The 144179-nt window shown below is 40.5% G+C and overlaps 1 protein-coding gene and 2 pseudogenes across 4 annotated transcripts; 1 reads left to right on the forward strand and 2 right to left on the reverse strand.

Annotated features, from left to right (window-relative positions):
- Positions 1-56189: 56189 nt before the first annotated feature.
- On the reverse strand, positions 56190-56760 carry LOC114899838 (annotated as a pseudogene).
- Positions 56761-65994: 9234 nt separating this feature from the next.
- On the forward strand, positions 65995-105801 carry SSX2IP (SSX family member 2 interacting protein). 4 transcript variants are annotated; one of them, XM_029231046.1, is made up of 14 exons: positions 65995-66144; positions 83746-83877; positions 84470-84639; positions 85106-85318; positions 86240-86350; positions 87947-88082; positions 90644-90719; positions 90801-90978; positions 94047-94197; positions 96119-96255; positions 96610-96780; positions 100153-100267; positions 100738-100903; positions 105134-105755. In XM_029231046.1, the coding sequence occupies exons 2-14, from the start codon at positions 83835-83837 to the stop codon at positions 105306-105308; spliced, it is 1842 nt and encodes a 613-aa protein (XP_029086879.1). In that variant the 5' UTR covers positions 65995-66144; positions 83746-83834; the 3' UTR covers positions 105309-105755. The 4 variants fall into 4 exon arrangements, with proteins under 4 accessions (XP_029086879.1, XP_029086881.1, XP_029086878.1 ...); XM_029231045.1 differs by having other exon boundaries at positions 65998-66144; positions 96607-96780; positions 105134-105801; XM_029231048.1 differs by lacking the exon at positions 100153-100267 and having other exon boundaries at positions 96607-96780; positions 105134-105322.
- A 29599-nt stretch (positions 105802-135400) lies between these two features.
- Positions 135401-138389, reverse strand: LOC114899914 (annotated as a pseudogene).
- Between the last annotated feature and the right edge of the window lie 5790 nt (positions 138390-144179).

Genomic DNA, 144179 nt, shown 5'->3' on the forward strand with positions numbered 1-144179 from the left:
TTTCTTTTTTCAGTTTTGCATCCTGATCCCTTATTACAGAGATGTCACCCATGTCCTTTCTCACTTTCGTCTGCTGCCTACTGAAGCAGTTCACTCCCTCTTCTAATTAAAGGCTTCTAATCTTCCAGTGGACTAAAAACTAGCCCGCCAAGAGGGGACAGACCGCGGGACCTCTGGGGCCTTGGTACTTGACTCAAGTATTTTATCAGTGAAGTTTTTAAACCACTCAGAGGCAATGTCTTCTTTCTCTCTTCCTCTCTCCTGGGTCCCCACTATCTTAATACCAGGTAGATTTTTTAATAAATGGTGAAAGTTTGCCCAAAGTCTTTATTACCATTTGTATAGTTTATGGTTTATAAATTTCTTGAGGGTGGTGACTTTCTTTCTCAACGTGGTAACCTTAGATCTTAGCCTAGCTCTTCCTGTACAGTAAGAGCTCAGTAAGTGTTTCTGAGAGACTAAAAGAATGAGATTTTCAAGGGGCGTGTTGGGTTGATTTGTTTCAAGCTATTTTAATTTTTAGTGGAAGATTCTTTTGTTTGTTTGATTAACAGCAAGATTGGGGCTATTATATAATAGGGTTTAATAACCAACAGAAATCAACCCTTAGGGATATAATTTGATATCAATAGACATAGCCAAAAAACAACATAGGGCTTCCCTGGTGGCACTGTGGTTGAGAGTCCACCTGCCGATGCAGGGGACATGGGTTCATGTCCCGGTCCGGGAAGATCCCACATGCCGCGGAGCGGCTGGGCCCGTGAGCCATGGCCGCTGAGCCTGCGCGTCCAAAGCCTGTGCTCCGCAACGGGAGAGGCCACCACAGTGAGAGGCCCGCGTACCGTAAAAAAAACAAAAAAACCCCCCCAAAACCCCCCAGCAACCTAGTGGTTGACATGGGGCGAAGGGGGGAGATTAAGAGGTACAAACTACTATGTATAAAATAAGCTACAAGGATATATTGTACAGCACAGGGAAATATAGCCAATTTTTATAATAATACTTTAAATGGAGTATAATTATATAAATATTGAATCACTATGTTGTTCACCTGAAACCAATAAAATATTGTAAATCAACTATACTTCAATTTAGAAAAATACAGACAGCCAACTTCTAGTATGCTGTTTCCACAGAGCTGACACTGACTGTCATTTAACACGGATCTGTGGGATTTATGTAAATGTGAGCAGCTGTGTTGGCCCTGCTCCTGGAGTAAGTTCAGGGCTCTTGGCTTAGCTGCGTGGAAGTGGCTCTGTTTGTAGTTCCGGATGCTGGCAGGTAACAGTGAGCTTTAACTAATTACACCTCCCATCACCCCCAGGAGGCAGGTAATGATTATAGACGTGCTTGGCTGAAGTAACTCAGAATGTCTTAATAATCACTTAATAGAATCTTATCATGTGAAGCAAATTGCATTAAATGGGCAAATGAAGTTGATTGTGAGAAGCAGAGTTAGGAAATAAAATGCTATGGGGGGCTTTATATGGGAAAAATCCAATTAACACCTTTTAAAAAGAGTTGGCCCATGGCTTTTTCATATCCCTCTCGGTGCCTATCACAGGGTTATGCCCTGAATAAATACTTTCTCTTGATCGATGTGAAAGAAATTATAGGCAAACATAGAGAATGTGAAAGGATACATGGGGGAGGAGAAGGAGACAAATAGTAGCCATCTGATATCACAATTCCACTTAGAAGCAAAATGCCAAATGATTTGATTGTGGAGCTACTGTGACAAACTTTACAATAAGGACACATTAAAAAAATTTTTTTTTAATTGAAATATAGTTGATTTACAATACCATGTAAGTTTCAGGTGTACAGAACACTGATTCCGTTATATATATATATATATATATATATATATATATATAATTTTTCTGACTCTTTTCCCATATTGGTTATTACATAATATTGAATGTAGTTCCCTGTGCTATACACGGGTTATGGACACATTTTTTTCTTATTTTATTCTTAAGCAAAATTGCTGTTGTTACACAAAATGTCAACCAAATAGATTGTGTGTGGGATGGATGTGCCTTCCATTTATCCAAATCTGGGGGACCCTAGCGTTGAAAGAGCCAAGCCTGATGTTAAGGCAGCAAGGTAACAAATTTGGTGAAAAGAGAGTTCAGGAGGGGGTAGGGTACATATAAACACCCTAGGGAAGGCAGCTGGAATTTTGTATCACAAACAAAGATAAGGAGACTCCATGGAAGCCGCTGGGAGAGTCTTGTGACCGATGGTAAAGAAGGGGGTGGATTTTGCTCAGGAGAAATGGTTCTGGGAAGCATGGTGGTCAGTGTCAGAGCTGGGCTTTTAGAAAGAACCAGTAGGTGGCAGAAAGACATGGACAAAATCCGACTGCATGTCCAGGATACCCAGATCCAACATGCTAGGAGCAAGGGCATGGAAGGCCAGCACAAAGTCAGGGGGCCTGGAGAGTGGGATTCTGGGTTCAGCCAAAGCAGCACCAGACCAAGGAGGCTGTGCAGGAGACCAAATTAAAGCAACAATAAAGATTGCACTCTGGACATAGCACAACAGGGTCATTGAGTCTGAAAAGTTGAATTGTACACCTCAATTGTACACACACATACACACACCAGAAACTACACACCAAACTGCTCCCAGAGGACTCCCTATGGAGAGGTGGGCAGAAAGGGAGTAAGAGAGATGAGAGAACTTTTATTTTTTCTCTATACAGTTTCGTGTTATTCAATTTTCTTCCCTTTAATAAGGGACATGCATTTGGGTAAAACAACTACCACCTATTTACCGTTTAAAAAAATTAAGTGGGAGGTGGTGGAAGCATGTACTACTTTCCAGAAAGGGCACCAGGGCTTTGGTCTTTGCCGGGAGAACTTGCTTCCCTTTTTACTTGAAGGACAACATGGACCCTAAAGCTGTGTAATAACGTTTGAGGGGGGTGTTGGGATCTATTCTTCTCACAACGCAAATAAATTTTTACCCTCACCTTCTTCCTGGAAGCTCTGCAGTTCTGTCAGTCTTAGCAGCCTTTCTGTAACCACGGTTTGCCTGCATTTCCTTTACTTAATGCTTCCGTTTGCCTGCGGTGGCCGTGTAGACCTGCATTGCGCAGCCTCCCTAAATCATCCCCCATTCTGGGGCCTGAGTCAGGCGGGGCCCTGCCATTACCGCCTACTAGCCTGTTCTGCTGCTTGGGTCTCCTATCTGTGATGGACAGACCTCAGGGATGCATTTTAGCGTCATTCTAATTGAGCGCGGAACATTGTTCTCCTGGGTCGTAGGGGTGACTAATGAGAGAAAACAAGCAGGTGCGATGGGCAATCAGGGTCACTTTTCTCACATCCAGGGCCAGCAGCAGCGGAGACGAGGGGCAGGGAGTGAAGAGACAAAGCCAGCTTTCCAGCATCAACCTAAGACGTGAGCTGCCTGCTGCAGCTTCCAGGCCAACGCGGAATCTGTCTACAGCGGCTCAGTAGTGATACCCTAATGGGTTTTAAAACCTTGTAAGGGGTGCTCAGATGGGAATCACCGATGCTTCCAGAATGCAGTTATGTCTCTCACAGCGCAGATTCCTGCTGACTCCTTGGGGAATTTTAATAACATGTCATTTAACAAATTAGAAGGCGGAGCAAATTCAATACGGTAAATCAAAGCAAAGCTTGAGAAACAAAGTAAAAGCAAGCAGACTTTTTCCAAGTGTGCAGATTTGAAAAAGTAAGGTTTCCAAAGGATTAGCAATAAAGGAGAAAGTTACCGTAGCAACACCCAAAGCCGGCCTAGCTAGCTAGCCTCCACCTGCCTTCAAATGTCCCGCTCTGTGGAGGGGCAGAGGTGGGAGGCGTTTGAGGGAAGTTTTTGGACTTTTTTTGTGTTGGGGGGGGGGGAAAGAAAAAAGAAAGAAAGAAGCTTAATGGATTGTGATTCACCTTTAAATACCGGGAACAGCCCTGTAATGACAAGATTTCTGGAAAGGAGCAGATGTCTTGAGAAATGGTGACTGACCGCTTGGTGGCGCTGCTGCTCCACTGCTGCGTTCTACCGAGGCCTTTCCCTCGCTGGTAGAAGACTTCCTCCCTTTACAAGCAGGAACTCTTTTGGTGAGCCGCCCTAACATTCATTTATTCAGAAAATATATTAAGTATCTACCATGTGCTGGAAACCATGTGGGTCTCTGGGGATAGGCTGGTGAACAGAACAGTTTGTGGACAGAACAATCTAGCAAGAGAAACAATCAAGTGAAATAATGACACGTCGTAATTAGGTCTGTGAAGGGAAAGGGGCTGCTATGATAGAAGTAACCGTGGGAAGCTGTCTTTATACAAGACGGTCAGGGAAAACCTTTCTGATGAGTTTTTAGTCTGCACACCCCACCCCCTCATCCCACCAAGTGATGGAGGAAGAGTGTATCGAGCAGAGGGACTGTAGGCAGCCACACTGGCTGGGGCACAGCAAGGAAAACAGAAGTGTGAAGAGGCGAGATCATGCAGAAACCTTTACTCATGGGAAGACCTCAGTTCACATTTTATTCTTAGAGAAAAGGGAAGCCTTTGAAGAGTTTCAGCAGTAAAGTGAGATTATTCAACTTAAACAGTTTGCTTTTCACACTGTATTGTGATTTCTGTTTCATCGTCTTTAGATATATGTAGACACTTTGAAAAAAACATATTCAGTATTGTAACAATTTTACATTTTCACACAGCTGTGGTTTTTATAATACAAACTATAGGATATAAAACTTAACAAAATCTCTGCTAGTGGGGCAGAGTTTAAGAAGTTTGAGAGAAGTAAAAAAAAATATGGTGAGAGAGGGCTGCATTATGGTGAGAGACAGCAAACTCTCCTCATAGCATTTCTCAAACTGTGTTGTCATTACTCTTCACCTTGTCTTCTGCCCCCACAAAACTCTGGGATCCTGTCTTATCTACCTCAGTAACCATAATGACTAGCATAGGAACATCATAGAATCTCAGTAAGTGTTGGCTGGGTGGACAAGGAAAGGATGAATGGATGGAGAGATGGAGGAATGGATAGAGGAATGGAGGGATGGATGGATGGATGGATGAATTGATGGAGAAATGGATGGGGAGGCAGAAGATAAGAGATGTGGAAATAACCATGCTGGATAAGTGAATCCTTAGAGAAGTTTAGTGACACTTTCCCAAAGATAAATCATTTTCAACTTCCAGGTATAAGACAAAGCATTTCCCTGACCTCCTTGTGTGCGTACCAAATATCAATTGAGCACCTACTACATGCAAGGCACCGGGCTAGATTGGGGACACAAAATGAGTAAGACATCATAACAGTCCTCAATACTTATAGCCAGTAAAGGAGATAAGACCAAATCACAACCAATACACAGTTTAGAAAGTGTTATGTACACAAAGTGAGTTGTGGATTAAGTGCTGCAGGTGTTGAGAAGAGGGAAAGAGGACTTTGAACTGTTAAAGGAAAGCTTCATGAAAGTGACATTTGAGGCATGGTGGGGTGGGGTGTGCAGCCTAAAACCTCATCCTCTCAAAGGATGAGAAGTTTCCTTCTGGGGTGACATCTCTGTGAGCCTCTGCTAAGAACTAGGAGAGGTGGCTTGTTCCTGACCATGCTGTGCTAACAGGCAAAGAATGCAAAGCCCTCTCCCATCCCTACTCATTGTGTGAGTCCAGGGTGCTGTCGCCCCAGCGCAGGCAGACAGCCCAGCTTCCCAGACCACGAGCTGTAGGCCACCATTGAAGAGTGTGCTCTGGGGATGAATATTCTGGACCACATCTTTCCCAAACCTCCCAAGCAGTGTTTGTGTCTTCCTGTTAAAGTCTTTAGTTTGGATACACTCCTCCTGTTTCTACTGCAGTATTTTTCCAACTACAGATCACGGTCCATTAGAGGGTTAGGTAATCAATAGAGTGAATGTGACCAGCATTTTGAAAGTTGGAATAGCATAGAATGGAAACTATTAAGGGGCATTTCATAGTAAGGGAAGTATCATCTTGTGAAAACTTTTTTCAGTTAAATGTAATGTGTGCCTGGTGGCTGTCCCACCAGGTGATCCTTTTCTTAAAGACTCTAGGGGACAAAATTCCTTGCCAGAGTATTGCTACCCTACTTGCAGGGCAATTCCATCCTTCACAGAACCAGGAGAGAGCTCCCAATGTAAACTTAGATCTCCTCTGGGTCCCACGAATATGTAGATTCATGCCATAATTTAGTGGAATCAGAAAACATTTTTGTACTAAACATAAACATTTTTTGAAAACAGATGTCTTTTTTGGAGTGCTACTAAAATATTCTCAATTCCCCATCTCGTGCTTGTGTGCATGTGTCCTACCGCGACTGGCCAAAGAAGCTCTGTGCCAACACTCTGAGCACCGTGTCTCATCAGGCAAGAAAATACAAATCAAGGGACCACAAAATGCTCGAGCCAGGGAGTCAGCCAGAGCCTCATAAAGCTGTGAAGCCTCTTTTTTTTTTTCTTTTTAATGTTATTTTTCCACCAGTTTGGTTTTTTTTTTTTGAAATTTTGAATTTTATTTTATTTATTTTTTAATACAGCAGGTTCTTATTAGTCATCCATTTAATACATATTAGTGTATACATGTCAATCCCAATCTCCCAATTCATCCACCAAAACCCCCACTACCGCTTTCCCCCCTTGGTGTCCATACGTTTGTTCTCTACATCTGCGTCTGAATTTCTGCCCTGCAAACTGGTTCATCTGTACCATTTCTCTAGGTTGCACATATATGCGTTACTATATGATATTTGTTTTTCTCTGACTTGCTTCACTCTGTATGACAGTCTCTAGATCCATCCACGTCTCTACAAATGACCCAAATGCGTTCCTTTTTATGGCTAATATTCCATTGTATATATGTACCACATCTTCTTTATCCATTCATCTGTCGATGGGCATTTAGGTTGCTTCCATGACCTGTCTATCGTAAATAGGGCTGCAATGAACATTGGGGTGCATGTGTCTTTTTGAATTATTGTTTTCTCTGGGTATTTGTCCACTAGTGGGATTGCTGGGTCATATGGTAATTCTATTTTTAGTTTTTTAAGGAACCTCCATACTGTTCTCCATAGTGGCTGTATCACTTTACATTCCCACCAACAGTGCAAGAGGGTTCCCTTTTCTCCACACCCTCTACAGCATTTGTTGTTTGTAGATTTTCTGAGGATGCCCATTCTAACTGGTGTGGGATGATACCTCATTGTAGTTTTGATTTGCATTTCTCTAATAATTAGTGATGTTGAACAGCTTTTCAAGTGCTTCTTGGCCATCCGTATGTATTCTTTGGAGAAATGTCTATTTAGGTCTTCTGCCCATTTTTGGACTGGGTTGTTTGTTTTTTTAATATTGAGCTGCATGGGCTGTTTATATATTTTGGAGATTAATCCTTTGTCCGTTGATTCATTTGCAAATATTTTCTCCCATTCTGAGGGTTGTCTTTTCATCTTCTTTGTAGTTTCCTTTGATTTGCAAAAGCTTTTAAGTTTCATTAGGTCTCACTTGTTTATTTTTGTTTTTATTTCCTTAACTCTAAGAGGTGGATCAAAAAAGATCTTGCTGTGATTTATGTCAAAGGGTGTTCTTCCTATGTTTTCCTCTAAGCGTTTTATAGTGTCTGGTCTTACATTTAGGTCTCTAATCCATTTTGAGTTTATTTTTGTATATGGTGTTAGGGAGCATTCTAATTTCATTCTTTTACATGTAGCTGTCCAGTTTTCCCAGCACCACTTATTAAAGAGTCTGTTTTTTCTCCATTGTATATCCTTGCCTCGTTTGTCATAAATTAGTTGACCATAGATGCGTGGGTTTATCACTGGGCTTTCTATCCTGTTTCATTGATCTATATTTCTGTTTTTGTGCCAGTACCATACTGTTTTGATTACTGTAGCTTTGTAGTATCGTCTGAAGTCAGGGAGTCTGATTCTTCCAGCTCTGTTTTTTTCCCTCAAGACTGCTTTAGCTATTAGGGGTCTTTTTTGTCTCCATGCAAATTTTAAGATTTTTTGTTCTAGTTCTATACAAAATGCCATTGGTAATTTGATAGGGATTGCATTGAATCTGTAGATTGCTTTGGGTAGTATAGTCATTTTCACAATATTGATTCTTCCAATCCAAAAACATAGTAAATCTCTCCATCTGCTTGTATCATCTTTAATTTCTTTCCTCAGTGTCTTATAGTTTTCTGCATACGGGTCCTTTGTCTCCCTAAGTAGGTTTACTCCTAGGTATTTTATTATTTTTGTTGCAATGGTAAATGGAGTGTTTCCTTAATTTCTCTTTCAGATTTTTCATCATTAGTATATAGGAATGCAAGAGATTCCTGTGCATTAATTTTGTATCCTGCAACTTTATCAGATTCATTGATTAGCTCTAGTAGTTTTCTGGTGGCATCTTTAGGATTCTCTATGTATAGTATCATGTCATCTGCAAACAATGACAGTTTTACTTCTTCTCTTCTAGTTTGTATAACTTTTATTTCTTTTTCTTCTCTGATTGCCGTGGTAAGACTTCCAAAACTATGTTGAATAATAGTGGCCAGAGTGGACATCCTTGTCTTGTTCCTGATCTTAGAGGAAATGCTCAGTTTTTCACCATTGAGGATGATGTTTGCTGTGCGTTTGTCACATATGGCCTTATTATGTTAAGGTAGGTTCCTTCTTTGCCCACTTTCTGGAGTGTTTTTATCATAAATGGGTGTTGAATTTTGTCAAAAGCTTTTTCTGCATCTATTGAGAGGATCATATGGTTTCTCTTCTTCAGTTTGTTAATATGGTGTACCACATTGATTGATTTGCATATATTGCAGAATCCTTGCATCCCTGGGATAAATCCTACTTGATCATGGTGTATGATCCTTTTAATGTGTTGTTGGATTCTGTTTGCTAGTATTTTGTTGAGGATTTTTGCATCTATATTCATCAGTGATATTGGTCTGTAATTTTCTTTTTTTGTAGTACCTTTGTCTGTTTTTGGTATCAGGGTGATGGTGGTCTCATAGAATGAGTTCGGGAGTGTTCCTTCCTCTACAATTTTTTGGAAGAGTTTGAGAAGGATGGGTGTTGGCTCTTCTCTAAATGTTTGATAGAATTCACCTGTGAAGCCATCTGGTCCTGGACTTTTGTTTGTTGGAAGATTTTTAATCACAGTTTCAATTTCATTACTTGTGATTGGTCTGTTCATATTTTCTATTTCTTCCTGGTTCAGTCTTGGATGGTTATACCTTTCTAAGAATTTGTCCATTTCTTCCAGGTTGTCCATTTTTTTGGCATAGATTTGCTTGTAGTAGTCTCTTAGGTTGCTTGTATTTCTGTGGTGTCTGTTGTAACTTCTCCTTTTTCGTTTCTAATTTTATTGATTTGAGTTTTCTCCCTCTTTTTCTTGATGAGTCTGGCTAATGGTTTATCAATTTTGTTTATCTTCTCAAAGAACCAGCTTTTAGTTTTACTGATCTTTGCTATTGCTTTCTTTGCTTCTATTTCATTTATTTCTGCTCTGATTTTTATGATTTCTTTCCTTGTACTAACTTTGGGTTTTGTTTGTTCTTCTTTCTCTAGTTCTTTTAAGTGTAAGGTTAGATTGTTTATTTGAGATTTTTCTTGTTTCTTGAGGTAGGCTTGTATTGTTATAAACTTCCCTCTTAGAACTGCTTTTGCTGCATCCCGTAGGTTTTGAGTCATCGTGTTTTCCTTGTCGTTTGTCTCTAGGTATTTCTTGATTTACTCTTTGATTTCTTCAGTGATCTCTTGGTTATTTAGTAACATATTGTTTAGCCTCATGTGTTTGTGTTTTTTACATTTTTTCCCTGTAATTGATTTCTAATCACATAGCATTATGTTCAGAAAAGATGCTTGATATGATTTCAATTTTCTTAAATTTAGTGAGGCTTGATTTGTGACCCAAGATGTGATCTATCCTGGAGAATGTTCCATGCACACTCAAGAAGAAAGTGTAATCTGTTGTTTTTGTATGGAATATCTTATAAATATCTGTTAAATCTATCTTGTCTGTTGTGTCACTTAAAGCTTGTGTTTCCTTATTAATTTTCTGTTTGGATGATCTGTCCATTGGTGTAAGTGAAGTGTTAAAGTCCCCCACTATTATTGTGTTACTGTCAATTTCCTCTTTTATAGCTGTTAGCAGTTGCCTTATGTATTGAGGTGCTCCTATGTTGGGTGCATATATATTTATAATTGTTATATCTTCTTTTTGGATTAATCCCTTGATCATTACATATGCCCTTCCTTGTCTCTTGTAGCACTGTTTATTTTAAAGTCTATTTTATCTGATATGAGTATTGCTACTCCAGCTTTCTTTTGATTTCCATTTACATGGAATATCTTTTTCCATCCCCTCACTTCAGTCTGTATGTGTCCCTAGGTCAGACGTGGGTCTATTGTAGACAGCATATATATGGGTCTTGTTTTTGTATCCATTCAGTGAGCCTGTGTCTTTTGGTTGGAGCATTTAATTCTTTCACGTTTAAGGTAATCATCAATATGTATGTTCCTATTACCATTATCTTAATTGTTATGGGTTTGTTTTTGTAGGTCCTTTTCTTCTCTTGTGTTTCTCACATAGAGAAGTTCCTTTAGCCTTTGTTGTAGAGCTGGCTTTGTGGTTCTCAATTCACTTAGCTTTTGCTTGCCTATAAAGTTTTTGATTTCTCTGTCGAATCTGAATGATATCCTTGCCAGGTAGAGTAATCTTGGTTGTAGTTGCTTCCCTTTCATCACTTTAAATATGCCATACCACTCCCTTCTAGTTTGTAGAGTTTCTGCTGAGAAATCAGCTGTTAACCTTATGGGAGTTCCCTCGTATGTTATTTGTCATTTTTCCCTTGTTGCTTTCAATAATTTTTCTTTGTCTTTTTTTGGCCAGTGTGATTACTATGTGTCTCTCCTTGGGTTTATCCTGCCTGGTACTCTGCACTTCCTGGACTTGGGTGGCCATTTCCTTTCCCATGTTAGGGAAGTTTTCTATTATAATCTCTTCAAATATTTTCTCGGGTCCTTTCTCTCTCTCTTCTCCTTCTGGGACCCCTATAACATGAATGTTGATGTGTTTAATGTTGTCCCAGAGGTCTCTTAGGCTGTCTTCATTTCTTTTCATTCTTTTTTCTATATTCTGTTCCATGGCAGTGAATTCCACCATTGTGTCTTCCAGGTCACTTATCCGTTCTTCTGCCTCAGTTATTCTGCTATTGATTCCTTCTAGTGTATTTTTCATTTCAGCTATTGTATTGTTCATCTTTGTTGTTTGTTCTTTAATTCTTCAAGGTGTTTGTTCTTTAATTCTTCTTGGTCTTTGTTAAACATTTCTTGCACCTTCTCGATCTTTGTCTTCATGCTTTTTCCGAGGTCCTGGATCATCTTCACTATCATTATTCTGACTTCTTTTTCTGGAAGGTTGCCTATCTGCACTTCATTTAGTTGTTTTTCTTGGGTTTTATCTTGTTCCTTCATCTGGTACATAGCCCTCTGCCTTTTCATCTTGTCTATATTTCTGTGAATGTGGTTTTTGTTCCACAGGCTGCAGGATTGTAGTTCTTCTTACTTCTGCTGTCTGCCCTCTGGTGGATGAGGCTATCTAAGAGGCTTGTGCAAGTTTCCTGATGGTAGGGACTGATGGTGGGTAGAGCTGGGTGTTTCTCTGGTGGGCAGATCTCAGTAAAAGTTTAATTCGCTTGACTGCTAATGGGTGGGCCTGGGTTCCCTCCCTGTTGGTTGTTTGGCCTGAAGGGACCCAATACTGGAGCCTACTCAGGCTCTTTGGTGGGGCTAATGATGGACTCTGGGAGGGCTCACAGCAAGGAGTACTTCCCAGAACTTCTGCTGCCAGTGTCCTTTTCCTCACGGTGAGACACAGCTACCCCCTGCCTCTGCAGGAGACCCTCCAACACAAGCAGGTAGGTCTGGTTCAGTGTCCTATGGGGTCACTGCCCCTTCCCCCGGGTCCTGATGTGCACACTACTTTGTGTGTGCCCTCCACGAGTGGAGTCTCTGTTTCACCCAGTCCTGTCGAAGTCTTGCAATCAAATCCCTCTAGCCTTCAAAGTCTGATTCTCTAGGAATTCCTCCTCCCGTTGCCGGACCCCCAGGTTGGGAAGCCTGATGTGGGGCTCAGAACCTTCACTCTAGTGGGTGGACTTCTCTGGTATAAGTGTTCTCCAGTTTGTGAGTCACCCACCCAGCAGTTATGGGAATTTATTTTACTGTGATTGTGCCACACCTGCTGTCTCATTGTGGCTTCTACTTTGTCTTTGGATCTGGGGCATTATTTTTGGTGAGTTTCAGTGTCTTCCTGTCGATGACTGTTCAGCAATTAGTTGTGATTCTGGTGCTCTTGCAAGAGGGAGTGAGAGCATGTCCTTCTACTCCACCATCTTGAACCAATCTCACTGTGGAGCTTCTTAACATACCTCCATTTTGTCAGAATTCTTTGTAAATATGTGACTTCTGCCACACATTTTTTTCAGATTCCATAAACTACTGTTTTCTACTTCATTATTGTCTCATAGAAGCCTTCCAATGCAAGTTGTGAAACCATGGAAGCACAATTAAATTTGGTTAGAACTGAGTAATGCATAGCTTGTCATTAGTTAATTAATTCTTTGATTCAGTGAACAGTTACAAGGGCCCAGTAAGGACAAAGCACTTTGGCGAGCCCATGAGAGACAGGCATGGTCACTGCCATCAGTGAGCTCAAGTCACACAGAGAATTCAGCAAGTCGCTGTAATGCTTTTCCTTTGCGGGATGGAATTATAGTGAATAATACATTTGGAAGAAAGAATGAACCTCATCCCTTCCTAAACAAATGAAGGCATCTGAATGATTGGGTCCACTCTTCACTACACTCGGCATTGCAGGTGATATCATGTGGCCATTTTAAAGTGGTTGCCCCTCTTGTATATAAGATCCAAACCAACCTCAAGAGTTAACAGGCAAAAGTACCTTATATGAAATGTACATTATATAAAAGTATATTGTACGTGAAAATCCATAGGAGAATTTGGGATGCAGGCAAGCCTCTGGCAAGTGTGTGCAGCTCAACTGCTCTCTGCTCAGCACCCCTAAAGCTCTCAAGGGCAGAGCTGACCTAGAGTTGACCACCCCTGTGTCATTGTCTCAAGTCCCCATCTGGATCCGTCCACGTGGTGTGTTATATGACCCCTGGTCTCGGCAGATAAGGGGACCTGACTCATTCTTTCTATACTATCTTGCATCCAAGAAGCTAGGGAGGGTGAATGTGAGCACTGAGGAAGTCTGTGTTCTCCCACCTCCCGTAAGGAAATGTTTGTGCATTCCTGATGAGTAGGATCATCTGTGTAAATATTTGGAACCAAAGCCACAGATAACTGAGTAGAGCTGACCTGCCTGACAGCTCTGTCCCTGACCATGACAAACTCACATATTCCATTATACTTATGTCAATAAAGAAAAAACTTTTCTGTTACAAAGTTTAAGCTGAGTGAATAAAAACTGGATAAACAGAGGCTGGATGGATCTAAAACAACCGGATGTCTGGAGTGTGTCATGAGAGTTCATGTGTGGATTTGCACTGAACTCTTTTTTCTTAAACTTTTTATTCTATATTGGAGTATAGTGGATTAACAATGTTGTGTTAACTTCAGGTGTACAACAAAGTGATTCAGTTATACATATACACGTATCTATTCTTTTTCAAATTCTTTTCCCTTATAGGTTATTACAGAATATTGAGCAGACTTCCCTGTGCTATACAGCAGGTCCTTGTTGGTCATCCATTTTAAATACAGCAGTGTGTATGTGTCAATCACAAACTCCCTGCACTGAACACTTCTTTGAAATTCGCCAGACGTTAATGGGTTAATATGTTATCTCGGGAAGTGACTGTGGGAAAGGGTGAACTCATAAAGGCCTGATTCGCTTTATTACTCGGTGGGAAAGGAGAGGTGTGTTCTGTATATGCCATCAACCTACACCATACCTTTTCCTCTTCCCTTTGTGGCGTCAGTTTTGTATAGACAAACTGGTGCTTGTGAATAACTGCAGCCTTTGCTTTAGGGACCCTGGACGTTCCCAGGGTTTCTGCTTTTTAGGACAGTGTCCTGGCTTGGGCAATGGTTGGGCCGGGCACCTCCAGGTGGCAGCTGCTGACAGTGTCCACACCCCCAGAGGGGCTGCGGGGTTGCCTCAGACTCTTTGGAGCTGCAGGTCAAGCCAGCAGATTCCCAGGCTCCACCCAGACCTGCTGACCCTGGGGGCCCGCACTCTTGTGCCTAAGACGCCTCACAATTGATTCTTATTCCAACGGAAATTTGAAAACCATTGTCTGATGGGAACCCAAACCTGGCTGTACCTCAAAATCATCTGAGGAGCTTTGAAAAATACAGGTACCCAGGTCCTACCACAGACCAATTGATAAAAATTCCATGGGAATTTGATAATAGCTCTCCAGGTGATTCAAATTTGCAGCCAGGGATGAAAACCAAGCAATTCATGACAACAAACAGAGTTTTCCAGGTACCTTAGGGGAGCAAGTCTGGGTGACACTACCACTCCCTGTTGTGGTTCCTCCCCTGGGCCCTGAGGCAGGTGTGGGACAGAGCCCTGGGCTCCTTGTGACACAAAGTGGGGACATGCCAGGGGTGGCAGGACAAAGCCACAGGATTCCTTCTGGGAGCATCTGGTTTCTTCCCTGTGGTCTGAGTAAGGAAGGCTTTCCCAGCTACCAAGGGCTTTCTCACATTATGGAGGAAATGTGGCCAGGCTCCTAACTTCTTCACGTGGCTGTAGAACAAGGGAACCAGTGAGAATCAAGTTCCTGGGAAGATGTATAAACTCAGTTTTAATAATGACATTGGGATGCAGAACTTGCTTTTAACCAAAGTAATTTTTTTCTTCTGCCTTGCCTGCCTGGAGTAAAACATCAGGAATCAATGCTTTCCGTATAAGGAAAATAAAAATAATCTGATTTCAAAAGTAAGCGTAAGTGGTAAACATAAAGTGTCAATCCCAAAGAGACTCATCTTTGGAATCATTACCTTTGACATTTAAAACCCTGATATTCTATTAAGAATTCACAGAATCCAACATTGATTAGCTTACGTGAGGCGCTTCTATAATAAGGTTCCTTCAATATCTCCATGGCTATTGCCCAGGAAATACTTTTGAGCACTGACTAAATGCCAGGCACTGTGCCAGGCTTGGAGTACAAACTAGAGCATGACTAGATCTCAATCCTAAGGAGAATGGGGAGAATGGGGACTGTAAATATATACAAAGCAAGGTGATGTTAGGACTTATCATGAATAAAATATTGGATGCTACTGAAGTTGAAGGAACTATTTGTGAATGCATGTGTGAATCAGTTGATTTTAGCTGGGTTTTGAAGAATGAGTAGGAGTCTTCCAAGTACACCTAACAGGGCACTCTAGACAGAGAAAGTGGTACATGCAGGAAGTGTGGATGAGGAGACTTCCCTGGTGGTGCAGTGGATGAGACTCCACGCTCCCAATGCAGGGGGCCTGGGTTTGATCCCTGGTCAGGGAACTATATCCCACATGCATGCCACAACTAAGGAGCCTGAGAGCTGCACCTAAGGAGCCTGCCTGCCGTAACTAAGACCCGGTGCAACCAAATAAATAAATAATAATTTTTAAAAATATATATATATATTTTTTAAAAAGTGTGGATGAGCAGGTCACCTTTGGAAAACTATGTGCATTTGTCTCCTATTCCTGCTATGAAAAATTACCATAAGCTTAGCAGCATAAAACATAACAGGCTGATTATTTTATAGTACTAGAGGTTAGAAATCCAACATGTGCTAAAATCAAGGTGTGTGCATCCCTTTCTGGAAGCCCAAGGGTAGAATCTGTTTCTTTGCTTTTTTCAGCTTCTAGACACTGCCATATTCTTTAGCACATGGTCCCCTCCTTCATCTGCAATGGTAGGTCAAGTCCTTCTTACATTACATCTCTCTGACCCTTCTCCCATCATCGTATCTCTCTCTGACTGCTGCTGAAAAAAGGTTCTCTGGGTTTAATGACTCATGTGATTAGGTTGGGCTCACCTAAATAATTGAGGATAATCTTCCTATCTCAAGGTCCATAACCTCAATCACACTTGCGAAGTTTCCTTTGCCGTGTAAGGTAACATATTCACAAGTTCTGTGGATTAGGGTGTGCACGTCTTTGGGGGGTTATTATTCTGCCTACCACACCATGCATCAATTTACCGAGTGACTTCTATGGGCCAGCATGATTAGAAAGGGTAAGTTGGAGCCAAAGGATAAAAGGCCCTTATGTGTCAGGTTAAAGATTATTCATTTTATCCTGTAGGGGACCAAGAGTCACTGAAGGTTTTAAGCAAAGGGTTTCCCTCTTAGACATCTCTCTGGCTGTACTGGCTGATCTTAAGTATCAATGTGTGTGGGGCAGAGCATGGGGGTGCTTGCTACTAAGAGAGACCTGCAGGCTTGGAGATTCTGATTTAGTAGGTCCAGGAAAATGTTTATGACCAGTCAGGCTAGCAATATACCACTAGAGAAGGTGGTTGAGAATATAGCAAGGCTGGAGGTAGGGAGACCAGTGCGGAGTCCTTGTGAGAACTAATGAACGTGTAAACTGAGGTAGGGAACAGCCCTGCAGATGGAGCCAAGTGGGCAGATTTTAGCAATACTTAACAGGAAAATTTAGCAGAACTATTGGTGATCTATTGAATGCAGCCCTGAGTAGTGGAAAATGCATATCTTTTAGAATCAGATGGATGTGTGTTCAAATCTTGCCCCCTAGTAGCAGTTATTGAAATAATGCCCTGAAACAATGTCTCTGAACCTGAGGATCTTTGACTATTAAATGAGGACTACAATATAAATTTTGTAGAATTTGTAAGGACTAGCAATAATGTGTTCAAGGTGTCTGAAGTATAATAGACACTCAAAAATGGCAGCCACTGTTATTGTTAGGCTGGTGGCTAATGTTATTTGAATGTAAAGGGTGATGACGGGGGATGGAACAAAAAAGAGAATAAAGACGACTCCCGAAAGTTTGGACTTGGACAACCAAATGGATGGAGGGACCATTCTCCCAGATAGAAAGTGTAGGAGGAGGAGTGAGCCCGGAGTGAACGGGAGATGAGTTTTAATTCTGAACAGCTGAGCTGGAGATGAGGGTGGGACTTCTGGGTGGAGTGCCCAGAAAGCAGAAATCTACAGGTTTGGAGTCAGAAAAAAGAAAATCTGGGTAAGAGCTACAGCAGCTTTTCCATGGCTCTGAAAACTTTTAAAAGACGTCTTTGACTGTAAGCCACAAAACTGTAGCAATCAAAAGACCTACTAATTCATCAAAGGCTTTTTACTGCTTAAATCACTTTTGTACTGTAATAATGTGAAAGTCATTACAATGTTCCTGTTTAAGTAATAACACCCTGACAATTGAAAGGCATGCTTAGAGAACCGCAAAGCCCTAAACATTCATTTTGAGCCCTTGCAGAGCTGTTTGGTTTATGATTTTACAAGTTTCCTGGAAGCGGGGTCATGAGGAGGTTAATAGACTAGGCTGTAATTCATCTGGGATCTTTGGCAGAAGCCAGAGTCCAGGTCTCTGCTTCCTGCTCTATCATTTCATTCGTTTTTTTGCTTTGTTAACCCAAGACTGGACCCTCCTTGTGAAACCATACCTGCATCCTTCGTGTGTCCTCTTTGTGGTCTGCCAGTGTGACTCTCATTCACTCTGGAGCTTTAAACATCCAGTTCCTCCTGTCCATGGACTCCTGGACTTGGGAAGCGGTCAGTGCAGTGTTTCTCACTGGCATCTGCTGCCTCTGGGTCCACTGAGTCCCCCAGACACGTTGATTCTTAGGAATTTTCTTTTCTGACCAGACCATTCCTTTCATACTCAAAGTGTCCACAGTCCATGACTCAGGATCGATCACCCAACAGATGGCCTCACTTGCTTCCCTTTCCAGTCCCTCCTGTCTGCCCCAGCAGAGCCCAGGATTGGGAGTTGGGATTCCTAGAGATTAAGTTCCTGCCCTCCCACCTTCCAGCTGGATGACCTGGGACAGGACACTTAACGTCTCTGTGCAGCAAATTCTGCTCACTCCCTGTTTTCTTTTTATTATTTTAGATACAAATCCCTTGTTCAAATGAGCTCTGAAGTGGAAGCCCAGGACAGGAAATGGGGGACAAGGCAAAGTGCTCTGGAGAAGTTCACCTACCACACAGCTTAGCTAAGCCCCGAGGTGGCCTCTGCATCTTTACAGAGTTTGCAAGAGGCGCTCAGTGCTCTCGCATCGCCACTTGTGAAATTCTGCTCATTATGTCTCTGTGCTGGAACCTGTCAGTGGCTTTCCAATGGCCCAGAGATCCTGTCTAAATTCATTAATCTCTCCTTTAAGGGGTCCCACAGCCTGACTCAAACTCACCTTCTGACTTTAAAGTCTATTCTACTTGGCTACAGCAACCCTCGGGTCTAATGACTGTCTCTAAATCATACTTACATTTTCCTGTCTTTGCACTCAACTCCTCTCCCTGATTTATGCCCTATATTATTTTCCTACTGCTGCTGTAACAAATTATCATAAACTTAGTGGCTTAAAAATGTAAATTTATTATCTTACAGTTCTCAAGGTCAGAAATCCAGTGCAGGTCTCGTGGGGCTAAAATGTAGGTGTTGACAAGGGCTGCTTTCCCCTCCGGAGGCTCCAGGGGACAATCTGTTTCCTGGCCTTTTCCAGCTCCTAGAGTCGGCCCTCTTCCTCCCTCTTCAAAGCCAGCAACGTTGCTTCTCTCTGAGCCTTTCTTCTGTAGTTCCATATTCCTCTGACTGGCATCTTCTGCCTCCCTCTTCCACTTTTAAGGATCTTTGTGATTACAGCAGGCTCACCCAGAAAATCCAGGATAATCTCCCTTCCTCCATATCCTGAATTTAATCACATCTGTAGAGTCATCTAACATAATCACAGGTTCCAGGGATTAGCACAACTTTGGGGGCCATTATTCTGCCCACCACACACCCAATATCTGTTCACATGAGGGATGGTGAATTTTGCAGGGGTGGAGGGATGCTTCACTGCAACCACAGAGGCTACTTCCAACTGACTCTCAGGCGTCACGCTTCTGGCCATCCCACCACTGAGGGTGTTTCCCTGGCCCTTCCACCCAACATGGCACCCTAGCCTCATTCTACTCCTCCCTGCTGTCCTCTCACTCCTCCCTCCTTCATCTCTCCACTTTCTCCCCTTCCCACCCCGCCGCAATCCATGGATTGGCAGTGCAAGCTCCCAATTCTTCTCACCCTGTTATGCAAAACAATGAAACTTTCTCTAGCCCTGGATTCCAAACTCAGCTTCCATGGAAGGGCTGAGCTGAAAAACAAAAAACAAAACAAACAAAACAGCTTTCATTTAACAAGTGCTACCCTCCTTAGAGTATGGTTATGGTTGTAAGGATTTACGACTTGGTCACGTGATGACATGCTGATTTGTCCACAGGCATGGTGCCACCAGCCATATCAGTGCCACGTTTGTTTTGCACAGATGTTAATACTGATGTATCTTCATTTCTTCTTTAGATGAAGAGATCTCAGGAATATGTCTCAGGAACGTTCTCTGGATGGGGCAAAAGAACAGAAACTTAAGTTGATGCTTTCCCTTCTCAGGATCAAAAAGAAGAGACTGATGAGTGGTGAATCTAAGTAAAAATGTGGAATATTTAAAGATAAGTTAAAAACTGTAAGTCACATCCCTCCATGGTAGTCAAGTACTAACACTCACTAGATTGTCAGAACTTAAGGTTGGAGACCATATCTTATTGAATGTCATGTCCCCAGCGTTCTAGTATAGAATCTCCACACCCTTAATACATTTTGATGGATATAATTAATAGATACAGTGTAAAGAATCTATCATTTACAAGTATTGATGTATAGATTTCCCCCTTACAAATATAGTCCTCTTTTTTCTAACTCAAAAGGGAAGTTGCCCTCCTCCTATGCCCTGGCACATGAGAAGGCGGACTGTGTTTCTTGCTGTCAGGTGAGGATTGGTGTTAAGGGAGTTGAGTAGTACAATAGACAGAAACCCTCCATGGGGGATGTTGAAACAGGACATTGGCGTAATGGAAGAGGTGTTTTAAAGCCACACATCAGTATGAACATCTGTGCAAAACAAGCTTTCAAACTGTGAACCGACAGGATTTACAGCAGACTATTAGTCTTCCTTCTGTTCTTGAGAAAGAGAGATGTTTCTTCTCAACAGTGAGTCGCTCAGAAACATGGGCTCCAAAAAGCTGCAATCTACAGACCCCAGGAAACACAGGGGAGACAACTCAAAATTAATTCTCACTGCTGTAATTAAGGATAACGTTTTCCATTTTGTTTCATACGGGTGGCAAATATAAACCTTTGTTTCTAAGCAAAATTGGAAAATTTTGTTTACGTAGCAGGGACCACCCGGAGAGGCCTTCAGTGGGAATGTGAGGGTGTTGCATGCCTTTTCCAGTAAGATATATAGGAATCAGGAGAGCACTGCTCATGATGGTCAGGAAAGCAGCAACCTTTTATACAGAGAATGAGTATCATCTTCATTCCTCAACGATCGGTTACTCATTCATTCATCCACTTGGAAAATACTCACTGTGTGCCCGCCAGCGTTGTGGTTGGTGCAGTGATGGAGAGATGTACCTGGTGATGTGAACACACAGGGGAGTAGTACTTAATCCCGGCCTGGGGTACATGGGAAAGGCATTACCTTGGGGGTGTGGCTGTTGAGTTGGGTCTTCACAGATGAGTAGAAAAGAGCTGTGAAGCAGGGGGGCAATGCCATTAGGCAGGAAAAGGAGCCAGTGGAAAAGGAGAGATCGAAATTGCAGAGGACAGAGAGCAAGATGACAGATGTAACTACATCATGGAAAAGGTGGGGGGAGTTTGGGGTCAAGGACTCAGGATTATTGATTGACAATGAATGGAAGAAAGTATTTTTTTTTCTCAATCCTTTGACTCCCGCAAAGGTACCAAAAAGCAGTACAGTAAACAAAAGTAGTCCTAAGCACCGAGAGAGGGAACTGAGCTGAAGTGAAGGATGGAAGAACCTCAGGAACTCACGGGCCCCACAAGGAAGCAGTCTAGGCACGCTCTGCCTGCAGCAGGGAGTGGCAACACTTTGAGAGAACCACGCATCCCCCCTACGAAGAAGGGCAGGGCCTAGCTAACAAACGCAAGCACAAAATACAGGTGTGGTTCAAACCACTGGGCCAAATAGCATCAGGGAGCAGCAACAGCAATCACCAGGAAGACCCAGCCAGGAATATGGAGCTAAGGAATCCGGATGCATTATTTGGAGCCTCTGCCTCTGCCAATCCTATTGTCCCAGCATGTTAGGTTCCTGCAGCTCCCCTCTGTCTAGTCCCTTGGGAATTCAAACAATGGGAATATTTCTGTCTCCATCCACCCCCAGCCCGGTGAGTCCCCAGCACAAGGACTCCAAGCAGGGGATCTGGTGGTCTCCGTTCCAGTCCTAGCTTCTGGCTTTCATGCTGGAGAGTATAAGTCAAAATCTGAAAATTCTCCTGGACCCAGCCTCCGTCAGTGACTTCAACATCTACCTCCTGTATGACCCCTCAGCTCCAAAGTGGAGCTGACTTTCTAGTGGAGAATGTTCCAGCACCAGAATATGTGGAAATTTACAGACCAGTTCATCTGCTTAAACATCCTGTGTCCCTTGGGGGAACAATGGTGAAACCCTATGACAGCTGTGTATGTCTGAGAGATTCATTCGTGTTGTTGTGTGAAGCTGTGCATTGTTCGTTTTCATTCCTGTTTAGTGTTCCACGGTGTGAATATACCAGAATGCATCCATTCTTCAGATGATGGAGGTACATTTGAGTTGTTTCAGTTTGGGGTTGTTACAAATAATGCTGCTCTGAGAATCTTTGCACCAGCTGTTTGACTTACTCCTGTCGAATATCTGTGGTGTGTCTGGGAGTAGAGTTGCTGGCTCAGGGCACGTGTATAATAAACTTTGGTAGATTCATACAGTCAGAGTTTTCTAAAGTGATTTCACCGATTTTATACTTTCATGAGCAATATATGAGGGACTCTGTACATTCCACCAACATTCAGAATTGGGAGACTTAAATTTTTGCCAATCTGGTGAATGTGTGCTTTTCACTATGGTTTTAATGTTCATTGCCCAAATGAATTGATCCCTTTTCATAAGCTTATTGGCCATCAGCATTTCCTCTTATGTGAAGTGACTATTCAAGTTTTTTGCTCATATTCCTAATTAGAATGAAGTCTTTGTGTATTTTAGATACAGTTCTTTGTTTTATGTGTTACACATATTTTCTCCCATTCTGTGGCTTGTTTTTTCACTCTTTATGGTGTCTTTCAATGAACAGAATTTCTTGATTTTAGTGTAGTCTATTTCAGTGCTTCTCAAACTACCTGTGGCACTTTTATTTATGTATTTATTTTGGTTTTTTGGTTTTTAATTTCCAATCAGTCATAGACATATTTCTGAGAAATACAATAAAAATCAACTAATATAAAAATTAAATAGAAAACAAAGACATTAAAATAGTTACAAGAGGAATAAATATTCATTTAAAAGAGGAAGAAATAGAACTAAGGAATGTAAATGCTCCCAAACCAAGTGAGTGGTTTCATGCTCTCTCAGACTTACCTTACCATGGGCACAGGCTCCCCTGGACTGGCAGTCACAGAGGTATGGCTGGATCATTGTCAGTCACTGGGAGAGCCAGTCCATGAAGGCTTTTGCACCTCCTGCCCTGGGTTAGCCCTTCTGCTGAGCTCTCCACATCAGTAACTCAGTCTTTGCCTGAACTATCAGTGGGACTGGACCTTGTGATGTAGAGTCACTCAAGCCTCCTCACCAGGGCTCCCCTTTATTTGGGCTGAGAGAACTTGTCAAACCTTGCATCCCATGACAGTTCTTGGCAGATTTTGTCTGTGTGACCATTCCAGTCTTAAGCAGGTTAGTGATTATAAATATACATCCTCCTGAGAGAAGGAAAGAACAGGAGGTTTTACTGCCTCAGAGGATCCCAGCTTTATGGCTTTCTTCCCTTCCTTCATGAGCTCCTGGTGAGAGAGTGTATTTCTCAGGCAGAGGTAAAGAGAAAATGGGAGTGTAGAGGAAATTATTGTCAGGATTAAGCCAGTCCTCTTTACTCCCTCCATTCCCCAAATATGATATAAGCACTGGCTTAGAGGACTGTAAAGCACGCAGTCATTTCCCATAACCATGACAAAGAACTACTATAAGGTCAACATTATTTGGGTTGTAAAGTAAAATTCCAGAGTGAGCATGAAGCTATAGCTTCACAGCTCAGGCAAAGAAGGTAAGGCCCAAGAGGCTTAAATAATGTCATTGAATCAGCAGTAATGTTTTATAACTTTTTATTGTGAAATAAAACAAAAATACAGAAAACCACACAAAACAAATATATAGATTAGTGAAGTATGACCAGCCAAACACCCTTGTAATCGCCACCCAGGTGAAGACACAGAACTTTGCCAGCACTCCAGAGAGCCTTCCATGCATGTGCTCTGACATTAGCAAAGTCATAACCTCCCATGTTCCTCCAAAAATAACCACGCAGTGTTGACTGTATACTAGTAATGTCCTCATGGTTCTTCACCCAAGCGCAGGTCTTTAGACACTGTGGTTGATTTAAATTTTTTCGATATATTTCTTTTAATCTATAGGTTTTTCTTCCATTCTGTCTTTTGCTTACACTTCCTTTGAAGAACGCTGGACATTTGACCTAGAGCAGTGGTTCTCAAACATAAGCCTACATCACAATCACTTGGAGAGCTCAACAAAATACAGATTGCTGGACTCCACTTCAAGAGTTTCTTATTCAGGAGGTCAGAATGGGGCCTGAAAATTTGCATGTCTAGCAAGTTCCCAGGTAATATAGGTGTGGCTGGTCTGGGACCACACTTTAAGAAGCACTGACTTGTGAAATTTTTCACAATTATGATTTTGCTGATTGCATCCTTATGGTTCATTCAATATGTTCCACTGTCCTCTGTGTTTCTTGCAGATTGGTGCTGGATCTAGGGATTTGACCAGACTCAGATTCTATTCCTTTGGCAAGAATATAGGTTGTATGTTCTTTCACTGGGAGGCACATAATATCTGGATGGCTCGTTTTTATGATGTTAACAGCCATTGGTGCTCATTTCTTAGGTTCATTATTCATTGGTGTTTGCAAATTAGTGATATTCAAATGTTATAATTTAATTTTCGTTTATTAGCTGGAATAATTTTGTAAAGAGATGCTTTCCTTTTCTACTATTTCATTATACAATGGTAAAGTTCATATAGGAAAAGAAGGATAAATGTTTGATCCTTTCCATTTATTTACAGCATTCAAGATAGTAATATATTGCTTCCCTATTATCCTCCAAAGATGATCAATTTTTACATTTAAAAATATCATTATGAACTCACCAATCCTAATATATATTTTTAAATTTTTTTAATTTATTTTTTATTGAAGTATAGTTAATGTACAATATTGTATAAGTTACAGGTGTACAGAACAGTGATTAACAATTTTTAAAGGTTATACTCCATGTATAGTTATTATAAAATATTAGCTATATTTCCTGTGTTGTACAATATATCCTTGTAATTTATTTTATACATAGTACTTTGTACCTCTTAATTCCCTATCTTACCACTCTTCCTTCCCACTCCCTACTGGTAACCACTAGTTTGTTCTCTATATCTGTGAATCTGCTTCTTTTTTGTTATATTCACTAGTTTGTTGTATTTTTCAGATTCCACATATCAGTGATATCATACAGTATTTGTCTTTCATCTTTCTCTGTCTGACATATATCACTTAGCATAATACCCTCCAAGTCCATTCCTATTGTTGCAAATGACAAAATTTCATTCTTTTTTTATGACTGAGTAGTGTTCCATTGTGTGTGTGTGTGTATGTGTGTGTGTGTGTGTGTGTGTGTGTGTGTATATATATATATATATATATATATATATATATATATATATATATATTCACCACATCTTAATCCTTCATCTGCTGATGGACACTTAGGTTGCTTGCATATCTTGGCAATGGTAAATAATGTTGCTATGAACATTGGGGTGCATGTATCTTTTCAAATTTGTGTTTTATGGATATACACCCAGGTAGAATTGCTGTGTCATATGGTAGTTCCATTTTAAGTTTTTTAGGAAACTTCCATACTGTTTTACAATTCATATATATTTTATGTGTTGCAAGTCATGGTCGTTATTATCATTACTTAAGTTCAAATCATCCCATCTTTGGCCAGTGGGAACCACTTCAAGTTGGCTCCGAGTATTTTTGACATGACCCTGCAGTCTTTGAGAGCTTCCTTGTTATCTGTAATGACAAGATTGTCCAGGCTCTTTTTGTACATTTCCTACCTCACACCTGAAATCAGCCTGTTCTACAAGTAACAAGCCCTGGTTTCTTGAAATAGTATTTTAAGACCACAATCTGAGCACTAGGGTTATTCAGAGGTACCTGGGTTCATCAGTGTTTCTAGAGCTTTTCAGTGGCTAGATATAGATACACACATTTGTTTTTAAAATGTTTTATGTGTTCATACAGACATTTTCCATTCAAATATGAAGACTACAAATTTCAAGTCTCCTTTCTTTCATGTAAGAATTCTGATTCTCGAGAACACAGTGGATGATAGGATTAGACAGTCTCATAAGTATTCACTTGATTTATCCCACATTACAGTCTCAGGATAACAATGCTGACACTATCACCAACTACTATGATTACTGAAAACAGTTAAACATTTTTTTGCAAATGTTATCCTCACTCCCTTTGCTTTTAAAAAAATATAGTTGTTTTATATCTGTAGTGTCAGAGCGTATGACCCTGACATATGATGCTCTTTCCTTCTTATCCTTCCTTAAGTTTGAATTCTGTAGGCAACTGAATCTTCAGTGCTCACCACTGGTCCATATGTCGATGTGTCTCAAATCAGTTTGGCTGTCTCAGGAAGGGCTCAGAGGAACAGTATCCTCTGGGTTCTTGTATTTGAAAACAGGCTGTGACTTTGATACTCTAAAGTCATTAGCTGGATATAAAATTGTTGACTCACATTTCCTTTCTCTGAGTATCTTAAATGTGTTACTCAAATTTTTTTTTAATTAATTAATTTTTTTAACATCTTTATTGGAGTATAATTGCTTTACAGTGTTGTGTTAGTTTCTGCTGTATAACAAAGTGAATCAGCTATATGCATACGTATATCCCCTTATCCCCTCCCTCTTGCGTCTCCCTCCCACCCTCCTTATCCCACCACTCTAGGTGGTTGCAAAGCACCGAGCTGATCTCCCTGTGCTATGCAGCTGCTTCCCACTAGCTATCTACTTTACATTTAGTAGTGTATATATGTCAGTGCTACTCTCTCACTTCGTCCCAGCTTACACTTCCCCCTCCCCATGTCCTCAGGTCGATTCTCTATGTCTGTGTCTTTATTCCTGTCCTGGCTGTAGGTTCATCAGGACCATTTTTATATACACCACATCTTCTTTATCCATTCGTCTGTCAATGGACACTTAGGTTGATTCCATGTCCTGGCTATTGTAAATAGTGCTGCAATGAACATTGCGGTACATGACGCTTTTTGAATTATGGTTTTCTCAGGGTATATGCCCAGTAGTGGGATTGCTGGGTCATATGGTAATTCTATTTTTAGTTTTTTAAGGAACGTCCATACTGTTCTCCATAGTGGCTGTATCAATTTACATTCCCAACAACAGTGCAAGAGGGTTGCCTTTTCTCCACACCCTCTCCAGCATTTATTGTTTCTAGATTTTTTGTTGATGGCCATTCTGACTGGTGTGAGATGATATCTCATTGTAGTTTTGATTTGCATTTCTCTAATGATTAATGATGTTGAACATTCTTTCATGTGTTTGTTGGCATTCTGTATATCTTCTTTGGAGAAATGTCTATTTAGGTCTTCTGCCCATTTTTGGATTGGGTTGTTTGTTTTTTTGTTATTGAGCTGCATGAGCTGCTTGTAAATTTTGGAGATTAATCCTTTGTCAGTTGCTTCACTTGCAAATATTTTCTCCCATTCTGAGGGCTGTCTTTTGGTCTTGTTTATGGTTTCCTTTGCTGTGCAAAAGCTTTGAAGTTTCATTAGGTCCCATTTATTTATTTTTGTTTTTATTTCCATTACTCTAGGAGGTGGGTCAGAAAGGATCTTGCTGTGATTTATGTCATAGCGTGTTCTGCCTATGTTTTCCTCTAAGAGTTTTATAGTGTCTGACCTTACATTTAGGTCTTTAATCCATTTTGAGTTTATTTTTGCATATGGTGTTAGGGAGTGTTCTAATTTCATTATTTTACATGTAGCTGTCCAGTTTTCCCAGCACCACTTGTTGAAGAGGCTGTCTTTTCTCCACTGTATACTCTTGCCTCCTTTATCAAAGATAAGGTGAGCATATATGTGTGGGTTTATCTCTGGGATTTGTATCCTGTTCCATTGATCTATATTTCTGTTTTTGTGTCAGTACCATACTGTCCTGATTACTGTATCTTTGTAGTATAGTCTGAAGTCAGGGAGCCTGATTCCTCCAGCTCCGTTTTTCTTTCTCAAGATTGCTTTGGCTATTCGGGGTCTTTTGTGTTTCCATACAAATTGTGAATTTTTTTGTTCTAGTTCTGTAAAAAATGCCATTAGTAGTTTGATACAGATTGCACTGAATTTGTAGATTGGTTTGGGTAATATAGTCATTTCCACAAAGTTGATTCTTCCAGTCCAAGGACATAGTATATATCTCCATCTGTTTGTATCATCTCTAATTTCTTTCATCAGTGTCTTATAGTTTTCTGCATACAGGTATTTTGTCTCCTTAGGTAGGTTTATTCCTAGGTATTTTATTCTTTTTGTTGCAGTGGTAAATGGTAAGGGCTTCCTTAATTTCTCTTTCAGATTTTTCATCATTAGTGTATAGGAATGAAAGAGATTTCTGTGCATTAATTTTGTATCCTGCTACTCTACCAAATTCATTGATTAGCTCTAGTAGTTTTCTGGTAGCATCCTTAGGATTCTCTATGTATAGTATCATGTCATCTACAAACAGTGACAGCTTTACTTTTCTGATTTGGATTCCTTTAATTTCTTTTTCTTCTCTGATTGCCATGGCTAAAACTTCCACAACCATGTTGAATAATAGTGGTAAGAGTGAGCAACCTTGTCTTGTTCCTGATCTTAGTGGAAATGATTTCAGTTTTTCACCATTGAGAACGATGTTGGCTGAGGGCTTGTCATATATGGCCGTTATTATGGTGAGGTAAGTTCCCTCTGCCTACTTTCTGGAGGGATTTTATCATAAATGGGTGTTGAATTTTGTCAAAAGTTTTTCTGCATCTATTGAGATTATCATATGGTTTTTATCCTTCAATTTTTTAATATGATGTATCACATTGATTGATTTGCATATATTGAAGAATCCTTGCATTCCTGGTATAAATCCCACTTGATCATGGTGTATGATCCTTTTAATATGCTGTTGGATTCTTTTTGCTAGTATTTTGTTGAGGATTTTTGCATCTATGTTCATCAGAGATATTAGCCTGTAGTTTTCTTTTTTGTGACATCTTTGTCTGGTTTTGGTATCAGGGTGATGGTGGCCTTGTAGAATGAGTTCGGGAGTGTTTCTTCCTTTGCTATATTTTGGAAGAGTTTGAGAAGGATAGATGTTAGCTCTTCTGTAAATGTTTTATAGAAGTCGCCTGTGAAGCCATCTGGTCCTTGGCTTTTGTTTGTTGGAAGATTTTTAATCACAGTCTCAATTTCAGTGATTGTGATTGGTCTGTTTATATTTTCTATTTCTTCCTGTTTCAGTCTTGGAAGGTTGTGCTTTTCTAAGAATTTGTCCATTTCTTGCATGTTGTCCATTTTATTGGCATATAGTTGCTTGCAGTAATATCTAATGATCTTTTGTATTTCTGCAGTGTCAGTTGTTACTTCTCCTTTTTCCTTTCTAATTCTGTTGATTTGAGTCTTCTCCCTTTTTTTCTTGGTGAGTCTGGCTAATGGTTTATCAATTTTATTTATCTTCTCAAAGAACCAGCTTTTAGTTTTATTGTTCTTTGCTATTGTTTCCTTCATTTCCTTTTCATTTATTTCTGATCTGATCTTTATGATTTCTTTCCTTCTGCTAACTTTGGGGTTTTTTTGTTCTTCTTTCTCTATTTGCTTTAGGTATAAGGTTAGGTTGTTAATTTGAGATTTTTCTTGTTTCTTCAGGCAGGCTGTATTGCTATAAACTTCCCTCCTAGAGCTGTTTTTGCTGCATCCCATAGGTTTTGGGTCATCATGTTATCATTGTCATTTGTCTCTAGGTATTTTTTGATTTCCTCTTTGATTTCTTCAGTGATTTGTTGGTTATTTAGTAGCATATTGTTTAGCTTCCATGTCTTTGTGTTTTTTACAGTTTTTTTCCCCTGTAATTGATATCTACTCTCATAGCGTTGTGGTCGGAAAATTTGCTTGATATAATTTCAATTTTCTTAAATTTACCAAGTCTTGGTTTGTGACCCAAGATATGGTTTATCCTGCAGAATGTTTCATGAGCACTTGAGAAGAAAGTGTATTCTGTTGTTTTAGGATGCAATGTCCTATAAATATCAATTAAGTCCATCTTGTTTAGTGTGTCATTTAAAGTTTGTGTTTCCTTATTTATTTTCATTTTGGATGATCTGTCCATTGGTGAAAGTGAGGTGTTAAACTCCCCTACTATTATTGTGCTACTGTGGATTTCCCCTTTTATTAGGCTCTTAGCATTTGCCTTATGTATTGAGGTGCTCCTATGTTGGGTGCATAAATATTTACAGTTGTTATATCTTCTTCTTGGATTGATCCCTTGATCATTATGTAGTGTCCTTCTTTGTCTCTTGTAATAGTCTTTATTTTAAAGTCTATTTTGTCTGATATGAGAATTGCTACTCCAGCTTCCTTTTGATTTCCATTTTCATGCAATGTCTTTTCCCATCCCCTCACTTTCAGTCTGTATGTGTCCCTAGGTCTGAAATGGGTCTCTTGTGGGCAGCATATATACAGGTGTTGTTTTTGTATCCATTCAGCAAGTCTATGTTTTTTGGTTGCAGCATTTAATCCATTTACATTTAAGGTAATTATTGATATGTATGTTCCTATTACCATTTTCTTAATTGTTTTGGGTTTGTTTTTGTAGGTCTTTTCCTTCTCTTGTGTTTCCTGCCTAGAGAAGTTCCTGTAGCATTTGTTGTAAATCTGGTTTGGTGGTGCTGAATTCTCTTAGCTTTTGCTTGTCTGTAAAGTTTTTAATATCTCCGTCAAATCTGAATGAGATCCTTGCTGGGTAGAGTAATCTTGGTTGTAGATTTTTCCCCTTCATCATTTTAAATATGTCCTGCCACTCCTTTCTGGCTTGCAGTATTTCTGCTTAAAGATCAGCTGTTAACCTTACAGGGATTCCCTTGTATGATATATGTTGCCTTTCCCTTGCTGCCTTAGTATTTTTTTCTTTGTATTTAATTTTTGATAGTTTAATATATGTCTTGGCGTGTTTCTCTTTGGGTTTATCCTGTATGGGACTCTCTGTGCTTCCTGGACTTGATCAACTATTTCCTTTCCCATATTAGGGAAGTTTTTGAATATAACTCTTCAATGATTTTCTCAGACCTTTTTTTTCTTCTTCTTCTTCTTCTGGGACCCCTATAATTCGAATGTTGGTGCATTTAATGTTGTCCCAGAGGTCTGTGAGACTGTCCTCAATTCTTTTCATTCCTTTATCTTTATCCTGCCCCCTGGTAGTTATTTCCACCATTTTATCTTCCAGCTCACTTATCCGTTCTTCTGCCTCAGTTATTCTGATATTGATTCCTTCTAGAGTATTTTTAATTTCAGTAATTGTGTTGTTCATCACTGTCTGTTTGCTCTTTAGTTCTTCTAGATCCTTTTCAAATGTTTCTTGTATTTTCTCTATTGTGTTTCCGAGATTTTGGATCATTTTTACTATCATCACTCTGAATTCTTTTTCAGGTAGGTTGCCTATTTCATCCTCACTTATTTGGTCTCAAAGGTTTTTACCTTGCTCCTTCGTCTGTAACATACTTTTTTGTCTTTTCATTTTTTTTTTTTTTGATGGGTGGTGCTGTATTCCTGTCTTACTGCTTGTTTGGCCTGATACTTCCAGCACTGGAGTTTGCAGGCAGTTTGATAGAGTTGGGTCTTGGTGCTGAGATGAAGACCTCTGGGAGGCCTCACTCAAATTGATATTCCCTGGGGTCTGAGGTTCTCTGTTCATCCAGTGGTTTGGACTCAGAGCTCCCACCACAGGAGCTTGGTCCTGACCTCTGGCCTGGGAACCACGATCCCACAAGCTTCGTGGCACAGTAAAAAAAAAGAAAAAAAAAAGGAAGAAGAAAAAAAGGAGCAGTACAATATCAAAGAATAAAGAAAAAAATAAAATTAGAAAGATAAAAAGTATATTAGGAAAAATAAAAGTATAATTGAAACAACTGCCACAAGGTAAAATCAAACCACAACAGAAAAAAGAAAAAAAAAGGGTGGGGAGAGCAAGCCAAAAGGAGATAACAATAACAAAATATAAGGAATAAAATAAAATAAGGAAAATAAAAGATTTGTTAGGAGAAATAAAAATATAAAAGAATCAACAATAATGAATCAACAAGGTAAAACAGAACGCCAATCTAAAAGAAGAGAAAAGAAAAGAAAAAAAGAAGCCTTGGCTATGGGGGCAGAGTTTAGGCCGGGGGTGGAACTTAGGCAGGGGCAGGGTTTAGGGTGCGGGGGGACCTAGTCTCAGGACCCACCTAGCCAGAAAAGTCCCTGGGGGCGGGGCCTCTGCTTAGGACCTACGCAGAAGGGGAGCAGCAGCCTGTGGAAAGGAGGGCCTCTGGACTGTGGAGTTCAGGAGTTTGGAGGTAGGGCCCTGAATGAGGGTTTGTGGGTGGGGTTTAGGCCCAGAGCATTGGAGGGTGTCTCAGAGGGGGTCTCTGAGTGTAAAGATAGTGCCCTGGGTGGGGGTGTAGGGGTGGGGCTTGGGCTCTGTGCAGCAGGAGGGAGGCTCTGAGGGCAGAGGATTAGACCTGGGAGCCCAACAAGCTTCCCTGTGCCTAAGTGGACAGGGAAAGCAGTGGCCACATTCCCTTCCGTTCCTTCATGCCCCTCCCCCACCATCTCCCCCAGGGTCTCCTCCATCGCTGCTGGACCCCTAAACTTGTGTAGGTCCCACTGGGTGTAGGAACTCTTCCCCTTCCCTATCTACACCTCAGGGGTGCCATCCTGGAGGTCCGGACTTTAGGTTTGCTCCCCCTTCCCTCCCTCCCACTCCCTCAGGACCCGTGCAGCTGGAGGGGGCCTAGGTGGGCAGAGGATCAGTCCCGGGATCTCAGCAGGTTCCTGGGGGCCCAAGTGGGCAGTGGAAACCTGGCCACGCTCCCTTTTGATCCTCAGCCCTCCCAATGGTCCCCCAATTTACCCCTTCCCACGTGGGATCCCTTCCTCTCCCCCAGCCACCCCTCAGGGGCGCCAGTCCCATCCTGCCTCCACTTCTCCACCCCCTTCACTCCCCCCCATGCCCCGTATCCTACCCGGTTGCTGGGGATTCCTCCCATCCCCTTAGGTGTCTGTGGCCCCCCACCGGTGCCTGGTAGGTGCCCTAGTTGTGAGGCGATGTGAATTCCATTTCCTCCTAGTCCGCCATCTTGACTCCGCCCTGTTGCTCAAATTTCTTGTGGCATGAAGTGTCATTGCTGAAAAGTCTGAAGATAATCTAATTTTCATTCCTTTATAAGGCACTTGCTCTCTTTGGCTAGATGTCCAAAGATTTTGTTTTATTCTTTTACTCTAAAATCCAGTAATTTTTAGCATATGGGTATTGGGTTGAGTTGATAGTCTCAACTGTGTGCTCTTTCTTTATATACTTTCAAATCATTTTTTATTCCAATAATATTTTTCTTGAATTACAGCTTTTAGTATTTCTTCTCTTGCACTGATTTCTTTCTTTAGTTGCTCCTATTATCTGTATAGATCTTTTTTGTCTGTTTCAAGTATTTCTACTTTCTCTTCTTCATATTTTTTTGATTTTTAACCTTTTTCTTTTTTTCACCTTCAACTTCTTTTAAGACATTATTTATTGTGTTCATATGCTTCTGTGTTCTTTCCAGTTTAGACTTCATGTCTAAAAAATTTTTTCTTTTAATCCTCATATTGAGTTCTGTCATCTCATTTTTGTGTTTTGCTACTTCTAATTTATGTTGTTCTTTCATGTATTATGTTCTGTTCTTAATGTATTTTAGCCTGTTTTGAAAAAAGAGGTTACAGTTTTAATTTATTTTAAAGTCACTAAATATTTTGACTTCAAGATTTTTTCTGTTCCTTAATTCTCTTTGTACTTGGAATAACTTTGCTTAGGATTTGATCTCAAATCCTTTCTGTGGCTCATTTTTATTTAAAATTAGTTTGAAATAGCCTTTCTAACATCACAGATCTCCCTCTTCTGTTTGTTTATTATTTTTCATATAGAGTTTAGAAAATATGATGGTTTGTTTTCTGAGATCTCCTGGTTCTCTTCCCTCCACCACTGTTATCTGTACTTCTCTTTCCTTTACCTCTATTGTCCTTGTTCTTCTCAGCTTTGATTCCACTCCCAAAAGTTCCTCCTCCTATAAGCCCCTGTCCTTTTACTCCTGGTAACCTGGGACACCCTTGAAGAATTTTGAGCAAAGAAGTGACACAATCTAACGTGTTTAAAAATGATCCCTCTGGTTGTTCTCCTAAACAAAGACTGCAGGGGAGAACACTGTGGTAAACAGGGTTAGAAAACAACTTCAATGCTGGTATTGACGAATTGTATGCAGTAGGAAACTGACAAAGTTGGTTATATAACCTCTAGTCTCACAGCTGGTAAGTGGCAGACATGACATTCGAACCCAGGCAGTTTTACTTCAGCATCTGTAGTAAACATCTGCCATTTGAGTCTCTTCAACATTTTTCAAACACCCTCTCTACATTTTGATAGTTTTTCACATTGTGAGCCCCAAAGCAACATTTCCCAGATTCCCTTGCAGCTAGAATGCAGAGGTATATAACTTAAGTTTCACTCATCAGATGCACCCTGATTTAACAAATAATAAGGATGATGCCCAATTAAGACTTTTATTGTATATTTTTTATTAAGATAAAATTCAGCTTTTTAAAGTGTGCAATGCAGTAGTTTTCAGTATATTTACAAAGTGTGACCATCACTACTATTTAATTCTAGAATATTTTCATCCCCCCCCCCCAAAGAAACCTCATACCCACTAGGAATCACTCTCCATTCTCCTTTTTCTCTTGTCCCCAGCAAAACTTTTTTTTTTTTCTGTCTTCATGGGTTTCCCTATTCTGGACATTTCCTATAAATCATACAATATGCAGCCTTTTGCATTGATTTCTTTCACCTTAGTATAATGTTTTTAAAGTTCATTTATGTTATAGCATGAATCAGTACTTCCTTACTTTTTTTCTTCTTTTTTTAAATTTTTGGTTATGTGGGGTCTTCATTGCTGTGAGCAGGCTTTCTCTAGTTGCGGCGAGTGGGGGCTACTCTTCATTGCAGTGAGTGGGCTTCTCATTGTGGTGGCTTCTCTCATTGCAGAGCACGGGCTCTAGGTGCGCGGGCTTCAGTAGTTGTGGCATACTGGCTTAGTTGCTCTGCAGCATGTGGGATCTTCCTGGACCAGGGCTAAAACCCATGTACCCTGCATTGGCAGGCAGATTCTTAACCACTGCGCCACCAGGGAAGCCCCCTTCCTTACTTTTTACGGCTGATAATATTGCATTACATGGATATAGCACATTTTATTTACCATTCATCAGTTGATAGACATTTGGGTTGTTTCCATGGTTTGGCTATTAAAAATAATGCTACTATGAACATTTGTGTGCAAGTTTTTGTATGAACACATGCTTTCAATTCTCTTGAGTAAGTTAAGTTTGAATTTCAGATAAACAATGAATAATATTTTAATACAATTTTAACTCAAATATTGCATGGGACAAACATACTTAAAAACTATTTGTCATTTATCTAAAATTCAAATTTAACCTGGAATTCTGTATTTTATGTGTCAACCTTACCCAGGTGAGGCTTGGACAAAGAAGTGAGAAATATGAGGCAATGACAACAGTGAATTCTATCAAATATTTAAGGAAGAAATAATAATAATTCTATACAATGTCTACCAGAAAATAGAAGAGGAGGGAATACATTCCAACTCATTTTATAAGGCCAGCAGCATTCAGAAAAAGGCACTACAAGCAAAGAAAACTATAGACCAATATCCCTCATAAACATAGATGCAAAAATCCTCAACAAAAATAGCAAATTAAATCCAAGAATACATTAAAAGATAATAAATTATGATAAAATCCTGGATTCCTCAGACTCAGCCCTGCTTCCCCAACCAGGGTAACCCTGGAAGCATCTCCCTGGAATTCAAGAGTTTCCAGATACTTAGTTCAAACACCTCCACTTAGAGTTCAAATTTTGTCCTTAGATTAAGCTACAGAGAGCAACATACTGATATTGGGTTATTTTGCTTTTTTGTAGATTTTTTTTCAGAATTAGCATTTTAAGACACCCTATCATAAACAGTGGTGTGAAAATCATAAATGTACATATTTCAGTAGGAATATTATGAAGATATTTTATGGCTGTAGGAGTCTCAAAATCAAGGAAACTATTCTTCTGTGGAACATTTAGTTTTCCTTTTACTTTATCTCATGGAGTATTCTAAGTCTTGTAACTGATTGGATTTCTTACTTTCTTTTGACCACTAGAAATATTAGAACCAAATTTGTGGCCCATCTCTAGCAAATATATAAAAATATGTGCATAATATTTTGTGTCCTAATCTTCCCTCTGAATTTATTATCCTCCTACACTTAAGAGTCTCCTATTTTTTATTTTTTCATATATATGATGTTATTGAATATCAGAATTAATTCCACCCCTCTCAAATCTCAAGGTAATAACAGTAGAAAAAAATAACAGTCTTTTGGATTAGCCAACTCACAACATCAGGGAGCCATGTAGTCATTCAGTGGTGGAAAGGAATGAGGGGAGAGGATAATTGAGTATAGATCTGGGGAGTCAGTTATGGACAAATCCTGATTCTTGTTAGGGGAAGGGTATGGCATGAAGAAGAGGAGTATGTCTGGCTCTTAAAATGAAGAGTTGGGAATTGTAGGTTTAGAACGGACTGGTTTGTAATCACTGTTGAACAATCAAGGGGTGGACTGAAGTCAACACTGTTTATGCTTGTGGTCACATAGCATCTGAACCACTCTTTCTTTGCTTGGAGAATTTCCACATTGTAAGTCCCTCTTCCTCAAGTTACTCTTCTAGCCTTCCTTGCAGCTAAGGTTCGGGCATGTGATACTGACCCAGTCCTATTCATGCAAACCTCTTATTTAGAAATGAAGAAAATATAGTTCAGATACAGTAAAGAATGGGGCTATTGGTGAGCATGGTGTTAGAAACATCCCACATTTAAACAGCAGTCATGGCAGCATTCCTTACATCTGGTCTCCATCTCTAATGGTGTGAACTCTGGCATCCTCACTGGAGAAGCCCCTATAGTGTGGTTTGAGTCTTGTTCCTGACTGCATGGCCTCTGGTATCCGATGAACTACCCAATATCCTTCAATATCCTTTTTAAAGGGATATTTCTACTTAAACTAGCCAGAATGCATTCTGTTGTTTTTACTAAGAACCCTGTCTAATTCAAGGCAAATAAATATACACAGATTATAAATGTATCTACAAATACACATATAGCCATCTTTATAACTAAGTAGATTAAAAAAAAACAAACCTTGAGATTGATGTTCCTCTCAGTTTTCAATTTGTCTTTTTTTTTTTTGGAAAGAGAAACCACTCCTTGTTCTAAAGATAGTTGACTTCTAAAACTATCAAGAAAACTTGAATGCTGTTTGGATAAGAAGGAGAAGTACAGTACTTTATAGGTTAACCTAAGAAACTTATTATTTTTTTTCACTTTAGGCTACTTCTAGCAACATGCAGATGGGTCAGGGCCAGGACGGGGGTTTAGACCTCTTGCCTCTGCCTGACATCTTGGCCATGGCCCATCCATCAGTTTTGCTCAGTGATGCAGGGTCTGCTCCAGACATTGTTGGCTAGGCCTTTGAATTGGGGTGGGATGGGGATGGGAGAGTGAGAACCAAGATGGTTAAAACTGCCTTTGAAAACTTGAGATTGTTCCTTGAGAAAGAGTCATCTTGGCCTAGGCCTTCATGAGTTCTACAAGCCTAGCATGGAAGAAAGAGAGAGAAGGAAAGACACTTAGTCATTGCCAAGACACCACTGGCCAGGAGAATGACCAGAGATGATCCATTTGTGGCTCTGCCCCCTCCTTACCCATGGGGCCCAGTCAAACCTATCTTGGCAGGATGGCCTAAGTAACACAACCAATGTGCCTGCTCCTTTCCTTGGACTCTTCCAGCATTTCTGACTGTGATAGGGGTGAACGCTTTGTCCCCACTGCTCATGTGCTCATAGAGAGAAAAGAATTTCCATTCCGCCATCCAGAAGAAAAGAACACAGTCAACTTCTGCCCCTTCACTTCCTCCTCAGGGAAGGAGGAAGACTCACCTAATCAGTGAATTTGGTGATGGAACTGAGCATACCTCACTCAGTCTTTCTCTCCCTTTTCTTCAGAGCTGCCAACCTCTAAAAGGTGTGTCCATCTGTCGTCCTCTGTGTTATAAGTTACAGACAGGGCTTGTTCCTATTGCAGAGACTAAGGTTGCATATCTATGTCCGTGACTTGGTTGGATAAATCTTTTAGTAAAGGAAGGCTTTTGGCAAGTCTGTCTTGCCACACATCTAAAGCCATTTTGGTGTCTCCTGTATCTTATTTCTTTATTCATTTGAACTTTGGCAGGGCCGAATGCAATGACAGATGTGGGGAAGGGAGAAGCAATAATTATACCACCCTCAGCAACGGATCAACTTGGCTTACTTAATCTCTCTTAACCCACACTGTTCAAACTGACTCATAAAAAAGAGACCAGGTGGCACACTGCGGCATGCCGGAGTTTGTGGAAGATAGGGGTATCTGATTACTTCCATACAGATGATGAGAAAGGAGTCTAGTTTTAACCTTCAGGTGGCCAGAATTTCTATTCCAGCCATGGAAGTTGGTTTCCTGTGCATCACCAACCCTAAAGCAGTATGAGGAAACTACGATCCAACTACACTGAGAAGATCTAGGAACTGCAGGTGATGAAGACACAACCAGGTAAGGCCATACTCATCATCAGGTGTGATATAAATGTGGATTCTGTTGCTCCATCAGTTTACAAAGATTTGGAAGACAGGGAAAGATGTACTTGGTGCATATGCTGGAAAACCAGAATGTTAAGCCTTTTCTGACTCTACAAATAGATTCAGGAGGAAGAATAAAGTCATAAGGTCTAATCCCTCTCCAATTAAGCCTGGAAACATTCAAAAGACTATTTACAGTTTATGAATTTAAACTCTATCTTAAGATCACTTTCATTAGACGTTCATAATTACTAGTGAAAAATTTGAAGAGCGTGAAGCTGGAGGCAGATTTGCTGCTTTTACAGGGAAAAAATAGCCAAGTGCAAAAGTGGAAGAAAGCCATAAATCCGAGTTAACTGGAAAAATGGAAAACAAAACAATCTATTGCATTTTACCCACTGGGTTGAAGGCTATGATTATAGTGTTTATTAATAATATTCTATATAGAGTTACCTAAATATTAACCAGTTAAACCTGCAATTAAGCCCTGGGACTGTGGCAGGTGCCTAATTTGGTGGAGAGAGGAAGACCCTGAGTCAGCAAACCCTGTGCCCTCCATCAGGCATCTGTGGTTCCACTGGTGCAGCCTGGGACACGGGTCCCCAATACTCACAAACACCATAGAGAGGAGTTTTATGGCTCCTAGTCAATGAAGATGTTTCTTTCTACATTTATACCTTTCCCTATGTAAATTTGCATAGATATAGCTTTCATCTCAAAAGTGAGGTTTGAAGAGAAGTGTGTCTATAAAATAGGGGTAATCCTTATGCTATAGTATTTGAGAAAGGGCGCTTCTTGTTTTTCTTTTATATATTGAATTTTCAAAGTCACCAAACCCCAGAAGAAAGCTCACCTGAATAGCCACTTTGTTTAAATTTCCTACGGAAGTAGCTTTGACCCCGTAACTGTTTGAAAAGTAATAGCATTATGCCATGGCAAGAAGAAACCCCAGTAATTTCTATGAGGACCTTTCTTTTTAACCAATGACCTGATTCAACTGGCTATAAGCCCCATAATTATCACTAATTAATAGAAACTGAACAAAGCAAGTATCAGCCTATCATACTGGTAGAGAAAATACATGATATATAAGAAAAAAAGTAATTAATTTCTTTCAGTGAACTGGAAATTCTGGGAATATGTGAGGCTGTGAAGTAAGGTGAATACATGACCTTTTGGTCCCTTAACTGTTAGATTACAATTAGTGCTTTTTCTCTTGGTCCTTAACTTGGGTTCAAACAGATGTTTGTTTTGAGGAGGGAGCTTCTAATGGGTCCAAAGTATAATCCAGTCTGAGTGTAGGCTGGTTTTAAAGTTCCCTGGTAGTGACAGTGTTTTCAGCTATGGCAGCAGAATTTCTTTATCTTTGTTGCTCACCGGATTTGTGTTAGAATGATACTTTTAAAATTCATTAGACCAGTAATAACGCAGCGGCATTTAATCTGATACTCAGATAGCACAATACACTCCCATCACTGTGCTAATAAAGGGGCTTTTCATTCTAGTCCCTTCCTGTTCAGCTGAAAGCCACTGTTAATGTTTTCTTTTTTCTTAGTCACACGTCTCCTAACTACACATCCCTTAGCCCATAATAACTGATGTTTCTGGCCAGAACCCTGGTTTAATCGTTTTTCATATTCACAGACTGGTCAATTTGAATCAGGAAACAAAACCCAATACATACTGAAGATATGTAATCTTCCAACAACCTCAATCTAAGTTGTAACTGGGTTCCTAGCACAGTGCCTGGCACATTGATACAAATGTTACTGAATGTATGAACGAACAGATTAACAAATGAAACCACCAGCATGGCACGATTTCCAAATGTACAGCAGGATGGGATGACTCAGAACTAAAAGCACAAATTTTACTTTTACTAGCTTCTGTTTTGTTTTCAAAAAAAGGCTTTCCTGAAAACTTGAACCTTCATCTCAAATTTGAAGTGCAGCATTTGGTGAATTTCTCTGGGTTTGAGCTTGTTAGCTTTTACAAGTTCTCTTGGGATCGATTTTATGTCTTTTTGGAAAATACTGAAGGGTGAAATCTCTTTTGAACCTGTAAGCCCACATTGGAGAGTTCATCTGTTTTTTGGGGGGCTGAGTCAAGGGTGACCACTCAGTATGATCCTCATTCTGGATGTTCTGAAATATAGCCAAGGCTGTCTTAACTCATTATGGGACTTTGAAAAGGTTAAGTAACTCAGCTGTGTACTTTTTCCATTCATGCATTGTTGGAATGGAAGGAAAAATAACTGACATACTTATGGACATATTCCCCCATTATTTATTTCCTTTCTCCATTTAGTCAGTTACTCTGTCATTGCCTCGGAGAGGGAAGATGATAGGAGACAGCAGAGAAAAACACACCTTTTCCAGCACTTGAGCTTTAAAAGGGCACAAAAAATTATGTAAGGGAATACAACTGAGTAAGAGCAAGGGCTTCCCAGGCTGCAGGAGAAGGCTGTGTCAAAGAGAAATGATAGGGAAATTGTTTGGGTGGGTCTTGAATAAAGGGGGCCCTGCAACAGCTCCCTGGGCTCAGTCTGGACTGGGGAATGGTGGATGGGGATGAAGCTGGGCAAGACCCCAGCTAGGTTTGTGAGGTTCAAAAGAAGATATTAGTGTCTTGTGTCCCAGGTAGCCTCAGAAAGTAGGAAAACCCCAGAGAGGAATGGGCTTAGAGAGTCTCAGGGATGGCCCACTGTAGTGGGAGCAGCAGTATGAGTTCCAAGGACCTAGAATGGCCTGGAAGTAGATTAGAGATCCATCCAAGCCAAGGATAGAGAAAAGGGAACGCAAAGGTGAGTGGGTCACATGGGATGGTGGATATCTCAGAAGATGATAAGTGTGAATAGAACACATTAAGCTTCAGATAGACTACCCCCCGAACCCTGTGCACACAACTCCAGAACTTGATTCTATAGATGCCTCTGCTATTTAGGTAAAATACAGGTGAAAATTTGGGAGGATCTTAGAATTGACTGAGATTTTTTTTTTCTACCACCCTAGTAGAAAGTGGGATTTAAAAAGAGATTATGGAGCTTCCCTGGTGGCGCAGTGGTTGAGGGTCCGCCTGCCGATGCAGGGGACACAGGTTCGTGCCCCTGTCCGGGAGGATCCCACATGCCGCGGAGCAGCTGGGCCCGTGAGCCATGGCCGCTGAGCCTGCGCATCCGGAGCCTGTGCTCCGCAACGGGAGAGGCCACAACAGTGAGAGGCCCGCGTACCACAAAGAAAAAAAAAAAGAAAAAAAGAGAGATTATGTTCTGCTGTAGAAAAATAACACTGTTTCTTATATGCTTACAATTACAGGCTAAGATTTAGACCTCCTACATTTAAGAAAAATATTGAACACTTATCATGTACTGTATACAGCATCATTTTAAGTGCTTTATGCCTATTCATTCAGAAAAGAGCTTCTATGTTCATGAACTTTGATTGGACTTTTACAGTGTCCTTATATAATAAGAATGTGTAGAAGTACTATAGTGTATTTCTAACAAGAATAATTTTTGTTTTATTCAGATCCTGTTCATTAAAAAAAAAGTTTTATTATGGATAATTTCAAACATAAACAAAAGGAGAGAGGATAATATAAAGAATCTCCATGTACCCATCTCCCAACCTTAATAATTATTAACTATGGACAATCAATAACATTGCATATTTTGAACCAAATCCTAGACATGTCATTATATATATATATATATATATATATATTCGGTATATATCTCTACAAATAAGGCTTTATTTCATCAAATGTCCAGTGTTCAAATATCCCCAATTGTCTCATAACTTCTTTTAAACATTTATTTATTTAAGGCAAGTTCCAAACAAGTTCCACACATTGCATTTGGTCGATATGTCTCATGTCTCTTTTATTCTACAGATTTCCCTTTCCTCTTTTTATTTTTTTCTTCTATTTTATTTATTGGAAAATCCATGTCATATGTCCTATAGGTTTTTCCACGTTCTGGGCTTTGCTGACCTTCATCTAATCATTTAGCTTGTTCCCCTGACCACTGTTGATTCCTGCAGTTCTTGCTAATCTTTAGTCTCATTTTATGTCTGTTTATCGTTTCAGCTATACATATACCTACACTATAATAGAGCCCTGACTAAAACTAAAACCAATAGATAATAAAAGTTTAATGGTGAGAGGAAGTCATCTTTATTTTTAGTGATTCTAAAGTTCCCACCTGTGAAATCTAAATCTCTCCTATTCTATTAAATGAACACCCCCGCCTCCACCCCATCGTCTAACTAGACATTTATTTACAGATGACTCACCACATGTCTCAAAACTCTTTATTTAAGCAAAGGTAAACATTAACACACATAAAGCATTAATTTGTCTTGGCTTTTGTGTCCTACTCCTGTGTTTCTAATTTCTTTTTGTTTATCAGACTATGCCTGGTGCTCTGGGATTCGTGATATGCTAATCTGTTCCCCATTCATTGTGGGATTGAGGTCAGCCCTCGGGGAAGAGGCCTTCATCTGAGTAGGCATATTGAATGGCTGATTTATTTCTATTCAGGCCTCTGTAGAGAAGACAGACAGTGGCCTCTCCCCTGGGAGAAGGTGAGCCTGATTCTAGACAGCATTTGATATACTCACAGCTGAGAACTCTTGAAAACAAAGAGGGAGGGAGGGAGAGTGTTGTGTTGTATTCAGAGCAGGTAGCTGGAGCTTACTAATCAGATAAGCCATCCACAAGCTGACATATTGTAGCTCCTGTGTGTGAACATTGACTGCTACGATGATTATTTTAGCTTTGGCCTTTTGGGTGATAGTAGCATTGACTTATACCATTCATTTGGCCTCAAAACTCTTTAATGAACTTTAAAGCCTCTCCAAACTCTGTTACATAAGGCATATACGTGCTACTCAGCTAAATACAGCCTTGACTATCTTTGTTATAAATAATTCCATAAACAGACTTTGTTATAAATAATTCCCAGTTGCATGTAGCTTCAGATCTATTTTATCTTTTTGGAGAGTACAGTTATTTTTATTGCATCTGAGTTCCAGTTTCTAACAAATAAATTTGCAAGCAGAAAAAAGCTTGGAGAAATAAAATCCCAGAACCATATTTCTGGAGCGCATTTTGTTTGAATGTCAGCTTTTGAAAGAAAATATTGATGTACTCAGAAGTAGAAATTGGTGAATATTGCTCGACCCACTATCTACACAGGGACATCAGAAGGCTGTCACTCAGTCTAAAACCCTTGTGAAAAGATGAGATTTGCTCTACAAGTGAAAATCAGCACGTTCCATGCCTTTAAAGATTGGAGAAGAATGGAAAGTAGGCTGCTTGGGACAAGGGGCATAATACCTAACTTTATAGACTTGGCAATTTACAAGAAAGCTTACATTTTCTCATTTTAGCTTCATGACACCCTTGTGGAATGGGATATTATGCCCCTTTTTAACAGAAATAAACGGGGTAAAAGGAGATTAAATGACTTGTCCAAAATCACATAGTGAGTAAGTAATAGGATTTGAAAACAGGTCTTTGGATCCCCGCTGCAAGTCCCCTCACCAGACCCCACCACAGAGCCTACCTGCTTGCCAGCGTGAGGTTTTCCCTCCCCTGCCTTCCCGTTGGGCTCTGAGCTGCCTGATCTCGTTACTGTAAGGATACCCATCGGAAACGGCTTTTTCTCCTCACTTCCTTTGGTGTACCGCTTGCTATCTATCTGCTAACTAACTAACAGGGTGTCCTGGGGATAGTTGCTTCTCCTCATTGGGCTTTATTTTCTTAATCCTTAACACTTCTTCTACTTCTTAAATGCTCTTTTTTTTTTAAATTAAAACTTGAACTTGGACTTCCCTGGTGGCGCAGGGGTTAAGAATCCACCTGCCAATGCAGGGGACACGGGTTGGAGCCCTGGTCCGGGAAGATCTCACATGCCGCGGAGCAACTAAGCCCGTGAGCCACAACTACTGAGCCTGCACTCTAGAGCCCACGTGCCACAACTACTGAAGCTCAAGCGCCTAGAGCCCGTGCTCTGCAACAAGAGAAGCCACTGCAACGAGAAGCCCGTGCACCTCAACAAGAGTAGCCCCCGCTCACCGCAACTAGAGAAAGCCCGCACCCAGCGACAAAGACCCAACGCAGCCAAAAATAAATAAATAAATGTATTAAAAAAAAACTTGAACTTTAAAGCACAATGTAAATGATAGCTACTATTTCTTGAGCACTATTTGGAATTAGGAACTGTACTGAATCTTCTATGTGTGTGGTTGCTAACTCAGTACAGCCCTGCAATATTAACTTTATTTTATGGTGAGCCTCTGAGCCACAGAGAAGATAAGCTACTCTCCCAAAGCCCAGGCACCCCCATCATCCATCTCCTGAACCACTGCAGTAACATCTTAGTTGGTCTTCTTGCCTCTGCTTTGGCATTACCACTTGCACTTTCCACACAACACGCAGAGTAATCTTGTTAAAACATATCAGAATAGGTCGCTGCCTGGTGGCTTCCCATCCCACCTAGATGACCAAAGCTCACACGCCTCACCACTTTCCTCCTTCATACTCCGTTATAGTTAGAACAATGGCCCCCCCAAAGACATCCATGTTCTAATCCCTGGAACCTGTGAAACTATTGCCTTACAGGGCAAAAGGGCCTCTACATACGTGGTGAAGTTAAGGAACTTGAGGTGGGGAGTGGCCTTTTGGTTGATTATCCTGGATGATCTGAGTGGGCCTGATACAGTCACAAGGGTCCTTATAAGGAAAGGAAGGAGGCAAAGGAGGCAGTGGGGCAAGGGGCAGGTGGTGGTGACAGAGAGATTTGAAGATGCTAGGCTGCTTGCTGGCTTTGGAGATGGAGGAAGGAGCCATGTGCCAAGGAATGCAGGCAGCCTCTAGAAGCTGGAAATGGCAAAGAAAGAAATTCTCACTGAAGTCTATGGAGGGGGTGTGGTGCTGTTGACACCTCGATTTCAGCCCACGGAAACCTATGTTGGATTTCTGACCTCCAGAACTGCAAAATAATCAATGTGTGTTGTTTTACATCCCTAGGTTTCTGGTAATTTGTTACAGCAGCAATAGGAAACTAGTACATTCTCTATCACCCGTCTCCCGTGTCTCAAACGCAGCAGGCTTGTTCTGGCTTCAGGACCTTTGTACTTTTTCCCTCTGTCTGGAGTGCTGTGCCCTGAGATTTTAGAATAATACCCCATCTGAGGCAGCCCACCTGCCCATAACTCTCTGTCACATATTTTCTTTATTTTATTAACACCATCTGAAGTCACCTAGTTGATTAATTTGTTTTCTTTTTGTCTCACCCAACAGCAAATATAAGCTCCACGGGAGAAGGGTCTCATCTGTCTTTTTTGGTGCCTTATCCCTGATGTCTAGAACATTGTCTCTCTGAAGCAATGTCCCTCTGTCTCCCTGTAGGCAGACAGTAAGTGATTTTGGAGGAAGGTTGGGAATGAAGGTAGCAGAACACATGTACAAACTCAGGTCAGTCTACTCCTAAACCTTTTCTAGGACAGTCCTATTGCTAAGCCACGTCCCCTCACTCTGTGGATGGTTTCTTCTGGAACCTTGCCAGATTTGGAAATGAGAGAGAAGTGAAATATCTTTAGAGGAATAATCTTACCATGTCTTTCCCCTCATTTTTGGCACTCTGCTAGTCACCATGGAAGACTTCCAGGAGCAGAAGAGAATGGAGCCATTTCAGAGGTCATTGATGACTGTAGCACGCTAAGACCTTTACAATATCTAGGGCATCTTTACTGTATATATAGTAAACTCAATATTTATATTCTATGTTTTAAATTAGAAAACTTGAATGTTCATCCAGCTCCTTTACAAGAGGCCAGATCCAGAGAAGAAAATTCAAGTGATTCCTTACAAATGGAGATCTGTCCATTTTTCCCCCTCCCATGAGGATTAGCAGTAATATTAATACCATGCATTTACATAGGTTAACATGTCTTCTGGGATTTATCTGGGAAACATGGAAATAAGTTCTTTCTAGATGTCAATGAATCACCCTGGGGTATCTCAAAGAGCTAGAAAATGTCAACGGGGAGCAGTGTTGCTCGGCTCTGAGGGTCTGGCCAGGAGCCTGCAAAGGCATTGCCCAATCCCAGCACCATGTTGGGTGGTTAGTGAGAGGGCGGGGGAGGTGAGGAAGAGAAGGGGGAATGGCCCTCAGCACACAGGCATATAACACTCTCACTGCCAGCATCCCAGGGGAAGGAGCACTGTCTCTTTCTCAGTCTCTCCACCCAAAATCCCACGAATGAATCTCATTGAGTTATATGTCTGTCCCTTACCAATTACTGTGGCCAAAGGGATGCAGTACTCTGCTTGGTCAAGGCAAGGTCTCATGCCCACCTTCAAATTTGGGGTCGGAATCAATGCCACTTCAATGCCTCAAGGAGAGCTGGGAAGGGGTGTTCTCTAAGGAAATCAGGATGTTGTTACCAGAAGGAGGACTCGGTGATGTCAGGCAAAAGCATCATAGGTCCTCTACCTTCTCCAATTGCTAAAGGTGGAGTTTCAGGCACCAAACCTCTTAGATAAGGGAGATATTTTTGAAGTGCTTTTTTTGGGTCCTCAGATAACACCATGTTGCCACCAGCCTACTTCAAAAGCATTAAAGAGCCATCTGGTCTGGGTTTGACTATTCTATCCATATTGCTTGCAGTTCTAGCTTTAAATCTCTTGGCTTGTAAAATCAGGTAGCAGCATTTAAATATGTCGAATTCTGAAAATGTTGGGATTATAAATAGTTCATATTTCATATATGCGAACAGCAGTTCTGAGGACTTTAGTGTCTCAAAACCTCCAGCAGGGTTTTCTTCCTGTTTTATTCCGTTTGTTTGTTTGGCTTTGTTTTGTATAGTTGAGAAAAGTGGAAATTTTATCGACAATTATCCTTACACTAAACAAATGAGATAGCAAAACTTTCTGTACAGATAAAACTTCCAATGCTTATTTTTGTTTCTTAAGGCTATTTTTGTTTGAATATCTTAAAATGTGTTCATGTTTTTTATTTCCTATTCTAGATTTGCAAAAAGTGTGTTAAATTTAAAGTGCTCTAAATTTAAAACTTTATTTCTTATGAAAATGATAAGTAAAGGATATTAATTGTCTTGCCCTGATTTGGGTGTGTCCCATGTGTTGCCAATTTGCAACATATAAGTTAGATTCTGTTTGTCTTTTCCTAAGTTTTACTTTATAGGGCCTTTGCTTAATATTAGTTTATAAAAATATTATTTTATTTTTTATTATTTATATTTTATAGATGATCTGACAAGGCATTGAAATTTATTTCACCGACTCCATTTTGATTATGGAATGAACTGTAATCTAAATTATACTGCAATCATGCTTTCTAGGATTTGTCTGCCACCCACTTTTCCAGGTTCCTGTTGCACCTTAGGAACTTTATTAGGGTATCTGTTGTTTACATTTATCCTGCATCCCTTTTTCTTTGGTAAGAGCACCAGCTCCTTAACTGCTCGTCCTTTACCCTGTGTGGTTCCAGTGGGACTGCCAATCACGGTCACGCTGCCTTTGGCAGAGGATGTTAGTAGGTGATCCAGGCTAAGCTATTTGACCACATTTCTCAGGACACAGTGATTGGTTCAAGGAGCGGGCACATCACCCACGCTGAAACAAAGTCTCCTCCGAGAATTCTCTGGAATAGATACCATTTTCATCTCTCTCTGGTAAAAAAGCAATAGTAGGTGAACACCCAACACAGCCAAAAATAAATAAATTAATTAATTAAAAAAAACATGGGCGTCCCTGGTGACACAGTGGTTAAGAATCTGCCTGCCAATGTAGGGGACACAGGTTCGAGCCCTGGTCCGGGAAGATCCCACATGCCGCGGAGCAACTAAGGCTGAGGGCCACAACTACTGAGCCTACGCTCCAGAGCTTGTGAGCCACAACTACTGAGCCCACGTGAAACAACTGCTGAAGCCCACGCACCCTAGAGCCCCTGCTCCACAACAAGAGAAGCCACCGCAATGAGAAGCCCGCACACCTCAATGAAGAGCAGCCCCCGCTTGCCGCAACTAGAGAAAGCCCGTGCACAGCAATGAAGACCCAAATCAGCCATAAATAAATAAATTAATTAAAAAAAATAAAAGCAATAGTAGGTAACCCAAGAGCTGCCTCTATTCATGTTCCCTACCTCATGGAGAAATCTTGTCCTCAGTAGGATAGAATGAGGTCAAATATACTGAAGGAGGCAAAAGTAAGTGCAGAGAGTAAAGAAAGAGATTTTTTATAAAACCCCTGTCTATATAAACAATTTGATCCAAAACTGTATTACAAAATTCTTGGGCCCATTCAAGGTATAGTATTTATCGCTGAAGATTTAGAATACTGGGTAGATGGATAAACAGCAAGTTCCTACTGTACAGCACAGGGAACTATATTCAATATCCTGTGAAAAACCATAATAGAAAAGAATATGAAAAAGAATATATATATACATATGTATAACCGAGTCACCTTGCTGTACAGAAGAAATTAACACAACATTGTAAATCAACGATACTTCAATAAAATTTAAACAACAACAACAAAAAAACCCCTATGTTCATAGCAGCACTATTTACAATATTCAAGACATGGAAACAAATGTCCATTGACAAATGAATGGATAAAGAAGATGTGGTACATATATACAATGGAATATTACTCACCATCAAAAAGAATGAAATAATGCCATTTGCAGCAACATGGATGGACCTAGAGATTATCGTACGGAGCGAAGTAAGAAAAAGATAAATACCATATGATATCACTTATATGTGGAATCTAGAATACGACACAAATCAACATATCTATGAAACAAAAAGAGACTCACAGATATAGAGAACAGACTTGTGGTTGCCAAGGGGTGGGGGGGTAGGGGAGGGAAGGATTGGGAGTTTGGGATTAGCAGAGGCAAACTATTATATATAGGCTGGATAAGCAACAATGTCCTATAGTATAGCACAGGGAACTATATTCAGTATCTTGCGACAAACCATAATGGAAAAGAATATGAAAAAGAATATAGACATACACACATATATGTATAACTGAGTCACTTTGATGTACAGAAGAAATTAACACAACGTTGTAAATCAACTATACTTCAATAAAACTTAAAAAAAATAAAAATAAAATAGAATACTGGATAGGAAGAGGCACTTTCGTATTTGTTTTTTTGTCCAACCAGTTAATATGAAGAGTCTTTGTAGTATCCAGACACCATCTCTTCTGTTCAAGAATCTCCTCTTCAACTTTATTGTCAAATGCACTGTTCCTCAGTAATATCATAAACATTTGTAAAAATGTAGCAATATTCTTATTGCTCATACTGCCATGGCTCTTTAGAATCTCATTTATATTGAAAGAATACAGATATTCTTGAAAATTCTGTAATATCATTTATTTAATGCTGGTTTCACCATTACTCACGAGGATGCACCATCCATGGTGCCATTCATGAATACTGGCTTCCAATGATTCTCTTAGAGGTGGTTACTCTGTTTCACTGGTGATGACCACAATGCAAGCCTTATCCAGAGTGTGCAGTGATGGATCATTTGTTTTCTGTTCCGATTAAAGTTACCATTTATAATGTTATAGCATTAACATAGAACAGTATATCTTCCAACCACATCATTTATTTAATTCTTTAGGCCACAATCCCTCACAATCAATCCATTCAAAGCATGTGATCTCTTTCCATATTGACCATACCCCTCCATCCACATACCTCCATCCACTGAGGGATAGGCAGTGGGCCCATGGGAGAGAAGGTAATAGTGATCCCATCTTCACAAAGAGTGTATGTCCCTTGTGTAGCATGGCTTAAGATTGACTTAGAAGAGCACAACATCACCATATCAATTGAAATAAGAGAGGACATGAGCAAAAGGCTCCAGTGGCTTTGCAGAGCAACGATCTCAAAGCCCTCAGATGAGAGACATGGCCACCCCCAGAGCCCTGCATGACACATGGTATGGAACCTGAAAAGGAGATGGGGTGACTGCCCTGGGTGCCAGTGGTGCAGGCACACAGGGTAAAGAATGCCTGCCACCACTACCCCACAGCTAAGTGTTGTAGCCTGAAAGCATCACTGTGGTTGAAACTTGGATGGGCAACAGATGAAACAGGGATCCCTGCATGCAGCTCAAGTCCAGAAATCAGCAGTGGGTTGCTAGTCACCCAAAGACCTGAACTTATCACAATTAAGAAAGTGGAGAATCAGGAAGCTTCCATTGAAACTACTGAAGTCACTAGAGTGTAAGCTCTATCAAGGAAGTGATTTGGTCCGTTTGTTTACTGACGTGTTCTCAGCATCTAGATTAGTACCTGGCACATTAGTAGGAACTCAATAGTATTTGCTGAATGGATGAAAATTACACAGTCATAGCTGCAGGTTAAGGACCAGGAAACTGGGATCAGGAGTTGCTGCCATCACTGCACAATTGGCTAGAGAGTGGGATGTGGATTCTGGTCTCTGCAGTCACCATAACTTCCTCTTAACAACTGGAAACTGGTGCTTAGATATTGGAAAGCTGAGTCCAGTCAGTGCTACCACTGCAACTACCTCACAATATCCACAAACTAGAGACTCAACACTGTCATCCTCAAACCATGTTTGCAAATAGTCAAAGCAGTAGCAAGAATTACCTGTGCCTCATTTCTCCTTTCAAATCTCACACTAGTATATCTAATTAGTGGATTTTAATTTGCATCCAAGATTTACCTTCAAGAGAGGTTTGGGTAATGTGTTTTCTTTAGGTCTCTGCAGTCAGGACCCTCACTAGAATGAGGTAGGTAGAGAAGATGGAAACCATTTGTCAATATCAAGTTCAAAAGAAGAGTGCCTGGGGACTCAGTCCTGAAACACACTGTATTCATTTTATACTGCTACAATAACAAATTAACTCAAACTTAGAGACTTACAACGACACACGTTTACTAACTCATACTTCCTATGGGTCAGGAGTCCAGCTGTGGCTAAATGGGGCCACAGGCTGCAGTCTGGGTGTCAGCTGGGCTGTGTTCTCATTAGAGGCTCACCTGGGGAAAGGTCCTTCGTGTTTCCTAAACTTGTTGGCAGAATTTATTTCTGTGAGCTCATGGTGACTTGCTTTCTCAAGGTCAGAAGGAAAGAGAATCTCTGACCTTCTAAGGGCCTCCATCTGATTAAACCAGGCCCCAGTCAGGATAACCTCCCTTTTAGACAACTCAAAATCAACTGATTTGGGACCTTAATTATGTCTACAAAGTGCTATCACTGTTGCATATTTTATTGGCTAAAAACCAGACACAGGTTCCACCCACACCCAAGGGGAGTGTGTTATATAAGGCGTGACTCACTGGGGGGTTCATCTTAGAGTGTGTCTACTATATACTCCATGATTTAAAGGTCAGAAAAAGAAGGATAAGCAAGGCAAACCAAGAAGAATGGCAAGTGAGAAGAGGAAAGAGGGGGAAAAAGGAGATTGTTGGAGTATGGAAATCAAGTGAAGAAATTGATTCAACTGTGTTATAGGCTGTCCAGAGGCTGAGAAAGGTGAGAAGATGAGGATGAACAAATGACTGTCTGATTTGGTAATGTGACCTTGGCAAAGGTTTCAGTGATTGAATGTAAGCCTGATTAGAAGCCGATTCAAAAAGGAAAGGGGTAAAGATGTGGAGACACTGAGCACAGACAATTCTTTTAAGGATTTTTTCTGTAAAGGGAAGCAGAAGAATGAGGTGGTAGTTGGAGGAGATATGAAGTCAAGGAGGGGATTTTTTTTGAAAGTGTTGTTTGTTCATTAATGAGAATGACTCAATAGAGAGAAAAAAATTTGAACATATAGGAAAGCAGGGAGGCAACCGTGGGAGTAGGAGGGGTTGGAATCCAGTGCACCAGTGAAGGGGATGGTAGGCAGGAGGCTGAGCTGCTCATCCATTGCAACAGAAGGAAAAGAGGGTATAAAGGGACGGATGCAGGAAGCAGGAGGATTTGATGGTGAGAGTTTCTGCTGCTGCTTACATTTGTCTGCGAGGAATGGTCGATGAAATAGGAGGAAGGTGATGGAGTTTTGAGGAATGAAATAGCCCTGGGAGAGTCAAATAAATTGACCAGGAATATGCAGAAGAATCGTCAATCAGCAATAAGGGGCAGCTTAAGGTCTGATGTCAGCATAATCATTTTTTTTCTTGAGGTACATTCAGATTTTTAAGGGCAGGAACAGAGCAGGTAGGGACAGGACTATTCCCAGAGTTGGGATTTTTTTTTAGGATAATATAATGGAAGCAATAAAGGGTCAAAAGAGGTCAGAGCAGATTTAAAGGAGTAATTATAATGCGGGACCATGGAATCTAAGTTAGGTAAGGAGGGAATGAGGGCCTGGGGGATGGAAATAAACAGTGAAAGGCAGTAGGGTCAGATGAACAAAGTGCCTGGTGGAGTAGAAGAGTTTTTTGAGCTTCGGGCATGAGCTGGATGTAGAAGTAAAATGCTTGACACTGAGATAATTGAGGGGATGCAGTTATTATAAATGACGAGAACTAAGGATAACAGTGGGGGTTGGTGGCTGAAGTGGCAGAAGAAAAGATCACTGGAAGTAAAGGGATTGAGGAATAGAGAGGCCATGAGGTTGGATGGACCAGCCATGTAGATATTGAAATCACCAAGAATAATGACAGGAGACTGGAGGAGAGAAACACAGTAAACCTGGTGTTGAAATCTCCAAGGAATGTGTGGGAGTGACGGGGAAGACAGGAGGAGGCACAGCAAGAAGGTCTGGAGGTGCAGTCTGATAGCATGAGCTTCAAACCAGCTGATGGGGAGGGCAAGAAAGAGACGGTGGCTTGGAAGTGGCCACGAGGAGTGAGACAAGCACCTGGATTACCTTCTGACCCAGTGGTGCATGATAGGTGAGAGAGAGCTGGCCACCACTCATGAGGGCTGCAGGGAATTCAGTGTCCTCAGGGGAAAGCCAGGTTTCTCTCAGAACTAGAAAGTGAAGGCACTGTTCAGAGAAGAGTGTGGATACAGGGGATTTTTCTGATGACAAACCAGTATGGGGATAAGGATTTGAGTGATGAAATTTGACCTGGGAAGCACGGATATCTTGAGGTCACTGAGATAAACGTCTAAGACAAGATGGGGTTCCCTGGTGGCTGCTTCAGTAGAGGGAATAATTAATTCTAATTATTCTTAGAACTTGACTCAGGCAATTCTTAGGTGAGAACAGGAATTAAATCCATTGGAATTCAACTGATCCAATAATGCTGTTCATCCTTTTTCCTTAGTAACTTGTGTTGGTCTCCTTTCCAATACTTACTGATTCTGTCCTGCCTTAGTTTCTCATCAGTTCTGATCAAGTCCAAACTCCTTAGCATAGGAAGGGCCCTCAAAGAGCTGCCCTGTCCTGCCCATCAGCCTCAAGGGCCCCGACTCCACCACAAGCTCTTGCTGTGCCCTTTGTCTCAGGGCTCCATCTCTTTTTCACTTGATTATCTTGCAGTCATTCTTTTAAGCTATAATTCAAATCTTTGGAAGAATATACAAGAAATTGGTAGTCCTGATTGTTCTAAGAAGAAAACCGGGCCTGGAGAGGGGACCGTAAAGGGAAACTTTTCAGAGCATGCCCTTCTATACATTTTGAATTTTATATTATATGGATGTATTACCACATCTTTAAAAGTAATGAAAATTTAAAAATTTTTAAAGCATCAAATGGACCAAAAAAAGAGATACATTTCAGTGTTTCCTCCATGAAGTCTTCACTAACTTGACGCTTCCATCCACTGAGGCATCATCATGCCTTCCACATTACTCTATTACAGCATTTATCAGTCTATGTTGTAATTATCTGTAGACAAGTTAACAGTCTTAATGTCCTCATAGCCTGGAAGCACCTTGAGGGAAGGGACTTACTTTGTCTCATTCACCTTTGAATCTAGTACATGGCAGGTGCTCAGTAAAGGCTTGTTGAATTAATGAATGAAAAAAAATCTTCTGCACAGAAGGGAAAGAAAAGATAGGCAAGCAATTCTGCTTCTTTTACAGATGAAGAAAATGAGGCCCAGAGAGGTGATTTATTAAGGATTGGTAGCAGAATAAAATGAGAATCCAAGCTTTCTAGAGTCCAAGTTTGGCATTAGAATAAGTTATAAAACTTTCACGTTGGGACAGCTGATGTGATGTGGATTATACTTACTTATTTTGACCTGAGTTTCTGGATTTTCAAGAAATTTCTGATTTCCAGAAAGCTGCCCAGTTAACCTCCAAAGGATACTTTCACATATCAGATCATGGGTCCTAAATTTGGGTTTGGAAAACATGTATTCTAAGGACCTCATAGACTAGGCTTATATTGCAGAGAAATCACAGGAAAATCTTGTGGCACATTTGTTTATCTTAAAAGCTGTGTTTTGTTTTATTGTTTTCCTGAAACACACACAGTGTGGTGGACATAGCTACACACAGTAGCTCTCTGTAGAGATGCTAGAATAGCACAGGGAAAAGTGCCTGGGTCAACTCAAAGTGATGTATTCAGTTCTCATTTGTTAGCATTTGCTGAATATCCAGGGCAGTGACCAAGGGCATTTTATTTTACACAGCAGCCATGTTTTTAATGTGTAAAGTGGTAGCGTTAACGATTACTTGAGCCAGATTTTAAGTACCCTGGGGAGGTCTGCTGTGGGCTTCAAGATCAGTGGTCTTCAAACTCTTTGCTCACATAACTCCCTGAAAGAATTCTGAAAAACTTGCATCCTTCCCATATTTTTATGTTGCCACCTATAATTTTTCAACATAAGTTTGCAAAGAGTATCATTTCCAGAGTATTGCATGCAATTCATGATATTTTAAAATAAAGCTGTTAGCTCACTTTTTAAAAGTTACCCCAAGGAATCTAAATCCCATGGCACTTTTTTACCCAACATTTTTTTTTTTTTTTGCGGTACGCGGGCCTCTCACTGTTGTGGCCTCTCCCGTTGCGGAGCACAGGCCCCGGACGCGCAGGCTCAGCGGCCGTGGCTCACGGGCCCAGCCGCTCCGCGGAATGTGGGATCTTCCCGGACCAGGGCACGAGCCCGCGTCCCCTGCATCGGCAGGCGGACACTCAACCACTGCACCAGCAGGGAAGCCCAACATTATTAATTTTAAATATATGTAACCTAGCTCTTCTTTAACAGCCAGGAAAGTTACATTGTTCCTTCTTCTTCTTGAACTCATATTTTCATTTCCATTTCATTTCCATATTTCCATTTCTCCCACAGAATGCTATCTTATTGCATATTTTCATGCTTGAAAAATTTGTATTGATCATTACATCATTCTTTTCAACTACATACTTACCTAATTTTACTTTCCAGTAACTCTAAGGTCCTAGGAGTTATGTCTCTGGATGGAGTTATTACTAAAATTATTAGTAGTACACTGTTGATCAGTGGCTATATTACAAATTGACAACCATTTTTAACATAAAAATAAGATTTTATTGAAAATGCATCTGTTAACAAAATGGAGGGGACTTTTTCTTTTCCAGTGGATTTGCGGATGAATATTATAGAGTGAGATTGAGTTCCATCCCAATTCTATTCATGCGTTTGACAAGGTTCTTATAAATGCTGAAGCATTTTGTTCACAAAATAAGTAGATGGGAATGTAAGGTTTTTGCTGTAGCCGTGTTACTCAACTCCTTTAACTCCTTTCAATTATATGCCAAAACCCATGTGATGACCTCTCATTTAAACTCTTTTTTCTTCCCATTGCTTGTTAAATGACCCTTTATTGAATTATGGTCCTTTGCAGTTCTTAACTAGCTGGGCATTCCACCACACCACTGTTGTTTTCATTCATCTATGATGTCATGAGGATGACGGCAATCCACATCAGAGACCACAGACCTGGCCGTCCCCAGGATCTATTTAATGGTTCCAGAGTATTCTCTAGCTAAAGATTGGTGTCTCATCTGCTGGGCAATGTTGACGATCTCATCAAAAGTGATGTTCCACTGTGCTTAATGTTTTTCTGCTTCTTTCTGTCTTTCGGTTGTTCCTTGAAGGCTTCGATGATCAGGACTGAGACACAGGTACCACCTCAGTCTGGGCCTGTGTGTTCTGAATGGTCAGTTTCACTGTAGTCCTCAGACCCTTCCAATCCCCAGTTGCCTTGGAAATGTTATCACCAACCGTTTTTGGAGACAGACCCAGGCGGCCAATCTTGGGGGCCAGGGGAGACGTGGCACAGACTTCCCCACTGGTGCACCTCAGGTATACAAATTTGATCTCCTTGGGCTCAAACTTAGGCAACATGGTGAGGTGGCTGGTGTCAGATAAACCCGGATTTCAGAGGACCAAAGAAAATTGCACCTTGGCCTCCTTCAAGCCGAATCTGAATGAAAGCCATTTAAAAATTTTTTAGTGCACTAGCAGGTGACACTTTTGTTCCCCAGTCATCATAGTCATTCCCTTTCTCAACACTAACACCGACTTCTAATTTTCCATGTTTTGTGCACCTGGGTTGAATGCACCATGCTACGATGTGGAATTTGTGAGAGGAATGACTTTCTTTTTTTAAGTGGAAAAATGGCGATTGTAAAAAAGGGATGGAAAAGAGGCTGCAAGCATGGTCTCAGGCAGATAAGTTTTAGGAAAGTGTAGAAATGAAAGTTGAGAATGTGGAAGTGATCCCCTTAAAGCTATCCATGCTGTGTAGCACTACAGAGTCTTCATGTACATGGGCAGAATGTGGTTATCCCAGTTTGAAGATTTCTGTTCACTAATCGGCAGACATTTGAACAAAAATGATTGGAGAGCAAGAAAGATTAAGGCAGTCCTAAATAGGCTGGGAATGACATGGTGGTTAAGAGAAGAGCTCTGTAAACCCTAACTCTGAAATTTACTAGCTGGGTATTTTTGGGCAAAATAACCTCTGCCTTCTTAATTCCTAGTCTAGAAAGAAAAGCAATAATGATACCTACCTCATAGCGTTGTTGTGAGGATTAAATGAATTAATATGTAAAGCACTTAGAACACTGGTGGACAAATAATAATCACTCAATAAATCATTAACATTAATACTAGGAAATGATTACATATGACTAAAAATGTTATATATGACTAACTCCCAAATAAGTTAACATTCCATATATACTTTGCTGTTAGCAAAGCTAACCCATTTAATTTGTAAATTAAATGAAAAGTATAAGTACCCACAGCAAGAATGGGGCAGAGCCAGGATCCTTGCCCAGTTTGCATGCTTAATGATCAAGCTATGCTGCCTCTTAAAAAAGAAAAAAGCAAAAAGCAACAAAAATAAATGGAACAGAAGGTGTAGGAGTTGTAGTTATTCTTTCTAGGTCAAAGGGTAGCCTATGTTAGGCAAAATTTATAATATGCTTACTTTGGAGAGGCAAGAAAAATGTTTGATGTGTTCTTTCCTCATCTTCTATAATCACAGAAAGTGCCATTATTTCCATTTAAGACATTCCCTCCCCCTACACATAAACTAATTACTAAATATATCAACCACTTTTGGTGCTTAGAGGTTCAGGGGTTTTGCCTTGCTACTGTTTGGGGCTTCAGGCAGATCATGTTCAACAGTCCTATCTTTGTTAAATGAAAATTAAAGGTTATTTTCAATATTATTTTATTTCTCCAGTATTTCTAATTGTCCCTACCCCTACCCCATTCTAAATTTGAGTCTTACGTTTGATAGCATATACCATAAGTTGTGAAAAACACAACAAAGAGCTTGAAAACCCTCATTTGAATAACATCGACTTTAGGAACAGCTGCTAAGATAAAATAAATCCAAGAAAGCTCAGCAACCAGGACGCAATTGCTTTTCTTTTTAAAGGGACAGGCAGATTCACACACGATTGTTAAGTCTTAAGCAGTTACTTTAAATCAATGCCGTATTTTAATTGATATCTAAGTTTTTCAACTCTGAACTTTTATGTGGGTGTTTTACCCAGTATGTAGAGGATTGTATTCCACTATATTTCAAGTTGAACAATTATTTGATGACATCATTGATAGAGGTTTACAAAGCAGGAAATAAAATCCACCAGAAATCAAGCCTTCAGATTTCTTCTTCCCTGAGAATGCAGAAAGAGAAACTTTGCCTAGTGAAATAGAAATAATGAAATCACATGGAAATTTATTACTAAGATAAAATTGAATTGCCAGTTGCAGAATAAAAAGATAAGAACTGTTTTGTTGATTGCAACACCTCAGCCATCTCTACTGAGATTCATATTACAGAAAACTCTTCATTAAAATAGTTACCCAAAAGTCTGGGTTTTAAATAAGGAAAGGTGAAACTCTTTTAAGAAAATCCAACATATTAAAATATAATCTTATAGAATGGACAAATAATGAGATTATTTGTTCTACGAAGGTGTCATTCATCATGCAAATAGATTTATTGTAGTTTTAAACATCTAGTTTCACTAGTACATTCAGATTATGACTTGATTTCTTATTTTTTTTGCGGTACGCAGGCCTCTCACTGCTGTGGCCTCTCCCGCCGCGGAGCACAGGCCCCGGACGCGCAGGCTCAGCGGCCACGGCTCACGGGCCCAGCCGCTCCGCGGCATGTGGGATCCTCCCGGACCGGGGCACGAACCCGTGTCCCCCGCATCGGCAGGCGGATTCTCAACCACTGCGCCACCAGGGAAGCCCTATGACTTAGATTTCTAAATGCATTATTTACACATGACTTTTGCTGGAATATACCAATAACATAACCTATATATAGGTTACCTATATACCTATAATATATAGAGCAGGGGAACATATACCTATAATATACCTATAACATAAAGCAAGTACTAGCCAGAAAACAGTGCTGTGGTCTGAAATTTTCAAAAAAGCAAATCATTTTGTGCAAAGTTATATTTATCAATGTGTCTTAATTTTTCTGGCCTAGTTAAATTAGTAAAGAAAGAAAGAAAATATAATTTAGAAAAATGTTAATATCTAAGATACATATTTATAATTCAAAGCATAGACACAGTCCCGCATTTTCCCTGCTTCTCATTTAATTATTCCATTCAGTCCTCTGTAAATAACTCCTATACTTCATTTTTCACTGACTTTTTTGCTCACTTGACTGTTTCCACATGTGGCACTTGAGTATATTTGTGCCAGTAAAATGAAATATCACACCATCAGGTCACTTCATGAAAGTTCTTTTTTCAATGTATTATCAGGATGCTTTTGGCTGCAATTATCAAACAACCTAACTAGAAGTCACTTAGACCATGAAGCATTTATTGTTTACTAAACAGAATGCCCAGAGGAGGAAAGGTGGGTTTGGGAGTTCAGTGATGTCAACATGGACCCAGGTGGCCCAGCCAGTATTTCAGCCCAGGCAGTCAGACTCAAGTGTCAATGGATTCTTCTGTGTTTCTGGGAAACTCTGAGTTCCTGTTATGAGCAGCAGTCTAAAATCTCTCAATCTCTCACACAGTAATCATTCAATAAATATTCATTAAACTGTTAAGGAAATTTTTAAATAAGAGCAGGGAAGCTAAGACTATGTGAAATAAAAGGGTGCTTTGGTGCAGAATTATATCACAGCTCTTCAAGTTAATGCTGGATCTTTGTGCTCTGTGGTTTTTACATAGATTTCAGTATAACTAAAAAACCATTTTGAGTCATTTATAGTCCCCCTACTTCCTTGTAGGGTCTTTTGCTGTCCGCTCAATGCTTGGGGTTTAAATCTGCCAGCTTAGAAGAGTAGACTAAACCAAATTGTTCCGTATGAGAAAGGTTTAGAGGCCACTGTGGTCAGCAAGGTAAGCTTTGTGCAGCGTTTCTGTGTGTGTGCATGTGTGTATGTTTGCATGAATGTTCATTGCATTTCCTAAAGGAGGTATGCTTCTCTTTTGGAAATACAGGGTTTGAGAACTACTCTGGTTGGTACCTCATCACTTTTCTGTGATAGCACCTTATTAACTGTTGGAGTGACTTATGCACAATCAAGTTTTATATGAAATATTTTTAAATCAATAAATCAATTTTGGGACAAATGGAGAGTTGGAAACCAAAGAGTTAGCTTGGTAAAAGTCATCAGGTTCAGAAAAAACAAAAACAAAACCCCCAAAACAACCAACCAAACAAACAAAAAACACTTTCTAAAGAAATCGTAGAGCAAAACATTCAGCAGACCAGACAAAATCTAAAGCTCTAAGAGCGAACCACCTAGAAGATGATCAAGCATTTTGGCCGCTGTTCTGTGTGTTTGTGTATGGTGGTGGGGCATGGGAGGTGGGGTAGGGCAGGGAGGCAGGGCGGGTAATGAGGAGGGATAGCTTTCTGAGAATCTTCACCTGGGTGGAGGTGGGAGGAAGGGGGAACCACAGTGGTCTGCTTTTTCTGCAGACTCAGCCAACACTTTATAAATGGCACAGGACTGTCGTTTCAAGCTGAACCACTACTGGCCCAAATCCAAAGGGACTGGCCAGAAATGAAATCATCTTTGGAAATGCAGCATGATGCAGAGGTTCACTCACATAGCTAGAGGAGCCAAGCCCAGCTAAGTGTAAGGCCACCTTTTAGACCCGGAAGCAGACCTAGTGGTGTGGTCTCTGCTTACTGCTAGGCGTGCAGAGTCAGGATTGCCCCAAGGCCCTACTCCAGTTCCCTCTTCTCCATTGAGTACTCCCTGACCACTCCAGCCCTCAGCGAGGATTCTAAAGTCTCATGGCCCTTGGAATTTGTCCTATACCATTTTGTAGTTAATTACAAACAGGTTTAAATTGATCTTGTGAATAAAATGAGGCTACGGATATGAAAGTTCCTCGTACAGAATCCAGCAAGACTTTGTTTCTTCACCCTGCCACCCCTGGAAAGACAATCCTGGCCAGAACACAGAATTAATGAAAGTGAGGCCATTAAGAGAGGTGACCCAGCCCCTCTTCTCATCTGTTAGAGCATACAGGCCCTGAAAAGCAATGGTCTTCACTAGATCCAGAAATTGTTGCTGCTATTGAAATAATCCAGATGGTATGAATTACAGCAGAAAGCCTTTCTAAGTTGGCCCATTATTATCCAGATTTGAATATACATGGTATTAGAAGCAGTGTGACCTGAATGTTTGCTGGGGTATTTGAAACACTGGTTTCTGAGGAACACATATGAGTAAATAGGGGGTGGATTATTAACTTACTACATGTATTAAAATCAGAGCCTATTTATTTCAGCAAAATTAAAATATTTTAAAATTATAATAATACATACTTATAAAAATTCATAAGTCACTGAAGATAATAAAATGTAAAGCAATCTTACTATTAACAGTATGGTTAGCAACCCTCCAGGGAAGGCATGAAGGGGCTGGGACTACAGAGGCAAACATGACCAACAAGGTCCCTGCCTTCAGGGGGATTACATTCTAGTGGGAGGAGACAGGCCATAAGTAAGCAAACAAGTAGACAAATAAACCAGACATGGGGAGGTTGCTTTACATATGGAAGTGGGATCTGAATGACGAAAAAGAATCCGAGTCTTGAAACCTTCTTGGAAGAGCCTTGCAGCAGAGTGAATGGCAGGTTCAAAGGACCAGAGGAGAAAAAAGGGGGCCACTATGGCTGGCACTTTGCATAACCAAAGTAAGAGTTCTAAGAGGGGTATAGGGGCCAGATCATGCATGCATGACTGGGTAGGAAGTTCAATTTCATGCTAAATACAATGAAAGGCCATGAAAGATTCTTAATTGAAGATGGGGGGGCGGGCAGCAGAGAGGATCCGATCTTCATTTTTGAAAAAAAAGTAGGGGCAAGAATGGAAGACCGCAGACAGGTTGGAAGAGATTCATTCACACATACACACAAACATAGAGAGTTTAAAATACATGTATACTTTTCCTTCAATGTGTTATTAGTGTGTATTTTTAGAACTCCTCTTTGAAATTATGTTCACAGTCACTTTACTGTCTTAGAAAATCAAACACATCTTGTTTTTTGACCTTTCCCTATCCACCCAAATGCAGTAACTTAGTTGGAAAACACAGGTTTTGGCATTTGAACATGACTCCAGAATGTGTTCATCAGATTTGGCTCTGAATAACTTTTGGATCATTCCAAAAATCAGATTTTTTCTCAAAGAGAGAATTCCTTTCAAAAATTCAGTGTCTCCTAATGTGATACTTGTGAGCAGCATCATGGGAACATGTATATAGCCTGCCAAAGTGATTTATTTGAAATGAAAAACATCCATTTGAAGTTATATTCATTTATTCACAAATAAGTATTGAGCACCAATCACTAAGTACCAGGCACTGTTTTAGACACTGGGCATACATCAGTGAACAATCAAACAAAATCTCTGTCCCTGTTGGGCTTACATTCTAGTAAAGGGAAATGGACTAAACAAATAACAAATGAAAAAAAAATGTAAACTCTGTACTATGGTTGAAGATTACATAAGAGCAAGGTAAGAGATATTTAGGAAGCTGGAGGGGGTTCCAGTTTTAAATAATGTTGTTAGGTTGGGCCTCACAAGAGGGTGACTGGTTAGATTTGAAAGGGGAGAGATAAGTAATATAGATTTTAAGAGGAAGAACATTCAAACAGAGGGAATAGTGCAAAGGTCCTGAGGCAGGAAAGTGCCTGGCAAGAACGAAGAACAGTGGCTAATGGAGAGAGCTGTAGGATATGAGGTCAGATAGGTAAGGAGACGGAGGGCAGGTCATAAGAAACTTGTAGCCACGGAAAGAAATTTGGCTTTAACACTGGCTGGGGGGAATCAAAACAGAAAGTCGTCATGATATGAATTATATTGTTAAAGAATTACTCTGACCACTGTGATATAGACTACAGAGGAGCAAGGTGGAAACAGCAACACTTGATAGTCACATCCCCTTAATTTTGCTAGAAGGGGGGAAAGTAGGCACAGTTAAGCATTAAAAAACATTCTAGATTGTGTCTTTCCCCTTTATTTCCTTTACCATAGCAAAGTTCTATTAAGTCAATTCCTTTACCTCTGGGCCAAAAAGCGTCCTTAGACTATTTTCAGGCTGTAGCCAAACTCTTTATCTTGTCCTGTACATTAGTCAGGATCTTCTTGGCTGCAAGTAACCAAATACCTGACCCCAAATGGCTTAGGTGATAGGCCACTTGCTATCTCATATGTGAGCAGTCTGGAGGTTTGCAGAGCCAGGGTAGGTTAACTTAGCCACTTAGTGACTTCTAGGTTCTGGGTTACCTTTCCTGTATTTTTCTTGCTCATTGTTACGGGATGTGCCACCACAGCTCCAAACATGTCTTGCTTACTGGACGATGGCCAAGGCAAGAAGTAAAGAAAAGACTTCTTAGGGGCTCTCAGGGATAAAACCCTTCCCCTGAAGTCCCCTTCCCCCCACTTCCCATTATGTACTCACCAGAATTAGGTCGCATGCTTAGCTCCTAAACCAGTCATTGATAAAGGGGGATGAAGTATCAAGACCCATCTAGACCAGTGGCTCTCAAAGTATTAATTGGAAAAAGGGTGGGGGGGCAAGGGGATTTTAGGAGGTGATCCCCAAGACACTTTCAGGGAGTTTGCAAGGTCAAAACTATTGTTATAATACTAAAATGTTATTTGCCTTTTTTTTCTCCTATTCTGAGTGTACACTGGAGTTTTCCAAAGGCTACCTGAAATAGTGCAATAGATTAAATGCAGCAGATTTGAAGATCCAATTGCCTTCCATTAAGCCAGACACTAAAAGATATTTGCAAATTTTTAAAATAGTATGATTCTTTTTACTATGTTAGGGGGAAATACAGTTATTTTCCATAAAAATTTGCTATTTATGATAAGATGTAATTATTATTATTTTAAAATAAATATTTTTAAATTTCTCAGTTTTAATTTCTAGCATAGTAAATATCAATAGATATAACCCACATAAACAAAAGCTCTTTGGGGCCCTCAAAAATTTTTAGGAGTAGAGCAAAAGATTCTAAAGCACTAGTTTAATCAGACAGCTCTGATTCATCCTTGCGGCTGGGGGCGGAGCCGAACTTCCCGGAGCTCACCTCTGCCTGAGCCAAGCCTTCTTAAAATCCTGCAATGTAAGTGGCTAGGTCACAACAGGGAGTGCCAGACGCTGCGTATCGAATCAACCGATCTCAAAGCTTCTAGCTAATCGGAGAGTGAGCTCTCGCTTTTTTGACTGTGAGGAGGTTAAAATGGTCAAAATGAACCTGGAAGTGTTACTTCAAACTGTCACACTAAGTTGCTTCTTAAGATGGGAAGGGGTGTGGGATTTTGGGGGATGGACAGTTGAAATTTCAAAACCCCTCTCGGGAGCAGGTGTAACCCCCTTTACTCCCATCAGTTGTCTGGGTTAGCGATTAAGGTAATTATTGGTAATAACTGGCTTTCCTCCCTACCAGGCTGCGCTAATAGCGTCCTTACAATGAGGGCCCTAACTGGCGATTCCGCTGTCATTCACTTATGCTTAACAGCATCAATCCAGGCCTCCTGATCGCTTAGGCCAAAGGCAAACAGGAGAATTACCTTGGTTTCTGAAGTTGTCGCCATGGCATGTTCATTTTCTCGCCTTGATCTTTCATTCAGGAATGGGGATATGTGTGTGTAAATTGGAAGGGGGCACTCCTCTCTCCCTTGTTCTTCAGTGTTAATATTTCTTGTCCTTCTCTCATACTATTTTGGTTTCAAAGTGCTCTCAGGATCCTCCTTAAAATACCAAACCTGTTTTTCCTTTCTTGAGTAAATTTCTTGGCTTCACTTTAAAAAAAATCTATCCAAGTACATCTTGTGTTTATAACTCAACTCATATGCCTGCGATTTCTCCATCTGATCTCTTTCCTTTCTCTGGCCTCTCATCTTCCCTGGAGAATTTCAGGCTGCCGTGGAACAGGGGAGGAGGCTGCATGACCTCGGCTACGGGTGTAGCAGGCATACATTTTCTTTGCGCATATTTTGATCAGTGAGTGTGGGACTTTTTTGCATAAACGTCTAGTTCACAAGTGCCTTTTCTTAGTCTTTCCGCTGTCTTCCGCCTAGGTCCATTTCTTGTCCTAATTTTACATGAACTTTCTCCTTGGTATTCTCGTCTCCCGGCGCTTGAACCTCCCTTCCCCTAGGCCTGACCTAATTCTGGGTACCGGCTGTTGTTTGGTTTATTTCCCCACTTTTGCAAGCACACGTGGCTTTTCTGGGCGCTCCACCTTTGCTCCTAGGGTGGGTGCTGGGGTTCACCGGGGCTCGGAACACGTGCTTTAAAACAGACACGACTTCCCCACCCCGCCCCCAGCCCCACGAAGCTTTGGGCCCCGAGCTCCGCGGGCGTGAGGAGGGGGTGGGGAGCAGGGCCCGGCAGGGTGAATCACAGGGCGTAACAGGTGCCGCAGCTGCAGCTGCGCCAGCATCCCGCTTGGGCTCTAGGGGTAAGGTTTTCTTTTTCTCCGGGTTTTTTTGGAGGTGGGGAGGAGACTCAGGGGCCCCCACCGGACCAATGCAGGCCGCGGTTGTTCATCGCCTAGCAACTGGCGGAGCCAATGGGAGGAGGCTGGCCTGCGGCGCCGGCGACGCGGGGGCGGGGTGGGAACCTTGCAAACCTGCAGAGTTCTGGAGGCTGCAGCGAGGGGAGAGGCGGAGCCCGGCCGGAGGCGGGGAAGGCGGGAGCTGGAGGTGGAGGCGGGGCCGCCGGCCCGGGCGCTGCGTGCCGTGGCGCCTGTGCGGGCCCTCGGGGCTGCGCGAGCAGGTCTAGGACGCTGATCGGTGCGTCTCCGCCGCACCCGGGGGCCGTGACGGTGAGAGCCTCGCCCCGCGCTGGGGATTGTGACGCGCTCGCCCGGGGAGGGGCGACGGTGCCGGCGGGGACTGGGGCCTGGGGCCTGGGGCAGGCGGGCGGGGGGCGGGCGGGAGGGCGCGGAGGTGAGCACCGGCACCTGGCGCGGCGCCCCGCTTCTCTGCGGGAGGCTCGGCGTGGCCGTTGGGGCCGTTGGAGGAGGAAGGCGAGCGGTGACCCCCGGCCGCGCCTGGAGGAGGAGGAGGTGGGAGGTAGGTGCCAGCTCGGGGACAGCTCCCGCTGGCGGTCGCAGCGCTAAGCCCCAAATCCTATCGGGGATGGAGAGAGGGTGGCGCTTGGCGTGGGATGACGAGCGACGCGGGGACGTGGGGGAGGAGGGGATGGCCAGTTTGGGGCTGAGGTGTCCGCTTAGCAGAGGCTGCGGGACTCGCGGGCTTGGGGGATTGTTAGCTCGAGCCGCAGGGGACAGCCGTTAGAATGAGTTGCTGGTGGCCCGTGGCCACTGCAGAGGAAGAGAACCCCGCCAGCGATCTAGTTAAAAGACCTGGGGAAGAATTTACATCATCTACAGGCAGGCATGTGTGAGAATATTTTGGTGTAGAATTTTGTGGTAAAGTACAGTAAACTGAATTGTGAGCTCGCCGCTCTCTTTCGAGCCTATGCTGATCGCCCAGTTATGCAAGTCACTTGGGCCCAGGAAATGGAATCTGCTAAATAATTTGTTCTCAGCACGTTTATATAATGTGGGGATCTTTAAGTTATTACCCCATTTCAAGGTCCGTAGTTGTGATTGCCAAGTTATCATTACTTGCAACGGGGATAATAGTTTTTGTTGAATCTGAGACTATTGACATATCCCTTTTCTGGACCCCATAATGGGGTGACGATTAGAAGAGGCACTCCTCCCAAGGGTGGTTCGGTGGTGTAAGAGGGGCTGCCTGGAATTCGAAATTGCTGGGCTCCCCTAACAGTTCAGATTAGAGTCTAGATCTAGAGTTGGCTGGAATTGATGGGAGCCTTGGAATCCTTCATGATTCAGGAGGGATTGGTTTACTGTTTAAGTAGGAGAAAATTCTGGTAGCCTTGATCCTGAACTGAAAAGGTAGGTATGACTTGACACATTTAGGGGACTGAGCAAAATTTGAAAAAATTAGAGATCTGGACAGAGAAAAAAAAAATGCCTTTAAAGTTTAGGTCAGGGTATCTCGAAATTTAGGAGTTTGAGGTAGATTTACGAGTTTGGATTCAGTCAGCAAAACTTAATCCGTCAAATCTCCTGTCCTAGAGCTATCGTAACCTACAGGTCTAGGGAGCTTTGGTTATTCATTCAAATTAAACAGGTAAAAGCTAGTAACTAGTTTGATGCTCTCTTCTGCCTGCTGTCAGTGAAAGTTTCTCAAACAAAACGGTTCTGTGACGAGAGGATGAGGAACTTATAGTTAAAATGAAGGCTCTTTTGGTGGCTTGGTGGACCTCTTCAGCCAAGTCATTTTATGTCCTTCCTTCCCCCATCTGTACAATGAAGATAATAAAGGCCCAGGATTAAGTAACATGGGTGAAGCAGCTTGAAGATAACTGTGAAGACTTAGTTATTCTAGGACGAAATGTGAAGATCTCCTCCTAACACATTGTGCCTTGTGACAGGACTTGTTAAAGCACATTGCGTTCCAGACGTGCTGAGGCAGTGTATGAGAAAAAGAAAATGTTAACAGTTCAGATGATTTGCCTAAGGCCTCAAGGCTGACACATTATATTCTTGGGCTGTCTGAAAACCTGACATAGCTTCTCTTTGACCAAGCTAGCTGTGTCTCAGGTTTTATAAAGGTAAATATTTGAGTGCCTTCAATGTGGTATGCACCTAGAGATAAAAAGATGAAAAAGATGCTGCCCCAGAATTGTGTCATTTTAATTCATTTCACACACTTAAATTGGAGCACTTCCAAAGCCTTTTAAGTGATGTTTTTTCATATCTTTTACCAATAGTTGTAAACATGCCTTATTGGTTTGACTGGGTCATAAAGAGGTTTTGGTAGTCCTTGGGTCTCTTTTGTGTGTTTGGTGATGGTGCTCATGATTAGCTGGTGATGAAGGTACAAGTTATCTTGAATTCACGAGTTTTGGGGATGAGACAGAATAGAAAAGCGCACCATTCATTATCAGTAGTGGAAAGCTACCTAAAATCTTTACTTTTGATAATTGATCAGTATTATATAGTTCCTGCAGATTTACTGAATTATGCTTCAATGATTTACTCTTTTAATAAACATTTATTAAACACTTACTGAGCCTCTACTTGCCAGATCTGAGGATGAAAAATATCAGTGTTGCCTTGTGGAGTTTGTTTTTAGGAAATGTACAGTATAGTAAGGGAGAGAGCGAAAATGAAAATTGCGAATATGAGAAGGCTTTAAAAAAGATTTTCTGGACTTCCCTGGTGGCGCAGTGGTTAAGAATCCGCATGCCAATGCAGGGGACACGGGTTTGAGCCCTGGTCCGGGAGGATCCCACATGCCGTGGAGCAACTAAGCCCGTGCGCCACAACTACTGAGCCCTTGTGCCACAGCTAGTGAAGCCCGTGCGCCTAGAGTCCGTGCTCCACAACAAGAGAAGCCACCGCAATGAGAAGCCCGCACACCGCAACAAAGAGTAGACCCTGCTAACCGCAACTAGAGGAAACCCGCGTGCAGCAATGAAGACCCGACACAGCCAAAATAAATAAATGAATTAATTTTTTTAAAAAGTAATGATGATTAAAAAAAAGAATTTCAGTTGTCTTGATGGAGGAGGAGACGTTCACCCGGTGAACACATATGTTGCAATGGACCATTGAAGAAGTATAGGTGGTTTGGTAGTTGGGACCAGGTAGAGTGGGTTAAGGTTAAGGTTGGAGAGCAGGGCTATGGCCTTTGACTAGTAGGTGATAGGGAATCTTTAAAGGGTTTTATCCAGGGGAATTATATTTGATTTTTACTTCAGAAGGGTATTTCCACAAAAATCAGTAAATGGCGTGGTCCATAGACGATCCAAGTAATATCTGAGGCACAACAGTCCTACACAGCGATTAAAAACTTTAATAATATGTTATTGAAGCCCCCAGAAACTTCAGAAAAGTGAAAATGATTATTCATACAACCAACCTTTACTGAGAATCTTTCTTTTTATAATTGTGGTATAATTGACATGTAACGGTGTATTAGTTTCAGGTGTACAACATAATTTGATATTTGTGTATACTGCGAAATGGTTACTGCAGTAAGTCTAGTATCTTCTACTTTTACGATTGAGGGAATAGAGATACAAAGACAAATAAGATACACTCCCATTAACATATGTATATGTATAACTGATTCACTTTGTTATAAAGCAGAAACTAACACACCATTGTAAAGCAATTATACCCCAATAAAGATGTTTAAAAAAAAAAAAAAAAGATACACTCCCATTTTCAAGTAACTTGCAGTTCAGTAGGAGAAATGACACAGTTGTAATGCAGTGCTGAATCTGAGTGTCATAAGAGACATAAAAATGTCAGGTCTTAGCAATGTATGATTCTGAGATGAGAGAAGACACAAATTCTTTCAAATTGAAAATAAGTTCTTGAACAGATATTAAACTTTGGCCGGTTAAACAGTCAGTACAGTCTTAACTATAACATTTACAGTTCTCATCTATTAACCCTCACTTCACACATTGCCCACCCTCCCTCTTACTCTTTTGTGTGAAATTTTGGGCTTGACTACCATACTGCTAGCTATGAGACCTCATCAAGTACCGTATCTTCTCTGTGCCTTAGTTGTCTCATTTGTAAATTAGGAATAGTAATACCTACTTCATAGGTTTGCAAGGATTGAATAAGAAAACACGTTAATATCCAGAACGGTGCATGGAAAAACACTTTACATCTTTTGAGCACTTAATATTTCTATTTGACATAAAAATGCTGTAATTGAATAAGAACTAACTTAAAGACAGGATTTTTTTTTTTTTTTAAGAATCACTCATGGATCTGTCCCTGAGTATCAGGCAAAGCCTCTACATTCAGAAAAGCTAAATATATTCTGTTAAACTCTGCTTCTCGAACAAGTGACCTTTGTTTATTATTTCCTTTTCTTATTTGCTGATCACTTTTCTGAAATCCAATTTCCATTTTTACCCCTCAGCTTTGTCATACAGTCACTAATTACCAGATCCAATGTAATGTTCTATTTAGCTCTTGCCCTTTTTATGGCATTTGTTGCTGTTCATCACTTCCTCCTCTTTAAAACTATTTTCCTTGGCTTTCCTAAAACTCCCCCCACCCCTGGATTTTTATCTCCTACATCTAGGTCACCTGCACTCACCTGTTACATGTTGATGTTCTTTAGGGTTCTTTCTGCTGCCCCTCTTTTTCTGTGTAGATTCAGCTATCACATGTATGCTGATGACTCCTAAATCTGCCCTGATGTCTTGATCTCCAGGCCCTAGAGTTTATCTCCATTTGAATGTCTCATAAGGGCATATATAAGCCCAGTGAGTTCTACATGGAGCTTTATAGCTCCACTCACTTAACCAAACCCACTGGTAACCTTAGTCCTCTGTTCTCTTTACCTGTGTGACACTGTTATCTGTCTAGTACCAAAGACAGATTTTTATATGAGAGAATAAATGCCTCCCTTTTGTATACTTGTCACCATGTTTGTCGGCCCAACTTGTGAAGTATTTCATATCCATCCTTCATTGTCCTCATTGTCACTGGCTAAGTTAGCCAGCCAACCCCTGACCATTAATTGCTCTGTGCCATAATATTTTTGGGCCAGACCTGCTGAAAATGTGACCTATTTTGGAAACATAATGTGGGAGGAGATTTCTAGGATAATATTGTTCTAAAAGAATTGAGTTTAATGAGTGGCTAGTAGATATTTGTAACCCGCCATTACATATACACTCGGCCCTCCATATCCACAGACTCAACCAACCATGGATTGAATTCAGTCATTTGAATTGAACCCAGATTGGTTGAACCCTTGGCTGTGAAACCTGTGGATAAGGAGGGCTGACTGTATTCATTGTACTGTACTGTCATTTTATATAAGAGACTTGAGCCGCCTCCGATGTTGGTATTCACGGGGGCTCCTGAAACCAATCCGTTTTGGAAACTGAGGGATGACTGTACTTTTTACCTGAGAGTTCGTATTGTTTAGGTTATAAAGTAGTTCAGGTTATAGAGGACACAGTCTTGAGTTTGTCAGTCTTTTGCCAGTTGATTTTAATCTGGTTGTTTGTGCTTCCTATCTAAAAGATGGCACCTTCAGCATGATTCTTTCTACAGGTGCCCTCGGAGAAATAGTGGGCTTGGTTCCAGACCACTACAGTTTTGTGAATATTGCAATAAAGTGAGTCGCATGAATTTTTTGGTTTCTCAGTGCATATAAAAGTTATGTTTACACTATATTATAGTCTGTTAAGTATGCAGTAGCATTATGGCTAAAAACAATGTACATACCTTAATTAAAAAATAGTTTATTGCTAAAAAATGCTATTATCTGAGTCTTCAGCGAATCCTAATCTTTTGCAGTAGTAACATCAAGGATCACTGACTGCAGTTCACCGTACAAGTACAATAATAATGAAAAAGTTTGACATATTGTAGGAATTACCAAAATGTGGACAGAGACATGAAGTGAGCAAATACTGTTGTGAAAAACGGTGCAGATAGACTTTTTTGTTGCAGAGCTGCCACAAACCTTCAATCTGTAAACACGGTATCTGCAAAGCACAGTAAAGCAAAGTACAGTAAAATGTGGTATGCTTGTATTCTGTATCCAAGTTTTAGAAATCTCCTCCTATGTAGGACCTAGCATGTAAAAGCAAGAAGACTTTTTAGAAATCATCAATAAATACAGTCTATCATCAGCTGTGTTATTTTATAATGAGGAGATGGGCTCAGAGAATTTATATCATTTGCTCCAGGCACTTAAAAAAATTATTTATTTATTTATTTACTTATTTATTTCTGGCTGCATTGGGTCTTCATTGCTGCACATGGGCTTTCTCTAGTTTCTCTAGTTGCGGCGAGTGGGGGCTACTCTCTGCTGTGGTGAGCGGGCTTCTAATTGTGGTGGCTTCTCTTGTTGCGGAGCTCAAGCTCTAGGCACACGGGCTTCAGTAGTTGTGGCATGTGGGCTCAGTAGTTGTGGCTCACAGGCTCAGTAGTTGTGGTTTGGGGGCTCTAGAGCGCGGGCTCAGCAGTTGTGGCACACGGGCTTAGTTGCTCCGCGGCACGTGGGATCTTCCTGGACCAGGGATCAACCCGTGTCCCCTGCATTGGCAGGCGGATTCTTAACCACTGTGCCACCAGGGAAGTCCCTCCAGGCACTTTTTGAGTATCAAGAGGAGGCCGGGGTTTGTTAGGCTTTGGAATCAGATACAGACATACCTCTTTTTATTATGCTTCACTTTATTCTGTTTTTGATAAATAGAAGGTTTGGGGCAACCCTGTGTTGTCAGATGATGGTTAACATGTTTTAGCAGTGAAGTATTTTTTAAGAAAGGCATGTACATCGTTTTTTTCAGGCATAATGTTATTGTACATGTAATAAACTACAGTGTAATGTAAACATAACTTTTATATGCAGTGGGAAACCAAAAAATTTGTGTGACTTGCTCTATTGTGGTGATCTGGAACCAAACCACAGTATCTCCAAGGTATGGCTGTACCTAATCTTTATTCTTACCTTGCAGGGAAAACAGCTGGGTTTTCCTTTCTATCTTCCAGGTTTGCAACTGGGTAAGGTATCTAACCTCCCTGAGCTTCATGTTTTTCCATCAGTAAAGTAGTGTTATATCTACTCCTTCCTAGGGCTGTTGTAAGGGTGAGTGACGTGGCTGGTGAATACATCTGGCAGCTACTAAAGGCTCAGAGCAGCAGTTCTTCTCTCCTACCGGCTTCACATAATTAGCTAGAACAGAAGTTCTTAATTCCCTGTCCTTGATCCTTGGCAAATCTGTGGATGGCTTCATGGATCCTCTGAAACTGTGGCCAAAACTGCCTGTTTTTGTACTTTTAAGTGGGAGGCTCAGAGGCTTTGAACTCTGTGACCCAAAACAACTTAACCTCTGGGTTGGCTGTTGTCAGGCCTAGAACCCCAGGGCTCTTGATACCTCATAGCCAGACTGGGTAGAATTTAGAATTGCTTGAAATATTTAAGGAACTTTGTGTGTGTGTGTGTGTGTGTGTGTGTGTGTGTGTGTGTGTGTGATTTCTTGGTCCCACCCCAAGTTTCTGAATCTGTAGGTCTGAAATGGGACTTGAAAATTTGCATTTTTAACAAGTTCTCAGGTGCTATTGTTGAGGCCTATAACCAGTGATTGAATTTGGGATAAATCATTGAAAAAACTGTTACAGATACATGATTACATTATCACAGAACAGATTCATGAATTATGTTTAGTTTCTTTGTTATTTCCATTGCCTTTAGTAAATGTCATTACCTTTTACCTAATTTTGAGAATGAAATACCAATAAATGACAATTGTTTTTTAAATTTTATTTGGACTTCTTAGCTGACTTTCAACTTTACAAAGTTAGCTTAATGTGCTTTTTTTTTTTTTTTTTCTTAATCCTCTTTTAAGAATGATTGCTGCAATTCCTCCCTCTGCCCTGGAAGAATTTGAAGCTGGTATACTGTCTCTAAATTATCATGCTCTTGATTGATACATCTAATTGCCTTCCTGCTTCTCTAAGCTGGCATCACTCAAGACTCATTTGAAAGCCTTTCTAAGTCACAGCGTGGCTAAAGTGTTGATTCTTGTCTGTCATAATATTACAGTAGAATACCTCACACTAATACATCATTGAACTTAGTTGACATTCATTCAGCAAACGTTATTGGGTTCCATACTGACAGTGGGTCAGTTATGATACCTCACACCAAAGCAGGGTACAAACAATATGCTGACAGGCTTGCTGACCAGGAATGCAGCTTAGGTGGTGAGAGAGAAGTTTCATTACAGTTAGATCTGTACTACAGAGTTAATGCAAAGTGTTCTGGAAGCACAAAGAGAAGGGATGGCAGTTTGGGGAAAGCCTGACAATTTGGGCTCTATATATTGACTAGATTTTTCAAAAAATTTTTTGAATTTCTGTAACATTTAATATTTTGTCTGCTTTTATACAGTTCACATTCCAGTTACTCAATTGGAATAATACTATTGGATTATACTTTAGTCTCAAGGCGAGGTGGTAGAGAAGCAAGAACCTGTGTGTGTGCTGGGTTTGAAAAAGCAGCTCACGTATTGTGTATTCCTTCCTCTCCTACAATAAAGATAGTAGGGTGTGTAGTTAAATGTGCTGGACTCTTATGGTTTGATTCTTGACTTTGTCATATTCTAGCTATGTGACCTTGGGCAAGAAAGCTGTCTGGACTTCAGTTTCCTCATCTGTAGTGGGGTGAAATGATTATTTGAGTTATTGAATCAGTTAATATGTGTAAAATGCTTTAAATTTACTTGTTTCAAGTAAATCGTTTATGCTTAATTATTCTTAAAATTAGGTAGAATCTCATTTGATAAACGTGGTTGTGAAGACAGTGTGTGTACATTCTGCTATAAAAATGTGAAGAAAATTTTAATATAAATAGCTGTATTCAATTCTCATATTAGGTCCCATGAGAAATGTAAAAATCGTAATTAATAGAACTGAAGATTCTTTAAAGATCATGTAGCTCGACCTCCTGAATTTACAGATGTGGAAACTGAAAACCAAAGAAATCATGGCCTGCTCAAGGTTGCTCAGTGTATGATGGAAGTGGCTGTGGGAACCGTGGTCCCTGGCTCTTGTCTGGGGCTCTTTCAGAGCCTCGTGCAGCTTCCCTGAGGTGGCAGTGCCCTGAAAAAATGAGTTTAATTGGAGAGCCAAGACCAGAACAGATGAAAACATGAGCAGGAAGAAGTCATTGTGTAATGAAATGCTGGATGGTGTGGCGTAGGCTCTAAGAACATAATGTCTCACTTCACCAGCTGCGCTCCTGAAGCAGAGAAACACACTTTAGTAGCTGCTTGAGTCACAGAAGGTTGCTAGATTGAGAGCATTCTTTTTTGAAAAGAATGTTAATAGTTATAAATCAAAGTCAGCCTCCCTCTTCTTTCTTCGCACTGTGTTTAGATTGTAACTGAGCTGGAGGAAGAGTCCACCTTTGCCAGGCCAGCCAGTACTCTTGTATCTTCACTCTTTGCATCAGTGGGGGGGAAGCCTCCCTGATGGGCTGACTCCCCACAGACATGCTCTGACATGGCCAGGGTCAGTGTGAAGGCTGCAGCACCCTTGCCCACTCGTATGTGTGAACACAGGGCGGGGGCGGGCTAGGTGCTAGAAGTGTGATTGATCGATGGGGGGCATGTTTATTATTTGTCTACACTGATATTTCCACTTTTAGAGGGCAGGGGTGCTACTGTCTGGGATGGAGGTGGCAGTGCATCCATACACATTGTCTTAGTAACTGTGCCTGAATCCACTGCCTCTAAAAGTTTTACAAAATAATAAGTGCCCTAGAACATTCCAGCGGTATAAAGGTGTGCTGTAGAAGAAGTGAAAACGCTGGCCCACCTCTCACTACGCCCGAACGTCCCATTCCCCAGGAATGTCCTTGGGAACAGTTTGTAACCTTTCCACACCTTTCTCCTAAATATATTTAGATAGTTTGATTTAGCAAAAGGTGGTGATCAAACTATTCTTGTTTTTCATAACATTTTTTTTCATGCCATACGTGCAGGTCTGCTTCACTGAGATTGTATCCCTCAGCCCAAAGGGAAACGCATGAAATATTTTGCCGCAATTTGCGTCTTCACCCTATTTTGTGCAGTCTTTGCCCAACTGGGAGATACGATCTCATGAGTGGTGGCAGGAGATACTGCTCCTGGGCCTCTCATCCATGAAGCAGCAACACATGAAAGTTAAGAGAATGGACTCTGGAGTGTGGGATGGGGAATATCCCCTGGCTCTGCCACTTGCCAGCTGCGTGACCTTGGGCAAATTATCTAACCTTTCTGTGCCTCAGTTCCCTTATCTCTGAAAAGGAAATGATGTGATAACATGTAGGGTTGTTGTGAAGGTTGCCTTCATGAAGTATGTAAAGTGTTTAGAACAGCACCTGGCACGTGTTTGTTAGATCAGCCCCCTAGGTACTCTGTACTTGGTTTTTCACCCCTTACCCCATTAAATACCTGTAACCACCCTACAGAGTAGATAGTATCACCCTGTTTTCCAGGTGAGGAAACCAGCTCGGTCAGGATACGACCTGTCCGACCCAGGCCTGTGAGGCTCACGTGGTTTGCACTGTGCTCCCCAAACTGTAAATCCTCCTCAGAGCCACAGCCTCAGCAAGGGGGTAGATGATTAGAGGGATACCAGATGTTCAGTTTCAGCCATTCAGATATATGTTAAAATTTAATTTATTTCTGTGGAAAAAAATCTGTACTATTATGCCACTCAGATGAAATCATTTGGATTTTAAATTTGTAAAAAGTAGGTTCTAAGAGGTTGAATTTAGTATTTATCTGTACTGAGATGCATAGACGAATGGTTTTGTATTAGATGGCAGAGGTATTTGTAATGGAATTGAAAGCTATAGTCTCCTTCGGAACAAAATTATAGTAGAAGGTGGTAATTTTTTAAGTAATCATAATGTATTTGGTTTTTGAGAATAATAACATCTATTAAAGTACACAGATAACTAAGTTCTTAAGTTTTATGACTGAATTTGTAAGGACTAATGTTTAAAGATTAAGTTCTAACAATTTTATTTTCTTAACCCAACAGTTGGGTAACTCTAACTTTGTGAGAGTTTAGCAAAGACTTTAGTTGGTTATTTGTGAAAAATCCTGTGTAATATTTAGAAGTCCAGATGGTATCATGTTACTACCTTCCTGTATAATGAAAAAACTATTATTTTCTGATACTTGATTGAAGTTTGTTTTAGAATTCTGATTAGATAGGCAGTTGTGCCTTCTCAAGTTTGAACTTCAAGTGAACTTGAAAAGAACACTTAAAATAGTGTACTGTATGAAGGAAATCTTGTAATCAAGACATCACTTACGTTTCTGCCAAGCTCTCTTTCCGTGGGTAGAAGTGTTAGGAGAGATTTGGGGGATGATGAAGAGTAGTACTTTTCTCTAAAGGACTCACATCTTGTGCATCTTTTCCATTGCTGTTTCATTTATCCACTTTTGCTTGCTGGAATGAATGTGCTAATTTATCATCAGTTATTTACTTGGGTATTTGTTGATTATTCTATTAAGATGCGCGGCGGGTATAGAAATGGAGAATGTGACTAAAGAGTCTAACCAGGAAAGATGAAATAAACTAAGGAGGACCTAGAGAATAGAGTTTAATGGCCTGTGTGGAGGGGATGATGGTGGGTGAGCTGTGCTTTGAAGAAGCGTTAGTTTAGGGGCAGGTGAAAGAAGAAAGCACCTGTGGAGCACACAGGCTGGAGTGAGTGTGCCGTATGTAGGACTCAGTTCATTTTATAAACATCTGCTGAGCGCCTGCTGTGTTTCAGGAGCTGTGTGTACAAAGATGAATACATTCCCCACCCTGTAGAAGTTCATAAACTAGTTTGGGAGACATCCAGCTATAATAATATGGAGGGAGTTGTTGTAATACTGCATGATATCATTGTCATATACCTGATGGGTTGCTTTTGTAGTGCATGGTATCACTTTAGTTATGTTTCAGCAAGAAACATGTAATTATGGAAGGGACTCAGAAATGTAATATATATATGTAAATATATGTAAAAACTTACGTTATCTATTGCTGCATAACAAATTACTCCAGAGTTTAGCAGCTTAAAACAACTGGACTTTATCTCCCAATTTTTGTCCATTGGGAATCTGGGTGCCACTTTGCTGGGTGCCTGTGGCTCAGGGTCTCTCACTAGGCTGCCCATAGGTGTTGACCGAGACTGCAGGCATCTCAAGGCTTGACTGGGGAGGATCTGCTTCCAGACTCACTCGCCTGGCTCCTGGCCGGCCTCAGGTCCTCACTGGCTGCTGGCTGGAGACATTGGTTCCTTGCCACATCAGCCTTTCATGGGGCTGCTCACAACATGACAGCTGTGACAGCTTGCTTTCCCTGGAAAGAGGGATCTAAGATACAGCGAGTGAGAAATGACCCCAAATGGAAGGCATGCCCTTTTTATAACCTAATTTGGAAGTGAAATCCAGTCCCTTCTGCTTTATTCTGTTTGTTAGAAGCTAGTCATGAAATGCAGCCCACACCCAAGGAGCAGAATAACCTAAAGGTGTGTACAGGAATAACTGGGGCCATCCTAAAGGCTGCCTGCCCCAAAATTCTATAAGCAGTTAATATATATTGAGCAACCCTGAATCTTTGGGGTAGAAGGAAGAAGAAGAACCAGGCAAGGAACTTTTCTGTTGGAAAAAAAACGTATAATTAACCTGAATCACAAATGTTCTTGCTAAAGATCCGTAAACTTAGTTTTGATGTTGTCTTAATATTTATTCTAGGAATAAATGGTAAAACGAGTAAATTCCACCCTCATTAAACTTTCTGTGGAAGTGATCTCATTTCTGGGAGTTGTTTTTATGCCTTTTTAAAGCAAAGTAATCATAAATGAGAAAAAAGCTATTGTTTGTGGCATAGCAGAGAAGTTTACAAGTGTACCTCAATTTAAGTAGTAGGTAAGGTCCTTTAAGAATTGTGTGTTCTTAGTGGAATCATTTAGAATGAATTATAGGAACTCAGTCTTTTAAAGAACCTTGATGGAAATCTTTTATTATATTCTACTTTTAACATAGCTAGATTAATTGATTGTGTGTACGGTGTTGAAAGGTTGAATGGTAGAGAGAAAAGAAGCACACTTTTGAAGACTGTGATTTGTGTCCAGGCTTCACAACCAATTAGAAGTGTGACATCAGGCAATCCTGTTGACTTCCCTGAGCTCAAGTTTACTGTCTGTAATATAGATAAATACACATGAAAGAAAATACTTTGACATGAAGAGTGATAGTTTTTTTTTTTTTTGAAACTTACTAAAATCTTCATTTTCTTTCAGAAACAGTATAATTATGTTCAAATGTCACACTGCTTCCCAATTTTCTGTCAGGATCCTAACCTAGAAAATGCTACTCGGTAATTCTTAAGTTCAGCATAATCATTTTACTCAGAAAAGACGAGAGTACCCTTGCTTATTTTACACTCAAGTATGTGACGTTGTACTTGGGGCCTATAGCAACATAGAGGCATGCCAAAGTAGCTCTTCAGAAATAGTGAGATAACATTTTTACTGAAGTAATTGCAATTTTACTGAATTAGTACGATTTTCTGTTATGAAGATTTACTGGAATGTACTTGAGAGAAATACTTGGAACAGGGAAGTTTATTATATGCTTATATACATGTTATCCACTAGGAGGGAAAAAAACTGTGTCTTTCTGATGTGTCGAATAGGAGATAAAATTCTTACTTATGGATTACTTTATAGATTTTTTTCCTTTAATTTATTTGAAGATTGTTCCCCTTCAATCTTGGATGAATGAAATGACTTTTACAGGTTGTTTAAATCCTTTAATCTTCAGGTTTCGCTCATAAAGTTCACTCATTATTTTGGGAATTTGGGCAGCTACTCTAATTAATGGTATATTGAGAGAATTGGGGGTTACAGATTACTTGAACCAAAGCACAATTAACTGGTAACTGTTTTCCTTTCTTCTTCTGTGATGAACCTATAGTAACAGTGCTAGCATAACCAACCTTGTTTTTTACATGACTTGTCGTGGATAATCATGTCCACTATATAATGGTTTGCTATGACATGAGTAATATGTAATAATAATAATTTTTATATAAAATATGGAACTTAATTCCGTGTTCCAGCACCAAGCTTTAATGGAGTCCTCCATGGCTGCTTTTAAAGCTTTCAAGTTGAAAGGGACTTGTGATGGTATTAGGTTTATTCAAAGCAGAGATACTTCTGTTATCTTTCTTATTTTGCTTCTGAAATTAATATTGACTTATTTTAATATAACATAATAGTTTGTAACCTTCATCAATGAAATTTTAGCTATGATTGAGCTAGAATAGAATACTTTGCTTAAATTAGTCTCTTGGTTTTGGGATGCATATTGATGAGTCTTAAGTCTCTGTTCTTAGAAAGACTGGTTGGGTAACTTTTCTTTTATCACAAGCCTCATTGTGTGTAATTTGGTGCCTCATTGAACAGAAGAGGATACATAGAAACTTTTTAAATGGTGTGAAATTATATACTCTTCCTAAGTTTTGTTTCATAGCACTTCAGAATGGAGTTTTGGTTTTCACTTTGAGCATTTAACTAGACCTGAATATTTTGCAAGGTTTTTTTGTTTTTGTTTTTTACAGGACAGGGGGAACAACTTACTGGTGAAACCTGGAGACGCTGGAGAACTAAATTCACAGACTGAGAGTAACTGACTTAAATTACAGTTTTAAAGTATGGATATGTAGTAGACACATATTGTGTTTAATAATCTTTCTGTATGAGGAGAAAAGGCACTTAGGCACACTGTTGTATTTTCTAGTGATGTCTGTCTCAGGTCTTCTAAGGATTTATGTTCAATCCTTATTAAGAGCAACAATGCATTTTGTTACAGGTTTTAGAATCCTGTCATTTATACCAAACCGTCAGATCTGTGTCTAAGTGATGATGATAACAACTGATATTAATTACGTGTGTCCCATATGCCAGGCAGTGTGCTAAATACTTTATGTGCATTATCTCACTTAATCTTTAGGGGATAATGGCAATTTACCAGTGAGGAAGCTAGGGCTTAGAGAGGTTAAGTAACTTACCCAAAGCAGAGCCGGGTTAGAATAGTTGGATTTATTGTCCCTTGGGTCCTGTTTTGCTTATAGCCAATATCTCTGAAAACCAAAAGTAAGATCATTTGTCTTTCTGGATGCAGATTCAACCTTCATCCTGCTCTTCCTGTTGCTGAAGGTACCCATTTAAGGTCACTGGGAAGTGCCAAAGAGTTCAAGGTGCTCTTCTCAAGGCACATGAGTAGCAAAATAGCAAAAGATCAGTGCCAAACTAGATACCCTTCTGTGTGCATGTGTGTGTGACATCATAATGTATTATATGACACAATCATTTGCACGAGTATATATTTTATGTTGCTATGTAATCTAGGAATTATTTGTCATCTCTCTTTTGTCCTTGTTTCAATCCATCTGCAAGTCCTGAAGGTTCTGTCTCCAGGACACATCCCTAATTTATCCATGTGTCTCTGCTTCCACTGTCCGAGACGTAGTGCAACACTGGTCTTCTTGCCCGAACAAGAAGTTGCAGTCGCCTGATTTCGTCGGCGCCCACTATTGCCCACCTATAATCTCACAGGGTAGATAGAGTGGCCGTAATGATCTTTTTTAAAGCCTAAAAAGAGATCACGTTGCTTTCCTGCCTAAACTGCTTTAAGAGCTTTTCATTGCAGTTTAGAGAAAATCCAGCTTTATACATCTATTCTTGCTTACTGTGCTTCAGGCTTACTGGCCACTTGTATATTTTTAATATGTACCAAGTTCTTTCCATCTTGGGTTTTTATACATGCTGTTTCCTCCACCTGGACTCCTCTGGTCATTGACCATCTTGTAGTTGATTCCGTATCATTTAGTTCTCAGTTCAAATATCAGCATCTCTACGCAGCCTTCCTTGACGGATCTAGATACCCCCCCACCCTAATACTCTCGTTACTGTGTTGTATTTTCTTTATTGTCATCACTCTGAGTGTGATGTTACTGTAACTTATTGCTTACTTCTTACCTGTTTCTTCCCTACCTGAATGTGGACTTCCTGAGAGCAGGGCTTCTCCTATGCCTAGAAAAGTGTGCCTGGCACATAGCAGCACAATTAAAATTGTATTGAATGAATGAAAAATTTCATGTCACTTTAACATTATATTGTGAATATTTCCCCACAGTCTTAACTATTCAGAAGAGAGGTGGTAAACTCTTGATCTACAGTCCAGATCTGGCCTAAAGACACATTTTATTTGGTTTATTAAACAGTAGTGGTGTTTGAGGTATAACTGCCATTCAGTCAAGTGTACAGCTTCATGAATCGTCCTGTTGTGTGTGCCTAAGTAGCCACCTCTCAGATCAAAGCGTAGGTGGTGCTCTGATCTCCCCCTTCCAGCTGTTCCCCCTTCCACTGGATAACTTGCGTAGTTACTCTTTTTAATTAGCGTCTAATATTTAAAAATTGGGAGATGTCACATAGAAATCCAGAATTTCAACATTTCTTAAAAAATGGAAAGATGTATCAGCATGGGAATTGCTTTCTTTTTTGGCCACAATTTATTGTGGCTGGGAAGCAGCTGTCCAAAGTGTTGACATGTGTTCTCCAGTTTGCCTGTAGTCTTCACCTCTCCTCTTCCTATCCCTGACCTTGAAACCAATTTCCAGTTGCTGTTTATAATTTCATTTGATTTTTTTTTTATGGTGGAGAAATAGTTACTACTTCCATTATCTCTGTAAAAAAGTGGAGGCATCGGGCTTCCCTGGCGGCGCAGTGGTTGAGAGTCCGCCTGCCGATGCAGGGGACACGGGTTCGTGCCCCGGTCCGGGAAGATCCCACATGCCGCGGAGCAGCTGGGCGCGTGAGCCATGGCCGCTGAGCCTGTGCGTCCGGAGCCTGTGCTCCGCAACGGGAGAGGCCACAGCGGTGGGAGGCCCGCGTACCGGGAAAAAAAAAAAAAAAAAGTAGAGGCATCAATGATAGACTAAAACGGTTATGTGTTTCTTAGTCTACTTTATTCATATGCATTTCTTAACTTTTGTGTATGTGTTAGCCACCCTAATTCTACATGGCTGTGTTTAAAGGTTACACGGTATTCGAGCATATAAATGTATTATTTATGTAACCAGTCTCCTACTGTGGAACATATATGTTATTTCTGGGTTTTTTTTTTTTTTTTTGGTATTGTAAAGAACAATATGTAGGTGAATCTTTGTGAAAATTGTTATTTTATTAGGATAAAATTTTAAAAGAGGAATTCCTGGATCAAAATATATTTTCATTATTAAGATTTTTGATACATATTGCCAGATTGCTTGGTAGTAGTATAAATTGATCTAATTTTTCTGGAGAGCAGTGTACGGGAGTATTCATTTCACTACGTCTATGCCAACACTAGGAATTGTAATTAAAAGTTTTGTTAGTATAGTTAGTAAAAACAACAAAAAATGGGAATGCTGGCCAAGAAATTTTTCATCTTTTCATCTACATAAGTAGGAATTGTACTTTAAAGGGTATAGTTTGGAAGTATTTATTAGTTAGTACAATTCTGTACCTTATATTGTGAGTCAGATCATGTACCATGTACTTTGTGTATGAAGTAATGCGAATACCTTAGTATAACTCGAGAAGCCATTTACCTTGATTCTTGCACACACACACACACAATTATTATTATTAAGCTCTACCATGTTCTGTATGAGAGTACAGGAGAGTAAATAATGCAGAATCCATCTGTTTTGAAGTACATACAACTAATTCTTACACATTGGCTTTATATTTGCTTTCATATTTTTAATTAGATGCTGTTATTCTGTGATTTGTTTCCTAAGGAGATGCCTACATAGAAGAGTGACAGCAGCTGGGCTGAACGTTTCACTGCTGAACTGGTTCCTCAGGTATCCTGGCTCTGGCGATTGCTATGGGAGATTGGATGACTGTTACAGATCCAGGTCTGTCTTCAGGTAACTGAGTTTAGAATAGTTGTAAGCAAAAGCAGTAATTATAAAGGTTAATTTTCAATGACACTGTAATTACCAAAAATATTGAAGATGTAACTAGAGAGAGACATAAATAGTTGTAAAATATATAATTTTCATCTTCAGTAAAATTATCACGGAGAGCTAAGTATCGTGCCTGATCAGTGGGGTTAAGTGCTTTGGCTGACGAGTTGATTACTTGAGGAGGAGACTTTTCTGCATTTGAAATAAATTCATTGGCTACTCCAGCACATTGCTCTGATTTATTCCTTTAATCAGATAACCTTTGAGTGCATAGACAAGTGGCTTTTATCTATCAGTTTCATAAATCTAAAGTATTGTAAAGTAAGATAGTATATTGTAGCTTAACATGCCTTTTCTAGGAGCACCACTTTATTAGTTGTATCTTTTTGGAAAAAATTATATAGTTTTCATACAAAAACCAGCTTTGTCCTAATTTGAAAAAACTTAAAAATATTTCTATAATTCAAAATCTTTGGTAATGGAGACTTTGTTGTTAGCTTTGCATGCATTTTTACAAATTATTTACATAAATGCCTTTTACTGATTCTTTCAGAAAGCAAATATATCTCTCAATATACCTCAGAAACAAAGATGTCTCCATCAAGTTTATACTCACAGCAAGTGCTATGCTCTTCAATACCTTTATCAAAAAATGTGCACAGTTTTTTTAGTGCCTTCTGCACAGAAGAGAATATTGAACAAAGCATTTCATATCTTGATCAGGTAACATGTTTTGTTTTTGTAAGAAGCAATAAATAACATAAATCATGTTATATAATAGAACATATCAAAGGTATGAGAAAAACTTGTCAAGCGCAAGTACGTTACATATTGGCCCGGGACTTATATTAGATTTGCAGAGAACCTTGGTGACCATCTAGTCTAGATACACGAGGTAAACGTTTTTGTCTGGATCAGGTTGGATCCCCCATCACCCCAGGGGCTCCTCCACGGGGAGTCTTACCCTTATTTTACTGATGCAGAAACCTAGGTGCCTTCTCCAGATCACAGGTGATTGTAGAGCAGAGGCTAAAAGAGCGCAGTTCTCTTAATTCTTTGTCCTTTGGCATAGGTGCTACTTTCTTAACTATCTCAGGTTAGTTTTCTTTCTCAGAAAAGATTTCTGTCTTTTGTTTATTTATTAAGTTGTCCGGTAACCAACTTTTAGGAAAACATTTTCTCCTACTAGGAATTGACTACTTTCGGTTTTCCTTCATTATATGAAGAATCCAAAGGTAAAGAGACAAAGAGAGAATTAAATATAGTTGCTGTTTTAAATTGTATGAATGAGCTACTTGTACTTCAGCGGAAGAACCTTCTAGCTCAGGAAAATGTGGAAACACAGAATCTGAAACTGGGAAGCGATATGGACCATTTGCAGAACTGCTATGCAAAACTTAAGGTAGAAATTACATCTCAATCTGTATTTCAATGCCATTGTTATGTAGTTTGAAACTATAAATTTTCATTGGATTTATTTAGCAAACACATTTTAGGGTTTTGTTTTTTTTAAGTTTTAGGATTTTTTTTAAACTGGAAAGTAAAACTGAATGTAATTTGTACAAATCAGTTGTGCTGCTTCCTGATACTATCTATATCGAAGGCGACGATTTTATGAACTGTTTAGTGTCTTGCTGAAACTGTAGAAAGTTAGATTAGGAAGTACTTATATCTGAGGACAATAAAATAAGGATTCTCCCACCCTATCCAGTCTTGCTTAATAAAGTAGATGCTTAAGTTAAAATAGTCTTATTGTGAGAGATTGCATCAATTTGATTGCATCAAATTTCAAGAATATTCTTGAGAGCATCTACGCCCTCTAGGAAAAATCTTGAGCTTACCGCTTGCAAGGCAGAACTGGTGTCATGCTGTAGTCCCACCCTTTTTGACCTGAAGTGTTCTGCTTTGCTTGGCCGCCTGTCTTCTTCATACTTAGCTCCAAGTCATTTTTGGCTCTTTCTCAGAGTGTGCCGTAGAAGTGTTAAAAAGTATTAAAAAAGAAATTATGAAAATGTTCAGTGGCAACATCACTGGAATAGGTAAAGAGTCTTTCAAGAGATCCACTTTGAAGGTCTTTTGTATATACATTAAAAATCGGTATTTAAATTAAATAAAATTTGATATTCAAATTTAGGTAAATTTTGTAACACTATAGTATCAAGCTTTATAGTAATTGTTTTAAATAAACATTTTGTGTGGTGCTAAACTTCAATTTTAGGTAACAAACCCTAGTTTATGTAACTTGTTTTTACTAATCTTTTAAGGATTCAGTTGCTCTGCATCCTATGTTAATTTTAGTCGAAATTGCATATGAATGTTTTAGGAGCAGCTGGAAACCTCCAGGAGAGAAATGATTGGTCTTCAGGAAAGAGACAGACAGTTACAATGCAAGAACAGGAATTTGCATCAGCTACTGAAAAATGAGAAAGATGAGGTGAGTTGTCAGTTATTGCAGATAAAGTTTAAGTGAATTTTTTTTTTTTCTTTTGGAATTTGAGGTGACCATAATGGTCACGACTTTAAAACAAGAAAGAACCATTTGTTCACCCTGTGTCACATTGGCCTGGAGAAACTGTGTGTATAGTGTCGTATCACATTTAACTGAGAGGCCAGGAGCCCTCCCCACCACCCTCTCCCCCAAGCGCATCCATTTGCCCTAGTAGGTTAGTCCAGAGCTCGTGACATCCCAGTGTCCTATACCATCTGTCATGGACTCACAAGCACTGTTAATTTTTTGTCAGACACAAGGGCGCTTTAAATGCAGATCTTTTATTCTCTGCTATACCTTCACTTATATCTGGAATGCCTTTTCTTGCAGTATCTTAAATGTCAACATTGTTTATCCAGTCAGGCAATTACTTGACTAAATGGACACTCAAGTTACTGTTTAAAAAAAGCAATTCAGATTAAAAATCTCATTTTTAGGCTGAAGACATCATAATTCTAATCTCATTTTTGCTTTAGTGATTACTTAGTATTTGGACCTATAGAGTTAGTGCATTTGAAATTATCTTTCAATTTATGTAAGAAGAAATCATTATGTTTTTATTGCTCTGCAGTTTGATTTCTGACCACGTGATAACTATAAAACCATAACATTTTCAGTGTTGTGTATGTTGCTCACTATAATTAAAGACTTTTAAGGGAGCATATTTCTTTAAGGACCTTGTAGTGATTTAGACAGATTTGTTTTACCATATTTGATTATTTAGTAGTATATTTAGTAAGTGGGTAGGAAGTATCTTAACTAAACCACAAGGTTACTTATACTTTTCCTTGAGTTATTTCACAGAAAATTTTGACTTAATCTGTTGATTATACTTGAAATGTTTTGACTATAGTTCTTCCTCATTGAGGATTAAGTTGAACATGATCATCTCTAGCAGAGATAAAGAATGTCGGTATAGAACTTACTTCCTTTCCAGGGCTGCATGAGAAGTCTTAGTAGATATAAACATTGACCAGTAGTGCTTGGCATATAATATGTACTCAGCAAATGTCTGAACTGGATTCTCTCTGCTGTTTGTCTCACTCTAATCTGAGAACTGTTTTTGATCAGAGAAAAATGAACCTGTTTATCTACTGCCACGTGTCATGACTAATTGGCCTTGTCACAGATTGATAAAGGATAAAGTGATTCAAGTCATTAGTAAAAGGAAGTCATTACAAATGATCAGATGAAATCTACTTGCTTCAAATGAAGCTTTAATCACATTAATACTTCCATAAGTGTTTGTGGTTTCTAAATGATCAGAATCTGTATGTAGCGTGAAAGGTGTAGACGATAATTTAGAGAGTTAGCAGCTCTGGAAATTTCATAGTTAAAACATAAAAACTTTATATGCTTCATTTAATGATATTTTAAAGAGTGATTTCCAGTGGTTACAGAGAAGGAGGAATAATCCTAGAATTCTTAAACTATTATATGAGGAGCTGAATTCTAGGACTTCTTTTCTCTACTGAATTTGTAAATTTTAACTGGGTTTACCAGTCCTAAAGGGACTCACTTAATAGAAAATGCTTTTTTTAGGTGCAGAAATTACAAAACATTATTGCAAGTCGAGCTACTCAATATAATCATGATATGAAGAGAAAAGAGCGTGAATATAATAAACTAAAGGAACGTCTACATCAACTTGTTATGAACAAGAAGGATAAAAAAATAGGTAAGGAGCAGCTGGCTAAGATAAAGCAAAGGGAACAAATAAGCTAGTATTACACTAAGAAATAAATGTAGAGGGATTGAGCTCAATAATTCATGAAGTGTCCTTTTCATGCTTTATACAATTGATTTTAGATGGTATATATCCATGTAAACTAGAAATTGAGACAACTGGTTAGTTGAAAAATAGTAATTTTGCTTTGCTCCATTAGTTGCATATAAGAATTGCATATATATTTGTTAAACATGACAGATGTAGGATTAATCCACAGAGAAAAGCTAAGCCAGAGGACACTTTAACCTTTCATAGCAAAGAACTGATTATATTAAAAATCAGGATCAGTTTCTGAGTACCAAAAGTGTGATTTTTGAGTTAACTTCATAAAATGGTTCATCAGGCCAAATCATTCATGTCAGTTTGAGTTCTTTTAAATTAGTTTAGCAGTGCTTTTTTTTTTTTTTTTTTTTTGCGGTACGCGGGCCTCTCACTGTTGTGGCCTCTCCTGTTGCGGAGCACAGGCTCCGGACGCGCAGGCTCAGCGGCCGTGGCTCACGGGCCCAGCTGCTCTGCGGCATGTGGGATCTTCCTGGACCGGGGCACGAACCCGTGTCCCCTGCATCGGCAGGCGGACTCTCAACCACTGCGCCACCAGGGAAACCCTAGCTGTGCATATTTGAAGTACAGCCGACTGTGAAAGTTTTGTTTGTTAAAGTATACTTTTTTTCTATTATTCTTTTGAAACTTAATTTACAACTTATTTCATTCAAGTTTGTGCATAATTCCAAGTAAATAGTGTAGATTAAAAAGTAGAACTTCACTATTCAGCCGTAGAAAAGAACGAAATAATGCCATTTGCAGCAACATGGATGCAAGCAGAGATTATCATACTAAGTGAAGTAAGTCAGAAGGAGAAAGACAAATACCATATGATATCACTTATATGTGGAATCTAAAATATGGCACAAATGATCCTATCTACAAAACAGAAACAGACTCATAGACATAGAGAACAGACTTATGGTTGCCATGGGGGAGGGGAAGAAGGAGGAGGGGTGGACTGGGAGTTTGGGGTTAATAGATGCAAACTATTACATTTAGAATGGATAAACAACAAGGTCCTACTGTATGGCAAAGGGAACTATATCCAATCTCCTGGGATAAACCATAGTGGGAAAGAATATAAATGAAGAATGTATATATGTGTAATAACTGAGTCATTTAGCTGTACAGTAGAAACTAGCACAACACTGTAAATTAACTGTAATTCAATAAAAAGAAAAATAGAACTACACACACACAAAAGTAGAACTACACAGATAAAGTGTTGCTGGCCTGCCAAGATTCAGGGAACAGGAAATATGTGCATTGATTTATTGAAGAGTGGTTTCCAAGTGGGCTATAGGCTGTCATCTAACCTACATTATACATTATTCTGAACTTGGACTTGCATACAACAGCTGATGAGCAGATGTTTCAAGCTGTCACATGGTGGGCTAAGCCTGTTACCAGCAAGCAGTTCAGTGTTCACTGTGTCACTGTCATTCTGTACAGCAGCGCTGTTGCAGTTTTTTGAACATTTTATTTTAAAATTATTGAAAAATTTAAGTATGATAAGTAGCAGTTAAGACAAGGTTAGAAATCAAAGTATTCTGAGATTATAAATCTTAAACTTGGACACTTATTGGTTTTTAAGATTGGTTAACCTTGTGTTCATTCATAAAGGGAATAGCAAAATTAAAGAGCAGGATGAAATGCTAGAAGTATAAAATGTAACAGCGAAGTTTACTAAATACTTGACCCTATAGCGGAGCCCTTATATTATGGTCGTCTGGCTCTTTTCCTGGTCCAGACCCAACTGGAAGTGACAGTTCTGTAATGATTTTTATCAGCTCTAAAATTATAATAACTTATTCTCATCTTTTTTCCTTCTTATGCCAACTGCTTTCATCTCTACCTGGGGCAGAAGAGACATTAATACTGTCAGGAGCCTTGTCTCCTTTGATGATGAGGATGATGGTGGTCATGATACAGGGCATGGCAAACTTTTTCTGTAGTGATCCAAATAGTAAATATTTTGAGGTTTGTGGGTTCTGTGGTCTTTTGTCACTCTGCCACTGTAGTGCAAAAGTAGCTATAGAAAAGAGATGAACAAATGGTGTGGCTATGTTCTAATAAAACTTTATTTACAAAATCAGGCAGCTGCCCACAGGCCATAGTTTACTAGCCCCGATGATAAAATTAATAATGATAATTAAATGAACACTTATTAAGTGCTTACTGCGTTAAGTACTTTAACATTTCTTTCACTCTTCACAACTCTTTGATAGATACTTTCATTATTCCTACCCGATTGATGAAGAAACAGGCTTAGCAGTTAAGTAACTTGCCAAGATCTCAGGCTTATGAGTGATGGAACTGGAACTTAAAATCTGGGCTGTTTGAGCCTAAATCCTAATTTGTATACCAGTTGACTTACGTCCCTAATGCATGTAGACCGTTAGGGTTTTAAACACTTAAACTTGTGTGGTAAGAATTGGTTTTGTTCTGTGTGTTCATGTTTGTAGCTATGGAAGTTTTAAATTACGTGGGGAGAGCCGATGGAAAAAGAGGCTCCTGGAGGACGGGTAAAACTGAAGCCAGGTAAGGCACGAATGAAACTGACACATTTAATCAGACTTCCCTTTCTATACTGCATTTTCATACTGACAGTTTCTTTCTCAGGAACGAAGATGAAATGTATAAAATTCTCTTGAATGATTATGAATATCGTCAGAAACAAATCCTAATGGAAAATGCTGAACTTAAGAAGGTTCTTCAGCAAATGAAAAAGGAAATGATTTCTCTTCTTTCTCCCCAAAAGCAGAAACCTAGAGAAAGAGCAGATGATAGTACAGGAACTGTAAGTGGCTCTTTCCTCTCTAATACAGTCTTCAGATCGCTGATTAGAACAATTAAAACAGTAGATAGGGATTCTCAGTGGGGACGCTGTTGATATTTTGCGCAGGACGCTCACTGCTGTGCTACCCCCAGTCACTCTGACAACCAAAAAAATGTCCCTGTAAGTTTCCAGACATGCCCTAGGAAATGATGGAGGTGATTTTCTGGGGACTTAATCTGTGCCAAGCACCATGAAAAGCACTTTATAAGCATTGTCTCATTTTAGTCTTATAATAATTGATGCTTTGGGTACTATGACTATCCCTATTTTATAGGTGAGGAAATTGAGGCACAAAAGCTATCTCAGTATCACGCATGACAGAACTAGGATTTGAATCCAAGTCTGTCTCACTCCAGAGCTCATGCTTTTAACCACTGTGCCAAATATCCTTTAAGTAGCTTAAATGTTGAGTAACTTTAGCAGGCTCTACTTTTCAGAGAGTGAAACTTTTATTAACTTTGGGAACCAAAGAATCACTTAGTCCATAAATTTATTGAATGTTCATTATGTGTTCTAGTCCCTGGAGAGAAAAAGCTGAGAAGATTTTGACTGTTTCCTTTGCCTTAGTTCAGGCTGCTAAAGCAAAGTACCATAGACTGGTTGGCTTATAAACAAACAAAAATTTATTTCTCGCAATTCTGGAGGCAATCAGGATGCCAGCAGGGTTGGTGTCTGTGAGGGTCCTTTTCATGGTTGGATTGCTGACTTCTTTCATCCTCACACGGTGGGAAAAGGTGAGAGGGCTCACTGGGGCCCCATTTATGAGGGCTTCACCCTCATGACCTAATCACTTCCCTAAGATCACCCACCTCCGAATGCCATCACATTGGAGGTTAGGATTTCAACATGAGAATTTTGAGAGAACACAAACATTCAGACCATTGCATCCCACAGGAACCTTTTTTGAGAGAGACAGGCATATAGAGAAGTAATTATTATACACATTAACAGCTATAATAGGGTGGTACAGTGTGTAAAATAAAACAATTATGGCAATCAAGAAAGGCATCACAGGGGAAGTCACATTTGAATTGGCCCTTAGTAGGCGTTTTTTGAGGTAGAAAGCCTGGGGAAATCATTTGATGAGGGCATAACATGAAGAGGTCAGAAAAAAAAGTCATGTAATGGTGAAAATGTTTTTAAACTTAGTTCTTTACATATAAATTTAAATTCTGGACTCAAGCAAGTTCACATTAGTAACTAAAACCTGAAAATAACAATGTTGATGAAGAGTAGTAATTACCAGTAAGTCACCCAACATGTTTTATTAACCTATGTTTGAGGATTATTTTGTGGTTTCACAAATCAGCCCAACTGATAAGCTCATCTCCTTTTTTTTTCTTCTTTAAAAAAAGAACCTGAATGTTCTTTTTAGACTCTCCAATTTGGGGTCTGCTTGACATATCTTATATTCAGTTAACTAACCTTTTCTCTCAAAGTCTATCACTTTGGGTCAGTTCTTAACACTCACTAATACCTTGCCAGGGTTAGCATAGTTTCTGTAACTCCTGTGGTTTCTTCAGTTTTGGACCCAACCTTTACTAATGTTTCATTACCAGCTTTTAGTCAGCAAAAGTAGGTAGTAAATCAAGGAGATCTTTTTCAGATGATAGTATTCTGTATAATTTCTCATAATTCAAGTGTTGAAGTTTGGAGAAACAATAATATCTTAAGTGTATTTTCTGTTTTTTAAAAGATCCTTTTTTTCGAGATACATTATCTCTTAAAATTTAAGTAATTCACCCATTCCTTACTTGTAAGGAAAGATTTTGGCCCATTATAGCAAGAAGGGTAAGACATAACCTTGGAATGCCTAGGTAGCATCCAAATTTTCATTTATTATTTTGCTTAATTGTAGCCAAAATATATACCCAAAATTCACGTTAGATGCATTTTTAATTTTTTTGTGGTTTTAGAGTTTCACTCAATCTGGCAATTATTAATGTGCAGCAGTTAATTTTAATAATGAATTTGTAGCATCCTGGTGTGCCTTGAAATGTATAGCAGAGAAGGTGTAGCCCCTTGGAAGAATTACTGTCAGGTAGCTCCAGAGTGTTGATTGGCAAGAACCAGAGTCACAGTGAGCCACACCCTGGGTTTTTCCCCACCTACGCCCCCCGGGAGACCTAGACCTCTACCAACCCATTGCTGACCTCGGACTGTTGATACAGTTCTTCAGACTCAGTCACTCCCTCACTCCTGCTGCATCTATCGGTACATGTGGGAACAGTCTAATCAGCCCTTCTTTCTTTTCAGCGTCTCTTCTTTTTTTTTTTTTTTTTCCCCAGCAAGATATATTGTTCAAATTAGTTAAGTATATGTATCTACTATCCTAATTTGTTAATAACAAATTAGGACCATTTTATGTAGATGCAGGTTATTATGACTAAATGTATTATGAATACATTTTGTATTGCTTCCCTATGTTCTTTATCCTGCTTTTAACTTTATTTGATCATATCAGTGAAGGTTGCTACATTTTCCTGTGATTTAATCTGAAAATGCATGTAAATAGAGTACAGAGAAAAATATCTCCAGTTTTATAAAATAAAAATTATATGAGAAAAATAGGATTAACAGTTGCTTTTACTTTGGAGATTATTTCACAGGTTTATTTGTCAAAGCAACCAAAAATTGGAGGCAAGTTGGACTGGAGCTGTGTGACATCAGGAAAGTTAGTCTGCTTCTCTAAGCTTCAGTTTCCGCACGTGGTAACATGATTTGAGGACTAATTAACATGTGAAAGCACCTAATAGCATGAGGCAGGTTCCTCTTCCTTACACTTTTGACACTAACTATGTTGGGCTTCAAATTCAGCTTTGAAGAGACCTGAGTTGGGGAATTTCTATCTTCAGTATTAATTGCTTTTTCTCAAGACATTTATGTTAAGGACTGGGTCATTTATGCTTCAGATACAGCACAGAAATGATTTTGATATGTGTCTCTGACCCAGTCTGATGACTACTGCCTGAGTGTCTAAAGCCATTTTAAGATTCTGGTCTTTCCCTCTCATCTCTGGCCACTTGCAGGTTATCTCTGATATTGAAGAAGATGCTGGGGAACTGAGTAGAGAGAGTACGTGGGACCTTTCCTGTGAAACTGTGAGAGAGCAGCTTACCAACAGCATCAGAAAACAGTGGAGAATTTTGAAAAGTCATGTAGAAAAACTTGATAACCAAGGTAAGTGCTGCCTGACTACAGGTAGATTGAGCTGTGACACTCAGTAAGCTGACTTCAGTCAGTCACCTAGAAAGGCAAGTTACGGGCTCAGACTGAAGTCCTTAGCTCAGTCTGGTGGTTTGAAAAGCAAGACTCTGCCTACTTCCAGACATGCGGTTTGAACCTCACTGAGAAAAAATGCTTTGCTCTCAGAGTGAATGTCTCTGAAAAAAGGACATCATATGTCCATCTGCTCTGAGTGCAGAAGACAATTGAATAAAGTGAACTGAGTCTCTTACTGTATCATGGAAATCGGGAAAATGTTAATCATAATATAGTATAAATATGAACCTTTTGCTTATTATTCCTAGATACTTGCCTATTCCTAGGTTGCTAATAATTCATTTCTAAATTATTTTCAAAATAATAGACGCTTGTTGCAAAGTATCAATTAGGAAGTGTTGGTTTGGCCAAAAAGTTCGTTCGGTTAAGGAATACCTTGTTCAGTAAAGTTCTTGGGTCACTTGTAGACATGTGGGTGGACCTAGAGACTGTCATACAGAGTGAAGTAAGTCAGAAAGAGAAAAATAGTGTATATTAACTCATATATGTGGAATCTAGAAAAATGGTACAGATGAACTGGTTTGCAAGGCAGAAACACAGAGACACAGATGTAGAGAACGAACATATGGACACCAAGCGGGGAAAGCAGGGGGCGGACAATGGTGGTGGGATGAATTGGGAGATTGGGATTGACTGTATACGCTGATATGTATAAAATAGATAACTAATTAAAAAAAAAAAAAGAAAATTCTTTAAAAAAAACAAAACAATAGACATCTGATGCAGAATATCAATTAGGTATTGGGTTGGCCAGAAAGTTCGTTCGGTTAGTAAATATATTGTTCTTGGTGGAAATGAAAAAATGTCTTTTATTTTTACTTAAAAAACCGAACGAACTTTTTGGCCAACCCAATATATAAAGTAGAATATTCAGGTCTCTATTCCCTATGTGTAACACCTAATAGTTTGGTGCATACCTTTCTAGACCTTTCCCTGTGTGCTCGCAAAATATTTATTTTAAGTGTATACGAACCAAAAATTGAATATTACATGTTTTTTTTCCTACACTGTGCTTTTTTCACTTAACAGTCTATTATTTTAGATACCACTTCTTGTCATTATAGATAGTGTAAATAGATATATATAGATGAATATATCCTTATTTTATATTTGTTAAGATTCGCATGCTTTTAAATCAAGAAAATTAAGATTTCTGCTAAGTAAATGAAGTCTATTTAAAGAAAATTTATTCTAAATGGTCAAAAATGACAAACTCAGTGCTAATTGTCTCCAAAAGTAAAGAGCAATCAGTAAAATTATAGTATCAAAATTACTTTACATGAGATTTTATTGATTTCAGTCATCATTGTCTATTAGTAAATAGCAAGTATTTTCGGACTTCATATTTGTTGAATTTAATAACAGCAAGATTTGTAGCACTGCACTGATCTTTGAGGAAGTGTCAAAAGAACATAGTTTATGAATGTTAATTTTTCTGTGAATATAGGTTGTACATTTTTAATTAGGACATAATCGTGAATAAATATGAATTACAGATTAAATGTTGACAATAGAGCTCTGTAAGTAAGGATATCATTTAGTCCAGAAATAGCATGAATTTATAGTTGCCATGAACTCCTTAGAGCTGCTTTGTGCTTTTTAAAATTTTTTAGTGTTAAAATAATATACATTTTGTTTTATTTTATTATAGCTTATAGAATTTTTTAAGGGCAAAGGAAATACCTACCTTTTAGGAAACCTACAAGATTCCAGAAAGGGAAAAGTTCTGCGAGCCTTGATTTTTAAACATATGTGTCCAAACACCATAAACTAAAATGATGACTGCAAGGTTTATGTCAAATTACTGGTTTTGTGTTAGTTTCAAAGGTACACCTAGAAGGTTTTAATGATGAAGATGTAATCTCACGTCAAGACCATGAACAAGAAACTGAAAAACTTGAGTTAGAAATTCAACAGTGTAAAGAAATGATTAAAACTCAGCAGCAACTTTTACAGGTAAATGCGAGGCACCTTTTAAAGCTGGTCTCCCCTGTGAAGGGTCAGAATTTTACTTAATCTTACTATATTTTTACTCCTTTATTTCATAAGAGCTGTAGTATTTGACATTTTTCAGTCTAAACTAAGTTCTGTACTTGCCCGGAGATAGACCCCGTAGCACTCCTTAGTAGGGGCTTTGCCAGTTAGAAGCATTTGGGAAATGAGACTCCTCATTTCAGTTGACTTTCTGATTCTTTATCATTTCTCTCCTTCCCCTGAAGTTTGACCTGCTTTTCCCTTGTGTTCATTTCAACTTGTTGGAGTGTTGCAGGGACCCTCTGGAACTTACTGTGTTTTGAAATCTAATAGCAGCAGCTTGCTACCGCGTGTGATGATGACACCACTTCACTGCTCCGAGACTGCTACTTGTTGGAAGAGAAGGAACGCCTCAAAGAAGAATGGTCCCTATTTAAGGAGCAAAAGAAGAATTTCGAGAAAGAAAGACGAAGCTTTACAGAAGCAGCTATTCGCCTAGGATTGGAGGTATTTTAAGCAATTGGCTTTCCTTGTAGAGCGTTTGAAGGTCCTGGAGAGGTCAGTAGAACGCATCTAAGTTCCGCTTTTTCTTGTTTCTTTGCTATCCATTTTTTTTCTCAAGTATTTTACTAGTGATTTCACAAATAGCTTGAAATGGAAGCTATAACAGAAGGATATCATTTTGCCTTTACCAGATTTGGGAATTGAAAAAAAAAATTTTTATTGAAAAAACTATAAGCATTTATCATCCTTTTTGGGTGGCTTTATTTTATTTCGTTTTGTTTTGTTTTGTTTTATGTTATTTTTTTGGCTGCATTGGGTCCACGTTGCTGCACGCAGGCTTTCTCTAATTGCGGTAAGCAGGGGCTACTCTTCATTGCGGTGCATGGGCTTCTCATTGCAGTGGCTTCTCTTGTTGCAGAGCATGGACTCTGGGGGCACAGGCTTCAGTAGTTGAGGTGTGTGGGCTCAGTAGTTGTGGCTCATGGGCTCTAGAGCACAGGCTCAGTAGTTGTGGTGTACGGGCTGAGTTGCTCTGCGGCGTGTGGGATCCTTCTGGACCAGGGATCGAACCCGTGTCCCCTGCATTGGCAGGCGGATTCTTAACCGCTGCGCTGCCAGGAAAGTCCGTTGGGTGGCTTTCTACTGTTAAGGGTTTAGCTTCACACAAGAGGTTTCTTTTGGGCATCTGTCATGTCTCCACTGTCAGTAGGTGTAGAGTCAGAAGAGAGTGCAACCAAGAACATGTCTTTTGTTTTTAAAAAAGGGGGTTAGGGGTAGAATACAGCAAAAATAAAGTTCTCTCTCTCTCCATCCCCTTACCCAGGGATGAATGCATTAACAGTTAACAGTTTGAACTGTGTGTGTATACACTTCGACAGGTCGCTTTTTTATTTAGCAGTGTATTACCTACATATTTCCTTTTCAAAAATTAGAGAAGTAATGTCTGAAAATGGTTTAAAAAAAGAAATTCAATCCATACAAAAAGCTACAAGTTAAGACAGTATCCTCCATTCTTATTGCCAGTTTCATCCCTCAGAAGTAACCACTGTTAAAAGTTTGTGATTCTTCTGGGAAGTACTATTTTAACTTGAAATAAAGTTCAACCTTCCCAGAAGTACTATTTTGATCGATATAAGCCTATCGATCCCCCACTATGAAAGATAAGGAGTTTAGTGTCTTTATCATACCTCCCATCTACACTTTCTCATTTACATATGATTTCTTCATAATTTTTTTTTTCCTTTTTGAAGCTACTTTTTAAAGAATTATTTCTCCTGGTTGACTTTCTTGCTTTAAGTAAATTTGTTTAATGCTTCCATTTCAGGTTTGCTCAACTTCAGACAGTACAGGTTTATCCCTTGTTGCACTGCTCTTACCCTTCGGCTCCCCAGGTTTTGTCTGTGATATTAGTTTTCATTGTCAAGGATTATCACGTTTATATTCCGCCTTTTAATACAATTCAGGTGTAAGTACTTTGTCTAAGATGGAGACTTAAGAATTAAAAACCAGACAGAACGTTGGTAACGTAGTGATTATGTAAATGTTATTCATTCTATAGCCAAGTAATTTTTTTGGACACATAAAAAATATTCTGTTATTAAGATTTTGCCACATGGAGGAAAATCTTCCATGTATCACTATGTAGTAAATACTTTGGCTTTCTTTGTAGCTTCCTTTATGATTTCCTGCATCAGATTCAACTTATATCTCATGTATAGTCTCTTTCTTCGGTTCCTTTTCCAATTTGCTGTATTACTTTCTTGAGTCATTTTCTCATAAGTAGCGTGTGAGTGAAAAATATTCTGAATTCTGGAATATCCGAAAAATACATTCTTACTTGATTGGTTTGGCTGGATATAGAATTTAGTTTTCCAACTTTTCCCCTCACAACTTTGGAGTTATTCCATTTCTTCCAGTGTTTTGTTTTGCTCACGAGAAGCCTGGCTGTTATATAGCCTGTATTACTTTGTAGATACCTGTGTTTTGTTTTTCCCCCTCTCTGGAAGCTTTTGGAATTTTATGTTCTTAAGAGTTCTGCAATTTTACCAGGAAAAGTCTGGGTAGCTCCTTTCGGCCTGAAGACACTATATTTCTTCAGCTTAGGGATATTTTCTTCAATTCTGTATTTTTTCCTTCTTCTCTTGCATTCTGGAACTTCTGTTAGACAAATGTTTTGCCTTCTGACTACATCTATAGATTGACTTTATGTCCTGAATTCAGGAATATTTTCTCACTCTTATCTTGGGCATCACCAACCTGGTATTCAGCAAAGGTCAGTTTTATTATTCACTTCATCCACTGAGTTTTTGTTTCAGAATTTATCTTTTAAGTTTTCTAGTGTCCTTATTTTCTGCTTTTTTGGGGGTATACCATTATATTTTACAGATATAAATCTGATAATTTTTGTTGTTTGAAAAAAAAGTTTATCTTGAACTGTTTCCCTTGGCCAGTTCTCTTTATTTATCCTGGCCGTGTTTCTTTTATGCTGTTAGTTTTCTTCAGATGTCTGGTGATCCATGATTTTGTATTAATATTTATGAATGAAAGACTATACGTTATCTTAAGTAGCTGACATGACCTTCCTCTGTAATTACAAAAGCCTGTGTCATCAATAGCTATCTTCCTCAGGAGGCAAAAACAGTTTGCACCAGCATTTCCTCCTGTCTTATGGGCTCACCTGTGTTTCTGAGCCCATATCCCCCCACCACCCCTGATGCTACTCCAAGAGATACTCTTGCTGCTTTGCATTACCACTCCCCATTCTCTGCCTGAGACTCTGTCTGCCTCTGGTCACTGAGGACAGTGGGGCCAGTGAAGGATGGGAAGGAAGTATGAGAGACCCGAGGGGAGAGGGAGAATTCAGGATTGCTAATTAGCTATTCAGGAGGAGGAGGTTTGACATAGGCCCGAAAGCTGCTAGTACTGGGAGATGGTTGGAGGATGAGATCAGTGCTTGATGAAGTCATATCTCTTTTTGTTTTTCAAGTGATTAGTTTACAGTGGGGTAAATGTCAATTTTTCTGTCATTTGTAATCTTATATTTACCATGTTTTGTGTGTTCAAAAGTTATGCTCATATTCCATATGTTTAAAGTTATGCTAACATGCTTATCATTTTGTGTTATACACTTGAATTTATTCAGAATTGATGTGAAAATAGTAGTTGGCTTGTCAGGAGACACAGGTGAATTTTTATTTTTTAAACGTAATTTTCTTAACTGAAATTTTTCTTAGTTTTCTAGGGTTAATTCCTTTGACTAAATATATAGAGATAATCAGAGAGCAGACACAAATAGCTAGAGAAATCGTGTGAAATGGCAATTGTGTGAACGTTGAAGTATTGATCGGTATTTCTTTGGTTTGCTTGTGATGGTAGAGAAAGGCATTTGAAGAAGAAAGAGCCAGTTGGTTAAAGCAACAGTTTCTAAATATGACTACCTTTGACCACCAGAACTCAGAAAATGTGAAACTTTTCAGTGCCTTCTCAGGAAGTGAGTACTTCATAAACTCTTTAATCTGAAAATGCATGTAAATAAAGTACTGTAGATTATTATTAATCTATAACTTTAGCAGTCACCAGTAAGAACTCTCTAATTGGAACTAAAAATTAACTTTGATATTTTATTTGCTGGAGTCAAAATAGAAATGACAGGAGGACTTTGCATACCCAGAGCAACTTTTGTTGTGAATGTAATAATGTCAAGTTTTGAAAATTCACAGTCTAGAAATATTTTTTAAACTAGATCCTTCTAAATGTTCGTGGACTGTGCATAACAAAGATCACCGGATTACCTAGACTAGACTCAAAGGGCTACAGTGGATATTTAATTTGTTCTCTCACACCTCACTTAGAACTGCAAATGAATCTCGTCTAGGACCCTAGTTAATTACCTTCACTATGTTTAATGCTTTTCCATATGTAGTGCCTTTTTTCCTTCCTTTTTTTTTCTTTTTTAAACAGGTTCTGATTGGGACAACCCTACAGTACACTCGAGGCCACGGCAAAAGAAGCCTCACGGTGCACCTAGTGGGTCTCCAGTTTGCACGTCTAAACTTACTAAATCTCTTCCTGCTTCTCCTTCTACTTCAGACTTTTGCCAGACGCGTTCCTGTGTATCTGAATATAGGTACTGGTCTATAGGTGATCTTCTTACATACTTGTTAAAGTGCTAGAGTTGCGTTGCAAAGGAAAAGTTGGCGTGTCTAGGGGGAGCACCAACAGTAGAGACTCTGGAGAGGAATTGAGTAGATTGACTCATTCATTGTACAAATATTTATTGGCTATCCATTATGTAGACACCTGTTAGGTGCTGGGAATACAGCAGTGAACAAGGTAGCTCTGGTCCCTGTCTTCTGGGAGCTAAGTCATATAATGTGATTCTTTTTATTTCACATGTAAAATACAATTTAAAATACAATCTTATTTCAGGAGTTACTTAATAATTTAATTGTATTGAATAGAAGGATATTGTTTTGATAGTTTCTGTAGAGTACCTATTTTAGAGTTTCCTGTGGTGTGCCCATTTTATTGGTGTGGAAGGACAAAGACCCGAGAAAAGCCCCCTCCCCTTGACTGGTGAAGAGGATCTGTGCCCAAGGATGACAGGGTAGACAGAGTTGCTCCCCACCCCCAGGAGAGCCAGATACTGCTTTTAACTGATGCATTGTGGTATTTTCCTCTGTCTGAAGTTGTTACATCATTTTCTAAGGTATAATATCAGTACTCTACCTCAGAGCCTATTCCAGGATTGATTTTGAACTAAGCAGATAGAACCTTCCTAGGGAAATAGAGAGGAGTAGCAAAGAGCAAAGGGACATGTCGCAGAGTGTGGTGGTGATCGCTCTCCTCTTCACTAACGTAGGAGACAGTGGCACGAGGGCCTTCCCAGGCGCCTTAGGAAGCAGGAGCCAGGGCTGCAGCGCAGTTGGCCTGTTGTAGTGAGAGAGAGACTGGTGTGGAGCTAAGTGCTGAAGACACCAGCTAGCCTTTGGACCAAGAATTGTGAAATAGATTTTTTTTTTTTTTTTTTGCGGTATGCGGGCCTCTCAGTGTTGTGGCCTCTCCCGTTGCGGAGCAGAGACTCCGGACGCGCAGGCTCAGCGGCCATGGCTCACCGGCCCAGCCGCTCTGCGGCATGTGGGATCTTCCCAGACCGGGGCACGAACCTGTGTCCCCTGCATCGGCAGGTGGACCCTCAACCACTGCGCCACCAGGGAAGCCCGAAATAGATAAATTTTTAAACAAAAATATGAAGTTTTAAAAAAGGACAAGGCACTCTCATTTGTAGTTGGCCTTTAAAAGGATTAGGACTCTAAGTAAACACTGGGGGGCAAAAAAAGGAGCTGGGGGAAGAGTCCTCCAGGCAAGTGTAGGAACCCTGAGGCTGGACACGGGTGTGTTTGTGGATGGCGAGTGTAGTTAGTGAGCACGACCAGGAGGTGTGAGGGTGGGAGGTGACATTATGTAAAAGTTCAGATGTATACACAGGTAGAGGGAATGAGGTCAGGGACCCTGTGTACCCATCACCCAAGTTCAGCAGTTACCAACTCACAACTAATATTGTTTATATACAGCCCCACTCTGCTTGTGCTCCCACCACGCACTTGAGATTTCATTTGTCAACTATGTTAGTCTGTACTTGTAAGTCGGATATCGTTCTAAGGGCAATGGAAAAGCATTGGAGACCTTTTAAGTGAGATAATGATTTTTTTAAAAATCCAAGGTTTAAAAAGATTACTTCATTTTGGGCTTCCCTGGTGGCGCAGTGGTTGAGAGTCCGCCTGCCGATGCAGGGGACGCGGGTTCGTGCCCAGGTCCGGGAAGATCCCACATGCCGCGGAGCGGCTGGGCCCGTGAGCCATGGCCGCTGAGCCTGCGCGTCCAGAGCCTGTGCTCTGCAACAGGAGAGGCCACGACAGTGAGAGGCCCACGTACGGCAAAACAAAACAAAAACAAAAACAAACAAAAAGATTACTTCATTTTATTATATGAGAAACAGATTGTAGGAGCACAAGCCAGGAGAGACAGTTAAGAAACATTAGTGGAGTTGAGGTGAGAGATGTGGTAATTTGCACCCTACGGTCATTACATGAAGACAGAACTGTGCTTGGATTTAGGCTGTGTTTTGCAGTTAGAGCCAATAGGTTGATGTGTGAAATATGGGAAGTTAAAGTTTGTTTAATTTACAATCAAAAGATAATATAAGCTCAGGGTATGTTCTTACATAGAATGTTATTGAAGCCCCCAAATTTGACCAGTCAGAACTCTGTGTATAGATTTAGACAGACATTCTGCTCACCATTTACAAATACAGGCAGCCCTCGGAGATGTTGCAGATTCAGTTCCAGACCGCTGCAATAAAGTGAGTATCGCAACAAAGCGAGATACTCAAACTTGTTGGTTTCCCAGTGCATTTAAAAGTTATGTGTGCACTGTACTGTAGTCTATGAAGTGTGCAGTAGCACTATGTCTGAAAAAACAATGTACGTACCTTAACTTAAAAATACTTTATCACTAAAACATGCTCGTTAGTCTGACAACCCAGGGTTGCCATAATCCTCCGTTTGTAAAAAAAATTCAGTATCTGCAAAGTGCCATAGGTTGAAATGCCATAAAATGAAGTATGCTTGTAATGCATTCTGTACCTAAAAGAGAACTTAGCTTAGTTGCCTCAATTATTTTTATGTATTTAAAATTTTTACATAATTATCTTTAGTTATAAAGTATTTAACATAAATATTCCTTGAAGACTTTGTTTTGTGTTTAATAAAAAGTCCAACATTTAGTACCTACATCATAGGGTACTGTGAGATTCAGTACCAATATATGTAAAGCACTTAAAACAGTACTTGGTCCATTGTAAACCTTCAGTAACAGGCTATAAAAATAAAAATATATGTAAACATAAGTGGATTATAAAAATGCTTTTCTGTTTCTTGTGTTCGAGAGCTGCACTGAACAATGTCAGTGGCATAGAAACAGAATTTTGGAGCTTAAAGAAATTTCATTAAGCTCTTCACAGATGCTGGCCACTGAGGGTAAAACAAAAGAGTCATGTAACTGGTTATCAGGAGAGAAGCTGTGCAGCTTGACATCGTTCTTGAAATTTTTAATTATTTGGTATATTTGGATTCCTGCTCCTAAAGCACCTTGGATCTGGGTTCGTAATAAGATTATGACAAAATAATTAGGAATATTTGTAGCTAATTTCTACAGCAACAACCTCATTGCTCCTTCACTGTAGAGTGGAATGTTACATACGGGCTGTGCCTGGATTCCGTGCAAAGTACCTCTTGTGCTAAGTTACGTAGAGAACTTAGTTCATCATTGATCTCATCTCATCTGAGACAGCAGGGACTCTGAATCTGAATTATAAGCAAGTTCCTTTTTTTTTTTAAGCAAGTAAGTGTAAGTAAAATTGTCAATTATGTTTTTGGTTTAGCGTTTTAGAATTAAAGCAACTTAATTTTTTTTAGGATTGCCACATTATAAGGTTGAGTTAGTTAACCAAAGTCACACCAAAAAATGAACATTTAGGCAAAAGAAGTTTTGTGAAAAAAATTACGTAAGATATTCAGTTGATAAAAATGTATTGTTCATTGGTTCAATCCCATGATTTGTAAGTAATCATTTAACTAAATTTCCTTGTTTTGAGACTGGTTGCAGAGCATACCTCGGACTGTATCTCTGAAGCTAGGGACTGTGTCTGTGTTCAGACACTTAGATTGTTATTGTCCGACACTTAAAGTTAATTGAGCATCATCGTTAAGTGCTTAGTGTGTGTTAACGCATTTGGTTCCCACCCCAACCCTGTGAGGTGTAGGTTCTATTATTATTTCCATTTTACAGCTGAGGAAGCTGAAGAACAGGGAGGGTTAACTTGCCAGAAGTGACGTAGTAAGCGGTCCAGCTGGCATATGAACATCAACCATCTGTTCAGGGTCCGGACTCCTAACCACTTTGTGGCCCTCATTAAATATATGCATGAGTGAACGGATGGAGGCTGAAAGCATGCATGAACAAATGGACGAGTGAAGAAGGAAACTGTAAAGAGATTAGAAACTAGTGACAGAAAGACGGGGTATGGGAAACGTTAGCTTTCAAAACTCACATGTTCTCTATCTACCTTAGGCTCTAGTTGGGTAGCATCCTTCACAGTAGACTGAACAGATAAAATAAATAGATGGATAGATAAAAGTGACCATGTTGAAACACTTCTGTGTTTTTGACCAGTGTGTCCTCGAAATTTACTTAGCATGAGACAAGGGAGTAATCAGATTTTAGACATTCAGGCATATCTAAGGTGTGAAAGGAGGAGGAGATGATGATTGAGATCTCCCTTTTCTTTCCCCAACAGTTCAATCAGTGTGCTAAATACAGCCCCTGAAGAATCTAAGCCAAATCAGGTTGGAAGAGAATGTACAAATCAGAAGTGGAGCGTGGCATCAAGGCCTGATTCACAGGAAGGTTGCTGTAGTGGATGCTCCTCGACCCACGCGGATGCTCACATAGAGAAGGATGACTTACCTTAGACATGTGAACTGGGATTTTTTTTTTTTTTTTCATTAACATGTTCATCAAATTTCACATCTGAGTTGAAACAGGGTGTGTTATAAAGTCAATCATCTCTAATAATTTAAAATGGTCTGTGTTGTTTGTTTGGACTTCCCTGTTCCTCCCCCAAAGAGCTAAAATGTTAAATCTATTTAAAAGGATATAAAAGCTTTGGATATGTATTTTTAGTAACAGAAGCACCTGGTTCTGTGAATAAAGGAATGTATAAACGTTTGGATGCAAACAAAGCACTAGAATGAGTTTCCTCTTATAGGTATTAAAAATAGCACTTTTAGGAAACTGGTTATTGTAAATGTTTAATTTTGTCTCATATATAGTTGGCATTGGAAGTTTAGCCTTTCCTTGAATGTATACTGTAGCTTTTTAACAAAGCAAGTTATATATTTATTATGTTTAGTGTGATTTGAAATACCCTCTTTCATATGTTTTAAATAAAGTGAAATTTATGTATGTTTTGTACATAGATATACATGATTATGTTAAGAGGCTTTAAGATTTAAAGATTTTACACATCCATAATTATAGTATTTCATGCCAATAAAATTTTTATTAGTGATATTCTGTTTACAGATGTATTAGAGCCATTGCCACCTTATGTTTAAGAATTTTTTGAACCCATCTGAGCAATAAATACTGAAAAGGTATTCCATGAAGCCAGGTTCTTTAGATCATTAACATTACTAATGTTACATTTTGGAGATTTCTACAGCATTAGGTTCTTTTAATATGCAGGATACTACAACTTTTCAAAGGCTTATTGATTTTAGCGTAATAGAGGCGAGACAAGAGTACCTTTGGATGAAACCATTTAAGAATATTGGCTTAGGATATTTGGATGATAGAAGCTATTAAGATATTTAAGATGTTTGGATGGTGATATTTTCTCTACCAGATGGGTACCCATACCGTAACACCTATACCAGCAAAGGCTTTGTACAGTTGCCAATAATTCTTTAATAATTTTTTCAATGAGATATTTACTGATAAGGAAATCTGATAACATAAAAGCATCAGATTTTATAGTCCAGATATGGTACTCTGGACAAACTTGTCATTTCACTTTCAGGACTGATTGCATGATTCTTCATGGTTGTTATTGTTATTATTATTGATAGTAAGAATAATGTAAGTGTGGGCCCAAGCACTTTCCTAGAATTTTCATCAGAAAGCTTTAAGTACCTAACTCTATTTGTCTCTGCATGTAGAAGCCTACACATATCCAGTCCTTGCTATAGGTATTGTAGCTTAGGCCCATCTGCCTTCCCATTTTCTAGCAGTTTAACCATTTGTATTCACTCACCTGGTTGTGGCTGTTCAGTTTAAGTTTGTCATGTTAAAAAGTACTTTTGTCGGGCTCCCCTGGTGGCGCAGTGGTTGAGAGTCCGCCTGCCGATGCAGGGGACACGGGTTCGTGCCCCGGTCCGGGAAGATCCCACATGCCGCGGCACGGCTGGGCCCGTGAGCCATGGCCGCTGAGCCTGCGTGTCCGGAGCCCGTGCTCCGGAGACGACTAAGCCAGCAAGGGGCCAGGAAACACAAAAAAAAAAAAAAAAAAAAAAAAAAAAGAAAGTACTTTTGTCATCCACTCACTCACTATATATATAACTTTGGAGTCGCGTAGCAGCAGCCATTTTTTCAGGGTTAATAGCATATTATTGAGTATCTTGTAAGACATTAGTGAAAGTGCTCATGAGAAAGTAGTACCACATTTATAGTCTCAAAAAGCTGGCTCTTGAGCAAAAGCAAATTAGTCACCGCATTCAGCTTGGTGCATGCCCCTTTTTTACCATTTAAAAATATTAGAAATGATGCAGAATTTCAGAAGTAGTACCATACTCCAAAGGAAGAAACAGCTGTGATATCGTTCTTTTGCTATTGAGCAATAACGTGATCGAAGAAAAGCAATCAAATTTTCTAAATAGGCAGTGATACATTTGTCAAGAATTGGGGGTTTTTTTTCAGGGCTTTCCATGATATACTTGGCTAGAAACAGTGTTCTAATTTTCAGAGTAATCTCTTATTTTAGGAATATTGCATTCCACAATGATGAATTTCTCCAAAGCAGCATCAGTTTTTTGTTTTTTTTCATTTTAAAGTTGGTTGAATTCTCATATTGGAGAGAGAAATTCCCTTGAGACTTACTTTGAAATCTAAGGTGTGAAAGAAACAGTAAAATGAAAGCCAGGATCATTGTGCTTTTGATAAAAGATCTGCCAGTAGTTGTATGTTTTACTTAACAGCGTGGAGTCTGCTTTACATTCCAGCTCCAATGACGATTCCTAGTCACGCTAAACTTCCTAGAATGTTGAAACGGTTTCCATGCTGGATAAATCCTGACTCCACACATAAAACTCCTAGATTTTATTCGCCTTCCCTCTCTAGGTGTTTGCAGTTTACTAGTAATGCAGCCGTGCTGCAGTCTTGCATTTAGCCAAGATGAGGTGAGAGAGAACCATGTTCACTTTTGCTTGAAAGTCTTCCTGACCATTTTCAGTGTCTTCTTCTTTATCAGGATGCAGATCTGAAACATTCTGTGCCTTATTTGTTTTTATCCATTTTGAATTTTCAAAGCATAAAAGTGGCAAAGAAAATTTAAGAGATTTTATTTCCTACTCTTAAATTTTTGTATCTTCAATTTATGATGAGAAACTTAATAGGAGAACAATCCTACCAGAAAATTAAGATTAAACTTAATAAATAGGTACTTTCTTGTAGAAGCAATGTATTAACTGTGTAGATTCACGGAACAATCCATGGCAAATTGTTTTCCTCATGGTATAATTAAAATACTGTCGTTACTTAGAATTGCATTTTTCGTACCTTTGCTGACCAGACTTGTTCATAGGCCTGTGGTAACACTTTTTTGGGGGAAACATATTCCATGGTACATGGTGAGAAGGAGAGCGCCCTAGAATCCAGTTTTGACCTGCCCTGGTGGAGCGTTTTAAAACGCCCGGAATGCCAGGAGAGGTTTTGCAGTGTGTATGCACAGAATGCTGTGAGCTAGCAAACCCCTTATGTGATTGCCCTGTTGTAAAAGTCTTGAACACCTGTTGCCTGATGTAAATCATGTTCTTATTTCTAGATTGGATTTAAATTAAGTATGGGTCTTGGAAGTCTAGTAAATATACTTCTCCCTATGTTTGTCCTTAATTTTTTTCATTCTTTTCATAAGCATATAAAAGTAGCTGCTGTGTGTCAGGGCTTATTACTACCTTCTAGTTACTGGGGAGGGAAAGACAACTAAGCACGCTCCCTGCCACTGAGAATCTCTGGGTTGAGTGGAAGACCAGCTATATAAACCTAAATTGTCATAAACAATGGGTGATGCTGTTCAGACATTCGGTCTGGTGATAAAACCTGGACTCGTTGTTCTGCTCCAGGATCACGTATCCGTCTCCTAACAGTGACGTGGCAAGCTTCTAGTTAAAGAGTCTTTGCGTTATTTCCTATGGGAAGAACTATGTAATTAATATATTACTGTTTTGTTTTTGTTGGGTGTTGGGTTTTGTTTTTGTTTTCTACAATCAAAATACCTGCAAAGCAGCATTAAGGATTTCTGCCCACAAGAACATGTATTATTATCTAATAGAAAAAGAATTTACAAAGATTTGGGCCATGTAGATAAGGGTAATGAAATAGGTTATTCTAGTCATTTCTCTAAATATGATGTTTTTTTCAGGTTGGATGTAGATTAAAGTGGAATGGACTGATTAAATTATTTGATTTATATAAAAATACTTCACTTGACTGGTTGGTTTTTTTGGTTTTGTTTTTTTAACATTTACAAATACCTGATTTCAGAGGTCTTAGGAGGTACTGTAATGCCAGTGTTACATAAAGATCCTGGTGGAGACCCTCTTATATTTTAGATTCAGAAATACTTATACCTCATATGACGCTTAACCCGTAGTGAGCACACAATATTTATTAATGAGAGAGATGAAATACTAATGAAACAAGTAGCACATTACTTCATTGGCATGAATGGACTACATTTCAGGTCAAAATCCTGAAACTCTTCTTTCTCAGGAGGGCTAGGAGCCTTTTGTTTTGGTTGATTTCCAGCCCTATCTAGCTTGGTTCCTCGCACAGAGAATTGGAATAGAGTAGGCCATTCTACAGTGAAAAACACCAAACTTGTGTGGTTCAATACAAGAATTGAATTCTTGCTCATGAAATGACCAGCGTGGATTGGGCGGTCTGCTCGATGGCCCGCAATGTCAAATCGGAGAAAGAGCAGACTGGCAGGTGATGGTGGATATTAAGAGCCAGATCTGAAAGAGACACGCACATTGCTTTGTCCACAACCTAGACTAGACGTACAGCCTCAACCTAACAACAAACGACTGGGAGATGCAGAAAATGAGGCTAGTTGGTGAGCACTGATAGCTCTGCTACAAAATGTGCTTGATGTGTTACTTACTTTAAAAAAAAAAATAACCAGCAAAACATATTACTCTGTGCAAGGGATTTTTTTACTGATTATTTATTAAAGCTTCAAATCGTCTTAATTTTTGGAAGGAATGTATTTTAAGGCTTCTCTTGCCTTCTCTAACCTTTTCATAATACGAAGTTTTTTAATGTCTAAGTGGTAATTTTACACGCTTACTAAAATATAGTATACTGAACACATTTTCTTTTGATTCAGCAACCCTGCAAAATAGAATATTAACCTTCCTATTTTTAGAGAGTTGGTAACAGACTCAGGAGATATCAAGGGACAAGTGCAAGCTCACATAATTATAAGTGACAAAATCAGAACTGAAAAACCCAGATCTTATCATCCCTAAATTTCAACTTATTCCAGACTGCTGTAGCGCCTTTTGGTATGGCTTTCTGAGTGAAATTGTTCAGTTCTTAACCCATAATCTGTCACCCTGTCATCTCCAAAGGTATTGATTGTTTGATCCACATGCGAAGCTCACCCTTGTTTTTGTTAATGGTGACCATGGCAGTCCTATTCAGAACTGAATCTCTACCTTTTCAAGTTTAGGGCATTAAGGATCTAATTGAGATAGCCAATTTAATAGCAAATAATACTCTAACAAAAGGTCACTGAGTAATGCCAAGATACACCTAGACAGCCTGCTTTTTCTGCCGTGTCTTTTGTTCTCTCGTAGTGTGTGCACCACGTCCCTCTGTGACTACAGTCACAGTGACCAAAAACATTGTTTTGTCCAATGGTCCAGTAATCTTTTGCAGATATCACCATGAAAAATGAATGTTAAAGTAGTAGAATTAAGTAACGTGTATGAATATTTTTACTCAATTTAGAAAGAACAGCTGCTTGCAGGGCAGCTGGAGATTTTCTAGTTTCCCTGCTGTGTCTGCATTTAGATATTTCGTTTTCTTGTTTCTGGTTTGTCAAGACAGTTTCCTGGTTACAGTGCTCCATTAAAGCAAACCACGCCCCAGCCCAGTGTACTCATTAGAAAAAAGCAGACTTTTGCACGTTCCCTAAAGCCCTCAGACTGAGACCCCAGAACCTGCCCTCCATTCCAGTTCTCTGGACCCAGTTCTCTAATATAGCTGGTGTCTAAGCTGAGGCGGAAGCTGTCCAGCTAGGGATGGGGTCAGACACTGCTGGTTCTCAACCCTAACAAGTGTCGGCACCTAGTCCTCTCCAGCCCCTACGTGTGGTCATTACTTGATTACAACATCATAATTAACTTACCCCGAATACCTGTGGCTCTAACTCTTTCAGGATAACCTTTTTTCCTGATTTTATATCAGTGAAAAGTTTCAATGAAACAGTTCTGAAAGAGTTGCCCAGGAATGCAATGCTTTTATGGAGGATCAACTAAACTCTTTTAGCCTTTTTCTTTATCAGTCGCTTTTACCTTGAAAAGTAACTAATTGATAGATTATTTTTGGTAGTTTCATCCCTTTTTAAGCAAAAGGAATTAAATAGTGAAAATCTCTATAGATTATTTGAATTTAGTGAAATCAAACTTTCCCAAACAGTTATTTCTTCTAGGCTTAATGCCCTAAAGAAAAAGGGAAATCCGTCAACAATTAGCCATACAAAACAATGTCATATGTTAGTTCTAAGAAGCTATTTTGATCTTAAAGAAACCATGGGAAATTTTAACTGGAATTAGAAAATTCAGCTTTGATCCTTTATTTCTGACACAGGATTGCTCATTTTTATCAAAGGCAAAGATTTGAGGAAATGACAAATTCAGTTCATGCTTTTAATTTAAAATCTATAAATTATTGTCCAAACTGAGAAGTTTTCAGTAGTGAAAGGGGAGCTGTTCATAATGAGGCCCATACCAGAGGTGTAAAGTGGGATGAACGGTCACCTTACTTGTGGCTGAAGGCTCCTCCAAGTAACCAGAACTCTGACTTGAGTTTCGACTGTTGAACCCTAATCCCTTCAAAACTACTCCCTTTAATTCATGCCTCAGGTACGGTTTCTATCAATAAAAGATGGAGTCAAGTTGTTGTCTATCTTAATGTACAGTCAGTTCTCCTAAAACACTTGGTTTAGAAGTGCAACGCAAAAAATCAAATTTGTCCCAGGGTGATTGATACATTAGGGGACGGTTTAAGCATAGTGCAAAATTTGCATTTGCTAATGCGTGATTCTGTCTGTGAGAAACACCAGATGGATACGGAAAACTACCCCCAGCTGAACTGAGCTGGCTAGAGACACATAAAACACATAGACACCTCAAATATCCGCCAGCAACTTCAGTTTACCACGTGTGTTACAAGCAACACCCACCCCTATCTGGCATTACAACTTCCCCTTCCATTTCAGGCAACTTCCTGCCGCCACTTTACAATAACTCACAAGCTACAACCTACCAACACCCCTTCCATAAGCAAACTTCCAGCCTTTTCCAAGGTCAAGTGCTGTATTTGTTGTGGTATTTATGTGTTTCTTAACCATTTAACATGTATAAAACTCTGCTGCTTGTTTTATTAGGATTTTTTTTTTGAGTCACTGATGAAGTTTTTGAGTGTTGTGCCCATAATCCTATTTTCTCCAAACCCCCTGTGTTATTTACTGTGCGATTTTGCACATGGTGGTCTTAGGAGTGCATTTGTTGTATGAGAGCAGAGCTGATAGAAAAGAGCAGCCTTCTGTCGACTCATTTATAACTCAGACTGCTGGAGAGCCTCTCAAAATTCCATGCCAACTTCCCTCAATCTACACATCTGTGACACAATCAAACTGCTTTTTGTGGGTAGACACTTACTACATTTTAAACAGCCCTTGCTGTGTTCCAGACACCACACTAAAGCCATAATAAGCAATTTCTTTTATTTCTCCCAGCAACTTTATAGGTAGGAGCTATAGTTATACCCACTCGACAGATGAGGAAACTGAAGCAAGGAGAGAGCAATTTGCCCATTGCCACACAGCTAATATATGGTGGAGCTACAGCTGAGCATAGGAATCATATTAAAATTATTTTATAGCATTTTCTCTCAATCTGATAACATCTATTTTCCTTTAATAGTAACTTAAATGTTATGCCTATAAAGCTTTCCCTATAAGCTTCTATAAACAGGCAGTCACCTCTCTGCTATCAGAATTGAACTTTCTTTTATTCTCTCAGCAAATGTTTATTGAGTTCCTAGTAGGATTGCAGTGCTAGGTGCTGGGGCTGTAACATTGAAGGTGACTTGGTCATTGTCAGAAACTAACAATCTACCAGGGGAAGCAAGTGAGTGAACTATTGAAGGCAGTGGGACAAGCCCTACAATAGAGGTGTCAGAGCGCTCAGAAAGTCAGAGAAGGGGGGCAGCAGCTTTGACTGGGAGGTAGGAGATCAGAGAGGATGTTTGAGCTAAATATTGAAGAGTAGACATTCCAGGTAAAGGAAACAGAACAGTTAAGGTCAAGGGTGTGAAACCACAGAACGTTTATTGAAACTACAAGTGGTTCTGTTTGCACAGAGTAAAGGAGACCAGTGGGAGAGTAGGCAGGGACGAGGTTAAGAGGGTCTTGGATATAAGGGATTCTGAATTTATCCTAAAGGCCTGGTGATGCTATTGAATAAATCAAGCAGGAACGTGACACAAGCAGACTGTTCCTCCTCTCTCCTTGTCACAGCGCCATGAGCATTCCTCTATTATAGCATTTATTACAAATGCCTTGATTGTGCATACCTCTGTCGTAGGATTTATCACGATCCTAATTTCCAGATGGAAGCAGTATGGAGAATTGCTGGAAAAGCAAAGTGGAGATGAAGCCAGTTTGCAGTAACCCAAGCGAAAAGTGATTGAGAAAGGGGATGGATTTACAGGTAGATCTGATTGGATGATGGAGTTAAACAAAGCACTCTAGGCTGATTTCCCACTCAGGTAATGGCAAATGATAGAGTGTAAAGGAGGACAGCCTTGGGAGGTCACGTGGGAAAGAGTTAACTCAGTACCCTTGGGCTACCTGTACATTACTCCCAAGAAAGTTCTGTCTTTAGGATTGGCCCTTGGCTGGCTCCTGGGAAATAACCTCTGAGGCCTTGGAATATTCTGCCCAGTAAGAATGTTTTTATATGCCTGAAGCCTTGGGCCGTGCTGTACGGTGTGACCACATAAGTTCATTCTCACAATGTGACTCATGGTGAATGCCTGCTTTTGCCCCATGGGGCTGGCATCTGAGTAGCTGAGGTCATTCACATGGGTGCTCCACGCCTATGTGACTGACTCCCAATAAAACCCCTGGATGCCAAGGCCTGGGTGAGCTTCCCTGGTCGGCAACACTTCACAGGTATTGTCACACATGAGTGTGACTCCACTGGGAGAGGATACCTGGAAGCTTGTGCTTGATTTCTCCTGGGCCTTTGGAGTTTGCCCATGTGCCTTTTCCCTCTGCTGATTTTAATCTGTATCCTTTTGCTGTAATACATCATAACCATGAGTGTAACAGCTTTTCTCAACTTGCGAGTCCTAGTGAATCATCAAGCCTAAGAGTGGTCTTGGGGATCCCTGATGCAGGGATAATGAATTGTTCTGGGTGTGCTGAATTTAAGGTGTCTGAAGCATCCAAGTTCATGTGTCCAGTAGGCAACTGGAAATACGGGTTTGGAAATCAACAAAGAGGTCTGGGCTAGATACTGAGTTCTGAGAAAACATGTAGGCACAGATGAGGTCCAAAAGGAGAAAGAATGAAAGGCAGAAGGTAGAGACTTGGATATGACTGGCATCTAAAAGGCACGTGTGTAAGCAGAAGACCCAGGAGTCTGGTTATCGACCGTCCCTAGGAAGGAGAGAATTTTAAGGAAGTTCAGGCAAAGAGGTTGAATTCATTGAGAAACATCAAGTCTTCAGCAAAAGTGAATTTACAAAGCCATTCAGTATTCAACAACAGTGGATGAAGGTGTTTCCTCCAGCTTTGACAAGTTTCAGTCTTGGTCCTGTGCTCAAATAATCACAATGAAACTTATCCCTGCTAAGCCACCAAACTGCTGTGTGGCCAAGAAAGTTGGGATAGTCAGTTCCTATTGCCGACAAAAATTCACAGAATTGACCATGTTTAAGTCCATGTGAATGAAGGACATTCACCACTGGGACCACTGGTTCTATAACAAACAGCTCTTGTGTCATTGTGTAATAAATTCAAATAGATTTACATCTTTCTGCAAAGTACCTGCTTCTTCACACGTTACCATCACTTGTCTTACCAGATTCCACTACGAATTGTACTGAATTCGTGTTTTCTCAATGTCTTTGAAAATGTCCTCACCTGTAATTGTTCCAGGCCAACTATTCAGAGGCTAATTCTTCCATCACTTCAAACCTGCTGTTGACCCCTCAAATAACAGCTGGGCAGTATTTGTAACATCTGTTGACTCATCAAGTGCCAAGGAAAATCACTTGCCTTGGTTTTTAAAATTTACTGTCGATGTTTCTCATAATGTCCTCAGTTCTTTAAGTAACTTCTTGCTAAAACTGAATAACACATGTCTTCAACTACAGTAATCAAATACTACCTGATTAACTCATCATTGGTAAACACTTCTTGCTTGGATAACAAATGAACTCCTTGGAAACTTAGTTTGCTTGCAGACTCGTTTTCATTTTTTATTCCTGTGAAGAAATTCTGCTATAATAAGAGATTCCGTTTTAAACTTAAAAAATTTTCTGACCACTGCTTTCCTGTGATGAACGTTTATCTAATAATGTTAACATACATTGTATTCCTTCAGCACAGATCATATCCTTGCATAATAAAACCATGCTTTTTTAAAAATATTTTTTTAAATTGAAGTATAGTTGATTTACAGTGTTGTGTTAATTACTGCTGTACAGCAAAGTGATTCAGTTATACATACATTCTTTTTTATATTCTTTTCCATTATGGTTTATCACAGGATATTGAATACAGTTCCCTGTGCTATACAGTAGGACCTTGTTGTTTATCCATTCTATAGACGACAGTTTGCATCTGCTAATCCCAAGCTCCCAATCCATCCATCCTCCATCCTCCCTCCCCCTTGGCAACCACAAGTCTGTTTTCTATGTCTACGAGTCTAAAACCATGCTTTGATATCTAATTTGATAGCAAAATTCTATTAAGAATACAACATTCAAAGTTCACTCCTCTTGTCTCAATTTGTCGTGATGAGTATACGCAGGTAATAAAAGGAATTTTTAAATGTCACTGTATGGTGTAACCTGTGCCACTTGAAATGTGGACAAGATGTGACTGCAGTCTGCTGTGCCCAGTTATGACTGAGCAGCCATGCAAAGAGACGAGGGCATCACATACGGCCCATCACATCTCCTTGACTCTGCCACGTTAACATGGAAGCAGTCATAATGGGGCATAAATGAATAAAAATGGTGGTGTTAGTATAAAACTTAGGTTATGGTCACTGAAATTGAATTTCATTTAATTTTTACATGCCTCAAAATATTCTTTTCAGGGAGACAGTAGTGGGCTTGACCAGGTTTGGGGTCACCATCCCAGCTGCCTAGACTGGTCCTCAAGGGGTGTAACCAGCAATTCCATCATGGCAAAGTCATGTCTGATCCTGTCTATAAATGATGGAAACCCAGCTGGAAGTGACTTAGGCAAAACAATTTGGCAACTCATGTAAGCGTTGAAAAAATGTTAGCAATGTGCCCCAACAGAACAAGATGCCAACCTCTAGTTGGAAATACAGAGCAAGGGGTCCACCCAACAGGGAGAAGGAGTTGGCAAGGCCTATGGATGTGGTCAGGACCCCAGACCTATGGGCAGACTCCAGTTCCCAAGGCATCTGAGCAGAAACCCAATCCCAGGGACAGGTCAGTGGTTCTCATCCACAGCTATGTGGCAAGAAATTAGTTACAATAGAGTATAAATGCTTGCAAATGAATTCCTTTTAAAAATGTTATTTGGAGCAAATTTAAGCTTATCTTTACTATCATTCCCACATACTTGCATTTCCTTAGGTTTCTTGAGAGCAATAGAAGGGTGTAGGCTAACTGCTAGCACAAAGGGTGTGTGCTGTGTATGTGGATGTCACCATTCCTGCTGGGCAGCAAGATGGCTTTCAAGAGGAGACCCACTGTGGTAATCCATCCCATGGGAGCCCAGAGCCCACCGCTGCAGAGACTGTGGTGACGGAGATGCAAGAAACTCTAACCCCCAAAAGCCCTTGATCTCAGGCTACCAATGGGCTGCTGGTAGTGGTCAGGTTTGCTCCAGAACTCGATGGTTCTCAGCGGACAGGTTGAAGTTTATCTCTTCTGCCTCTAGGTTACAAAATATCCTTTCCATTGAGGTTTGGGAGGAGTTATCCAAAGCTCTTCTTCTGCCTGCATTTTCTCCTAGAGTTCCTCAGAAAATGTTCTGCCTGATCCATTGCTGCCTGACCCTGGAAAGGGGTCAGAAATGAGGTCCCCAAAGCCAGGATATATTGGGATTTACTTTCTGGAAGCTGCCTGTGCGTGTCGCCCTCCCGGTAGACCTTTCCTAATGCACTGTGGCAAAGTAAAGTGACAAGAATGGGGGCGATAATACTGATGCCAAGAGTGACAGAAGCAGCCTTGGCACTTCTGCCTTCAAACTCTACCTATTGCTCTGCCTACGTGCAGAGGGGAGAGGAGGGCTGTCTCCTCAACCTCCTGTGCAGAAATCAGATATCTCCACCTCCCTAAAGCTAAGTGAATTTTCAGAAGATGAATTATTGTGTTATGTAATTGGCTCCATTTAATATCTGGGGAAATCGGGGGAAGTAGTATTGGCTCAGTTTGGTGGGTCGTGTACTCCATGATGTCTTTGTGCAGGCAGAGTTCTCCCTCCCAACTGTCACCGACCACAGCTAGAGAAGGAGCTCAGGAGAGGGGCTGCTCCCAGAAGCCAGCAGCAGAAGGGCTGCCCCCAGGGACCTTGCAGGGTGGCTTGAGCTCCATTTCCAGTGGCTGGGTATCCCAACTGGTCCTTGAACCTGTGGTCACCGGGACAGGAGCCACAGCCTGCACGATGCACTCCTGAACACAATGGAGCCCTTGACAGGGAAGTAAGAAAGCCGTTTATCCTCCCCTGCACCTGGGAACAAACTTAACATTTTCTGTTTCACAGACAAGACTCTTAAGGTGAAAACTCTCACTTGAGGTGAGTTAATGAAATAAACAGGCAAAAATAAAATCCCCAACAGGATTACAAAAGAACTCTTATGTCTATTTTTGCTCCCAGGGCATTGCATTTTCACCTTATTCTGTTCCTCAACGGTCATCTCGAAACGTTTCCGGTTCTTGTTTTCAGGTTTGGAAGGCCTGTCTCCCCCCTGTCCATGTGCACCCCAGGAGAAACGTGGGTGTGGGGGAAGGTGGCAGATTACAGGTGCCCTGGTGGTCCAGTCAGACTGCCCTTTAAGATAACACGATCAATCATGCTAACAGGAGGGGTGGGATTCCCGTATGTTTGAGTGTGTACTGTAGGAACAGCCACGATGTACATAAATAAGAATGAGGCAAGACATAAATTTTGTGGCTTAATAGAAAAATTCTTACTGGTTGCTCAGGCAGGTCAAAATTAGATGATCTCTTCTGTGGGATCAAGTATAAATATTCAGGTCTTACAGATTGCTTCCATGTCCTAACCCACCTCAGGGCTTATTCTCTGAAACTGATCAAGAAAGCTGCAGTCTGTAGACTGGAAAGCATTTAGCGTCAAACTGGCCATTCAATATTTATGATGGCTCAGGTCAGAGCATCTCCACAAACACTCCCTGACAGAGATAATCATCCCACCAGTTCTAAAAAATAGAATGTTAATTTTGAGTGACTCATTTAACATCGAAGCAAACTATTAAGTTGTCTATTTTGAAATTCCAGTATATAAAATTTTCAAAGGGCTTTAGAAGCCATTTAGGATGCATGTTCAGCTCTGTTATGGGACATGAAGAACATTATTAAAAAGAAAAAGATTCTAGGGCTTCCCTGGTGGCTCAGTGGTTGAGAGTCCACCTGCCGATGCAGGGGACACGGGTTCGTGCCCCGGTCCGGGAAGATCCCACATGCCGCGGAGCGGCTGGGCCCATGAGCCATGGCCACTGAGCCTGCATGTCCGGAGCCTGTACTCCACAACGGGAGAGGCCACAACAGTGAGAGGCCCGCGTACCACAAAAAAAAAAAGAGAAAAAAGAAAAAGATTCTAAATGCATGAAGAATAAGGGGCTAATTCTCCCACTCCTGAACATTTAGAGCAGAGTCTGAGAACCTCTATCCCTTTCTCCTTGTCCCCTGCATGGGGAGAGGCACGCCCTGGAACAATTCCAAGGAGACGCTTCTTCCCTATCTTCTTCTATTGGAGATGATGCATGGACAGGTGGGTTAGAAGCTTATGGGCTACAGTCCAGTCCTGTCACGGTCAAGCTGTGTGCCTTTGTGCCAGTTGTTTGGTCTCTCCAAGCCTCTGCCACTACATGGTGGAGGAATTGACTAGTTGTTGGGAGGCAAAGATATTGAATCATATCCTCTGAACTGAGAAGGAATTTTGAGATGGAAAAAACGAAGCGGGCAACTCCATAAAGTGCAATATGAAGCTTATTATGGGTAACTTACACACAGGCAGGAAGAAGGGGGCGGACAGATGATGCAGACATATTAGCAGTTGCACTCCGAACCACCAGGGGGCTACAGCAGGATTTAAAGGAGCCAAAGCTAAAAATAGAATCTGACTACCCAGTGAGAAGCACAGTTGGCGCTGACTGGAACTGGGGATTTTTCCTCCCCCCGGGAGTCTCATGACCATTAACCATCTGTGTTAGCAAAAGGCATTCTTCCAGTTTTCATATCAGATGAAGGTGAGGGTAAAAGGTGATAGTGAACTCACCTAGCTTGGGCACAATTCTTGTGACTAGGCTAAAGTTTAGTGCTCAGGGAGGGGGCAGGACTGGGGTCCTGCGACGGAGCTGACAAACTGGTCAGCCACACACTAGTTCAATGCCGAGTCATGTCCCCTATGAAGCTCCCCATCCTGCTAGCAGGGGAGGCTTCAACACCGATGGAGGAGGATCATAAGGAGGTATAGCATTTCCAAGGTTAGAAAATTTGCAAATGCAGCTTCGAGATTCATTTGAGTCTCATAGCAATCACGGAAGCCTAATCTCCAAGCAAATATTACTCTTCCCTACCGGAGTTGAACGAACTGAGGTCAGGTAATTTCAACAAACTGGGTAATGCTATTTGAGGAGTCAGCCCTGATGTGGAAACGGGCTCGTGAAAGAGAAGACAGAAAGGCCAAACGGCAGAGTAAGGGCCTCCAGCCCTTAGAAACAAGGCCTGGCTGCCCCTTGGCTTATCTTATACATAATATCGTGTATAGCAAAAGACACTAGAAGAAAAGAAGTACTTTAATCATGTGCTTATTTCTAAAATGATGGGATTAAAGATGTTTTATTTATTTTCATCTTTACGATATTTAAATGTTTTCCAAAGTTTTTTACAATGAATAAGCATGACTTTGGAGAGGAGAAAAAAATAAGTGGTATTGCAAAACACAAAAAACAAAACAACACAAGTGGAGGGAAATATGGATGGAGAGGCAAGAAGGTGGGAAATGAAAATCAAAACCCAAACCAAAAACTGGTCTCGGAAAACCAGGGCGGGCCCACTCAGACTCGCTCCACCTGCATCCCGGCTTGGGGAGTCTGAGGCCCCTCGGCCGCCTCGCCCCGCACCCGTGTGCCCCTCCCCTCGGCCCCGCCAGAGGGCGCCCTGGGGCCGGCCCGCCGCGTCCTCGCCCTTCGCGTTTCTCTGGGTGCTTCTCCGCTGGGTGAGGAGAGAGCGCTCCCGGGCCGCGGGCGAACAGGAAGCGCCTGTGCACAGTGACGCGGGATCTGGATGCAGCACAGCGCACCCGCGCCTCGCCCGCCGAGCACCGCGGCTCTACACCGTCCAGCCCGGCGCGCGCACGGCCCCGCCATCTCCCCGCAGAGAGCGCAGCGGGCAGCCTCGCCCGGCCTGGGTGCGATGCCCACAGCTGCGGGTGGCCCTCAAGGCAGATCCCGGCCCAGGCTTCCTCCTACCCGTCCCCGCCAGGCTCCTTCGCCCGATTCCCCTCCCGGGCGCTCCAGCCTCGCCCAGAGGCCACTCTGGGTCACCTCTGCGCACCAGGGCACACCCAGGGGAGTGCATGACAAGATGCCACTTCCCCCAAGAGTGATTGCATTGCTTTTCACACTAAAACAAAAACAAACTTTAAAAAAAAGGGAAGTAATACACACATAGTAATATGTGGTTGTGAAAAATCCAAATAACCCGTGTGTGTATTTTAAAAAATCAGTCTCCTTTCACCACCGTCTTACCAACTCCCTTCTCCGTAAACAGTTACTAGCGATAGGTTCTTAAATGCATTCATATACATATAATAAGTATACCGTTGTGAATATTAGTGTGTTTGTCCATCCGACCATCAGTCCATCCATCCATACTTTAATGCATGCATCTATCCACCCATGGAAGAATATTAATCAAAACGTTAACGGTGGTAATTTTTAGGTGGTAGAATTAAAACGATTCTTATTTTCTGAATGTTCTACAGTGAAAATATGGGTGCAGGGGGAGCTGTTACTATTTTTAAATCCATTTCCTCTCTTAAGGCTGTCCTCACCTCTACAATAAATGAACTAACCCCTATTTCCCCAGATATTAAATGGAGCATCTCTGAGTCTCCCCATCTTACTGGAGAGATCATCGTCATCACCATCTCCCAGCTTCACCAAGCAGCGCTCTGATCTCCTGGTAACAGACCTGAAGGTTTGTGTCTCAGTGATTAATGACTATGATGGACTTGGCTACTGCGTACGATTTTACCAGTTTCAAGAGCAGATTAATCGGAAAATGTTCGCTGCTGGCTTCTGGGAAATAGCAATAGAATCACGATGATAGTGTTATCTGTGGATTAAGAACTTATACGAAGAGGTATTTTTTTTGTGTGATTCTTGAAAAGTGATTTTGAAAATTTTCTTTGATTTTTGGAGGCCAGAGAACCCAAGTTCTTATTTAAAAGCTTGTTCAAACCAATCCTGAATCTTTATTGTCTTTGGGAGTTATGTAGCTTAGCCATTACAAGGTTCCTCCTTTCCTTCCCAGTGTTTGAAAAGCAGAAAGGGGTTTGGTGCTCTAACCTGAACACATGGCACCCAACATCCATTTCTGGGATGTTTGTGAGGGGCAGACATACAAAGCCTGAGAGGGTCCCCTGCAACGTTGCCACGCAGGGGTAGTTTGACTTTTGCCTGTGTAATAGATTTATTAAAAATACATGTATTAAAAATCACAATTTTAGGGCTTCCCTGGTGGCGCAGTGGTTGAGAGTCCGCCTGCCGATGCAAGGGACACGGGTTCATGCCCCAGTCCCGGAAGATCCCACATGCCGCGGAGCGGCTGGGCCCGTGAGCCATGGCCACTGAGCCTGCGCGTCGGGAGCCTGATTGAATAAGCACCTGCTTCACCACCAGCCAGTATGATCTGGGCAGGGAAAGAGAGGATAGGAAAGCAGACCCACCCAACCCTCAGGGAATTGACAGAAATCCCATTGTGTTTCCAAGCTTGTGGGAAATGCATTAGTCCAGGGATTCCTAGACTTTTACATCGCACAGACAAAACTCCAAAATAAATTTAGGGATGGTGAAGTATGCCAACTTTTAATTTTGCCAAGTAAGGTCATTGAAAAAGAACCTGTCATCTACTGGCACTACTGTTTTTTATAAAAGAAAGGACACATTGACAACAAAAGACATGATCTCAGAATAGAGGAGTGTGTTTTAAAAATTAATTTTGCATAATAAAATATTTTACCATATTTTCCTTAACTTTTCATTTTTTGCCCATTTTCCTGTCTTAGTTCCAAGAGCACAAGGACTGTAATTTAATCTTTGTTTGATGGGGGCTATTCTTACACTGTTTTAGGGCCCTCATGATGACTATTACTGAACAATATAGTACATTGAGGTGAGAAATATTAGCTATTTGGCCGAATTTACACTAATCCTGAATTTATACTAATCATAGGATCCTATACTAATCCTGCACCCAAACTTTCCAATATGGGTAAGCATACCACCATTTATTTTAATTTTAGATTGCTTTTGTTGTTTGTGTTGAGTTTGGATCTATATACTTCCTAGATAATTGAAGGTCTTTTTACTTGGATTCTTGTCAGTTGAAGACTCTCTGCTAGTGACCACCCAAAGAACTGAGCGCTTTGATATCATATTCTTTGGCCTAAAGTATTTTCCAAATTACAATTGTTGAATTTCAAGAAACCAATGCTCCAAAGATGGGTTATACTAGCCAACGCCTTAAAATGAAATGGGGGAGGAGGAGACGATGGGAGGCAGGGAGATGGGGAGGGCAAGGAAAGAAAAAAGGGATGGAGGCAGAGGAGAAGGGGAAGGACAACAAAAATCAACTGAGATGAAAAGGGTGCTGTATACAAACAGATTTTTTTAACCTTTCCTAGAATTGCAGCAGATCCTGGGACCAAGAATCAACCTCCTATTTCTTGAAAGCAATCAGAAAGGCGTTAAATCACCCAGAAGTTGGAAGCGGTTTGTCAGAGAGGATTCCGTGAGCTGTCAGTGTTTACGACATATATCTCAACCTGCTGACATTGTCCAGCCCCGGGCCTGGTGGAATAACTACAAGGCAGCTCCCTGGATAATAAGGGGGCAGGAGGTTTTCAGGGCACAGGCTGTACTGTATTACAGAGTAGTAATGGAAACCTCAACCTTGAATATGACTTTTTGTTTTTCAAACTGAAAAGTTAAAGTATGTCAGCCAGGGAAATGAAAAGCCTGTAGCGGTTTTACCTTGTCTTGAGACCCAGAGATTTGACCCAGGTCCTGGATGTCTGGGAAAGGGATTCATTTGCAGCCTCGAATTTCTTGAGCTGCAATTCCCAAAGAACCTTCCATCAGAATGGACTTTGCAGAGAATTCATACAACCTTGGCACTTCCCCAGGCTTTATCCTTGACTTGGTTCCCCCATTCTTTTCTGGTCAAGTTATCCCAGATTTGTGTCTGCAACTGTCACTCAGACACACACACTACAGCCCTTGACTTCTCTCCAGAGCTCCAGACACATATTTTTGTCTCCCATCCAACAAGCATCTTAAACTCAGCAGATCCCCAATCAAATGGACCACATTCTCCCCCCCAGCAGCACCCTCCCTCACTTGGTTTACTTTGGGCAGCTGCACTGTCATTTACCAAACTGCTCGAGCCAAAACCTCAGCGTCACCCTAAACTCCATCTTCTTCCTTCACTGCAGTCTCCCCATGGTCACCGAGGTCTGTCCTCTCCTACGCTACCGTGCCTTGCTCTTCCATCCTCTTTGTTCCATTCCCCTGTCCAGGCCCTCAGCCCCTCTCACCTGGACCGGGGAAACTGCTTTCTAACTGGTTTCTGGGTCACGGTATCACCCCACCAGAACCTGTCCACATAGATGTCAGGAAGATCTCTGTAAAACACAGTTCTGTTTCCATCTCTCTCCTGCTTAAACCTACCTGGTAGTTCCTCATTGTCAGTTGGATAAAGTCCAAAGTGTTAATACTTGCCATGTCAGCAGGTCCTTCCGATCTGACTCCCATCCACCCTAGTGTCCTCCTGGGACTTTCTCTACCAGGCATCCTGCGGGAGAGACTATAGATAATCTGCTGATTTACATTCTCCCCTCCTTTCTGATTAAAATAATAATTCTTAATTATATTTGCAAGTCTTTTGTGAGGCTTGATGTGGCCGAGTGACAAGTTCTGGATAGTGGAATGTTAGCAGAAGTATCATGAGAGAATTTCCGAAAACCTTTCCAGGGGGCGCTGGTGAGCATCTTTTGCTCCATTTCTTTTGCTCCCTCTCCACCCTCCAGCCCGGAACTCAGATGTGATGGATTCCATCTTGGACCATGAAGATGAGGGACACACCCCAGGGGAGGAAGAGCAGCAAGCTGGATGGTGCCATGGAGCAGGACTGCCAGAGCCCTGACTACCAAGCTCTGGAACTTTCTGCCAGAAATATACTTCTAACGTGGTTAAGCCATTGTCATTTTGAGTCTCTGTCCCTTGCTGCTGAACCTAATCATAGCTGATCTAGAATTTGGTACCGGATAGGGGATGCTGTAGGTAACCACACGCTTATCTTTTTCTTTCTTTATGCTCCAGAGGGACTCAAGGAGCCAGCCAACCCCCCAGTGTTTAAATTCTTCACTCTCTTATTACCATAGCCACTTGGCCTTCCAACATTCTGGTTTCATAGATACTTTTTTCCCCAGGTGAGCACAGGGATAACTTGCGTAACTGTTCCGCCGCTGCATACCGCACACTGGTACGTTTTGCAAGTGCGTCTGATTGGCAGAATCACATCCAGAACCATACCTTCACGGCATTCTGGAAATATGGATTTATTTCCGGTTCTTGCAGGCAGCACCCTGGGAAGACACGTGGAGTGCATCAGTCCAGACTGTTCATTTTGCACGTGTTCCTCAATCCAGCCCCGCACGACAGCTCTTCTTCAGCAGACTTGCCAGGACGTGCTTGCCTTCTTTACATCATTTCTGCAATTCCTTCTGCCTTGAATCTTGCCTTTCCCCCTCCCTCACCCCTCTGCCCCGGTGAGTTTACGCTTATCTCTCAACCCCTGGCGGAGCAAATCCATCCTGCCTGCTGTGGGATCTGTGCAGCGCTTGGAATAATCCAGTCACTGTCCTTAAGTGAAATATATTATTGGCTCACAGATCCCTCTTCTCCACTAAAAGGTGAGCTTCTCAAGGACCGAATGATAAGCGACTGCCGCATCTGTGCCCTCTTCTGCCTCCTACTTCTATCCCAGTCTGGCACAGGCACTGAGGAAATGTTTGTTGAACTAGTGAACATTGACAATGGCTCCAAACTAAGCTACCTCCTCCCTCAGACTGCAGGGTTCAGAGTAGATTCCAGAACATGTACATGTATGGCTGAGTCGTTTTGCTGTGCACCTGAAACTATCACAGCATTGTTAATCAGCTATACTCCAATATAAAATAAAACGTTAAAAAGAAAAAAAAGGGGACTCCAGAGTAGAACCAGCTGTGTGTGAATCTCGGCTCTGCCGGGTCCCAGCTGGGGCATCCCGGGCATACTATGTGACATCTCTGTGCGTTAGTTTCCTTCTCTGTGACATGAGTTCAATAACACCCACAGGGTTGTTGGGAGGATTAAACGACGGCATCTGTGAAGCATGTGGTACAGCACCCAGCACACACATGGAACTCAAACATCAGCTAGTATCATTTTGTGGGTGTCGCTCTCTTGCGTGCTCTTCACTTTCCCTTTTTTCCTCCTCTCTCTGTACTTTGCTTATCAGTAACATTTCGACACAACGAACATTTTCCGAGTCCCGGCGCTGTGCCAGGACAAACACAGCCTTGGGGATCTTGCTGGCTTTTAGGGAGGCAGACACAAACCATGAGCCCCAGCAAAGCATGGCACTTGAATGATAGGAGCCTTCACCAGTTTCCATGGAAGCACAGGGGAGAGAGGCAGTCGCCTCTGTGGATAGGGGGTTGGGGTGGGGGGAGGACAAATGATTTACAGAGTGGGGTGGTGATTCTTGCGATGGCTTTTAAAAGAGGCGTGGGAGGAAGAGGAGACTTCTGGGCAGAGAGAATAGCGTGTGTAAAGGCAGGGAGATGTCCAACACACAGTGTGGCTTAGAGGACTACCAGTAAAACTAGACCAATGGTTCTCACACTTGAGCTTCCATCGGAATCCCCAGGAAGCCTGGAAAATATGCAGATTGCTGGGCTCCTCTACCAGAGTTTCTGCTTCACTAAATCTGGGGTTGGGCCTGAGGTCTTGCATGTCTAACAAGTTCCCAGGAGGTATTTGCGTTGCTGGTCCAGGACCACGCTCTGAGAGCACTGGGGGGCCAGAGCATGATGGGGGAGTGGGGAGCAGGGAATAGTGAAAAGGAGAGCTGGGCTTCACAAGTTAGCTCAGGCGTTTAGATTCTATAAACAATGACAACAATACTTAAAGAGAAGAGTACACAATCAGATCTATGTGGCCCGAGTGGATGTTAAGGGCCTACGACTTCAGAAGGGAAGACTCGTGAGGAGTAGAATCCAGGCGAGCTGTGGGTAGTCTGTGAGTAGCTTGGCACAGAGCCCAGTCCCCAGCCGCTCAGCCCAAGCCTCTCTCCCTGGGCTGCTCCTTTCTCCTGAACGCAGAGGAACGGGTGCTTCTCTCATCTCCAGGGTTAGGGCTTCTGCTCCTGCCTTCCATGCCATCACCATCTCCTCTGGACTTATCCTCTTCCAGATATCTTCAGCCTTTTTTTCTGCACACCCCTTCCTGATGGGCATAGTTTAAGCCAAACCTTCAACCATACAGCACTCCAGGAATCACACTACCCAGCTCCTTTCGGCTGCTACTATTAATACATTTTTTTAAGCCAAAAACATCTCAATGAATGGTCATCACCTGCCCCAAATCCTCACACCCGGTACCTACCCTCTGAGTCTCATTCTGCACCAGCCTAAGCAGTGAGATAGCAACTTGCTTTTCTGGTTTGCTTTACTTGCATCAGCCTTGCTTCTACCAAAAATTCTTAAGAGAACCCTACATCAAGAGCTCCAGTAAACATAGTTAATAAATGTTGAAAATGCCAAAACAGAATTGAATTTTTAAGCCTCCAAGACTTTATTAACCTTTCTACTTCAGGACAGCTTATAGGAAATCCATGTGACAGAATATATTATTATTTTCCTGTTAGGAACAACATAATCCAATTTGTCTAAACTGATGGAGTCAAAAAAAATTTGAGACTTATGTAAAGTATAATTCCATAGAGACGTATGTCTTAAGCTTTCCTGGTCTATCTAGAGCTATGTTCCTTAGAAACAGGATTTATCCACCTTTGTATTAATTACTGTAAGAAGTGTCCATGAATTATCCATCAATTGTTTCTACATTTTAAATTTTTTAAAGGCTTGAGATAGGGGAATTCCCTGGACGTCCAGTGGTTAGGACTCTGCACTTCCACTGCAGTAGGCACGGGTTCCATACCAGCGCATGGCCAAAAAAAAAAAAGAAAGAAAAAATAATAAAGGCTTGAGATAAAAATGGGGCCTGTTGGGTATTGGGAGCATAAGCAAAGCCTACTCTTAAAGGTTCTTTATTCAAATGTTGTAAACAAACATGGAACATCCCTTGAACCCAGTTCAAGCCCTTGGATGTACAACAGGGGTTGTTTTACTTCCTGAACAGGCAGTTTTCTGAGTGTTACTTAGAGCCAGAAATCTCACACTTCTGTTTGAACTTTTCCCTCTCTTCTGGACCATTTATATATCTGCTGCAAATCCTTGATGTCAAATAGTCTTTTCACAGGTACCTTCCAACAGTGAGGGAACTGAAGTATCTCCAAAATCAATTTCTAACTCAGGCAGAATGCCTTTTATAATGTCAATAGTCAGAAGAGCTAGGAAATTCTAGAAACAAACAGAGGCCCATTTCCTATCAATAAGTTTGCTCCTTTTTAAAATTTTTTCTCCACTTTATTCCTGCTGTGACATTGCAAAAATACATAGCTTTCTCAACTTCCCTGAGAGCGAAATTAACTTTATTTTTCTAATCAGTGGGAACACCACCAATTCTTCCACGATGATCAGAATCTTCTGAGGTTAAGGGCTTCTCTCTTTTTAAGGCAAACAACTTCTTCTTTTAAACATAGTTCCAGGTCCATTTACTTGATTTGATTAGGGGCACAGAGCAGAAAGCCTGTGATCTTAGCTCCCACGCTCCCCTTCCCCTGGACCCCCCGGAGACTAACTCCCAGTGTGCAGGTAGAGCCGAGCCTGTGCCGCATTCCTGAAGGAGCCCAAGATGTCCATTGAGATGCAGCTGGGGGAGGGGCAGGAAAAGGAGAAGAGGAGGCCTCTCTGTGCCCCCAACTCCAGCGATCATCCCCAAGCCAAAAGAGAAAATTGGCTGTGTTATTTTTACACTTGAGGCAATTCAGTGAAATCCAGGCCTTTATCTTACCGGTCGCATTGCTTTCTCAAGTGCAAAATCTTTAGTGGTCATTTAAAAGCCACCGGAATATTTTCTCCTTAACACTGGTTCCTGCCAACTTGAAACTGGCTTTCTCAGTTCTCTCTTTCTCATCTGGGAGGAACCCCGTCGGACTTCTGCCTACAGATGATAAAACCCTGCCCCATGTCCGCACCAGATCTGTCCTCCGAGTCCAGGTCGGGAGGCTGGCTGAAAGCAAGGGTGACCACGGGGACACGGGGATGATCCCAAAGAGCAATTAGGCTGCTGCCCGGGGCCTGGTGGTTCCTGAAGCTCATAGTTTTTCAGAACTGCAGTGGTAGGGAATTGGGGAGGAAACTATGGTAAGTGAAGACCTAAAATGACCTGAATGTCCTCAGGTATAACATGGAAATGTTCTCCAGCTCTCTGAGAGCTGTCCCAAGGTTAGCACATTAGGGCCTGGTACCAGACAGATACTGGATAAATACAGGATGAATGAATAGACACACTGCTAGAATGAACTAAACATAAACACTAGGTATGTTCTTTATATTTTCTTTCAAATGTTTTGATTTGAAAAATGTCTTAGCCATTTCCCCCATCTTGTTTCCAGATTCAATCTCCCCAAGTTTATGAACATGATGGTTACTGGCCCAAAGACCCCTTCATACCATTAAAGCTTCATACGCCTTCATACCATCAAAGCTGACTGCTATGATGGCATCCCATCTCTCTGCCCCCGTTAACTTTGAGCACGCCAGTGGGAAGGTTGGAAATATTTATGCCCCTGAAAATACGTCGAACACTATAATATTCTCAGGGCTCTCTACCTGCTGCTTGTGACCACCAAGAAAACAGTCTATGAACTGCAGAGGTGGGTGTGAGTGCTTCCCTGTACTTGCCGACCTTCCTCCCATCTGTGAGATGGAGATGATCAGATGACAGGACTTCAGCCCTTGCCAACAGAAGGTTGTGAAGACCAGTGGGACTGGAACATGAATGGCTGCTCAGTCTACACTCCGGGGGTCCCAGGACGAGAGCTTCCCAGTACCTTCCCTGGACCAGCACCCCAGGGGTCATGGCACTCAGCACCCACTCTCCTTAATCAATGTTGTACTGATTTGATCAGTGGTTTTCAAACTCTGTCCTACACAATCTGAGATGTTCTGCCCAGGAACCATGGTGAGGGATGGTGTGTGAGCAAAAATTCAAGCATCCCCTCTTCTAAATTGAACAGCCCCACTTTTTGTTTTTTAATTGATTTTGTATGTTAGGTTTCTGCTCTTTTATGGGAAGGTAATGCTCCATTCTTCAAACAACAGTGATAGCTCACGAGGCCAAAGATTAGGGTTCTAATGGTTCTAACATGGGACTCTGCTTCCTATGGGCACTTAACACATGCTCATTCAATTGAAGAAGCACTGCCTTCTCTGAACTTCATTTCCAAATTGAAACATTTGGGACTGAGTTTCCATTCCTGTGACTCACTGTAGGAAAACTGAAAAGAACCTGAAGTCACCCATGTCTTTCTGCTGTTGTTTACCCAAATCAACACCTGTTGTTTACCAAACACCTAGCTTATAGTAAGCACTCAATGCATGTTGTTGAATGGATAAATGACTAAATGAATGATGTGTGATCCTGCACAAGTTACTTGCCCTCAAATGTAAAATGAGCCTAAATCCACCTTTTTTGCAGTGTATGGTGAAGATATAATGAAAGAAGATGGGTAAATTGTTTATCACATAGTAGGATCAACGAATATTCACTTTATTTTCTTCCCCTTCATGTAAACAGTAGACCTTGTTCTCTCTTTTTTTTTTTTTTTTGTGGTACGCAGGCCTCTCACTGTTGTGGCCTCTCCCGTTGTGGAGCACAGGCTCCGGACGCGCAGGCCCAGCGGCCATGGCTCACGGGCCCAGATGCTCCGTGGCATGCGGGATCCTCCCGGACCGGGGCACGAACACGTGTCCCCTGCATCGGCAGGCGGACTCGCAACCACTGCGCCACCAGGGAAGCCCCGACCTTATTCTCTTTGACCCTCTTTTCCTGCCAGGAAATCACTTAATCTGATGGAAATAATTGATGGACCAATCACATCTGATTTCCATAAACAGGGTAGGAGGCCTAGCCTTCAGATTTCTGTCCATACAGAACTTGGCCAGATGCCAATGTAACTAATAAATATACTGAAATACTGTACAAGTTTGAGATACATAAGATCTTTGAGTGATTACTTTGATGATGGAAAGTTATCATGTGATACCAGAGCAATAAAGCAATTAAATTACTTTTCTTCATTTAAAAAAATAGATGGTGGAAACCTTACAACATTTAGATGAGAATAACCACTGTGGAATCCATAAAGATGTTGTACATAATTACCTAGAATTGGTACTTCTCACTCACAGATCTACCTGGGAGACCTTAGATAATATTTAGAAGCAATTTGGGGATAAGATTCAATATAGGTAAAACTAGATTAGGGTTATATCACTTGATCAGGGATTCTTGTAATGGACCATGATGAGATAAATTAACAGAATTCTACAGATGTGGAGGCATTGACAGCCGAGTGCACAGCTACTAGCAGGAATTTGGGACGCATTCAAAGCTTTGAAAGTTAAGCTACATGGTGGTGAACTTAACAACATGGAAACAAGTTTGCTCTTCTCCATGACCTACGATCTTGTCAAGGCTGATGATCGACTGCTACACGTGGCCACAGTGGATAAATCCTAATTAGGCACCTTTTCAAAAAAGTATAGACTAACAGGGAAACTAATAGTTTGTTTAGCTTTGAAATGGTTTTTAAATGAGAGTTCAAAGCCGAGTGGACAAAATATGTTTTCTAGCTAACTCTTTAAAATCGTGCTCTATTCCAAAGGACACTACATCTTTATGAGGATAAGTTATGCTGTGCTTTGAATTTTGGGGGTATTGAGGTTGCAACGTTGGGAGAAGATTATTGTTTGAAAAATTTTACAAAGAACTAGGGAGAGGGGACAGCTATAGAGCTGTTCAGACCAACTGCAGCCAGTGGACCCTTGCTGGGTTTGAGTGATTAACTCTGAAATGCTCTGAAACCATCAGCTTCAAAATCTACCCCAGATTTTTTGTGAGGGATGGATGTTGTGCTTGATGAAATAAAATTCATATTTTAAAATAAGACAAGAGAAATCTAAACAGAAAATTTCTTCTCGGCCCATTTGGGCCTCCTCTCTTCCCTACAGTGTGCATTGTTCATCTGCATTATTCATTAACCGGACTTCCCCAGTGGCAGAAATACCTGCTCTGCCACAAAGATCAATTTTCTCCTTTCTCCAGCCATGTAACTCCTTAGAAGATAACATTCCTTTCTCAATCCTGTAAGGGGTCATGATGACCCACCGCTCACCTTGTGCGTGCAGACTCTTTGGTGAACTTTATGTACAATGCCAACATCTCACTTCCCTTAAAGATAGTGATTGGTGCAGAACAGATGGGTCAGATGACCTGGGGAGACACGGGGCCACATCTTTTGGATGGTCTTAGCTTAAATACTTACTTATGACCTTATTGATGTCACTAGCTATATTACTTGTATTCTGCCTATTTTGCAAGATTATTGCTCCTTGCATTATCAGCTGTGTGACTGAACCACCGATAAAAACAATAATGACTAGAGGACTTGAAACGATTGACCAAATACAGAGTTCTATAAGAGCAATGATTTTAACAGTGTACCTCTAGTTATGGGAAGAAGCAACAAGAGGGAAATATTTCCTGGACCAAAACAGGCTAGGAAAACAGGCTGTCCAGGGGCTTTTAGTTACTGTTAATAGAGCCGAGTCCAGTAACAGTACATTGAATGACCTATCAATGAAATCCTCGCCTGACCTGGGAATAAGCATTCTTAGCACCGTGGGACAAACCTGTCATAAAATGTTTCCCAAACCTTGATTGAAATTAAGACCGAAAAGGAAGAAACTGTAAAATAAAGACTATTGCCCACCATCCAGTTCTACAAGAATCAAGTCATTAGCCACTGCAGTCACTGACCTACAGTACACCCTGAAAGAATTCAGAGCAAAGATCAGGATGAGGTAATTTGTGTTCTGGGAAAAACAGAAGAACTGGGCCTCACATAGATATATTCAGGAGAAAATTTTATGAACCCAGTTTCTTGCATCTTCCCATACTTAGAAAAGCACTAAAACCTTTAAAGAAGATATCTGTTCCTTGCGAACAGCAGTAACCTTCTACCAAGACGTGTGCTTGATCGTACATACCCCTTCTCTGAAATCACATATATACTGGCCTCCCCCTTTACGTCTTTGGAACAGTCCTCAGAGCTTTCTGAAAGATTGTCTCCTTGGTTATAATCCCCAGGTTGATGTGAATAAAATTTTCCATTTGTTTTTTAGATTGACTGTTGATTAATTTTTCATTGATCTGTTAAATCTCCCAAACTCTATCTTTTATTACTGAAAAATATTTGTGATATTTGCTGCCTCTGGCACAGCTTATGCTCCCGTGATTTCTTAAAAGCTCATCAACAGTGGTTCGTCATCCTTTACATAAGATCACTAACAACAGCTTAGCGCATATTGAGTTCTTGATATAAGCCGAGTACTGTTCTAAAAGCTTAATACACTATTAACATATTTAACCCTGTGAACTAGGTACTATTATTGTCCCCATTTTATAGATGAGTCACGTAGTGTATGAAGCACATAGTATATAAAACTTGCCCAAAGGCACACAGGTATCAATAATAAGTAAAGCAAATATTTGAACCCAGGCAATCTGGTGCTGGATCCTATAAGGTGAGCCTTTACACTACACTGTCTCTGTTCAGAAACCTGGGGCAATTGTTTGGCCCTTGACCTCTGTCACATCACCTCCTCCACTGTACCTGCTTGTCCAGCTTTCTTTCCCTCCACCTGAAGTTCGGTGTGAAGCCTTCCTGATGGATGTACCAGTGAATTTCCTTAGAAACACGTCCATTCAGTTGTCTTCTAAGACCCACCTTCTTGTCATTTGTGCTTTACCAAATGAGCCATCTGCAATTCAACCGAGTTCTTCTGGTTCTGACTGTACATTGCTAACTACCATGCAACACTAAAATAGTATCTGTTCATAGCCATCATTGTTAAGTATTGGTCGGAAAAGCTAGTGTTTTAATCAAATTATCTGTGTTATCTAGTTAAGAGTGACCATGAGTGAGCCACTCAAGGCCCTTCTTTCAACCACCCCACTCTCTCTTTGGTGGGAACTGGTGACTACCCCACTCATTTGGGAAGACTCCATTTCACACACTGGCTCTTGTAGGATATGGATCCTCTATGTTCAAGTATTGTAAGGTGACTTCATCCTGCCCTAACACTATTCTTTGGGTGATTGGTATCATTCAGATATCAATCATAGATTTTTAAAAGTGGTTGTGAGTCTTTGGAAATCCAGATGTAGAGTCCAGAACCTGCTTCATCTCCAGGGTCTTTACTCTGAGTTTCCAGAAACTGGACGCTCACAGAATGATCTCTGTCCTACCAAATCTGTACAGTGCACACCCAGTGTAGCCAAGGCACAGTCCCTGATTTTTAACTAATTTTGGAGTCTATCTATCTTTAGCTGTCCATGCCAAGAAGATCAGAGAAAGCGGGATTTAGCCTAACATACTCATTCAAAGACTCTCTTGTTTATAAATGAAAATTTCTACAGACATCAGACAAAAGCAGGGCATTTGAAGGCTTTAAGATGACTTGTATTGCATCTATCCATATTTCTGCAATTTGTTCTATGGCTGCTCTAAATGTTTCCTAATGTTCCAAGTTATATTTTTTCCTTATATGTGCATTGAAGGGGAAGGGTGGATGTGTGTGTACACACACACACACACACACACTCACTTATAATTGCCACCTGGAGGTTTGGGGTTGGTCCTGGAGTAGGGCATCACTCAGTATTTGCTTCATGCCTCGTTGTGTCCCAAATACCCTTTTTATTCTTTCCTTCTCCAAAATCTAATCAAGCTCCTTCAGCGACCTAGAGACACCTGCTGGTAGATGCTGATACTATACAAATACTACTCAAGACAGATGACCCAAGACAAGTCATTCAAAATTAAGCCACAGAAGAGCTCTAGAAATGGGGGACTGAGAGGTGGGGTGCTGTACCTAGGCTGTGGCTGTGGAGATAAAATAAAAACCCCTGACTTGAGAAAGATTTGAATTGCTAACCCATCTGTCAGTTCATACCCTAAACACTGACTCGGTTTCCTTCCCTTAGAATTAACTAACAACTAGCGTCATCAGCACAGGCAAAGCCATATTTAATGGAGTGCAGAGTAGGGCTAGCCGGAAGCTTATGACATTTATTTTGGATAAACTCTGATCCATGTATTACTTATGGGTATTTGGGGGGCCTTTTTAGAGAATTCTAATGGGAGATAATAATAGCATTACCACAAAAGGTAGTTTTGCTTTTTCGTTTTTTTTTAATGACTAAACCAACAGTGTCTGGCACATCGTAAGTGCTATTATGATTTTTATTGCCTGATGATGGGCTTGCTTTGCAGGTTTCCATAACTTTGCAGCTGTGGCCCTGAGTAAATGCTATGAGGATGATGTGGTCCTAGTTGTGAAGGTCAGGGGCAGTGCTGGGCAGCTTACCAGCATCAAACTTATTCTGAAGTTCCTATTCAGGATTTCTTTCTTTCCTTCCTAATTCCTTCCTTCCTTCTTTCCTCCTTCCCTCCATCCCTTCCTCCTCTTTCTTTCTTCTTTCTTTCTCGCTCTCTTTCTCTCTTTCTTTCTTTCTTTCTTCTCCTTCTTCTTCTTCTTTTCTTTCTTTTCCTTCCTTCCTTCCTTCCTTCCTTCCTTCCTTCCTTCCTTCCTTCCTTCCTTCCTTCCTTCCTTCCTTTCTTTCTTTCTTTCTTTCTTTCTTTCTTTCTTTCTTTCTTTCTTTTCTTTCTTTCTTTCTTTCTTTCTCTTTCCACATCTCCCTTTACTCTGAGCAGCAGGTGGGACACTTCCAGCAACAGTTAAAAAAAATTAATTTACAAAAACCAAGATTCAACGAATCCACCTGGTTGGATCCCTTAGGAGCTCATACGTAGATGCCAACCCAGAGTAACAGGAAGAGAACTCCAAAGTCAATGGATAGCAAGGTCACCAAGGAGATGAGAAGCTTTTTGTACATATCATGAGTGTGCTTGGTGAAGGTGGCTTCATAAACAAAGTACCAGTGAGTGAAGAACCAGCCAATAGCCAGCAGCCCCATGGTCAGATAGGGGAAGACAGCCAGGTTCCCTGGGATGGTGTATCTGTTCGTGGCCTTGAGCTCCATTTTTCTGGACACAGAGTAATCCACCAGTTTGCCCCGTCTGGGTTTGCATCTGCTGCTTTGGACCTTCCTGTTGGGGTTCAGGCAGAGGCTGTGATGGCATCAGGAAGACTACCCAGAATGATCCTGTAAAAAAAAAAGTGAGCTCTGAATGGTAAAGATGGTAGACAAGATAAAAGTTGTCTTTCAGCATACAGATGGCCAACAGCCACGTGAAAAGATGCTGAACATCACTAATCATCAGAGAAATGCAAATCAAAATGATGATATCACCTCACACCTGTCAGAATGGCCATCATCAAAAAGACCACAAATAACAAATGTTGGCAAGGAGGTAAAGAAAAGGGAACCCTTGTACATTGTTGGAGGGAATGTAAATTGGTATAGTCACTCTAGAAAACAGTATGGAGGTTCCTCAAACAACTAAATATAGACCTACCATATGATCCAGCAATTCCACTCTTGGGTATATATCTGGAGAAAACAAAAACACTAATTCCAAAAGGTATAGACACCCCAATGTTCCCAGCAGCACTATTTACAATAGCCAAGACATGGAAGCAACCCAAGTGTCCATCAACAGATAAATGGATAAAGAAGACATGGTATACACACACACACACACACACACACACACACACACACACACACATACACAATGGAATACTACTCAGCCATATAAAAGAATGAAATTTTGCCATTTGTAACAATATGGATGGACCTGGAGGGTATTATACTAAGTGAAATAAGTCAGACTTATAACTAGTAACTCACTAGTGGTTACTAGTGATAAGAGGCAAGGGGGAGGGGCAAGATAGGGGTAGAGGGTTAAGAGGTACAACTAATATGTATAAAATAAATAAACTACAAGGATAATGTATAGCACAGGAAATACAGCCAATATTTTATAATAATTATAAATGAAGTATAATCTATAAAAATGCTGAATTACTATATTGTATACCTAAAACTTATATGATGTTGTAAATCAACTATACCGCCAAAAAATGTTGTCTTTCAGTGAGTTGTTTTTAAAATCTATAAATGTATTTCTGGAAACTTTGAGTGGAGGATTTGCACAGCAATTTTTAAAAGTCTGAATAAATATATGAACACATAAATAACCTGGTGTATGAACTCGCTGCAGACCCAGGGAAAAGCATGGAAGCCACAGAAAAGCAGAAAAAAGTGATCTCCCTTCTCGGTAGAAGCTTCTCCTTGCTCTGGACCCAGCCATTCGTCATGCTTGACGATATGATTTCTACGTTTCAGGGTTTCCCCTGCAGCAAAGCTTACACCCCCTCGTCATATCCTAGGTCTCAGCAATGGGTGAACAGAGATATTCACGAGAAACACAGCATTTCTTTGCTACTGAATGTTGCCACTTTTAGACAGTGTTTTTTTTCCTCAGTTAAACTTAAAACATTGCTCTTGATCAGCAAAAGCTTCTTCCTCTCAGGGCTGCTTGCATCTGCCTTGGATGTGCATTTTAATGTTACTTCATGGTGAGGAGAATTGGGGGCATTTTCCTCCTTGCCCTAAATGATTTCCTAAGAGTTTTAAGATCATTGTGCTTTATGCATAGACTCTACATCTAATCTGGATGTAAAAATTGTTATTATCTATGCATCATGACAACAAGAGGGGTTTTATAATTTGAGAGGGCTAGATTAGCTTAAGCTACTGAGATAGAAGATGTTATGTATATTTGAGATACAACGTAGGGATCTCGTTGTTCAGTTTAAATTGGGTCAAAATGCCAGTGAAATGTAAATGATGTTCATATGATATTTTAACATGCCATCTTTTTTCTCTTTTGAAGATGACGTTGGCACACCATTGTAATCATGTCTGTCAACAAAATGACCTTGAACTCCATTAAAAAATGCAAATAACTTTGCGCATAGAATTTGATGCCAAGATAAACATGCAAACAAAGAATTTCAGGTTATTATTTCCTGTACCTCAGGATCAGTGATAAATGGTTCTCAAAAAATACATAAAACAAAACACAAAAACAATGCTGATTGATTTGCGATCTTCCATAATATAAATACTTCTGTTGTGGCCAATTTTGAGCTACCAACAGTTACTAGCTTACAAAATTCCTGAATACTTAACAGTTAGATCTGGTGAGCTGGCATGAGCTGCTTCTGGGGCACCACTGTATCTATTTCTCTTTCATGCTCTCTTACCTCTGGGCCTTTGCACCTGCTGTTCTTTTTGCCTGGAATGCTCCAGTGACCTCTCTCCTCACTTTGCAAGTTGGCTCTTCACTTAGCATCATTGGAATCCTTAAATGAATTAAACAGTGGTATAAAGCACTTGGAATGATGTCTGGCATACAATGAACACTATTTAAGAGATGTTTATTAATATTCTTTTCCTTCACTGACCACCTAAGACTGAATTAGGTGTTCTTCTGTGTGCCCAGCCTGCTGTGCTTCTCCTGTGGTGCCTCCCTGACTCTGTTTTACTGGCTCCCTTTCCAGCCCTTGTTGGATCAACCTCCATAATAGATGGACTGGCTTTGTTTACTGTTACATCCCTGCCTAGCAGAGTGCCTGGAAAGTAGAAGACACTCAATATATATTTGTTAAATAATAACCTGATAGATCATTGAATCTGTTATGTACTACCAACTTGAATGAGGAATTAAGAAGGTCCATGTGGATGTCAAGAAATGGTTATAAGAAACAGGTAGAGGGGAAGATTTGGTGATAGCTAAAGAAACTATATTTTCTGAGGATGTCTAGACTCTTATTTGTGCTGACAGAAAGGGTGTTCTTTGTTTGGACTAACCAAAGTGGAGAAAGTTTCAGTTAGGATCTTCCGATGTTTCCACAGACAATCCCATTATCATGTGGGTGTGGGGACTTCTACACTGTGCCAACTGGTGACTTTCTCCAGCATTACAAGAACCCTTGTAATCTCAGGGGCTCTCTCCCTATTTTTATTTTATTTTATTTATTATTATTATTTTTAACATCTTTATTGGAGTATAATTGCTTTACAAGGGTGTGTTAGTTTCTGCTGTGTAACAAAGTGAATCAGCTATACATATACATATATCCCCATATACCCTCCCTCTTGTGCCTCCCTCCCACCCTCCCTATCTCACCCCTCTAGGTGGTCACAAAGCACCAAGATCTCCCTGTGCTATGCAGCTGCTTCCCACTAGCTATCTATTTTACGTTTGGTAGTGTGTATATGTCAATGATACTCTCTCACTTCGTCCCAGCTTACACTTCCCCCTCTCCCCATGTCCTCAAGTCCACTGTTTATGTCTGAGTCTTTATTCCTGTCCTGCCCCTAGGTTCATCAGAACTTCTTTTTTAAGATTCCATATATATGTGTTAGCATATGGTATTTGTTTTTCTCTTTCTGATTTACTTCACTCTGTATGACAGACTCTAGGTCCATCCACCTCACTACAAATAACTTAATTTCATTTCTTTTTATGGCTGAGTAATATTCCATTGTATATATGTGCCACATCTTTATCCATTCATCTGTCGATGGACGCTTGGGTTGCTTCCATGTTCTGGCTATTGTAAATAGAGCTGCAATGAACATGGGGTACATGACTCTTTTTGAATTACGGTTTTCTCAGGGTATATGCCCAGTAGTGGGATTGCTGGGTCATATGGTAGTTCTATTTTTACTTTTTTAAGGAACCTCCATACTGTTCTCCATAGTGACTGTATCAATTTACATTCTCACCAACAGTGCAAGAGGGTTCCCTTTTCTCCACACCCTCTCCAGCATTTATTGTTTCTAGATTTTTTGGTGATGGCCATTCTGACTGGTGTGAGGTGAGACCTCATTGGAGTTTTGATTTGCATTTCTCTAATGATTAGTGATGTTGAGCATCCTTTCATGTGTTTGTTGGCAATCTGTATATCTTCTTTGGAGAAATGTCTATTTAGGTCTTCCAAAGAGCTAACACCTATCCTTCTCAAGCTCTTCTCCCTATTTTGTCAAGATCCTTATCTTACACTGGTAGGAGAGGGATGGTGCCGGTTGAGGGAGGTTATCTCTAAAACAGCTCTAATGAAATCTTGCAAGCTGTTCAGCCAAGGCTCCAGATGACTTCATTATCCCATTTTTAAGATTTTACCATTCTTAAGTATGATTTGTTTACTGCTACAAAGTGACATAGAATCAAGTCGTAGAACACAGAATTAACAAAAATATCTGGTACTATGTGAGCGAATGAGATTCTCCCCCTCCTCCCTGAATACACAGTTGTACAGTATATGCTGTCTTCAGGAATTGGATTTATAGAAAACTTCTATTGTTCCTGACAGCATTCAAAATTATATTCTCTATGATCCTTTCTAATCAGTAGAATTAACTTCTAGAGAAAAGAAGCTTGATCGTATATTGTACTCACTGATATTGCTACTGTTTTTAAAAAGTCACACTTGTTATCTCTCAAGATGCTTATAACACTGTCATCTCCAAAATATATTCAGTGCAGCAATGTGTGTCTGCTGTAGTGATGCCCCCCAAAAGTTCTGATTCCGGCGAAGAGGTTATTTTTTATTTTGCTCTTAGAAAGTCATTCACATGGATATTTTGTTTCAAAATATTTCATTTTTTGCATGAAATATGCATCATTATATAAAACCTTAGTATTTCATTTCTTAAATCTCTACTTTTCTACAACATTTTTGGAAATTAATTCTCTCACTGTTCTTGTGAAACTTGGTAAGAGATTGAGAATTTTTTCATTGCTATTTCATTGCTATTTCATTGCTAAAGTGCAAACATTCTGAAGAACATGTTGAATCCTGGTTGGTTGGCCTCTTTCTGCCTTCCAGAACCCTTCTGAGATAGAATCAGACAACCATGGGATGTTAGAACAAAAGAGACACTGGAAACTCTAAACTTAGTCCCTTATTTTAGGGATGAGATGACTTGGTTCCACTGGCATGGTTTATTTCCAGGGAATAGAAATCCATCAAACTATTCACATGGGCAAGAAAAAATTAGGAAAGGAAACCAGCTTTTAAAAGGGACTGCAAACAAATGCAAACAAACAAAAAAACCCACAACAAGTAAAAAAGATAAAATGGACCTCCAAAATAGAGTACATTTTTTTTTTTGTTAGTCTCCTCTGTACCACCCCACCCTCCATCAGCAGAAACATAAGAAAGTTCAGAGAGTGATTATTTGCTAAAGCCTGTGTTGGGTGTGCAGTTCTTACAGATTACAGAATTGAAAAGACCGAATCTGACATAAAAGTTGGATATCAGGCCACTTTAAAACTTATGCAGTTGTCCACTTGCAAGGGTGGGACAACGGCACACAAGAGTGATGATGATGAGTGCCAAAGTAGAGATGTTTAAGAGACCACCTCATACTAAAGGCAAGCTCCCTGAAAACAGCACTTCAATTTCCAGGAGTGGTCCTGAAACAGAGGAGACCTATGTGGAGGCCTTCCTGGTGCAGGTAAGTAGTACAGAGACAAAGATAGCACAGTCAGGCAGGGAAATAACCGTAGCTTAAACAAGTCATCTCCCAAGCACTCCCAGTTCTGTCTCAGGTAAAGGTAAAGTCTAACACACATTCCTCAGTTATTTTGCAGAAACCATATCCTAACCAGATGAAGAATCGTGACCCTGAGCACATATACCCGCCCCAGATGAGCTGGAGCCTGAAGATTGATAATGTTAACCCCTGTGGTCTCACCTGGTTACCTCACCACCCAATAATCAGAAAATTGTGCATGAGCTGATTACGTTCCCCACAAATGTCACTCCCCTCACTTTGTCTTTAAAAACCTACTCCTAAAAGTCAACAGGGAGTTCGGGTTTTTTGGGCATTAGCTACCTGTATTCTTCACTTGGTGCCCTGTAATAAACACTGTATTTTCCTTCACCACAACCTGATGTCAGTAGATTGGCTTTGCTGTGTGTTGGGTGAGCAGACCAATTTGGTTCAGTAACAGTCTCTCTGGCTGCCTGGGGATGCTATTTATGTAATCCTGGGCAATTATGTAATTGCTGCCAATGATGTAACCTGGGCAAATGAGCTCATCATTCTATGTTCTATCCCTACCAACTTCAAAGAAATTCCATGAAGATGAATCAGACAAAATGCATGAGGACAGGAGTTTTAACCTGGGGTTCTTTGGAATTCACAAGTGAATTTCATGTAAGATTTGTGTGTATATGTGAACAGTGCATTTTTCTGGTTAGAAACTTCTATCAAATTCTTAAAGAAATCTGTAAACCTGAAGTGGTTAAGAAGCATTTACAGTCAGCTGATCCTTACTACTTGCGAATTCTGTATTTGTGAATTCACATACACATTAAAATGTGTTTGTTACACCAAAATCAGCACACCCAGTGCTTTCACAGTCATTCACAAACATGTGTGAAAAATTTGAGCTGCCTGATGTGCACATTCCCAGCTGAGGTCAAACAAGGTGATGCTCTCCTATCCTGTATCATTTCTCACACTGTATCCTTTCCATGGTCTATCTAGTACCACTTTTTTTGCACTTTTGTGCTTTATGTTGTTGATTTTGCTATTCAAAATGGACCAAATCATAGTGCTGAAGTGCCATCTAATGTTCCTGAACACAAGAAGGCTGTGAGCTGCCTTACAGAGAAAATATGTGTGTAGATAAACTTCATTCTGGCCTGAGGTATAATGATATTGGCTATTATTTTAATGTTAACAAATCAACTGTATATTAAAAAAGGAGTCTGAACAGAAACACACATAAAACAAGGTTATATATTGATTTATTGAAGAAAATTTTGTGACCAGAGGCTTGCAGGAACTTAACGCTATATTTCCTCTAAGAGCAATGATTTACTATTTGCTAATTCAGTGTTTGTGGTGACTTTATAAAACAACTACCACAAATAAGGAGAAGCAACTGCACTTAGAAGAAGGGTGGGGAGAGAACATGGAATAACGTTTAAGAGTAGCACTTTGAGGTACATATAAACAATGATATTACTCAGCCATAAAAAAAATGAAATAATGTCATTTGCAGTCACATGGATGCAACTAGAGATTATCATACTTAGTGAAGTAAGTCAGAAAGAGAAAGACAAATACCATATGATATCACTTATATGTGGAATCTAAAATATGACACAAATGAACTTATCTATGAAACAGACACCCAGACATCAGAACAGACTTGTGGTTGCCAAGGGGAAGAAGGGGTTGGGGGATGGATGTATTGGGAGTTTGGGATTAGCAGATGCAAGCTATTATATAGAGAATGGATAAAACAACAAGGTGCTACTGTATAGCACAGGGAACTGTATTCAGTATCCTGTGATAAACCATAATGGAGAAAAATATGAAAAATAATACATATGTGTGTGTGTATATGTAACTGAGCCACTTTGCTGTACAGCAGAAATTAACACAACATTGTAAATCAACTATACTTGAATAAAATAAATTTTAAAAAAAAGAGTAGCACTTTGAAATTGGAGATAATTAGCTTGGAGTTACTGAGAGTAGAGCAACTAACACCTGTTACCACCACCAGGGAGGAGGGCCCTGCATGGAAGATAGCAAAGAGATGACAATGCCTCCCACCAGGAGCAGCTGTCCCAAGATGTCAACCCACTGCACCGTTTACAGGTGTTGGGGTCACCACGAAAGACATGACTCACACAGACACTGGATGGAGCAATGCTTTGCTTCAATAGTGTCAGTTCCCCAAGGCCAGTGGGTCTTGCTGTGTAGCTGATGCTGGAAGATGGTCTGCCAGCACCCCTCTGTGTTGCCAGTGAAGGACCCTGTTTCCTCCTCACCAAGACCAAACAGATAGAGCAATGTGTTTAGCCAGGTCCCGTGTGATGCATACACTTGAAGCAGAACAAAGAAGTACACTTTAAACTCAGAACAGGCAAATTATATTCCCAAACAAGGTGATACACCCAACATAGGCTGTGAGGGCTCCTCATCTCCATGTAAGGAAATGTTCTAGGCCCAAGGCACACTTTGGCAGCTGTGCAAGCATCAACAAACTGCATAACTACCCTTCCCAGCACTATCTAT

This window comes from Monodon monoceros, unplaced genomic scaffold (assembly GCF_005190385.1).
Source record: "Monodon monoceros isolate NGI ecotype Baffin Bay Population unplaced genomic scaffold, NGI_Narwhal_1 Super_Scaffold_18, whole genome shotgun sequence".
Lineage (NCBI taxonomy): Eukaryota > Metazoa > Chordata > Mammalia > Artiodactyla > Monodontidae > Monodon > Monodon monoceros.

Bases quoted from the DNA above. Each gene is read 5' to 3' on its own strand.
- SSX2IP (XM_029231045.1), top strand. From the start codon at position 83,835: ATGGGAGATTGGATGACTGTTACAGATCCAGGTCTGTCTTCAG. The intron at 83,878-84,469 runs GTAACTGAGTTT...TGATTCTTTCAG, and splicing joins AGATCCAGGTCTGTCTTCAG to AAAGCAAATATATCTCTCAA. The intron at 100,268-100,737 runs GTGAGTACTTCA...TTTTTTAAACAG, and splicing joins TTTCAGTGCCTTCTCAGGAA to GTTCTGATTGGGACAACCCT.